This window comes from Sparus aurata, chromosome 3 (genome assembly GCF_900880675.1).
Source record: "Sparus aurata chromosome 3, fSpaAur1.1, whole genome shotgun sequence".
Taxonomy (NCBI): domain Eukaryota; kingdom Metazoa; phylum Chordata; class Actinopteri; order Spariformes; family Sparidae; genus Sparus; species Sparus aurata.
The window spans coordinates 10581315-10717765 of NC_044189.1; the positions used below are offsets into that span (position 1 = coordinate 10581315).

Sequence of the window (136451 nt, forward strand, 5' to 3'; positions counted from 1 at the left end):
CGCACTCAGTTTGTGAAAGTTTTGACAGAGCCGCTGTCAAATAAGTGGGTCACACAGTATAAAGCTGGAACTGAGTCGTTCCCAGGGGGCGCTTGGTGAATTCTCCTGCCTGCCTGCTGCAGAGAGAGGGGCTGTCTGACTGTCTGGGCCACCCTGCGTCAGTGACAGGAAATGGAGGTCAGCTGACTCTGACGTAAATGTGTCTCAGGAGAGAGAGAGAGAGAGGGAGGGGCGGGTGAAAGTGTGAAGAGGCCAAGACTGGATTTGTCTTAAATGCGTCATATTTTACTCATTTTCAGGTTCATGCTTTTATTTTGGGTGTGCACTGGAAGATTTTGACACGCTTTAATGTTCAAAAATCACATTTTCCTCATACAGTCTGTTGCTGCAGCACCTCTATTCATGCTCTGTCTTTAAAGCCCCCCCTCTCACCTTTGTTTCTTCCTGTTTAACGCTTCTTGCTCTTTGTACTTAGTATATCGTTGATATGCTGAATCCATCACCATCGCAACCTGACTACCATTCTAGCAAGATCGACATCATTAGCATGCATAGCAATAGCATGGATCTTAGCATGGGTAGCGCTCTCAAACCTTGTGTGTTGAGGAGCTGTAGTTTATTCATAGGCAAACTGTAATCTGCACTGTGAACTACACTGACAGCTAACGAACTAACAAACCTACCTACCTTTTCTGTGTCGAGTTGTTGGTGTTGGTGACGTGTGTTGAGTGAGACGTAGTTCACTGAGCGGTTTAATGCAAAACTAGGTGGTATTTACTTTATTAAGACTTCATTGACTTGGAATATTATCTTTTAAACTGACAAGCATCGTATGTGTAGTTCCTGGCACAATTCAAGCAGGATCAAACACGTGTCCCCTCTCCATTTACTAACAAACAAAGTTTCTCCGAAAAAACGTCCCATGGAGTCCACAAATCACACAAAACGACGTAAACAATGCCAGTCGTACTGCCGAAGAGCTCTGCCAGTAGGGGTTGCTATAGCAACAGGAGATTCAATTAAAATCCCATTGCAGCAGTGCAAAGGTTTTCTCATTTAAGCTCAGTGTAAACACACGCCGTCTCTCTGTAACAGCTCTGTCACATGTGTCGCATTGATCTTTGCTTCTGCCGTCCTGTTAGCTGTGAATAACCAGGCGAAGATTAATGGGGCAGGTTTCATCTCTCACCTTCTCATAATTGCTTTTTGTCATGTGTTATATGTGTCTGTGTTGTTTCACTCTGAGGACAAACAGACTGTTGTACACTTTCGTCGCAAACCACAAAACAAAAGTATTGGGCGCAGGGAGGGACATTTCATCCTTGATGTGAGCACTGAATCAGCACCTTTCCTAAACCGCCGCGAGGGACTTCGCTGTGCTGGCAGCGGACTAATCCGGAAGGCACAGAGATGTAATCTGTCACGTTAATGATCATTTTCTATTGACATACGAGTGTAAAATGGGTATTACGGCGTGGCAGTGTCGACCCATTTACAGCTAATTGTCAAGCTGTTCAACATACTTCATGGCGCACAATTAAGAGCAGGGAAGGGAAGGCAGCTCATAATTTGATTTGGCACCTTTAAAGGCATTTCTGACAGTATTATGGCGGTTATGATTCAGGACTGCACTGACATTCTTGTCCAGCTCGATGTGCTATTAGGATACTGTGCTTTGATAATTAGTGGTGCAAAGCCATACCTGTCATAAAAAAGGAGACAGACATTGAGGGAAAATATAAAGAAAAGATCAGAGATCAGATGATTCAAACATTTCTATGGAGACCCATAAGGGACATACAGGATACAAAAAGATACAGGAACAAATGTTACATATATAATGTTATATTAACAGTGGAAATAAGGACCGTATTTAAGTTGGTTATGGTTATAGTTACAGATATTTGTCACCCAGTCACATTTTTGTGCAGCATTTTGGCATCTTTTGGCTAATTGTTTTGGTTTTATGGCACGTTACGCTACGGTTTTAGTAATCTCTAACTGCTCTCATTGACCCAATTTCTTCGACAGGTCTCTGATAAACTCTCCATGCACCAAACTAAGGTTAGCAACTAGCTTGTGAACATACAGTAGTGGAGAATTTAGCAGATAAAGAGACAGATATTTCCCACAAGAGTTAAAATAAGTGTAAATATTTGACTTCAAGCCGCCAGAAACACAACTCAAAGTGAATGTTTCAGTGTTTCTTGTGGCTGCGGGGTGTATAAGTGGTAATCTTTCTGCCCACACAGCTTTCTTATCAAACAAACATCAACATTAAAAGATATAATTCAATTTACAATTTTTTATTTTTATTTTTTTTTTAGAGTTTTCCGCGGCCTGTAGCTTCAGTATCTTGACAGTACATCAGCATCTGTAATTACCAGCGACACATACTGTTAAATTTTTGGGAGATCTTACAAAGGATTGTTTGTGACCTCCGGGTTAAATAGATTTTGCACTTCCTTGACAATTTATTACTTAAAATCTGATAGAATAAACAAGCAAGGGAAACACTGAAGTATCCAAACATCCCCTCCAAATTCTGAATAGTGTATTTTGTTTTCTCTGATATATCTGAATTTTTATTATGTGTTTTGTTAATAGTCCCCCAAAAAATAATGCGACATTTCATTTGACATTTGGCAAATCCCAGAATCCCCAACTAACTTCTTAGGAGTGTATTCGAGCTTATTGAGTCTAGGCAGTAAATCAGACATTACCTATCCACATTTTTGAGGCAAGAAACACACTGGGCACCATGATGACATGAACTTAATTTGGACAAAAAGAAACAAGGCAATTTAAAAAAGAGACAAAATAAGATTTTTAATTAGTAATTCAAATGAGAAGATTAACAATACCAGTACTTTTTAATTGTGTTTTATACAGTCCAACTCGTTTGTAGCAATTATTTTTTTTCCCCAAAATAATTAACAGTTTCGATTTATTGTTGGCCTACAGAGCTAAATTCTGTTCTCCTCTGTAAACCACACAGCACGATGCCATCAACATTAAAAATTTTTTTGAAGCCGACATCTAATTTTGCAGTAACACATCTAAATTTGGACTTTTCCCCATCACTTGCTCTGTAAGACTTTGCACTTTCCTCCCGCCTGTTTCTCGCCTCTGCCCTGCAGCTCCAACCAGATTTCAATTGAGCCTTCAAAGATGCTCTGGCCGACGTTTGAAGAAGGAGAAGCAGGAGAGCAGGGAGAGATGGAGGAGATGCAGCTCAGATTGCCAAGACGCATTAGTCCAGCTTGACACTGACGTTTATTCATCTTTTAATGAGATTCAGCAGCACCGTCATCCATCTGATTTACTCCTCGTCCGGGTGGAGTGATTGAAAGTTTTGTCTTGGCGTGAAGGAGATGGGAAGGTTGAGGAGGGGCCGAGAGATTTTTACTTGTCTTAAACCTGGACACACTAAAGGTGATGTTTCATGATAACGATGAGCAGAGATTGGAGCTGTAATGATTCATCATATGTGTGTGTTGTTTGACAGGGTGAAGTTGGATGTGCTGAGGTGGATGTTTGCCACCTGGTGGTCAGGAAACACAATACAGACCGAGTAAACTGCAGAAATCTGTGGGTCACTGAAGCGGGAGGTTTAGTATTTGATGCTAGAGTCAAGAGATTGTACCTGCATTATTAATGATCTACATAAAATGCCAGTAATTGTCGGTCAGATGTCGCCTCACCTCAGGGTCCCTGCTCAGGGTCTGTTCTTGATCCAATCCTCAATTTCTGATCTCAGTTTACCATCTTCCCTGTGACGTCACGGGTCGTCTTGGTGCGAGAGCAAAGAAAATACATTACCCCCAGAATAATATAGGTTTGCTTTTTGAATTATTTAGCACCTCAGTGGCGTTTGATATTCGGTCGTAGTATGCAGCCAACACGGGGGAAAAAATCATGAGGCAGGAGCGTGACTGTGGGTGAAAATGGAGGAAAATTTGCGGGTGCTTGCAGAAATCAGGTGGGTTATTGGTCTGCAGCAGCACCAGTGCACTTCCTCTGCACATATCAGACCTGTCCACTGTGTTACCACAGATGTAAGCTGCTGCTGGAGAGCAGGAAGTTAATGACAGACCTTCTGTCAGGAGTAGGAGAGGGAATTTTCTCTACTCCTTCTGTCTGATGTCCATATTTATCTGTTAAAGACAGATTTTATTAGATTTTTGCACTTTTTTACCCATTTTCTTTAGACTGGGCTGATTTCCTCACATTTTATTCTGTATAAAAACTATAGCAAAAAGGCTACAAAAGAAAATAACAAAGATTTAGTAGTTATCCTCTTGTGTCCTTTGCTGCCTTTTAAGCTAAAATCTCTTTAAATCTCAGACTTATTCTTTACTCTTTATTCCACCAGATGGCAGCAGAGTCCTCTGATGTGCGGCTCTTCTTCTGTAAGATTCAGTACATCAGAGGCTGTCACAGGGAGTTTAACATGAGACCACAAGAGTCGTACTGATACTCTAACAGTAGGAACGACACCAGAGTCTATTCTTGCAATGGTCAACAGTGAAATAATTAACTGAAATGTTTGTTTGAGCTAAATTAAAACGATTTTTATGCTTCTACGCTTTCAGCCAAACTCTGTTTTTACCTGAGGCTTATTAGCAGGTATAAAGGTCTTGTCAATCTGAGTGAAAACATTCAATAACGAGCTGCGTGTTCTCCAGTCTGAGCTCAGCGCGGAAAATATCAACCCATGACTCACTCCTGGCTCTGTAATCCACTATCTTTATTGAAGTCTAGATTTACTTCAGGAAACTGGAAACAATGTCTGCCTGTCAGAAAATACTTCCTCCTTTGTCTCTTGTGGCACTTCTATTAGAGACCCGAGAAACATCTTTGTCTTTTAAATGAAAACGTCTTGCTATTTTTCACCAAAATAGGCAGGAAACTTTAATTTGTAATGTGTATACAAGGGCTGCAGCTTACTTTAACTATCAATTAATTGGGCTGTTATTTTCTTGATTAATTATTTTGTTTTTCGTCTACAGAACTTCAGTGTGATCTTCTGAAGTCCTTGAATTTTGTGTGTTTGAGGAGAAGTGAGGTGGAGTTTGCGAGGAAATTTAGTTTTGCTTTTAATCTTTTCTCAAAGTTCTGAGACAACGCCGTCCGTGACGGAAAGTTTCTCTTTTTCTTAAGACTTCCAACAGAGAAAGAAAAGTTCTGCAGAGTTTTCCATTATCCTCTGACTAAAGACCTAAGTGCCAAAATGTAAATGTATGAGATTATCGGCTATAAGCTACTATATATTGATTTATTTATTGATTATTTATTGATTGATTTATTGATTTATTTATTTATCTGCTGGACAAGTAAGAACCCCTGCTTGATTTAAGTTTAATTCTATGTTTTAACAACAAGGGTAAGAAGGCGGCGGTCACAGTAATACTCGCAGTAGCACATACGGCCGTACGATGTTGCAGTCGAGCTACTTAGCTTGCTGGTAAATCTGGCGTGTTAGCTTGTATGCTAATTCCGGTGTTTAGCGCTGTCTTTATGGCTAGTGGTTAGCAAAAGTGACAGTCCGTTATAACGTTAGTTTGTGTTCCGTATACTCTTATTTGGTTGAATTGTTTTAGAGAAATAAGGTTACTCGTGCTTCAGAAAGGCAGCATGGCAAAAATGTTGCACCGGGTAATGATTACCTGGTGACTCCGTCTATCAGCGATGTGATGAATACTGTTTGTTACTCGGTTACTACGGTGACTCATGAGGCACTCCATTCTAATTCAGTTGTATTGATCAGAAATGGGCCAAATCCAGACTGCAGCTTTAACTGTCCGTGTTGGTTAATTTGCAGCGGCTCTGCCTACAGGCCTGTTTGTTTACACGTCTGTAGTTCTTTTCACCAAGTTGGCCATCTTGTCAGTCAGACATCCCTGTTATCTCAGCTCAGAAATAAAAGTCAGTGGCTGAACTGAACCGTTTTCCATCTCAGCTGCTGGTACTTCTGCTGTTGCACCAAATTCTGTGACCCAGATGTGAAGTTAAGTGACTGTATGTTGCCACTGCAGACGTTTAAAGCAGCTGTAAGAAAAAAAAAATGTTCTATTGTATTTCGCTTCCTAATGTGATTTAAACTGGTGACACCTATTCATACATGACGAACCATACAGTCGATCCTCTAATGATGCAGAATCTGACACACTCTTGAAAATACAAGGACAGCAAAGTGCTGTTATCACAGACAGATTTTGCTACTACACATCTTCAGTTCCAACTGACTTGAATGACATCACTTGCGGTAATTTATCAGATTTCAGACTTTAAAGGGACAATTTGTAAGAATTTAAGTTGAAATCAAAATGTACTAAAATTATCATTTCAGTTTGAAAAAACAGTATTTTTGGTGTTTTGTGAAAGTTGTCTTTGTATTGTGTTGGAGAAATGTCTGCTGAAGTTAACATGTTAACCAGCTAGCCCCAGCCCGTCACGTTTACTAATTCCACTGTGTGTCAATAAGAAGTGAGAATCCCTGAGAAATAGTCTCAATAGCAGCTGGGAGATGTGAAGGCGGTGAGTTCACTACTTAGTCTAATAATTGAACATAATAAACTCACAAAGGAGACAGTTTTATGTCTGAATTAAAGTTCTTCTCTAAGTCGAGCTTAATTGCCTCGTTAACTAAGCCTAAAAAAAACTCTATTCGAACACGACATTAATTAGATAAAACTCAAAATCAGTCTTGGTTTGTCTTTCCACAATGCCCTCAGGTCTTACCGAGTAAGATGTGAAAATACTCCAGCTCCAAATGCTGTTTTTGCACCCAGTTGTAAATCGCCTCCATATTATTTCCTAAGTGGACCTCCATCGGTCCTGGAAGCTGTGTTCAGACCCACCATTTTCACCCTCAGGCTGCTACACCCCACCAGCTCCAGGGTTAAGTGAGCGATGAGCTAGTGGTGGCTAGCTACAGCCAAGGATAGCTGGCATGAGTAGTAGTTGTCAGATACTCTAGCGATGTGCGGCCTTATATATTTTTTGAGCTACCTTTGAATGCTGAACATATTTTACAAATACACCTCAGTGGAGATTTGACTACAGATCACTGCAACGAACAACAGGACTGTTGTTTGGTTTTGTGTTTGGCGTCTCATGTTGTATGTACGTGTTGTTTTACTGTTAAGTCTCCACCTTTAAGTCACTCTGGACTCCGGATGACTCACCTCCTTCTGTAATGGTGCGCAGCTTCTTTCATCTTTGTGTGAGGATGTGTGAGCAAGTATCTAAACGCTGTGTCTGCACCAGCTGTATTTTATATCCTCTCATTAGACGCCGTTCTTCTGATGTAACTGCTCATTATGATTTATACATGAGGCGCTGAAACTCGACATCGCAGCCCCACTTGCCTCATTTTTTTTTGAAGAAGCGGGAGAGATTTGGGGGGTCTGATTCTGGCTCAGTGTTGATTTGCTTTCTCATTCATAACCAGTCAGGCTGTGCATTTCTCAGGCTGTGCTTTATTTGTGGCTGTTCTGCATCGCGCGTTGCATCGGGGCCACTTCTCGTCACAGTTTTCCGCTGTTTTTCATACCTGAGAAAAGACTTTGTCACTTCACTGCTCTCTCCTGTCAGCTTCCGTGCAGTCACTATATCGCTTTTGTGTCAGTCTGGTAGATTACACCTCTGTTTCAGTAACATTTTACTCTAACTCAGAGATCTGTTGTGATTTTGCAGTTGCAGTAGAGGCAGAAAACCCTGAGGTGGTTTTCTATACACTCCCCCTCAGGCAAAAATGCTAAAATAGCCTTACAACCTGCTGTTAATCATCCACCCAGTGTTGTGTCTGTGCTGTAGTCCTGTGCACATAATATATTTAGACATTTATGTCCTAAATTGAGACTAAGCAGTAAATGCAGTGCAGTCTGTTCAGGCATCTGTTACCATTTAAATGCCTATAAAGCTGCCAATTAACATTAAATTACTACAGGTCTTATTACACAGCTGCAAACTCATCGCCTTTAAGTGAAATTTGCCAGTTTGAGGGAAAAATGTGGCTCCCTTGTGTAGATTTTCTTTTTGTCTGGATGTCTCTGGGCAGACATATTTTACATTGGTGATTCTGGAGAAAGACAGCTTATTGTTAAGTCTCATTCCCAGGACGTCAAATACAGACACCTTGGTTAGCATTTCAGGTCCAAAACTGACACAAAAAATGGCAGGAACCCTTCTTCACCTTATATTTGGTAATGAAGCCTCCATTTTTTACATTTCTGTAAACTGAAAAGTTGCTGTTTAAGCAACTCAACAGCCAGAATGAATGATGGCAATCTACATTTGATGAAACCACAGATGTGCTGAAACTTCTTTAGGTTAAATTTTCAGTTTTATGTTGTGACAATGCTGTGCTAATGCTCTGTTTATGTTTACATGCACACAAAAAATCCACTTGCTTACAGTCAGGAAAAGATCACATTTGGCTTAAAATCTGTTTTTGTTGCAACAACAGCCGGAGATGTCTTGACTTTTCTTCAGATATTTCTGGTTATAGTCACCACAAACACAACTAAAGTTTTCCCCACTTCTCATCAAAAATATCAACTTTTGGAAGCCTCCAACACGGCAGGAGATGCCCTGACTTCTCTTCAAAAATATTTGTTCTTTGTCTCCCCATACATAGCTAAAGATGTCCTGACTTCTCGTCATAAAATCATGTTTTTGTCGCCATAACATGGCATGAAATGTTATGACGTCTCTGTACAATTATCCAGCGATGTCGTGCTTACAAATGTTGAAAGATCAGGATAAAATATTAGATATAGATAGATTTCGTGTAAAATATTCATTGGTTTCACACTGAGAAATGTTGAAACGCAGTCTCAAACTGCAAACGATGGCTGGGCTGCCTTCTGACCTGTAACTTCACCATCATCCTCTTGAAATGTCAGTATGGTGCGTAGGTCTATGACATTCTATCAGTGGTTTGCAGAAACGTCACCTGCCAACCTTTTATCCTCACGACTGGTCTGACTGAACTGAGCGCGGTAATGAAATCTCGCTCTTTTTTTGCCCTTAGCTTAGCATACCTGAGAAGCGTAGTGAGGCCCCATCCCCAGAGCGTTCACATTGTTATAAATAAACTGCTATACTTTATATAAATGGGCAGACGTAAGGTAAAAATAACCTGTAGCTTTGAGATAAATGCCAGATTGGAGCCACGCTGGAAACCCTTAGAAGCTTTTCAGTATCTCTCTGGAAGCTGACATTCAACTAATATCTGACATTTAGCCAAGGAAGTGGGGCTTTAATACACACACAGTTGGTTTTTTAGTTGTGAAACCGCCGCTTTATTAAATCTTCCTCCTGCATGCGGCGATTCTTATTCAAATAAAGGATAAAGCACATAGAGAGCGTTTGTGTAGCAACTAAATGTCAAAATTGGGCAGGAGGTGTTTTTTTAAGTGACTCTGAGTGTGTTGTGATTGTTAGCGTTACACGCACAGACATGGCCGCCTGAGGGTTTTACTGAGAACGATGTGAAACAAAACACTTGCAGTCGGCTGCAGGCCTGACAGTGAAAATGGCTCGTTGATGAGAGAGAGGTCAGAGGCTAACAGGCACGACATAAATCCTTCAGTCGCAGTCGATCGTCAGTGGTGGGAAAGGGAAAAAAAATTAACATTTCAGACAGAGACGTTGTTGTAGCTGTATACGTTTCAATCATCACTCCCTATGCTGTATTTGCAGGATCTTCACTGTTAAATCATCCTGTTTCATGGTTCTCTCTGGATGATCGTGCACGTACTCACTGCAAATATTTACCTATAAAGAGTAAGTAACTTCCAACTCGTTCACTAAGTGAGCAGGATTTAAAATTGCAGTCGGTGATTCTGACATCAGCTTGCACGAGCTTCTTTCAATCTCTGTGTCTGCTGGGGCTCGATGCCTAAATATCCACCCTCTGAACACTTCTCGGATCAGATGCTGATCTCATTTAAAACCCTAACATGCAACAGAACAAGGTCAGAAACAGTTCTCCTGATGTGTTGGCCGACCATTTTAGAAAGCAAAAGAGTTCATTTGGGAGTAATCGATCGTTTTTTTCAGGGTTGTTACTGAAGCCAGTTATTAGTAATCAAGGACAGGGAATGGATACACATTGGCAGTGAAAATAAAAAATTTCATTTCAAAAATAATAACCAAAGATGGAATGTAACTGTTCGGTACTTAACAGAGGGAGGCCCTGGGTGTATTTTCTGTCCAAAACCGACCAAATCCAAGAGAGTCGTAACAGAGTCGGGTTCAGTTTTTTTTAACGTGAGCCCAACGCATATCACTTACCGCTTATTTTTTGAGTTTTAATTTATTTTCACACCATGTCTTCCCTAAAAGAACCTGAAAGCACCGTGTCAAATGACAGGACTTGAAACGACTGGAACCTTGACATCATATTTTAACTTTTTTCCCGAACCTGTCCCAGCCTGTCGAATCCTAGCAGGTCCCATTGGTTAGGATTGGGTTTCCGTGCTCTCGTGCTTTTTTGCAGTACTTATTATTCAACTTGAGTATCTTAATTTATGTTGCTTGAAAACTAGGGCTGTCAAACGATTAATTTTTTTAATCGCGATTAATCGCATTTTGTCCATAGTTAACTCGCGATTAATCGCAAATTAATCGCAATTTTTTTGGCACATTTTTTCCTGTTCTAAATGTACCTTGATGTATTTTTTAATGTTCTTAATACTTTTAACAACATAAGAAAGGGCAAATATGCTTGCATTATGAACATTTTTGGCGCGGGGGGGCTCTCTGCATCTGCCCTGTGTTTGGCTTGCAAGTGATATTTGAGACTCAATATACTTCGATGGTAAGTCATTTCATGTCGATAGTACATGCAGATAACTTTTGTCCTATCGACCGAACCATCTGGCAGTGTTTCGAAAGTAGTTTGTCGTTCATACCGTAAATGACCAAATAATATACGGGTTTCAATTATCCACAGGGTCCCTTTAAACGCCGGGTGCAGGTGTATATTTTGGTAAATAACCGCCGGTTCCAAATAAATGTCGGGTCTAATTTTTTATTTTTTTAAAAATTAAGGAAGAAGAGGTGTCCACTGACACTGCACGTTTTTCTTCTTCGCCTTTTTCACGCAGTGTGCTGCTTTCTGTCAGTCAGTATCACACTGATGATCGCCATGGCTCCGGTGCAGCAAAACAATAAAAAGTACCACTTGAAATTCAAACTTTCTGTTAAAATATGCAGAGGAAAACTCGGGAGAAGCAGCCGCTAGATGTTTCTCTGTCGACCAGAAGAGAGTGAGAGAAACGGAGCTTGAGCGTCTGTCTGAGGAGGACAGCAACAGGGCCAGGCTGCCTGCTGGAGGAAGGAAGAAGGCTAGCGAGGAGCCTGAGATAAACATGCGGGGATGAGTTATCAGCAAACGGGCACGCCACGAGAGAGTGTCCCGCAGTATGATCAGGACGACGGAGAAACAAATGTCCGCCACCGTGAGTGACAGCAGAGATGAGGAGTTTGCAGCGAGTGCTGGTTGGCTGAATCGTTTCCTCCGCCGCAACAACTTCACTTACAGGAGGATGCCAGAGAAGCTCTACACCGAGAAGCTGGAGAAGTTTGTAATGTTTTCATCCAGGATTATTGTGAGGAAGGAATTAAACGCCTGTCCCAAATTGCCTTTTGGTCTGTTAAGTGATTGAAACAACTAAACCCCCCGGCTATTATTTGGTATTTTACGGTAAGTCCTTTCTCCATTTCCTCACTTTTCAGTCCACCGTGTTTTTCCCGAACCGCCAACCCTGCTGCATCTTCCTCTGATTCCCTTTCTGCCACCCTCTGGATCTAGACTACAGGTGCCACTGACGGCCGTAAATCTTTCAATGCGCGTTTTGTTTTTTGTTTTTTTATACCGAGCGTTATTCGCGCGTTAGAAAAAATTAACGGCGTTAAGAGGATGTTGCGTTAACGCGTTATTAACGCGTTAACGCAACATCCTCAAAGTTAACGCGTTATTAACGCGTTAACTTTGACAGCCCTATTGAAAACACCTTTGATGTACTGTCGAGGTTTAGCATCCCCTTCAGACAGGGGGTGCGCTAACGATTTTAGCTTAGTAGCTACAATGAAGATTACAGCCTAAAAAAAACGTAAATAACGTCTTCAAATCAGCTCGGATGCCTTCTGCAGCTTGGACTTGCCTCGGTTGCACGTCCTGCAGCAGCCCAGGGTTCGAGTCTGGCCTGTGGCCCTGTGCTGATGTCATCCTGTCTTTCTCATTCCATTTCACTGTCCAGACAAAACAGCCATATAGGCTGCGTTTGACCTGGATTACACTGTGTGGCGCCATTTTTACCTTTTTTTTTGCGGAATCGTTGAAACAGACTGGAGACATTTATTCTACGATTCTGAAAGAGCAAAATCCTAAAACTGATGAGCACCAGAGGGACACCGTCTTCCACAGCAGAGCAGCACGTCCCCGTCTACTTCAGTTGTCTTGAAGAATGAGTAATGTTTTGCTGTGAAGCTCCAGAAATGTTTTGTGGACTATGAAACTTTACTCGACTTCCCATTGGCATGGTGTTTTACAATTCAAATGTCATTTTTGGAGTTGGGGTTCTGGAGCTGTTCAACCATTTGACAAGCAGTTCTGAAGAAGCATACTGACCCCTTCAACGCTTCAGGTTCAGGGTCAAGTCAAGCGGGACGAATCGCAGCAGGAGACGCATCCAACTGATTAAATTCTCGTTTGAGCTGGGTGGAGATTTGTTGAAAATTCAGCCGCACAACAGAGCTGCCCTCCCCGGTGCTGGTGAAGAATAATACTGTGGGTTACCGTTCTACGTCTTCTCTGTTGACTGCCCTCAAAGGAGGGGGAGGGGGAGAAATCCACTTTACTCTCAAGCTTCAAAGGTAGAGTGAGAAAGAGGACACCTCTGTCGGGGAATGATTTCATAGCAAAAGGTTCAAGAGTTGATTTCTCGCTCAGTATACCTCCAGGTTCTCACAGGGTGTGAGGGAAGGGATGAAGATGATGGGTGATGGACAGTGAAGACAGTGACGAGCCCTCAAAGTTTAGCCCATTCAACGAGAAGAGAAAAGGAGGCTTTGAAGTGGGAGCACGAGCAGACTTGCCCCATGCAAGCCTTCTGCAGACGCCCACGATTCCCCCCCCCCCCCAATGACTTGTGAGACAGCGAGAGACAGAAAAGACAAAGAGTAGCAAACAAGAGCAGGATGGATGAGGAAGACAGTTAAGGATGAAAGATGGTGATGGTGATGGTGATGAAACAGAATAGCGGATGGCGTGTGCGAGGAGCCGAAGGGGGAGGGAGGGAGCGGTGGGGTGAATGGAAGGAACAATGAAGGAGATGACAGTGCGAGGGCGGAGGAGGAGAGAGGGAGAATGAATCAAACATGAGAATGGAGTCAATTAAAAGGGAAAGATGGTGAGGGGATGGAACGGATTCAGAGAAGAAGAAGAAGACGACAGAGAGGAGATGAGATTGAGGAGTCAGCCCATGAGTTCCTAAAGATACTGTGCAATCCCCCCTGCCTCATGTTCTAGATACAAGCAAGGAAAGGTGGAGGTGTAGAAGGAAGGAGGGATGAAGGCATGTCTGAGGGGGGGACGGGAGGGGGGAGGAGGATGTAAAAATGGGAAGAGATGCAGGGAAACACGCCACAGGGATGAGGGGAGGATGCAGAGGGAAACGTCACTGGGACTTTCCCCGAGCTGTATTTTCCCCCTCCTCTTCCTCCTCCTCCTCCTCCATATATTTTTTTTTCCAGAGCGGGTGGTGGGCAGAGGGGAGAGAGAGAGACGCTCTCTGCAAGTCACGCACAGCACGGCAGCTCCACCACTTCAACTCAGCCACTTCATATGTGCGTCTCTCTAAAAAGACCCAGGACTCCTTTATGACAAGGCTGCTCACTCAGTCAGCAAACTCAGTTACGGAAGAAGAGAGTTTGCTTTCTTGTCCGCGTCTCATAACATCAGAGCTCCAAAAACCTTCAAGAAAATATTTCGGACAGGTTTTCCATTGAGAGTACAGCTGTTTTAATTGGATTTTAAAGCCGCGGAAGGGGGGGGGCGATCCGAGGAGCTTTAACTTTTTTGACTTTTTCGCTGGATTTTATGTTGCTCTTGTTCACCTGAGGTCATCCCACTTTCTTCCTCTTTTTTTTTTGAGATGAGATCCAGCTTCATGCAGGTGAAGCCTGTAGCTACACAGCAATGCAGCGTGAGTGTTTACCAGCTGTTTGTGCATGGTGTGCTATCTGTGTTTGCAATCAGAGGGTGAACAGTGAACTTGAGCAGCCTGAGGGGGGTTACCCAGCGAGCGCTCGGTTGCATTTTAGCAGTAAACATCATTTATCTGGAATGGAAAGCATCGGTTTCCTCCGACACTGCGAGTCGTTGTTGACTTCATGAATTATAGAAGGAACTAGCCAGCAGCTGCTCATTCCTGTGGAAAACATTTCAACATGAACAGCATCTTTGAAAGTTACAAGAAAGGTGGAATACCAAACTACTTCTTCTTCTTCTTCTTCTTCTTCTTCTTCTTCATGGATGTCTACATGAGAGGGTTTCCTTAAAAAGGCACCATTAATAATCTTTAACTAATTGCTTGAATTGTTGTTAATCAATATTTAGTCTTTCCTTATAGATCAATTATCAGCAGTTAATTGAAACTCTGTCTGGATTGCTAGGTATTCTAACCTCCCCGTCTGTTATTTATCATCTCTGACCGGTATTCAAGGGTGATGCCACCGAATGTACACATTAAAGCAAGTTTACAGGATGCGGTGAGCACTTTTGCAGATATGAACAAGCATAAAGTTGCATTGTGGGCATTGTAGGTGGCAGGTTTGAAAAGCAGTCCACAGATCTAGCATTTAAGTCCTATAAAAATGTTGGACTCATTGCGAACAGTTTAAAAACAAATGATCCATCGTGGTGCCTACATTACCCACAATGCAACTTGGAGGCAGCCACAAAGGGTATCATACTGCTTTTTTCCCCACATATGCTGTAGTACTTCCTAAGATCTTTAAACACACTTTAAACTGTAACCCTTGAATGCACCTATAAATACAGTGATGTTATGTGCTGAAGCATATTTACAGATTTTGGAGGCAAATATTCTACAGCTATAGTTTCTGGTTAACTTCTCAGGTCAAAATATTAAATAACTTATACATTTAATTTATTACTGTGTGAAATAAACATTCATAGTCATGTAACTTTTCGTAGTGCCGTAAGTCTTTTGATGTACAGTTTAATTTCTGTTTAATTTTTTAGTTGTACGCACCGAATGTAAGGATTAGCTTAATTAGCTAGGTGCTAGTTGGTTACATTATCATTTTCAGTGGAGACTTTATTTTTGATAATGTAAGCAATGACACCTAAACCTATTTCTTTTTTCTTTCACACCTTGTTCATACTTTTTTTATGGTACGAGCAGTTGCGCTAACTAGCATCCCGTGCTAGCATCAGCAGGGAGAACAATGGATGGTAGAAAAAAAGCTATTTGACATTTAGACTAAACAATGAATCGTGAACATAACCGAACATAAGGGTTAGCTAATTTAGCTCTTAGCTAACCCAGTGCCGAACCTGCACGATACTGAAGATGTTTTGAGACATTTATTAGTGATATTAACACAACAAAATGTCAGAATAAAGCGATTTCTTGTTGTTCTGACCAATATTTGTATCTCTTCCTCTCCTGTCACACGTCGTTTCCTCCTTCTCGACAAGTTAAAACTGCATTAAGAAGTCTGAGCTAATGACAACCACTCAGTATCTCAAGTCCACCCAGTGTATCCACCGGAGGGCTTCCTCTGAAACGCTCAGACGTCTTCAGCAGTAATTTCCTGTTGCTGTCACGAGCTTCTTTAATTAGTTAGAAGCGCTGGAACCATAACAGGCCTCCTCCCCCTACAGTACCTCCTTTCTCTTCCCTTTCACTTCTATATTTATCGCTCCAGCTCCAGGGACTCCTGTACTTGTGTGTTCAAGCATGCTCCCTTGCGCGTGTGTTCGTCTTTTGTATGAAATGTTTTTTTTTTTTTTTTTTTGGTGCAGGGAGAGTGTGCTCCGTGTGGAATTAAAGTGTGAGTGGATGTGCCCGAGCTTTTGGCGTGCGTGCATGCCAATGAAATATTCAGGTGACAGGCAGCCACTCTGGTCCTAGAAATCTCTATTTCTTCAGCGCGTTCCTCCCCCCTCTTTCTGCAGTGGCATGCAATCATGCTGCCAGGAGTTCACATTCCTTCTTGTGTTCTCGCTCGTTTTTCCCAGCTGCTTTTTCACTGAAATGAGTCGTCTACGAGCTGGAAAAAAAGGGGACACACATGAACTGAACGTTATCACTGATAGAAATGGAGGATGAAGAGCAGGAGGGCGGAGGGGGTTTACGGAGAGTTGTTGTTGCCCACAGGCTCCAGAGCACTTTCTGCATTATACATCAGCCTCTTCCTTGTTTTATTTTATTGTTTTATTTTCTTCCGTCCTGCCCCAAGTTACTACAGGAAATATCAAAGGCATCAGCTCTTCTTTAACCTTGACTCCATCCCTTTTCCAGTCGAATGCTTGAACACAAATGAAGTACACAACTGCATTTCGACCAGTGCCGATTGTCCCACAGCCATGAAGGCATTATGTTGGAGGTGAGCAGGATGCACTGAGGGTACTTAGATAAATATAGTGCTCCCACCGACCATACACAACGCTGAAAGTGGCGTGAAAGGCGGGATGACACGGCTGAATGGAGTGTGAACGGGCTGCGGCGGAACGTGAACGAGGTTGTGTATTTATAGGCCACTTCTGTGGCAGGTCCGACGCCGGCCTGAATGAGTTGTGTGTGTGACCGTATTGTTGGTACTGACAGAAGAGGATGGCTTCATCTTCCTCCTCCTGGCCTTTTTCAAGTGACAGGTTGAGTTCTGTATCAGAGAATATGAGGCACAGTGAGCATCGACGCACTTCAAATAAAATGTAGGGTATTTTCTGCAGTTATGTGTGTCTGAGCTGTTAGTAAAGAGTGAAATTTCTTTTGTAGGTTTCTTTCTTTTGAATCTTTTTAAAGTGATTTAAGATGTAAAAATAAGCCGATTATTTTCTTATTACCCTTCATGTTGAAGGCGCCCTGTGGAATTTCCTCGTTAACAAAGTCGTGTTTACATTCGTGTCTCCCACCGAAACTCATCGTGTTTGTCTTTGAGGACTAACTAATATTTTAAATGCATTTTCTTCCTCATCATTTTTCAGTCATTTTTATTTTTACATTTTAAGTTCTACGCAGTTTGCTAGCTAGGTGGCACTTTGCCCCATTTGTTGCTTTTCGACCTTGTATCCACATAGTCTTCTTTTTTCTTCAGGCAGAGTGTTGGCGGTGAGCTCAGGAGCGCTTTGTCTCGTCTCTTTGACTGGTGAATATTATCAGCTGTGCCAGGAAAAAGAAAAAGTGACACCTTTCGGAAAAGCTGAGAGATTTTCAACTCGAAGTGCCAGAAAACAAGATATGAATACATTTCCGAGTTCCCAAAACAACATGACCGTTGCAGCATAACAGCGACACACGTGCCAGAACTTTCAAGCGAAGTCCAGTCGCTGTTTGGTTTGATGTACGCACCGAAACGACTTGGTTAGGTTTAGGAGAACATTGTGGTTTGGTCTTTTCACGGGAATCATTGTCAAATATAGAATAATGCCGACCTCGTCTTTCATCCTCCTTGCAAACCCTCAGATTTATTTTGAAACTCCCCTCTGGTCTCTGGTTTTCTTTATTGAAAAATGAAAACTGACCTCTTAAGGAAAAAAACAGCAGATCCACCAATAAATAGATGATGTACATTTTTTGGGTTAGGGTTTTTTTTCCAGTTAAGAAGCTGTTTAAAATAACAACTGGTTAAATGGTGCAGAATTGTTGTCTTTATGTTGTATTCTTATAACTCTAACCCAAGTGATAAGAATATAACAGCAGACTCACATTTAGTTGTTTTTTTGCAGCACTACCTCTGCAAATAATACACAAAAATCCATCTGCTGCTCCATTCAACCATTCATTAAGACCCAAAAGCTGAAACATTTCTGTTCTCTTCTTGTTTGTGCAGCACCCCACAGGGCTAGAAGACATCAGCCCCAGTGATGAGATGACAGATACGGAGGATAACGAAGAGGAGGACCTGGGTGTCCTGGACGACCAGCGGAGCATCATCCTCCACCTGCTCTCCCAGCTCAAACTGGGCATGGACCTCACTCGGGTAACACGCTGAAACACTGCAGACTCGTTTATTTTCACAAGCGTGATGGTTTTTGGTCATGTTTTAACAATTTTGTCTTTCCTAGGTGGTGCTTCCGACCTTCATTCTGGAAAAGCGATCCCTCCTGGAGATGTACGCCAACTTCATGGCCCACCCTGACATGTTCCTGTCGATCACAGCCGGGGCCACGGCTGAGGACCGCATAGTCCGCTTTGTCGAGTACTACCTGACCGCCTTCCACGAGGGGAGGAAAGGTGCTGTGGCCAAGAAGCCCTACAACCCGGTGCTGGGAGAGACCTTCCACTGTTCCTGGGAAGTGCCTCGGGAAAGAGTCAAACCGTTGGTCAGATCCAACCAGGGGTCCTCGAGGGAGCCGAGCAGGGGCCCCAACAACACGCAGCAGGGCGACGATTCACCAGGAGGCTGCTACAGAGTCCGGTTCGTAGCCGAGCAGGTGTCCCACCATCCGCCGGTGTCGGGGTTCTACTGCGAGTGCCGGGAGAGGAGTATGTGCGTCAACGCTCACGTGTGGACCAAGAGCAAGTTCATGGGCATGTCGATAGGAGTGTCCATGGTGGGAGAAGGTGAGTGAGCTGAAGCACAACATAGAAAACAATCACCTCTCATTCAGGTTTGAACCTATCTCTTTTTTTCGCTAAACCAGCTGAATCCCTCATTGAGATTAAGATTTCTTTGTTCAGCTGACAAAAGAGGGCAGCATAAAAATAACAGCACGTTAATGAATAAAACATACGCAGGGCGGGAGAGTCGTCTCAAGCGCCACAGCAACAGTGGTGGAACGAGTACTCTGGGCCTTTACTGAAGACAAGAACAGAAGTATTAATGGTGAAATGTACTTAAACTCAATTACATACGATGACTGTCAAATAGCTGTAGTGCTATATTTGGCTCTGACGTGCAGCGAAGTGGAAATCCAAAGAATAATAACTGACTGACAGTGGGATTTTCCCGGTGCTTTAATTTACAGAGAATAAAAGCTTCCTAAAAGGTCGACAAGGTACTGACATAAAGTATCTCAGCTCTCATCAGAGAAGGTGGATGAAACAGAAACACTTATATATACTTCATTCATTCAGGAAGTCACACTGAGATCAAGAGCTCATTTACGAGAGTAAGATAAGATGACAATGAAAATGATACATATTATATAGACTAAAATATGTTAAATGTGTAAAATATCCTAAATTGTATCTGGATATCTAAATGATGCAGTCATAAAACAGCCTTAAACTCTGGCCTGAACTGAACTAAAAGCTGAAAGCGAACTGTGATTTTGTAGCTCAATTTTTGTAACATGAGTTGTTTTTAAGGTGATCAGGAGGAAACGCAGTGTAAATAAATCCCGGAACATTTCTCTTTGTTTCCCCCGTCCTCTCCCGTTGCGATCGATGAGCCCGTCCTCTCTGTCAGCACCACGACATCATGAACAGTAGACTGTGTGAGATGAGTCACTTTGAGTGGAGACACAGGAAGTCCTTGAGCTCCATCGGCTGAATCTGGATACATGACCTGATTCAGTCAGACATCACAGCCTCCTCAGTTCCTCTGACTACCTGTCTGCAGGTGATGACGCTGCATTTCATCATGGCGTGCGGAGGCCGATGCTGCCGTCAGGGAACATGGTGACCCTCGCTCCGGCGAGGATTTATTGCTGGCTGATTTTTCTATGAATGGCTCTTACTGGACTGATTGGCAGTGAGTCAGCACCAGATAAAGAACAGCACATTCAGCTGCTGCTGATGCCGGCAGACAGTTTCTGGGTTCATGACCAGCTGGATTTTTCTCTGACTGCAGGACATTGCGTTGAGATGCTTGGGTCAGCTGGAGCTCGACTGATGGACCTCTGACTCTCACAGGCTCACCGTACACTTACCTGTGTTCATGTTGAGAACTGGTGGGAAAAAAAAAGTTTTGCCTAGATAATCATAAGTTCCTAAATGTTAATTTCATCAGTGAAAACGTGAGTATTTTAGGCAGAAAAAAGATCGTAACTGAGTGCATAATAAAAAAAAAAAAAAAAAAATACAATTTCCAAAAAGAAAAAAAACGTGAATCTAAGTGAACATTTTTTCAGGAGGAAAAAATTTGTGTTAACATTTACATCAAGAAAAAAAATTACCAAATGAAAAAAAATGTCAGGATAAAAAACTGTTAAAACAAGTAAAAAAAAATAAATCTTGAGGAAAAAAACATATAAAACAGAGTGAAAAAAATGTGAAAAGAAAATTTTGTGGGGGAGAATTTTGTTTTCATGTGTCAAATCAATAAAATTCAAGAGAGCACACATTTCACATGTGGCCCTAATCCTCTTCCGTACATATGTGTTTTAAGGAGAAAAAAAGTATATAAAAGTATATATAAAGCAAAAAAAAACAAAACATGTTAAACCGAATGAGAAACAATTTTTCCAGAAAAAAAACGTGTGACACCAAGTCGGAAAAAAAAGATTGCACTTCACTTGTTATTTTCAGGATGAAAAAATATATTTAAAACCAAGTGAAAAAACATTTATTGAGAGAGAAAGAAAAAGTGAAACTGAGTGAGGAAATTTTTTTTCAGAAAAAGCCAAGTGAAAAAACATTTTCGAGAAAAAGAAGATATTCTCCACAAAAAAAAAGGCAAACACTGTGAACACTTTATCCACCACTGGCTTTCCATGTGTTTACGGAGCGATCACGCCAAGGAGAGTTTTTACTGGTGTCCTCTGTTTGTTGGTTGGTTGGTTTGTCAGCAGCATTACACAAAAACTACTGAACAGATTTCCACGAGACTTGGATGGAGGCTGCGTCTCAGCCCAGAACAGACCCCACCAACTTTGGTGCAGATCTTGATAAATGGACAGATTCAGGAATTATTTCTAACTTTCTTTAACACCTTGCAACCTTATGTCTCTGAGAGTAAAGCACGGAGCTTGACGAGAAAAATTTGGCATATTTATGTGGCTGGTGTCTACGAGTGACTACAAAGGGGACTTTTTCTATTAACAGTCACATAATAGCTACAGGACATCATTGATGTTTATCTCTCACCATGTCAGCCACTCTGTCTCACCATCTGACCAAACTTGGGCCTTCTATTAATTTTAAGTTTTTTGGCAGCTTGCACAATCGATCCCGTGTAAACATGTGACCGTGGTGTTAAGAACAGGAGGCTATTCGTGGACGCGTGAGAGGCAGAGGTGTTGTTGCTCGCGACATAATAAATCCTCTATGCACTGACTGAATGACGCAGAGGATGATGACGGCGATGAGCTGCAGGCCGCTGAGAGTCGATCATGAGCTTTAAGTTATAATAGCCTCTCTTATGGGGCATCCCTGCAAAAACACAAGCTGCCTACAGGAGATATCAGCTGGTGTACTCTCCACAGTGGGCGCATTATATGTTATAGAAACAATCATGGCCGCCTGCAGTCAGGTTAAATTAATGCAACTCTCTCTTAAAGCCTATACACACAGGACATTTGAACACCACTTAAGATGAAAGCTGCTGTGATGGGCAATGATTTTAATTCTTTACAGGAGATTAAATGAGAGCAGCACACATTTAATTGAATGCATATAAATATGTGATTTGTAGTTTTTGTGTATCTGTTGTTGTTCTTCTAGTCAGACTGTGTTTATTACACCAACATCTGGTGATTCATGCGGACAAAGAGCAGCAGTGTGCAGGAGGCAGCTGTCTCCACCCGCATCAGCTGATTTTTTGAAGATTTTTTTTTTGCAGTTTTATCATCTCTGTCTTTGTGTTTGCACGTTCTTTCTCCTTCAGGGGTCCTCTGTCTCCTGGAGCACGACGAGGAGTACGTCTTCACGCTGCCCTGTGCCTACGCCCGCTCCATCCTCACCGTGCCCTGGGTGGAGCTGGGGGGCAAGGTCTCCATCAACTGCGTCAAGAGCGGCTACTCGGCCACCGTCACCTTCCACACCAAGCCCTTCTACGGAGGGAAGGTGCACAGGTGAGCCGCTCTCTTTGTTCCTGCCCACTGCGCGCTTTTATACACTCATCTCACTTTGGCAGGAGACAATATGCACAAGCTTCACTTTTTATTTCCTTCCATACATTTAGCAAAATGCACGCTGGAACAGTATAATCGAGATATATGTGACAGTCTTGTCATTATGTGATGAAGGCTCCTCCCTGACAACAGCTGCTTTAATACAGTCTGTTAATTCACCAATTTTAGAGCAGTTTTTGCAAATTTAAATGCCATTTAATAATACATTTTTCTTAAACTACAATACAGGTGAGGTGAGGTGTCACGTGCTGTTAAAAAATTAACTTCCTGTTTAGAGTTGCAGCGATATGCTGGGTACAAAGGTACGAAACCTGATGTTATCATACTGCTTACATTTGCTTTGTATATTATATGAAATTATACCATATCAGTGTATCAAAAAATATATAGATCTATTTAAAGTTAAACAATAGTTACGCGATACCATGAAACCTTGTGAAAAACTTGTATCAGTATCAGTGCAAATATACCCTTCTACCATCTCTGGATCTCATGACTTCTTCTACTTTATCAGAAAAGATTGAACACAGAAAACATTTTCAGTGATTTTATTTCATGTATCACAAACAAACACATATTGAAACACACACACACATTCACAAATATTCCATCAGCCTCTTGAGTGTGATGACAGAACAGCAGGGCTCTTCCTGACGCGCGCCCTAAAAAAAAGCAAAACAACAGATTTCGCCATAAAACGGCACAGATTTGGCACAGTGCAGTGTGAATGCAGTAAAACCGGCAGCCATTAAAAGACAATGTGCTGTGGGGACATACTGCCTTAAGAGGTTAAATATTAATGACATAAAAGCCACTTGATGTAAAAAAAAAAAAAATGTGGCTGACATCAACGTACAGACGGTGAACGTTTCTACTGGGGTTAAAACTACAATTAAAGTTACGTTCATTGTCCTAGAAATCAAGTTCACACAACATGTAGCTGCACAAAGTTCACTCACATTTTAATTTTCCCAGCAATATGTGGTCCAACAGATTCAATATAGTTAGAACTCATGGTTGTGTTTCGGACACATATTGAAGAACATAGAAATAATACTGAATTATGATACAGTGAGACACTTTATAATCAAATTGTATCTTTCAGTCTCCCTTGTGTAGTTTCAAATCATATGTGTTGGGGTCTTTTATTTGTTGCTTGTGTGCCATCCACATATGAACTGTAAAAATGATCACTTTTTAATTTAATCATTTTGATTTTATATTTCTAAAAGCAATGTTACGCTTGTAACTTGATCAAGAACAAATAGAAGAAGTGCTACGACTGAAAAATTGTCAGTCATTGTTCCTGAGATGTAAGATAACACTGTTCAGAATAAGCAGATATAAATGTTCCCAACAACAATCTGTGTGTTTGGTGAACTCAGGGTGACGGCAGAGGTCAAACACAACCAGACCAACACCATCGTGTGCAAAGCGCAGGGCGAGTGGAACGGCACGCTGGAGTTCACCTACAGCAGCGGGGAAACCAAAGTGATCGACACGGCCAAGCTCCCCATCACCAGGAAGAAGCTGCGGCCTGTGGACAGACAGGGGAGGACGGAGTCCAGGTGAACAGCTCGGCACTCTCTGAATTCCCTGAATTGGTAGAAAAAAGTGCCAGGTGTTGAATATCTAACGTGTTTTACCCGTGCTCGCAGGCGGTTATGGCAACATGTCACCAAGTCGCTGAAGGAGGGGAACATGGACGAGGCCACGGAGCACAAACACCGGCTGGAGGAACGACAGAGGGGGGAGGAGAAGCAGAGAGCGGCTGATAACAAACCATGGACACCCAAATACTTCACTAAAGAGGTACAGGGGAGGGAGATGGAGGTTGTGACAGGGTGGGCCGCTGATCAGGAGACTAATCCCTTGAAAGCAAAATATCTGCCATGAACGAGGACACAGCTTAGAGAGAAAACAAAACACAACATTTTTCACTTACCTGTGGTGCTAACCGGGCAGTTTTGCTCTCTGAAATATCTGTCTGTGAGTTTTCTGAAGTAAATGGGATTCAGATTTTGCTGCTCACAGTATTGGGAAATTAAATTAAACAATTTGTGCTCAGTGGGAACATGTTTCTTGTTATTCTGGGGAATTTGCAGACCTCACCGCTGCTGACGTTAGTTAGCAATGCTGCCTCACAGCAAAGCAAGGTCACTTGCTTTGCTGGGGGCTTTAATCCTGATCTCTCTGTGTGAAGTCCTCATTTTTTCTTTTTCTTTCACTAAGGCGCTGGTCCTAACAGTTCTCTCAGGATGGGTTGAGTGCAGAGTAACAGTTCCACCATGTTGTACATTATTACAGATGATTCTTCTGCTGACAACAAAATATAAATACATGTACTCATCACCTTCTTCATGACATGCCCCTTCCTTTAACAAATCCGGATGCCTACATTACCCACAATGCCACTGAGCGGCAGCAATTTATCAGATTGCATGCAGTTTCCTCTAGAGCCACTTTACTGTGTAAAATTGGTGCAGTTACCCTTTAACGATGGTTATTAAAAAGAGTTAACAGTCGTAATTCGTTGCACTACTTTAGGTAATTTGGGGTGAACTGCCCCTTTATATCTGACGATCATAACGTTAAGCTTTAACTGTCTTCAACTTTTTTTTCCTGTCTGCAGGGAGAAGGCTGGATCTACAACAAACCCCTGTGGAAGTCGACCTGACAGCAGAAACAACTCTCTCTCTCTCTTCTCGCGGACAATAACTGAACTCCCGCCTCTCCGCCGCCGAGGGGGGCGGGAGGTCAAGCAAAGGGAGCGCTGACCTCCAGAGACACGCCGACCCGAGCTAAAGACTCGCCAGAGTGACACACACAAACAGGAACAAAACAAGCAAGGTGCCAAAGGGATCCCCACTGTTAGAGCCAAGATGGTGGTCGGAGCTCTTGGGACAAAGTACATTTTTTATATCCAGTTAATAGTATTACTATTCAAAGTAGAGTATTTCTATTTTTCACCTTGCAAAGGCCTTTTTTGCACACGCACAGTATGAAGTTTGCCACTGGTGTTCTGCTTTGTTTCTGTTCTGTTTTTACGATCGATATGTTTTTCCTCAGACATTGTCAATATTTGGTTCCAGGCTTTTAGTTTGTAAAGCAGCGTTAGAATGAATCGATACCCTGTAAACACATAATACTGTAGCTGTAAAAGAGTTGTTTATAAAAGCACTTTTACCATAGAAACAAATTTAATATTTTATATCTATGGCTTTTACCAATCAGGGTGGCTTCTGAGAGCTTTACGGAGAAGAAGGAGGGGAAGAACACCCGACCGTATAAATCGAGAGGTAGAAGGAACAAAAATACGACATTAGTTTACGTGTTAGTATATATTATTATACAGAACTTTTACAGTGAAGCTATTAGAAAGTCCTGATTGATTTTGTCTGCACTATGAATGTACTCGGGCACATTTTTAATAGTATGCTACTTTTTTTTTTTTTCCATCTCGTACTGTTGGCTACACGCGCTTTTTGTGTTCTTACTTCACCGCGCCGCTCCATTTACAGTATCGACGCCTCCACACAACAGACCTTTTCCACATTTCCATTACCGCCTCTCTCTCTCTCGCTCTCTCTCTTACGCGGCTCATTCCAGCCATTAGCCACTTTTTCCCTTCCAAAACAAAACACTCCCCGGATCTTTCTAATCCTTTTTCTGTATCTGTGCCCCGAAGATGGCACTTGTGTAATTAGGCAGCCGCTGCTCACCCAGCCTGCCCCACCCCCCACCCTCCTCCATCCTGAAGTTAATGCTCCTCCTTAGGTTGCCAGTGGTGATGAATATGGATGAGGAGGCTCGCAGAAAACACACAACCATGTTTTTTTTCACATCTGGGGGGGTCGCTGGAAGGTTGCCTCTGTGAAGAGGATAATCCAGCGGAATAACAAATCACTGGGAACTGGGGTAATCAGCCTGTTTGATAAAAAAAAAAAAAAGGAAATGCATCATTTCTCCTGTGGTACTGACATCCCCACAGTCCATATCTGACAAACAGTGTGGCCACTTTTCAAACTTCATGGCTTCTCTACACAGGAAAAAGTGGACTATACATAAGAGTGAGTAACTGTTTATCCACTTCATGTTGTTCTTCACTGGAAATTTTATTTCTGATGGCCTTAAATGATTTTTTTTTTCATGACAGGACGTTCACAAACTCTGCACTGCTTTGCTCTTTCAATTATTCCATCACTTTAAAGGGGGTGTTCGGTGTAGTTCTTTTAAACTTGGGCCTATATTCACATGTTTCGGTCTGTAAATTAATATATGCACACTCATTTTCCACTATTATTTCTCCAATACAGGTCATGTAAACAGCATATTCCGTTTGGAGATGCCTAATCAGGTTTTATTCCGAATGTAGCATTTTCTGATCAATATGCTGGTACTGTTCTTGTTTTAGGAGCACTGTATATACATGGGGAATATGCGACACACATTCAGCTCTGTGCATTGAATAAGAATATGCACGGCTGTGTGTAAACGGGAATATTAGTGGAATATTCATGTTCATTTGCCATGGGAACAGTTTAGTCGGAATACTGTCTCTTTCAGAATAAAGTTAGAAACCAGAATATCGTCTGCATCTAAACGTAGCCAATAATTCATATTTACCAAATGCTTTGGAATTGGTCCCATAGATCGGCTCAGCTCGCTGCAATGTAATCCTTTGGGGCAACTGCAAAGGTCAAAGTTTTGTCCACTAAAAGTCTTTCTGGTTTTTGCCACCGACAGAATGAGGTTGTTTTTTTTTTTTAAAAACTCTTAACATTATGTAAATGATTCCTACACAGACGTTTTTGTTAAATACTGAGATCCTTTTGTAACCAGAAACACCAGTAGTCTTGCTTGAGGAGAAGTCTCATGAGAGGTGAATTGTTAGAGCTGAATCAGTTCAATATTCAGCCATGGCTCAGGACATGAAAGTCTTGCTGGAAGTTGCCCAAATGCCTCTCAACAATTTTTAACCATCTTCTTGTTGCAACGACTCTCCTCTCGCGTGATTTCAGAGACATGGTTACATAAAGGACATTAATAATCCAAAAAGGTCCATCTGCGTAGGAGTGTTGGTGTAATGTCGGTGGCAAAAAAACAGGTACTTTTAATGGACATAACTTTGATGGTCGCAGTTGCCCCAAAGGATGACACTGCAGCCGACACAGCTGAGGCGATCTACGGGACCAACGCCAAAACTTTTGGTAGGTATGAATCATTTACACACATATACATGTAAATGCAAGGCCCAGGTTTTTAAAAATACCAGAATTTCCCTTTAATTTTCAAATGGTATCCATACTTTAAAACAGATGAATTTACCGTATGCCTATTTGTAGCTTATTGCCATGACAGTAGACAGAACAAACCATCAGCAAACCACTGTTCATTACTGTTTTATGACACTCGCCTTACATGAAACTGACAAGATGTTTTGTTTTTATATCCAAAAAAAGGATTCAGACTCACTGAAGTAGATAATGATTGTGGATAAAGGAGGGATTGTTCATTAATAATAAAGACCTTCTATCTTTTTGTTAATTAAACATGTCTTCTTGTGATGTCCTGAATTTATAAATGTCCTACATTCAAACTGAACACTGCTACTACTCATTCGCCACACAGCCTGAGGACATATGCAGCATTTTGCTTTTCAAAGCACAATCGGATTATTTTGCTCGTTACCCTCGTTAGCGGTGCAGCTCCAATGCGGACTAGCCTCTCTAATCCTGAAGAACGAGATGGAAGATGAATTTAGAACAGTCACTGCACATTACCTGGAGGATGAACCATGACAACTTTGGTGGTCCCCTAACCTTTAATCACACTCCAGCAGATAACAAACCACAGCCGGCGATATCCAAGAATCCACTCTCAAAAACACACTTTAAAATTGTTGACCAAGTTCCTCTCAACCTGAAGATTAATGCAAACACAGAAATAATGACGATAATAACGACTGCACGGTTACATAACATATAAGCTTGATGTTGGCATGCTAACTATACGTGGGCTAAGAGGCTAATCATGTCACGCTGAGTATTAACATGGTACTGTGACATTAACATGCAAACATGGCACACGCTACAGATCAAACGAGGTGCATCTGTGTGCTAGAATTAAAACAAAATTAGCACTTTTGCGTGGAGCTGATCCAACATACAGTTTACTGATTAGCAAGTACAGCACATCTGACAAAGATGAGCTCAACCTGACAGGAGTTTCAAGATGGCCACCATGAAACATCATAAATATCCGTTTGTTAATATGTGACATGCTAGGAGTGCTTAACATGAGCAAGTTAAAAAAAAAAAAAGATGGATATTGACATGTTCACATTTTAACTATGCGTGATGTAAGAAGTGACCAAATATCAGCGTCATACCATGATAACATTAACATGCAACTTGTCAACATCTGAGCTCACCTTAATGTGCAATAGTTAATATGCTAAATGTGACATGCTACAAGTGCTTAACATTGGCAAGCTAAAAAAACAAGATAGATGATGGCACAGCTTTACATATTGCTCTTAATATTAGAATGTTACCATGATAACATTAGCATGCAAACATGACAAAATGCAAATGACCAACAGAACTTGAATATGCTAGGTGTGTCATGCTGAGATTCTGTAGCACATGAACATGGAGCTCGAACATGTTATATGTATTTATCTATATGCTCAAATGCTAATATTAGCACATTAGCGTGGACAGCTGAGCCTGACTACTAATGGCCAAGTTCCTGTCAACCTCGGCTGAAGGTTAAAGCAAACGTGCTTAACATTAGTATGATTTAAAAAATAAAGCTAGATATTAGCATGCTAACCATTGGCATGTGTAGATGCCAACATATGTGTGCTAAGAAGCTAAACATTACATACCAACTATGAGCATGATACCATGATAGCGTTAGCATGCAAACATGCTTGGCCAACAAGAAAACCTGAACATCCAGTATTTAATACACCGAATATGTTCAAGTAAAAACTACTTTTGCACAAGATTGTGAAGCTCAAACATGTGATCTGTATGTTTATAAGCCAAATTTAGCCTATTAGCATCAACAGCTGCTGATTAGCAAAAACATTTTAGACCAGGTGTGCCCAAACTTATTCCCTTGCAGGGCCAAAATGGAAACGTGATGGTGGACCACCACAGGCCAAAGGCAAGAACCTGTTATATTGTTAAGATAAAAAAAAAAAAAGGATCCAAAAGTTCCCTTTACTGACAGACCTCTTATGTGTCACACTGTCCACGGTGCTCAGATCATGGAAAAAATAATAATTAACAACCGACATATTGAGAGATCAAACCAGTATTAACATCAATTACATTTAGCAGTAATTGCCCATCAAGGATGTGCGGATACTTGAATTTTCTCTTCAATTTTGATTAATGCAACAACAACTTTTCTGAGCTGAAATGAGCATTACAACCCCCTGCAGTACCAAGCTCGTTAGAGATCTCGTTTGGATGTAGTTATTCACAACATTACACCCTCAGCGTTAACAGATTCAACTCAGGGGTAGCATGCTGTTTCATTAGTATACCTACGCAGCATAGTTCAGCTCTGGAAAAACTGGGTTTTACTGCCTTACTCAGGGTCAAGTTAAGAGCTTGACTTCACATAATCCTATCATCATTATTTACCCACATTCCAAAGGATTCCAGCTCGTGACCGTACGATCACATGCCTCTTTTAACCCCTCCACCAACCATCCCCACCACTGTGAGAGTTATGTCACTCTTCATACATCCTGTAGTAGACTCTGAAGCTAATGTCTTCATACAGAGGCTAATGCTGCCATCAAGTGGTTGGCGTCCTGTTCACCCCGGTTGCAAAATGTGAGTATACTGAATGTGCCATCCATTAATTACACTTTATAAATGTCAATAACAACAACATAGGCAAGCGTTTTTCATTAAAGTGTATATTTAAAGATGGCTGAACAGAACAACAATGTAAAAATGTAAACTTTGAAAGGTGAGGGAGGGATTTTTTTCATTGAACATAAAACGGTGTCGGGGGTCAGACGGCGCCGAGCTACTAAGAGATGAGAAAAACTTAGTACAGGAAGAACTGTTCCGCCGCTCCTAAGTGACACAAAATGTATGATAAAGATGAAAAACATAAAAGAGGGCAAAAACAAACTGCACATCACATTAAGGCTTAGTCTGAACTCTCTTCTCGAACAAATGAGGAATCAAAAAACGGGCACGACAGTTTTAGGCGTTGTGTGAATCACAATGTGGCGTTGTGTCGAAAAGGTCTCAAGCCTGAAAACGGTGACACACAAGATCAAAGCGAGAAAAAAGAACAAAGCATTTCAGACACAATTTAAAAAAGAAAATATACGGAGGGAAACAAACAAGCAGGTGATACTAATAAAAGTCACTTTCTGTGAGACGTGACAAAACAAGTACAGCTGTGTGATGTCTTTTGATGTGTCACTTATTTGATAACAAATGTAACGAAGCGTGCGCGCACACACACGCACACACACACACACACACAGCGTTCAGACATCTGAAGAACCCAGACACAAAGAACAGTGCAGTGCCCGCAGAGTTAACGAGTCAGAGGTGACAGCTCGTTAAAGCTGTGTCCTAACTTTATACCACCTCGTATCAATCAGGCGACTTGTCGATAACGAGACGGAAAATAAATGACTTTTTAAATTAACCGGTTAAGTGACTTTTTAAAGCAGAAACTTCACTAGTTTGGTTGTTTTTATTCTTCTTTCATATTAAATATTATCAACTTGGACGGAAATTCCTAGTCACACTTTTGTGAATATTTTATGTATAGACAATAATCACCTGATTAATCAATAAAGAAAATAATCATTAGCAGTACTACTTTCAACTAATATTTTAAAAAAGGAGTAAAGGTTCTCTTTAAGATAGACCATTAAAGGGCCTTTTGAATGTCCCTTTTTTTTTAACAGAAAAATACGACATTATGTCGACAACATATCTACCGAACTCAGCATGCTAACCAGTTAGCCCCCCACCTGTCTCAGGCTACAGCTCCTGTGCTAGCAGTGTAAACACCAACACTCTGATGATGCTTCAAGCTTGGACCACTAGCTGCACAGCTAACTGAGCTAACAGCAGCTACAGTCAGTGGTTATTTTGGTGATATGCTGCCCCTCATTTGTTTTGAGAATGGATTCGACAAGATGCTAATTCCTACATATGTCCGTTTTTGTAAGGAAAAATGATGGTCGAGCTTCTTCGGTATGAGGATTTGCAACTTTTCTCTATTTTATATCAGTTTAAATGACTAAATACTAAAGAGAATATTTGGGGATTTTGGACTTCAATTCGGACAAAACACGATATTTAACATCACTTTGAGCTCCGGGAAACTGATTTTCTGAAATTTTATTGACAAACAAATAATTGCTTAATGAGACTTAGATCTGTTAGTTATCATTAGGGATGCAACTTAGAACAGTGGTTATTTCTACAGTGTGAATAAAACAACTTGGCAGATACCTTTAAAGACTCGTCTGCAGTATGGAATTAGGACACAGCTCTAAAGATGGCTGTTAGTCCACCATCGTAACAGACAAAAAAGATGGAAGCTCTCGTCTTTCCTGACCCTCAGTTGTCTTTTTCTAGTTCCACTCTCAGTGCCTGTGTACTAACTACCCCCCCCCTTCACAGTTCACCAATCTATTTCCAGACATCTTAAGAAAAATGTCCAGTTTCCAACGCCTCAGTCTGGTTGAAGCACCCGACCCGCTGCTATGATACGAAAACAAAAAAAACGCTAACAAATTTAAGAGACAGTCACAAAATCATGAGGCGATGATGACCAGTGATGAGGCACTAGGCTTTGCACGCTGAACTAGAGAGCTCCCTCTGCAGGAAGGGAGGCCTAATTTATTATCACTACTTTTTACACACAGTTGCTTGCTTCTGTCTTTTAAAACCCTAGCAGCAGAAAATGTACAATCTATGCAATTTATGAAAAAGAGGGGGCTGGGGGGGGGGAACATTGTAAAAATTCACATTCATTCTTTCAACAAAAAAATCTCAGAGCCCCTCTCTGTACAAGAATTATTGCATTCACTGTCCGATTTTGCTGCCGTACAAAAACAACCACCCGAAACAATCACAGAGAGAAATTAAGAGAAAAAACAAAAAGACTGCATATTTAAAAATCACCACAACAATCCAATATATTATCATCCTTTTAGACATTTTTCTTTACATAACATATTTACATATTAGGCCAATTATTTTTTTTTTTGTCTAAAGAATTTGTTGAAAAAGAAGGTCGGGGAGCCAGGCAGACATTAAAGGAGATGATGATGATGATAAAAAGGTTAATATTACAGATGGACCGTGTCTAGAACGACAGTGACGTTCCTCCATACCGCATACTGTCCTCTGTACACGTGTCAGGAACAAGTCCTCAGCTTTCACCCCCCCACCCCCCCGCGCTTCCTCACTCTCAGTAATGAGTTCACATGTGCCATGGAGCAAGGTCGATGGGTCTTTGGTGCAAATGTTCCTAGTCTTCTCTCGTTTCCCCTCTGCCTCCTCTCTCACCCCGTACTGATAAGCAGTTAATTAACGTACCACAAAAAAAAAAAATTAAAAATTAATCGACGCCGAAAAACCAAGTAGAGCAGCCCTATGCCTCGTCACACATTCAAGTACAAAGTAAAAAAAACAAAAACAAAAGCAAAAACAGAAAAAAACAAGACCAGGAGGAAAAAAAAAAGCCAGACAAAGATCCTCAGGATAAAACAGACAACAGTTCTGGAGCTAGCCAGATATGACACTTCAACTTCCTCAACACACGGGGGCGCTCTAATGGGAAGCGCTTGAGACCAAGTGCCAGATAAACGGCCCCTGTGTTCTTCTTCATTGGTTGTTCAAGGTTTTTTCTTCGCATTTTCGTTTGTTTTTTCCCAGAAGAGTTCATCATCATTTATTTCTTTTGTAGTTTCTTGCCTTTCCTCAGGGCGAGCTTGTTCTTGATGTGTCCTCGCTTCCTCTTGGCCGTCTGGATGTGGAGGGACAAAAACGCAGTAAATCAAATTGCAAACAATGACGGTAAAACAGAGTTCCATTGAGAATTTACGCGATGTGATTTATTTATATGACTCCGATTAAACCTCTGGCTCATCAAACAGAACCTACTGGTATCATTTTATGACTGTGATGACAGAAACGATGGAGACTTTATTACCATGAATTATAATTCGAGAGTTTTAGGTCTTTTTCCAAGAAAAACATCAGTTGATTCTGTCCTCAATAAGATAAAATCAAATCTAAACTGGAATTTTCGTGGTTGTATGCCTCTGCACATTACTCAAGTCACCGTTCCTGAGCTGCGCCGATGACTGATGGCCAGAACATATTTCGCAGAACATCATTTATCCTTAAGGTCAACTTCACCGTGACATCATAAAATTGTCATGACTACATAATTTCATGAGATAATTGTGTAAAACTTTGTTGCACTCATCACATAAAGTTGATATAAGTCCATACATGTGTTTTTCGAGGTCACAGTGCCTTTTGACCACCAAAATCTGATCAGTTTATCCTCAAATCCATGTGGACTTTGTGCTAAGTTTGAAGAATTCCTTCAAGGTGTTCTAGAGATAAGAATGAGACGGACAACCTGAAAACATAATGCATTCAGTCACGGCTGACGTCAGCATGGAGGCATAAAAATCAGGTGATTCTGTTCTCATTTATTACTCCTGTTCTTCCTCTGCGAGTTAAGTTAGCAGCAGGTCGAACGACTCTGAATCACCATGTGGACGTCAGTGAAGCCAAGGTCACTATTTAATAGTTTCTGTGTTGACCAGTGGGGAAAATAAGCTTTTTGTGAAGTTTGTTTTCTAACTAAAACAATGTGTTAAGCTGCTCCTTCAAATGGTACTTCACAATTTGCATTTAGATTGTCAACACAGGCAGGATCGTTATTTACTAACTAAATCTAAATGAATCTCTCCAAACCTGGAGGGCAAATTCACCACCTAACATCAGCGGTACCTTTTTGGAGGTGTACTTCTGCTTGGGCACCACGCTGCGCAGCTTGTGGTCCAGCGGCTCTCTGTTGTCCAGCTTCTTGACCTTGTAGATCCTGACCAGCCAGTGCTCCGAGGTGAACGCCTCCTCCAGGTGCTTGAACTTGATGTCCTTGTTGCCGATCTCGGCGTTGCGCGTTCGGTCAAAGCCCGGAGGCGTCCTGAAGTCCAGCTGGGTGACAGGGAAAATGTTGTCATTAGACTAATAAGCTAGCCGTGTGTGAAAATGTTCAAGGAACGTGGAATCGAAATGCCTCTTGGTTTAAAGAAATGGTTCAAAATAAATCAATCAATTAGAAAAGAGGATCGTACCACTCTCATATCTGTCAGTTGAATATTAGGTTACGGCAAGTTAGCTTAGCTTAAACAACCGAAACAAAGGAGTTTAAAGATCACAAAATCTGCCTGAACGCGTCTTTTTTGAACATTTTTTAACATTCGTGCTGATGTTAAAGAAACAAGTTACAATGTATTATTTGGTGAGTCTTTAAGCTAAGCTAAGCTAACAAGCTGCTGGCTGTAAATTCATACTTCACTTGAGAATCTGATCAACATTCTCATCCAAGTCTCAGCAAGACAGCATGGGAGCATATTTTCAAATTGTTGCACTATTCCTTCATTCAAATTTAAATGAAGTCGCATTCAAGTTCTCTCTGTGAGACGATTATGACATTGTGTCTGAGAAAGTTTCCGCTTTTTTTTTCCATTTCACCTCAGCCCACTGCGGTTTTGCCAATTCAAACATCGCTGTGGAAGAGATAAAGACGAGAACAAACACGAGTATAAAAGAAAAACAAAAAGTGTGATAGCACTTTAATTGCGGAGCAGCGTCTGCCCTTTGGCGACTGTTACATTAATCTCTCTATGAGCCATTTGCGACATCTTACTCTGCTCCTCTGACCGTGTCCTCCTCACACTCGGTTCGCCCTTGTCACCTCTGTTCTCAAAGCTACAGGCGCCATCGACTTTCCCTTTCCTCTCTTTTCCCTTTCCTCCCCTCCTCTCTTCAGTGTCCACTCTCGCTCTCCCTTCAGGTGCCACGTCTCCGGGACATTAGCATCTTGTTTATGCCTTCAGGCTGCTTCAGAGGACAGTGTGTGAAACCTTAAATTATTTTTAGTCACAATAGTTTAGTCTCTCGATTTGTAATTATTAGCGCTGTCCGACTTGTATAAATGTTAGGAAAGAGAAATAATGGAGTAGACTTTTGGGGAGATATGAAGCTGGTGTGCTTCTATCATTACATACTTTGTATTCTGCATGTATTATGCATCATCCTTTAATCTCACTGCTGCAAACTCCATCCTCAACTATCATGCGCTGTTCTCTCCACTCTACTCATTGTCTTTTTCATGATGTCCTCTAAGCCTCTGTTTCACCTTGTCACATCCTGTTTCCGTAAACCTAATCCACCCCCACTCCTACTCCGACTTTCTTCCTTCTCTCGCTGGGCTCCCTCCCTCCTGTCCTCCGTTTCCATATGTGCCTCTCCCCATCACCCCTTTCCCCCCTTGAAACACAGAGCTACACCGAGCATTAGCTGTCTGTCGAGCTGAGCTGCTGTCCGGGCTGCATCTACAACGGGGATGTAAGCACCTAGCAAGAAGGATTCCTCTCATCTCCTCTCCGCTACCTGCCAGAAGTAGCCGTGGCACATTTCAAAGCGCACGCCAAATCCTTCACATTCCCTCTCCTTCATCCAATTCTTTCTTTCCAACCCAACACACCCACCCCTCTCCCTTTTTCCGAACTTCAGGAGCTCCCCAAGGCATCCCTTTAAATCCTTTTCCACCTGTTTGTCAGCCATCTCCGCTTTTAAGACACAGTAGCAACAACTTTTACACCTTTGGTGATGGCAGCTGGTTGTTATTCTCGGCTAAAGCTGCATAATAGAGTAGCTCCATTTTATTTTTTGCCTCTCCAGCTACAGCAGCTGCTTGTTATTTTCTGATCTTGGTGCAGAGCTGCGACTCAATTATTTGAACCTGTGAAGGCGATCATAACCCTGAAAAAAAAATCTTTGTCTCCAGCCCTGACCTCACAGCCGCAGATGAAAATAAATCGATCAAAGATATGCAGGATGTTAACTCGGCCAGAAAGGAACATCGAGCCTTTTTCGGCAGAGCACCTCTCCTTACCTGCATTTCACCAAATCGATAGTAGGACATCTTGTACATCAGGCAGTTGAGCAGAGTTGGTGAACCGGCCTTGTCCACTCGGAACTCTCCCTGAGGAGTGAAGTAGTCACTCTCCTGAAGAAGACAATGAGGAAGAAGAAGAGGTCGAGAACATTAGAAAGGTAGATGCTTACATGATTCAGATGTAACTTTGCAGTTATCCTCATCTTTAGAAGTGCTGTTAGGTGGATTTTGTTGCATTTAGAGGTAGACTTTGTAGTATTTATGCTATGCTTGGTGACATCATACTAGCCACACAGATGCCCCCCCCCCCCCAACATTACCATGGCTACATAAAATGTGATATCGACATTATAATTGGGGGACAAAACAAAAATATGAACAACATTAGGGTAGCAATCAATTACAGCAGTAGAAACAAAACTAAGGCCGACAGACATGGATGTGGAGCAACTACCAGAAATGACACCCTGCCACTACTGCTATATAACAATCACAGAGTTGTACAGGACTGGAGAACATTGTCTCTTCAGCTGGAGAAAAACAATTCCATGGCCATTTATACTCTGGGTTTCTAAATAGCTTCTTAAGACAGGCAAAGTAACATGGTGTCAGCAGAGGTGTCACGACAGGTAAAATCACTATACACACAGTAAAACAGGTAAAACTGAAACTAACACAGAGCAGCCTTGAAAGCTGTGTATTACTTCCAAGATAAGGTTGGGGAGAAATCTGATTACTGACTTGCTGCATGTGCATGCAGCCTTCTCTGTTAAGCCTGATTTCTTGAATGCGTGTTTTTGTGGCTCTAACTCCCAGTTGTCTGCTGGAGGAGTGTCAGCTGCAGCATTCAGCCGACATTCATGTTGAGAATTCAGACCAAAAGATAAAGAAAAGAAAACAGGAACATCAGGAACTTGAAAATGTGAATTTGCTATTATCTCCTTTGAAAAAGAGTTTGCGGCTCAGAATGTGCCTCCGACTCGCGGATAATGCGTCATGGATGCAGCACAGCAGGATAAACAGAGTTCTGTTCTTGAGCTTCAATATAAAGTCTCAGTGTGTTAGAAAGAAGAGCAAACATCGATTCCTCTGCTGTGTAAGTGCTTGGTACATGATCTCCTGGAGAATCTCTGCAGTGGAGGGAAGGTGTCTCACACTCACCCTGATGTCTTTGGGGTGCTCTCCCTCTGCTATCCTCACCATCCACAGGAACTTGTTTATATCGTCTCCGGAGTAGCCGATTACACCTCCGAAGATAATCAGAACGTAGTCCACGTCGAGTGACCTCATGATTTGGTAGGCTGCGCTCTCGTTGGAGGACATGGCTTTCCCCACCTAGAACCAGAAAGACAAGCGGTGCTTTAATTGGTGTTTCACAGACACGATGCTTCAATACATTTCCCGTGGACAGATGCTGAAGAGACAACAGTCAGCAGGTAAAAAAGCAAGAGAGAAGAAAGCTGTAGGGCTTCAACAGACTTAACTAAAAGACAAAAACATTTCTCTACATTTGGCAGAAGATGGGAAAGAATAAATCAAAGCCACAGAACCCGACAGCAATTAAATGAAAACCCCCTACAGTGTAAATTCAATAGAAAAAGAGTAAGCATACAAGAATCTGAGGCATGTTGGAAGCAGAGGGTTTACACAACGTGGCAATAACATAAAAAATTCACTTAAGAGGATGCTAATCATTCACTAGCTGGTAGAGGAATTTATTTGTTCCTCTGAAGAAAAAAAAAAAAAAGGAGGAGAGCAAAGAGATGAAGACGAAACAAATGAAAAGGCTCACCAGCGCTATGTGACTGTTGTTCCAAGTGTTATTATCCACCAGTGTGGTCCTGTTGGCCATGCCGGCTATTTGGTAGCCGTAGTCCCACCACGACATGACGCGCGCATGCTCGTCTGTGTTCTGTCTCAGCCAGTAGTAGGCCTCCCTGAAGTCATCCAGGATGTTACGCGTCCTGACAAGGAAAAAAACAAAGAAAGAGGTTGACAGGTAACAGCGTCGACAGGCATATGGCTGCGGAGGTTATTAATATTTCAGCTCAGACTTTGAATCAAAATAGAGCATCCATGCATAATAAACTGAGGGTTCAAAAACACCTCACACTTTGAATGTTCATGGCCTAAATCTTTCCTCAAGGAGTGGGGAGCAGACATAAAGCCAGGCCATCAATTAACAGAAGGTATGGTAATCATATTATGAGTGTGTGGGTGAGAGAGAAAACGGCAATGACGTCCATGCTGCTCTCCCTGTAGAGGGGCCACAGCATTGTCTGAGAAGTGCCGTGGTTTCATTAATATATGTATGAGAACTTGCGTCTAGCATTTAGTGTTGGCCTTCGATATTTCCCTCTTAGTGCTTAAAGAGAATAATTATGCCTGTAAAGACTCTCAGAGAGAATAATATATCGGCTTTTTGTGAATTCAGAGATGGTCCACAGACGCCTTCTGTGACCTAGAAACACTAAGTTAAGCAATCATATTAATGCTCATAGGTGCACATATCAATATTTCCACAAATCTGATGAAATATACACGTGTTCCCTGCCTCCCTGCTGCTCTGTGTGTTCCCCCGCATACTCACACATGTGCACATTTGCATGCAAGGTGGAGCAAGCCGTCCGTCCGCATTACGAATTACTACAGACTCCTCCTGGTTATTTAACATCCATTATGGCGTTACGACTGGTGTGTGTGTGTGTGTGTGTGTGTGTGTGTGTGTGCCGGTGTAATCGGTACCCGTCGTGGTTGTACGAGGCGAGCACTACGCTGGGGCTGGAGTAGGCGTTGCTGGTGACCCAGGTGCAGTGGACCGCGAACATCATCAGCAGCATCAACATGAGCATGGTGACGATGGACTTGATGTTTGGACCCAAACCCTCCTCAGCCTTCTCCTGCTCCGACACATGCTTGCGCACCTTGCCGGCCTGCAGGGGGAGACAAACACTATTATGACAGGCTGCAAAGTCTGCAGCGTTTCAGGCAGATGAATTATTGAGTGCAATAAATTATTGAATGAACTAATTGAGCAAAGTATCTTCGAGCATCCTCAAGTTTTTCTCCATGCTGCGTGATGAGTTAATATTATTTTATACAAGCAGCAGAGAATTGTTAGAGCTGTGAAATCTCCGGGGAGGAAGAATTCTGCACAGGGTGAACATTTTTCTTTACCAGCACCTCCAATTACTTGCTGACTGCGGCTAATGATGAGCCGAGACAGATGTAGACAAGAGGAAATAATTTGAATGTTGTGGGGGGGAAAAAGGCGACAAAGAGATATTAAACTGAAGTCACAGACACTAATTCCAAAGCGGGGGACTGTGAAATGGCACTTCCTAATATCTTTAATAAAATTTGTGCCTGTTTTAATTAGTGTGTGAAGATATACATGTACTTTTTTTCTCTCCGATCCTTCTTGTAAAGGAGATCTTTTTCTTAATGGCCCTAGTGAATAAATAAAGACTAACTAATTAACTGACTCTATTACTAATTCAGAAGACAAAATCAGTTAGCTAACAAACCTTTGAACATTAAACATGACAGACATTGAAGACACTGGATATACTGCATGTATGGCTGGGCGGTACGGCCTTAAAATATAATAATTTCATGATATTTTTAGGCCATACTGTGGTATACAATATATACGTGTACAGGTGCCCTAAAGAGTTGTCATTGTTCTCACTCCAACGACCTAATGCTGAAAGTATTTCTGACCTAAGAACCTGTATTGTTGCTCGCAGACTTCTCCATTACAAGGCTTTTCACAAGGATATGTAGTTGCCAGCCAGGGAGAGAAAACAGCCATGTAGGAGGTCGGGAGGGAGAACAACTGTTTCCCAAATTTGGTGGCCCTGATCCCGATGCATTTTAAAGAGCTTGTTTATCTAGTTGTGAACGTGTAGTGAATTATTGTAGGGAAGAATGAGGCAGCTTGTGTGTTTTAGCCCACACAGTCTATAAATAGCTGATATGATTTGGGGCATCTGACATTAGTTTGCATAACTAGTCCTTGACAAAAAGTACAAAAGCATTTGAGGACATTTTGAACTAGAATTACAGTTCATAAGACTTTGACCGACTACTCTGACAACATTGTCTGTTTTAATGGTGCTTGAGATGCCTCAGTGAAGGCTCTGCTGCAGAAAGCACAATATAAATAAACATAATTCAATCATACTTTCATTCACTGAACCAATAAACGTCAGCGTGGCATATATGGAAAATGCACAATTGTCTAGTCGCTGCCACCATTTTTTTGTTTTTTTTTTCTGAAGCAGCTTGTCTAATTAGGATGTGCCCAGTCTGTGCAATCAATGCCATTCTTAATGTGTTCTGTCACCAATTATTTTGTTAACATTTGTCAAGCACCGACGACGACTCTCCATTCTCTACACAGCAGGACACAACCTCCCATTCACACAGCAGATCGCAACTTGCAATTAAAATTATTTGATTAAAGTCCAAAATTAATACAGTAAATTTGCTGGCAGTGTGACTGGCAGCTGGCTCTTATGAAAAGCTCTGCCACTAGCGACAGCAGGGTGCAAAATTAACTTTTTTGTCCACTGGCAAATGGCTAGAGAATGTTAAAATTTTGCCTCCCACTCATAGATTATCATTCACTATCACTTTGGCTAGAAGCTGGTGCCCCTTTTGAGCTCTGGTTGACACATTTGTACCTTTTAAAATATGTCAGTACCAACAACTCTCAGCAGAAATGTAGATTTGTATCACATTGTGTGCAATAGTGTTGAGACTAAAATCATTTTCTTCAGCAGCTCAGGGAAGCCGGGATGTGTTACAAGCACCATCACCACAAGCAGACTTTCAAAATTGCTGTTCTGATGTTCAAAAATTGGCTTTAAACTTCACAAAATTGTTGCACACCATAAATTGTTACTTCAGCCTCACCTCCAGAGGAGGGTTATTTGTGGATGACACATAAAAATGATGTGATCATGCGGTGGACTGGGAGCAGTCCAACAACTTAAATTATGGCAACAATATCAAACAGTTGCAACTGAATAACTGGTAAATCACAGTTGACACAAACTGGCACACATACCTCAAGAGGGAAGCTGATACACATGCAACTGATGAGAGTGCAAACTTCTCCTTAAAAGATGATGCAAGGTCAATGACAACTTTACAAAATATCTCAGTAACTGTGGTTTTGTCCCTTCTTGTCTGCTGTGGTATTTAAGTATTAAACTTCAGGCCTTTGACTGTCAAAACCCAAGCATTTTAATAACATCTGCCACAGGGCTTTAAGTGCAAAGAACAACATTTCTATAGATGTTCATGTGAATGTTTGTCTCGGTTGACCTTGTCATAAAGATTCCCAGAATTCCTCTTGTCGTCCTCGTCGCTGCTGTCTTCAGCTGGGGGCTTCTCCCTCTTTGTGTCGTCTCCCATGTAGTGCTCAAAGACACTGGAGAAAGCCACTGCTGACAGCATGCACACCACCGGAGTCAGTGTCAGCATCAGGCGCACCATCACACCAGCAAAATAGACCGCACTGATGGCATACAAGGCCACTGGAAGGAAATAGACAAAGGAGGAGGAGGTGAGTGAGAGGCGGGGGTGTGGAGAGAGAGGGAAAACAAAGTACAGAGAAGGGTCAAACAGGAGAAAGATGGCGTGAATGTAAAGGAGAGACAGGGAAATGGGGCAGAGAGTGTGAGACGGAGATAAAGACATGGCGGAGAGAAATTGAGTTGTTAGAGCAACGCAGCCTAATCAGTCTATGTTGGCTCGGTACAACTCAAACCCTAATGGAAACAGCGCTGGCTGCTTTCCGTCCTTGAAAAGAGCCGACCCGGCTCAACAGGTGCATGTCTAATCAATAGCTGTAATAGGCTGATTAAGTCTGAGGGAGAGACAGACTGTTGAAGGACTGTTTCTAGCGCTCAAAGGTTCTGTGCCCTTGATCGTGGCTGTCTTACTGCGAAAACATAAAAGTTTTGAGTTGTTTTTCTTTCTTTTTTTTTTTTCTTTTTAAAGAAGTTCAGTCCCCTCAGTGTTTTTTTTCTTTCAGGCAGATGGAAGTTCAGAGCAAATCACAATACTGCAGACAGAGAGAGGCGGCACTGTGCTGGTTCATTTGTCTCATGATATACCATTTACAGATAATGCATGTTTATCACAGCAAGCTGTTAATTAAGCACATAAATGACTGAAATAGAAGAATTAGTGACTAAACAACTATATCACTCATGCAGACGAATAGGCAGAGACAAAATTTAGTCATATGGTGAGCTAATTTTCTCCAAGGACCATATCTGATGACTGACAGTTGGAGCACTTCAAAAGCTTGGTTGGAAATATTCAACTCTCCAGGTTGAATCATCGGCATAATAAATGAAACTGTGTTAGAAAATATCTAATTCTTTGATAGAAAGTCAAAAGGGACGAGCCTGTGTACAGATGGGAAGTAAACACCGTCTCCCATGGTGCATTTTAGTAAACAAAATCAAACCACAGAGTTTAAAAGCGATTACATCTGAGGCTAACAGTGGGCAGAAGCTAAAAAAGCATGCTGTTGAGAATACTGATAATAAAATCTGCAGCTTAAATTAATTTACTTAAAGACTGGTTTCAACAGCGTCCAACGCTCACAGGTTTTGTAGTATTTGGAGGCCGCCCTAGCGCCAAACTAACTGAATCAGGAAGAGTCTCAAGCCACCCTTGCAGTTCTAAGGCTAAACTTTAAGGATGAGTTGACCCCAAAATAAAAATCCAGTCATTATCTACTCAATCTTACACCAACATAAAGTCAGGTGTATAGGTAGGTGAATGCTGCAACACTATTTCACTGAGAAGCTCCAGAAATGATGCAGACTATTAAACTTTACCTGGCTTTTCATCAACAAGGGGGTTGTCCTTGTCCTTTAAGCATAGTGTCAGCACAGCCAAGTTTAATGTTTACCATGTTCACCATTTCAGTTAAGCATACTGGTATGCTAACAGCTGCTAATTGGCAGCGAGTAAAGCTGGGCCTGATGGGAATGTCATGATCTTTTCAGTAATTAAAACAACTGATGATGGCGCTTGAGGACAAGTCAGGAGATCCTCAAACTTAAAACAATCCATCCTGAGGGCAACATGACAGTGTGTGTCAAATTCAATGGCAATCTTTCCAACAATTGTTGAGATATTTCACTGAAAACCAAAAATGTAGATGTCATGGTTGCCCGAAATGAAAAATGAGGGGATCACAAAAGTCAGTAGGATTGTTCTCCTGGGGAACATGATTGTCTGTACGAAATCTCATGACAATTCAGCTGACCAAATTGGTGTTTAAAAACACTTCTAGGACTGCTACATCATCTAGGAGCATCTTGTGTTGATATATTAATAAAGATTGAGGACACCATTAAATGAAAAAATACAGATGGGAATTAGGACGAGGTCAAAACGCTCTGCCACAGTAGAAACTGAGGTGCAAAAACATATTTTCAGAAACCGCAGGGCTGTGGCCAACAAAATAAATTCCTACCAAACACTCGTTCATCATTGATGTTCTTGATACAGAACCAGAGGCCTGCAGGGAACGTGCAGACCAGGATGTGGAGGTCGAAGAAGAAAGACACCCACGTCGTCGGCTGGTGCTCCGACACCGATGCTATGATGGGGATATGGATCTTTGCATAGCTGGAGAGAGAAGGAGGGAGGGAGGACAGATACAGGGGGAGGGGGAGACAGACGGGATGTAATTCATGTTGGGTTGAGCGCAATGGGAATGTCGAGACAAATTATACAATAGATCCTCCTGATTAACTCAAGAATTATGAAGGGCAAAAAAGGATAATTTACCTCCCCAGCACGCTTATGGTAAAACAAGAAAGTAATTTAGCATTACAGACGAGAGATGCTCTTCTTCTACCGTTCTACAGTTTTTGAGATGCCGTCATCCCCTCTATTGATTACAATCCTTTACACAGCAGTTTCTACGCAGTTTTAAATATTTCTCTCTAAAGTGTTTTGTGATCACAGCTGGGAAAGAGAAAACACACAGCAAATTAAGAAATTAGTATCAGCCTCCAGAGGAAAGAAAAAAAAAAACTATCCCATACTGCTTCAGTCAGCAGATGAGGGGGGTGGGTGGAGGGAAGAATTGATTGGGTGTGCTGAAATATCAAAACACGTTGCAGTGCATTTGGAGAACACAGGGTGCCTGGCGCTATTTGGAAGCAAGACAATGGTTCAACACAACGTCTGTGCTGTGTTGTACTGTTTCCCCCTCTGGGATGGTGCTGAGGGGGTTTATAGCTGCCATAGAAAACACACACATGCACTCGATTGAACAAGTGTTCCATCGACAGCGAGAGTGTGAAGGTCAGCAGAGCTTACCCGGTGTCCCAGAGAGAGTAGAAACGACCACTCCACGGAGCAATGTATCCTGAAGAAGGAGAGAAAACACAATCAATAAAGAAGTGAATAATGCTCTTCTCTTTTCCAGTTGAGCCTTGGACTACGAAAACTGTTGGTAGACATGCAGGAAGTTTGTTGAATTGCATTACAGCAAGATGAAGGCCATTAATCATGGGAAAATATATTAATAATACTTTGAAATCCTTTCATTAGATGGAAAAAAAAAATGCAATTATTTATAATGAAAACTAAACCCAATTGCGCAGCTTTGAATAAAAAAATAATTGGTTAGCACCATCTGACCTACAGGCCTTCAGAAATGTGTTGCAAAGATAGCCTAAGGACAATAAAACGGACCACACCGAAGAATAGTGAACAATGTGGAAATGTGCAGTTGCTTATTCAAAGTCCCTGGATACTTGATGTTACTTATTTCTCTAGAACAATAAATATTCATGACTAAAAAAAAGCAGCAATCAAGGTAAAGTTCAGACAATAAACAGAAATTCTTTGTCTTTATATTCTAAGAGTTTAAAGGGACCCTGTGGAGCCCACTGGGAGCCCGATGAGATCAAGCTTTAGTCTTTGTTTTGTTTCTTTTGTGCATGAAAACACACATTTATGCAGATCAACATGAACAGGTGGGAGCCGTAACGTGCCAGAAACAATAACAACAGGGTGGAAGAAGAAGGTAGCTTGCTAGCAAACATGGATGTAAGGAAATTACATTTTAAATATACAATGAATCTGCTCTGAAAAATGTTTTATAAGGAGGAAAATGCCTTGAGTACATGTTGGGGCCTTAAGGATACATATTTTTATGAAAAACCACTAAATGCAAACATGTTTGCTAGTGAGGAAACTCCACAGAGCAACACTCAAAACCTCAGAAACCGGTCCATTAGGACTGTACATTTGTGGTTTGATCAGATTTGACTGATAGTTGGACACCATTTATAAACATCTGCAAGTTGATTCAAATGTTGCTGCTGAACATCATTTCCTTCTCACTGAGCTGAGCTGACTTTAAACCATCAGGACTAGCACAGAAAAATAGGAAATACAGAAATGACTAAGGTGAAAAAATGATAACCCTAACCTCCTCCTTTATATTGTATCAGGAAGCTTACTGAGAAAATACTTCAGGTTTTCAGGGCCTTGAATGGCACATGAAGTCTAGCATCTAAACTAGAAAAAAAAACCCATAAAAAATAAAAGCACAACTTTCTGCCTCGACTGTAGCTCACAACCAAGAAAAACCTCAGAGAAAATGTGTCAGTGCTGAAATGTATTCTATTGATGGTTCTTAATTACAAAAATTGACTTGTTTACAAATGTAACTGAAACCATTTAAGCTGCAAATTAGACCATACTGGGTATTTCATGTGCGCATGCAAATGTCTTATTTTGGTGAAGCTTTGATCTCGAATACATTTCAGCTCTGAACTGTTGCCTGGGGGCTCACGCAGCCACTCACACACTCACATGTGCTCAGCGACACGAGCATTGGCCCCATGTTTTAGATGTTGTGACGTTTGCAGTGACATAGCTGCACCGTGTCCTTTGATGCCTTAACGTGTTTAATATGTGTATAATATTATAATCACCCCTGCCACCGTACAAATAGAACGCGTTTAAAATAAGACGCTACAAATCGCTGAACCACAGCCGGCAAGAAAAAGATGTGAAAAAAAAGCTGTAAAAGTGGAAGGAAGGATTTTTTTTTTTTTTGAGGTGATTTAAAGGATGACACTGATTTCACCAATCAATATTTGGCTTCATGTTCAAGATATTGTGGAAGCCCACCCGGCTACTCTAAGAGGTTCATATGAGATGAAAAAGTCTGACAGCCGGAGACGAACATGCGCAGCTTTCACTGCAAAACTGGCACATTACCAAGTAGTCACCGGCTCCCACTGCTCAATTCATGGCTGATGGATCACAACGTTTACCAGACGTCTGATGGAGGCAGAATCCTCACCAGACTGTATTCACATGAGAGACCAATCAGTTCTAAAACAGGCAGGCAACCGATCTTAGGACTGTGATATTACTGTGGATGTAAAGTGCCACCATCTCTCTGCGCAGGGCAAAAGGCCTGGCTGCAGTATTTACATAATCTGCAGTGACAGATTGTCAGATCGTTGGTTAAGGCGAGTAAATTATCTGCTGCCTTACTCAAGGTGAGAAAACTGATATATGATGGCAGGTAAAAAAAACAGTCCCATTCTTTGTTAGGGCTCATTACTCACTACAGAAGATGTGTGTATACACAGCCTTAGGGGATAAGGGAGCACTCTTCTTACATAGTAAACTGCATTAGCTTTCCTGGGAGCACTCCGGGGTAATGAACCACTAGAAAAAGAGAAGCTAAGCCAGTGTGATGCTATTAAAAAAAGGTGTGCAGAAATGGATTGCACCAAATTCTCCATCGACTGTTGCTTTTGAAATACGAAAAGCTATTTGCATCTTGTGAATAGGTCAAGACTGCGAGTATGTCATCTTAAATCTGAACACTTCAGCAAAAATCAATAAATTGCAAGGAGGCAACACTGAAAGGTCTGAAACCTTGAGGCCTCCGCTGAGACCACAAACCCAGACAGAGCTGAATATAATGGAGAAAAACATTAACAAGGACAAAGTTCAACCAGCTGCCTGTGCACATCAGGGTTCAGCCAGGCCAGTCAAAAAACACACACACACACACACACACACACACACACACACACACACACACACACACACACACACACACACACACACACACACACACACACACACACACACACACACACACACACACACACACACACACACAATAAAAAAATCACATACAAGTTCACACAAAGGTACTCAGGGAGAGCACAATCCTCCTTCCACCAATACTCTATGTTTCTCAAACTTCTCCAACGAGCTGGGGTATCCATAGCAGTTTATATTTGTTTATCATTCGCCTTCCAGGTTTAAACCAAATGCTGATTAGCAGCCCGGTGGGGAGGCCCAGGGTCAGACCATCAGGAGGATAGTGTATGAACATGCTGTAAACTTTTGGCTAAAAGAAAACAGCTGACAAAATCTAAAATGGCTCGAATCCCGGATCTGGATCATCATCAAAAGCGAATCAACTGATTCCTGCACAAAAGGCAATTTGTGCACCAAATCTCGGCCAAATGTATAACATACTGTGCTAAAAAGCCACACAAACAGATGAGGGTAAAAACATTAATCATCAGTTTTGTAGTATCAAACTATTTTTCAGAAAGGGATATAAGTTGCATTGTGATTGATGAGTGATGTTGGAAGTAACACCAGGGGATATTAGATCTAGGTTTTTGTTGACAGTAGCTTGGTTTAAACATCCAAACATTATTAAAAGATGATAAGCCTACATAACAGCATCTTATTTATTTTCCATATTTGCTTTGACTGATTGCAAAGTGCAACTAAAACAACACAAAGAAGGTTTTAATTCAATGTGTTTACATTCATTTGCTGCATTTAAAGATGTATATATTTCTGGACTCTGCGGGAGTATTTCCGAGACGAGTGCATTTGGTAAAAAATTAATTAGTAGGGTCAGCATACATGGAAACACTCACTGAAGGTTGATTGTTATTATGTACTGAGTTACGTGATGAGAATAATATGTACCGCCAGGTTAACTATAATAAGACCTGTAATAGCCTGTGAGTGTAAACATATTAATTGCAAGATATTCAGTAGTAGAGCATTCATTGAACAGGACTGAAATTTATTTTTAATTCAATATGTTGTTGTTTGTTTATGTTGAATAATATGCATTCTGACTAATGAGAAGCTATCCAATTTGCAGAGCCATGACATTGGTTGCAAATGATGATAATTGTTTAGAAAGGAGCGCTACAACCAATGATTATGGTTCGTTTCAAACATGAGACATGCTGATTATTTATTCAACTAAATAACTCAAGAAATGTCTGTTAATTGTGAAAAATGTGATGTTTACAGTTTGGGTCTAAAACCCCAAAACATTTGATTTGCGATGACAAAAAAGGACAACACTGTGAAGCTGAAACCCAAAAACTTATGCCATTTTTGCTAAAAGGATAAGTTCACCCAACAATTTAAATTCATTCATAGTCTACTCATCCCCATGCCGATGAATAGATGGATGAAGTTTCGTAGTCCATAAAACATTTCTGGAGCTTCACAGCCAAGATTACCCGAGATCCCAAATAGATTTTTCTAAGACGTTGTTTACACCCTCAGGTAACCACTTTAGGGGGGGTACTGTAGCCTAGTAACTACAGTGAAGATTTCTGCTTTACATAATGTCTTTTTAAAATCAATTTGAGATCTCAGGGCTTCTAGAGACTTGCATTATGCCCAATGAGCTGTATGGAGCCATTTCATGTTCTTTTGGTTGCTGTTTGCATCTGCTCCAGTTGTTTAGGGGAATGCTGCAATGTTGTTCTGCTGTGAAGCTTGAGAAATGCTTTGTGGACTAAGACACATCTAGGTACTGTCCATCGGGATGAATGACTGAATTTTAGTCCCTGAGTGAACTTAACCTTTAAAAAATTTACCTAAAAATGTATTATGCTTTACCAACAGTTTCAGCTCTACTGACAAGGACAAAAAAATTTAATTAAAGAGTTTGTTTACAGTAATATCTTGACTAATCACCACTGTGAAACCATGTGAGCAGACGCACATACAGACCTGTGTATGTTAGGTAGATCACGGTGAGGAAGACCATGCCGGCAGCGAGTGAGACGCCGAGGAAGAACAGTGTCTGGAACTCCTGCCTGGTCAGCCTGTCCTTCAGATACTGCAGGAAGGCGTAGGCTTGCAGAAGTGCAAACACACCTGAGAAAAAAAGCCAGACACAGAGCACCAAAGCATGAGCAAACATACAAAAGGGAAACTTGCGCTGAATATTTGAGGAGGCCCCGATTCATGCCGCCGCTTGCAGGGTACAAAGCAGGTTCACGTGGTTAAGAAGTGCCATTGTCAGTTAGGCAGAAATCGCGACAAAGCAGTTTGGGATAGCCCCCTTTGGCTGTTCATGCAGATGTGAAAGACAAACACTGCGGGACAAGATATCTCAAATGCATGAGACAGGTTTGTGTGAATAAGCCCTTCTCTTTCCCTCGCCTTGTCTTTCTTTTCGCAGCCCCCCTTTGGTCACACTTCTTTTCACCATTTCTCTGCTCTGACACTTTCTCAGTGCTGTTTTCCCGCTGTGTCTCTCTGTTTGTACGGTGAATTTGATATAAAAAATTGAACAGAGGCCTGGTTTCCCTCTCTTTCGTCACCTACCATCCCTTTGACAAAACTTATGTGCGTTCGCCCTACTCCTCAGGCCCACGGCAGGTCTCACCCATTTCCAAGGTTAAGCCCCTGCTTGCCTCCCGGAGAGCCGCCGTGGTGCTAACACGCTTGTCACTCTACACCACCCTGCCTGCCTGCCTCAGGGGCTGACATCTCAAGGGTACCGACCATGGCTCTGTCACTCTCTTCCCGTCTCCCACTGTGCTCCCCGAATGCTACCACCAGATGTTCTGAGCAGCTGCTACCTCGGCGACATGAAAACACACTCGCTCTTTGAGAGATAGGGGTGGGGGGGTGGGGGGGGCAAAAACAGAGGCAGAGCAGATTTTTTTTTTTTTGGGTGGTGCATTCTTCTAAGCCTCTCATAATGCTGTTTGTGTTGTAGACATCGAGGAAAACAGGGACACTTCAATATAGCCCTGCTGCAGTGTTGAGACAATAAAAAAAAAAAAGGTGCTGCTCAGTCTTCATGAAGCTGCCAACTACAGTCTTCTCCCGATCTGGATATAAATGAACACAAGAATCACACACATACATACGCACCCATCCGTGCTGTCGGGCAGCAGATGGGCCCACTCTTGAGAGGCGAAACTGAACAAGCTTTAATAAACCACCCACGAGCCAAAAATGAAAAGTACTTAAAGTGCTAAACCCATATGGGTGGCATGTAAAGCTGTTTACTTTTTTTTTTTTATTTTGCAAATGTATTCTGAGCCGGTCCTGTGTTGTTCTACACACAGGGCATGACTAACTGTCAGAGGGGATTTCAATTCCCGCTGTAGCCAACCTATCTTAAACTCTGTGCATCCACGGTACTGGAAGGTGCTTTGAAAACAAGCTAGTGGCTTATGTAAAGTGACCCCTTTAATACGCGCATTACAGCAGTCAGCCTGAACCTTCCCCCTGGTGTTTTGCAGCACAAATTTGCTGTCAGGGTAGGTTGGAAGTTGACTCGGAAGCAGTGAAATATGAACCGAATCAACGTGTCCTCGTACGAAACTCGGACAGACATTCAGCTCAGAAACCTCATGTAACTTTACACAGGAATATTCAGTTAAGTGTTAAAAAGCAAACAATTTCACTGTAATTCTACAAAAGTAAATGTAGCATTAAACCTGCATTTACTTGCACAGTCGGGGATTTAGACACTGAGCCGAAACAAAGAATCATTAGCATTCATTTAGAGTTGTGTTCCTTTGGCTCCTGATGAATACAAGTCCAATAATCACCCTTCAAGTCATCAAGGGAAAATGTGGCCTTTTAGCTGCTAAACCTATCATTATGTTACCAGCTAGTGGACCACTTTGTTAGTGGCAGGTAGTGTACAGCGGAGGGGAGCTGGTGAGAGTGGAAGCAAAACAGTACATCTGAGGGCTATGTCAGGTTCTAGAGGCTCTGACATTTCATGAGAAAGGTATGACAGAGTCATACATTCAGGAGGAAAATTCATCATCCCACTCTGAACATAGAGTTGCCACACTGAGGAAATGTTTCCATTGGTTAATAAACTTGTGGAAGCATGTGTAACAGATTACGCAGGAAAGATTTCAAGCTGTTGCAGCTTCACAATAAAAACATTTCACTGGTCAAAGGCAAGTTGATTTGTATTATTAAAGCAGGCCCAGGATAAGCAATGCTTGTCAGTGAGGTTAGCACTTAGCACTGCTGTTACTGTATCATTATTAAAATACATCAGTTTAATATAATACAGGCAATATTGAAACAATTAGTCCAGCCACAGTAAGCTGCAGGTGACAGGTTGCACACCTCCAATGTCTAAGCAAGTTAACCAAATTATTTTTCCTCGTTAACATTATCAAGTTCCCTATGAGCATTGAATATTTGAAAACAGGTTCAATACTCATTTTCTGAACTATCGATACAGCAGTACCAGCTGCCCTGTCTCTCTTCTCTCAAAACACAATAGGTGCCTTTGCTTTCAACAAATCCAAAGTCAATCTCTCGTCACATGTCAGGTGAAATGTGACACCTATTCTGTGCTACAACACTGCTGCTACTGTACACAGTAGACGCTTTAGTGTCTGTTGTTTGAAAAGAAGACGGTGAAGACGTTAGATAAGAAATCAATGTATGCCTGGAGACCAGGTAATACTGATAAGATCGACTACCCCAGGTTGTCTGAGCGGCTTTCATGCTGATACTCTATAGAGGAATGCAGGATCAGCCACTCCCGATGTAGGGAAGGTGGGACTTACCGGCAGCAGCCATGTGCTCGCTTGTCCTGATTGGCTGGAAGCCGACAAAAGGGATCTGCATCGACAATACCAGACCCACAATGTAGAAAGTGCTGTAAGCTGTAAAGAAGGAAAAACAGGGATGGAGAGAGAGAGAGCAGATAAGACATCAAACAATTCAAATAAACTATTACACTCCCAAAAACCTTGTATTCTGTTCCATCACTCCAGCATGGGTCCCACTAAGGGAAATCAACCTCAATAGAGGTATTTAAAGTCTATTGATTTCCACTGTCGCACCTCAGAGGGAGTAAATACAAAATACCTAATCTAATGTCATTTACTCAGAAAATGGGAGCTGGCTCAACGCAGTGTGGCGGTGAGGCCTGGAGTGAGACGACAGTGCCGAGAACAGTGCGACTCCCACCTTTGTAGCTGGGGGGAACCGATTCGCAGACGCACCAGCTTAATTAAGATTTCATACTCTTCCTGAAGAGTGTGCCTCATTTTTGAAGTAGTTGTGACCGCCCTCAGCAATCTCTTTCTCACACATCTGCTATTGACTCAAGACAGAGGGAGATGAATTGTGAGGGAACATAGACTGCGAGGCATTTTATTAAACCTGGATTTTTCCCTTTCTTTTTTCTGTCCTTTTTGCGTGTTCTCTCGTTATGACAGGGAGACCTGGCTCTGGAATGAGAAGCTGAGGGGTGTAAAGAGGAGGGAACGTGAGGAGACCGAAACCGAAAGAGACAGAACATTTTCAACAGAATATGTCTACACTTGAATTTATCTGAACTCATTCGCTACAAAAAGGTGCATGGGGTCACTGGATGATGCTCTGGCTGCATATTTCTTGAAGAACAATGAAGACAAGGTGAAATTTTCCATTTCATCGGACAGCATCTCAAGTATAATTTCATCGTAGAAGAATCGGAGCAGACGTAGGTCAAAACCCTCTCACTGTGAGGAGATCATCATTTATTCTCAGTGCTCTCAAAGACTGTGCTGTGTGGTTACGATGAGTAGAACATATAATCATGTGTAAATGATACTTGACATGGTATCATTTTTCTCAACCGCAACAGAAGTGCCTGATGCGAGCTCACGGCTAAGCTGACAGAGGGTGTGTGGATGGTGGAGGGTCTGACTGACTGAGCCAACGGATAATGTGCCAGAGCTGCCACGTGCTCCATGAAACTGGGATGTTCTGTTGAGTAACAAGGCTATCCTCTTCCCCAGTGCTCTGCCTCTGGTGTTTGGGAAAAAAATAAATAAAGAGGATCAGGTAGCAGGTGGCTGCATTTACTGTTAAGTGGTGTGTGGGTGTTTGGACGTCTGCACTGCTGATGATGGAATGCTTACGGTTGCAAGAGATGAGCACAGGCGTGACTGGGCATTTGAGCTCGTTTCAGGGTTAAATTCCAGGCCAACGATGTTGGGAGACACATGTGAAGGAGTGGTGGTTCATCTTTTTATAGCGTACATTTCTATTCTAATGGGAGACGACCGGAGATGCAGTCAGTTTCCAATTCAGCTACTGTACAGTTTGTGGGCGAGTTTTTAACATCCAGTCCCACACTAAAAGTTATTGTCTGGTTTAATTGCTTGTGCTTCTGTTTGTGTGTGTGTAGCTTACCGATGTAGACTCTTCTGCTGTAGCGTTGCATCAGCAGCAGCACAAACACATGCAGAGGAATCAAGTTGATAATGAACACATATCCTCCCCATGCGGATACCTGGAACACACACACACACACACACACACACACACACACACACACAGAACATGTCAGTCAGCCAAGAAAGCAATCCTTCTATCTAAAACATTCTCCTTTAAAAACTACTGGCTCATATGATAAATTATTCCACATTTTGTTTGACTGCCTTGAAGGCGGTAATCTTGCTGAGTGAAAGCTTTCTTGTTAAAATTATACAAATTAGCTTTCCAGGAAAGATGTCAGGTTTGCCTCAGTGACGGGAGCTGCTCAAAACCAACTCCAGCTGAGACACAATTGTCACTGTCCAATAAAAAAAAAACATGTCTGTATTTTAATGAGGCTGCATGATGTGGTAAAAGATAATCTTATTGTGATCATTTTTTAACAGATCTTGAGATCGTGATGTGATTCACTATTAGTGGTAGTGATTAGTTTTGCATCACCAGTCCTTTTCACACAGACTCCCGCATTATCGCTGCAACAAAGGCTCGCCTTTATGCTGCCTTTTTTTGTTTAAACTGAACAAAGCAGCACCGTCTTAAAGCCACTTGTGTCGTTTCATACACGATGAGAGACACTTTTCCACGTATAACTGCTGTATTTTTCCTCATATAAGTTGCCAAAGACAGTACCAGTTACACATTACTATTGTTTGGTCCTGTAACGTTTCTTTGTGGGTTGAAATGTGGGACATTTCTCTTTTATTTGATGAGTGAACGATCTGTTTAGTTGTCAGACAGTTGTCAAACCCCTGATCCACGCCTCTGGCTTTCCCATTCACACAGACACCATCTCGCCTCTGCTGGGCTCTGATACTACCTCTGGAGGTGGATCAGAGCTGCAGCTAAGCTGCCTCCACTCTCTGCATCTGAACCTTTCCCACAGATGGTGAGGAGGAGTATCTGTGCATGATTCCCACACTGAAAGGGCATTCTGAATGCGGCCAATATTTTAATTTACACTGAGAAAAACAATGAAAATCCTGATGATGTGACATTTGTTGGGGTTTGTGCCGAACAAACTTCTTTTCTCACATCTGGAGAGCAAAATTTGTAGGTCAGAACATCTCTGCAGCACCACAGTGCTTCATTTGTTACACATTTTGGCTTTATCAAAAAACTGCAGCTTCTGCGATTTGGATATTACACTTGGACATATTAGCTTAAGATAATATTTCAATTAACTGTGCAGCCCTCATTTTCTATTTATTTATTTATTTATTTATCTTTTAAATAAACTGGGGGATTAAGGGTTCTTTCCTCTAGCGTAGTCAGCAAAAGAAACATTTAAAAACCTGCTGGATGTTTTGGAGACTCGTGGTCTTCACAGGTGATATATTTCATTATGTAGTACTGTATATTTTTTTGCTGTGATATGGCTATTTTCTCCTGTGTGGAGATGTCTCGTTGATATTCATGCACTCTTACCCCCTTATACACTCTTATGTCAGATTAGTTGAGGCAGCAAACCCCAAGTGGCTCCCACATGCACACAAGTGCTGTTGTGTACTTTTTTTGCTTCCAGAGCTCTGCATGGAACTGCACTTCCAAGTGCCAATTCAAAGGTCTGCCATAATGGTGCATTCATGTGCAATTGTAAGTGACTGTAGCTTGTGAATTCAGTGCCATTTGTAGTCCCCAGTCTCCCAAAAGGTCAACCACCACAATCAATGTTTAACCTCTGACAACACTCGAGAGGTTTATTGAATCAGGTTTCTAATTCAAACTTCAATTCAAATTATACCACTGCACTCCAAGAACAGAATTCATTCATTCTCGGGCTGCCACTAATGATTTTTTTGCATTTCAGATGACTGTGCTGTACTGTGTGAGACGTCATTGCCTAAAACGTCAATAATCACGACAGTAGTAGACACAGTTTTTGTTAATCTACTTGTCTAATCGATTACTTTTCACATTATACGACAATTATTCGAGTGCCATTATGAAAACACAATCTGGATTAATTAAAAAGTTAATAAACTATACATACAAGCAGCCCTTCATACATGCATACACCCCTGCACAAAGATCACCTCTCACACTTCGAGCAGAATAGTTCAAGACCGGTTGTAAAAACATCCTGCAGCTGCTTCACCATTAGACACAAGCACAAAGCTATAAAAAACAGACTTATATTGAAACTATAAAAACTATGCAATCATACTTTACATGTTAGACGTAAAAAATGTGAGACGCAACAATAACTTTAAAAGCTGCACTAAAATTATACCTCAGCCGATACCGAGGTCCACTAACTTTTCACAACACTGGATGTGGGGGCAATAAAAACTACTCTACAAAAACATCCCTGACAAGTTTTCAATTGCCTCTACTTGACTACTGCAAAGGGCAGATGGAAAAGGTAAGAGCACTAGACAGACTAAGAGGAGAGCAAAGCAAAAGAATGATAGAATACAAAAAAGGGAGTGATCAGAGCAAGACAGAGGGAAAGAAAAAGGAGAGTTAAAACGTGCTGGAAAGTGAAACAAAGCAACTAAATAGACTGAGGTTGAATTAGACGGGAGAGGGGGTTTGCGTATATGCAAATTGTGTTCTCCTTGTCATAAAGATTCCCGTTGCACCTGCTGAGTTTAATAAAAGAGCATTCATTACACTTGCTCAATCACAGGAAATAGAGCACATCATGTCTAATTGATAAAAGTATTAATGTGCGACATTAACGGAGAGAAAGAAAGAAAAACACCTAAATGGGCTCCTTGCTGAATGGTTAGCTGCAATCATCTCTTGGCAGCCGCTTTTGCATCTGTTCTCTAAGATGGTGACAGCCAATTAGTAACACGTGAACCGTAACTTCAATGAATACCAGAGATGACTTCAATTTAAGTCTAATTTTCAGCGTTGACATGGGGGCAGGCGATTGGTGATTCTCTGTTACTGAATGGCTGTGGAACTGGATGGGAAACAGCGCTCAAAGCTCATGGCCTCGTGACTGTACAACTATCAAACATCTGCAAGGTAGATTTCTGAAAAACATTTAGCGAGTATGTATGATATGGTCAGGAAAACAGAGTGCATTGAGAAAATCTATTTCAAATACCGCCTCTGCATTTGGCTAAAAGTGGCTACAACCCACTGAAGAGACCAAACATGCTGTGTCTGAATAAGTAAAACCAGCTCTTTCAAACTGCCACTGAGCTGTTAAAGTCAGTCAGAAACATAAAATACAACGGGACACATGTCCACAAAGACAAGATGAACAAGTCACACTGTATCCGCATTGTGAAATTCTGTGAATAGGAATATTTTAGAAATAATGGCAAATGTTAATTCACAAAAACCATGCCAACAGCACCTGTGTGTCTCAGGCTAAACCTGATAAAAAAAGCCTCTTTAAAATATTGATCCCTCTAGACTCCCTGGTAGTTGCGAGATGCATTACTGGCTCAGAGAGTTAAAGTCAACATTATTTGGAGGCTTGTTTTCCCCTTTGGATAGTTAACTGGATAAAAGTGTAGGAGGCTCAGCAAAAGGATGGAAGAGGGTGACTGGAAATTGTCCACTGGTCACCTTTTGAAAGTGTTCAGGTAAACTCAGAATGGAGACACCAGCAGTTCTGATTACTGTTATTTACACAATAAAACAGTCACTTACCCTTGTGTTACAGTTATATAATTTCCAGTGTGTTATTCTGTTTAAAATTGAGTCCACTTACTAAATTGGCATTAAAGCAGGGTTAAGTAACACTGAGTCAGTAATGGGCTTCATGCTCGCATAAAGCATCCATGTTTGTTTGCTATTTAGTGTTATCTAACAAGTTGAACTGATCTATTTCTTAACAAGACATAAACTATGTTCAGAGAGCAGGCAAATCTAAATTGTTTCTCAAATCTGATATGTAAGACGGTCAGACGTGTCAGCACTGTTGTTTGCAAGTGCTCTGCTCGGATTTGTGTGCTCAGAAACCACCAGCATATCTGCATAGGTTGCTGTGCTAATGAAGTTAGATTGTTACTACGTATGCTGCTAACAACGGCTTTCCAACACGAAGGCATGAGAAATATGGATCCATCATCACACAATCACGATCTGATGAGCTTCGATCACTGGATTGTACATTATTGAGGTGTGTTGCGCTGCAAGTGACTAACCCCAACCCTAATATGCTTTAAAATTCAATATGAAATGAATTTCCAATCGCCCTTTAAATGTGGTTTGTTTCTTTGTGCTCTCCAGACTTCCCAAAAAATCCATCTGGATATGCCAAAAAAACTGATCTTGGCTGGCAGTCTGAACATGGTCTAAGAGTCTACAGCCATGCTAGCAGCTCTTTGAGGCTGCTAATCAGTGCTTTGAGTTAAATGCTAACATTGGCGTGCTAACGTGCTTGTAATGACAATGCTAACATGTTGATGTTTAACGAGTATCCATTTCCACCATCCTATTTATATATGTCAGCATGATGACATTTACCAATTAGCTCTTAACACAAAGCACAGGTGAGGCTTATGGAAATGTCATTACATTGGCCAACAACTGAAGTGACATGGTGAGATGGTAAGCAAGGAAACTACCACATGATGTCAAGGCGATATAAGCATCTGTTTTTCAGCAAACTCTAAAATTAAACAAAGCAGATTTAGTTTTGGAGTCGACAGAATAAATGGTCATGCCAACAAAGCGCACAATTAACTGGTGGAAAATAAGAATGGGAGAAATCGGCCATCTGGCAACATTAGAACATTAGAAGACAATACAAAGATGAATGCCCACGACAAAAAACAAAGCTGTGTGTGTCTGTGCGTGCACAAAAACATGCTCTATTTGAAATGATGGTTTCGAACAGCAAGCCCTCTGCCCAAGCCATGAGCTAACAGCTGAGGGCAGGAATCTGAAAATGTTTGGAGCAAAGTCTTTTAGCCGTTATCGCTCTCTGCATTTCATACGGGGCTTATCTGGTGACCTCTGGGGCACTCCGAAGAGGATATAGAGAACACAGCAGGGAGAAGAGGTTCATACTGTGTGTGCGAACATTTTGTATGCGTGTGCGCACAAGTGTTCCAGCCTGTCTATGTGCTCTTGTTGGGCTTCAGTCTGTTTGTGCAAAGGACTATGAATTTTGTTCGGTTTCTCTGTGTTTATTCACTCGCTGTGCCTTCTCTGATACCAAGTGACTTTCTAGATCATTAAGAAGACGTTAACATAAAAACAAAGACACTTAATGATCAAGGGTCATAAGAAAGGTTACAGACTGCTCTGTGAATCTGCAGAAGTTTCCATTGTTAGGTAGCGCGTCAACACAGATGTCAGATGGTGATTGCCCCAGAGCTATACCTTGGACACAGGCCAGACTACTGCTTACATTTTACTCAAACCACAATGAGAGCTGCAGCTTTATCTTTTAATTAAACAAGACTAATTGTCTACAGCCACCATGAACTAAATGCTAAACACATGCCAACAATGACAACATTAACATGCTAACAGAAGGCAGGTATCCACATGTTTCCTGGGGAGGTTACTAGGGAAACTATTCACTTGATAGAGTCAATAACCTTGATCTCGTTAACAAATTAAACCAGTCGCTCTAAGAAAAGAATTAGCTACCTGCTGTTTTGGTTAAGTGACAAGGTGAGCTCATAATTCACCAAGGTATCATGTGAACTTGGAATATACCATTGTAATATTCATTAGTAACTACTTATACAAAAAGTACAGCCGAGGCTGATGGTAATACTTTTGCTTTAGTACTTGTGTTGACTATTTGGTCTCAAAGCAAAGTGCTGGACAAGTTAAACTTTGACCAGATGATGGCAATTCATGGAAACTCAGCCGATCACCAAGGTTATTTAAGTCATTCAGAGGGACGACGAATGTTTGTTGTTGACACATTTCACTGAAAATCACATGTCAACCACATGTTGCAAGGGGAAAAGTGGAGGTCATTCTGTTATATCTTAAATGGAACATGAATGTCTATGGAAGTGTTTGTGCCCAACAGTTGAGCATTTTTAACCACCTGGTAGTATTACTTATTGGCTTAATCCTATGGGACTGTAATAGACTTACCATCGTGACACTACTAGCATGGTTACAAACTCAAACAAAGTGACATTTTTTGAAGAATCAGCTAAGAAACCTTTTGTTCAAAGCATCTGATCAATGATTGAACAAACATAGGAGCTTTTGACATGACATTATGTTACAGAGAGCTCTGCTTGAGGGGACCATAGTGGGTTTAGTAACTCATTACTTTGGGAATGAATAGCAGTTGAACCATGTCCCTGCTTTAACCATCCTTCTGGTTTTTCCCCTAATTTGACCCTCACCCACGCTACCCTCACCCCTGGAGGGATGAAAGGGATATGATGTGCTGCAAAGCAGAATGGTTCCTGTGGTTCATGTCCATCACCAGGGTCCTTATGCTCTGATCCTCTTCTTAATCTCCTCCTTCTCTGTTCTCTCTTCTCTGATTATGCCAATATCCAGGCAGGGGACCTCCCTCTCTGTCTCCCCATCTCCTTTATGAGCGTCACATTCGATTTAGCACTATGGGTAAATGTGGCCTTGGCTATATCCTGAGAAAAACTGACGGTGTAAGGTGATGGGGCAGTAAAAAAAACAACAGAAAAACGAAGTAGGGGAAGGTCGATGAGTGCATGTGATACTTGTGTGCAGGACCAACAGGAGACCGTGTGGGTGGTCAGGAGGTTTGTGGTGTTCATGGACACATATAAAACTAGTTTGTTGCTCGCTGCTAGTGGTCTCATCTGCAACAGTGGGTGGGCTGCAGATAGAGTACAGAGGAATATCACATCAGTGAGGAAAGGGGAAGAAACGGTGTGAAGGAAAGATAGCAGTAATGAGGAGGAAGAAGACTCAATGTTCCCACTGCTGCCGACTAGGACAGTGCGGAAGTTACACATCACATTACATTCTTTTTCCTGTCTTATCGTTCCGTCTTTCTCTCCATCTCTCTGTTCCCTCTATACTTATCTTTCCACACCACTCTATTCCTTTGTCTCTGCCCTCTATCTTCTGTTTTGTCTCCTATTCTATTCATCTTTCCATAGCTGCCCTCTATCCCCTCTCCAATCCTCTCCACCCTCCTTCTGCTCCTCCTCTCCGGATGCTGTGGCCCAGTGTGATCGATGAAGCTGGATTCGGTAATCCGTTTCATTTGATATCTGTCTCACTGCCGGCCACCAGAGATTAAGCCTGAAATGAGCAAGAAGCTGGAGATTTTCATAGGCGATCATGCTCCCTCACACACACAGAAAACAATCTGTCGCCGAGGCAGTTTGCCTGGCTTGTCTTTTTATCTCATCTCTCTCGTGGAGCCCCTGATGGGCTTGTGCCTAAATTCATAAATAATGCAGAAAACAGTGGCGCAACAGCTTCCACCCCTTTCCATGCACTGCTATGTCTAAGCTGGACAGAGGACATTCACCCCGATGCCATCATATCAGGAGCAAAGTTAATTATTGAGAATCAGTTCTGAATTGGTTACTCATGCCAAATATAAAGTGAAATTTGGTGGGGAAAACTTCTGTGTTTTGGTTAGCTTGTGTAGTGTCTAGATTTAGTGCTATATTGTTTATTGTTAAAAAAAAACAAAACAAAGCCAGAGCTTGTGCTGTACAAAAGACAGTTGCAAGTAACAACAACAGTTTCATTGTAGTGAGGAAGTCCGACTAACATGACGCAGCATTTCCTGCAGCGCTGTGTAAGTAAGTGTTTTTGATGCGCAACACACCACAATAACTCTTAGAATCAAAGTACAGCAGAGTCGGCTGGTATGAAGGTCTTCAACTCGGGTATAGTCAATTATAAAACTGAAGGTTCTTTATACATGCATAATTTATTTTACATTTTAACTTAAAAGATTCAGCCTTGCAGCTTAGGATGAATGATTGTTTATGGCAGCAGAAATACGCTGAGACTTTGGTTTTATTATTTCAGCCATCAAAAAATTTGAAAAGCAATCACAATGTTTGCTTACAATAAATTCTGCATTAAAAACATTACAATTTGATTACCTTTTTACCTGTGAATAACTTTCACTCATCTAAACATGCATGTTTGATGCTTTAATATCTTATTACTAACAACCAATTTTACATATCTCTGCAAAGCAAATTGACTGCCAGTTGTTTTCCCAGAAGTGACTTATTGTTAGAATAAAGACATTGTTATTTGATATATGGGACAAGAAATGGAAAAGGCTTGATAAGAACCGGAACCAATTAGCATAATTAGACACAGAATTGATGACCTAAATTAACCTGAACCCTACACAATTAACTTCATCATCATCATCATGGTTTTCATCTCTGAAAGTTGGTTGCGTAGCAGCAAAGTACATAAATGCATCACATATTTTACGTATGATAAAAAGAGAAATGTGTAAAAAGTACACATAATGAATTAAAAATAAATCATGAATATCAACCAAAAAGACAAAATATTTTAAAGTCAGGTCCTATATGAGCTCATTTAACACTTCACTTTGTTTGATGAGAGTGCAGAATATCTTTGATTTTGACTTGCAATTTCCAGTTAAATGACAGGTTAGTTTATACTGTAGTCACTAGAGTACCGGCTACAAGGATGATTAGTGGAGGTACAGTGAAAGGTGCAAAAACACTACAAAGTTGTCTCTAAACAGGAAATATCCATTATGTATTTTGAGCCGCACCGTTGAAACTGAACATGATGATAGTGAACTGAGGACGAGCAAGCAAAGCAGTAATCCAAATAGAGTAGGTCTACACCACTGTATTTTAATATTGGTCATAATGGTGAGCCTAATATTTTCTGAGGTGTTCCACAGTATTAAGAGTAGTCTTACCATGTAGAAGTAAGAGAGACAGCAGCCAATGGTCCAGAATACAGAGCCGGTCTTCACCGATTTCACCTATGAGAGAGAGAGGGGAAAAAAAGAACAAAATTTACACAGGAGTCACAGCAGTGTGTAAGCTACCATCAGAGAAGACATGAGACCTCTGGTTTCGGTTTCAGGGACACTAGAAAGTAAAGGCTGCGCATTTTCTGTGATAATGACAAGGTGCTCTCCATCAATTACTGTAGAAAAATCTCAAATCTGGCGTGGGTGCAGGCTGTCCTCTGTTCTATAGATTCACTCCATTTGTTTTCTGGCACCACACTTCAACACTAGGATCCTCGTTAAAAGTTGTGTTTGCATTGTGAATCATAATACGTTAAAGATTAAGACGTATAGTTAAAACTACAAAAGTGTTAAATCTTGTATTTACTCGTAAAATGGGTTTAAAAGAGACAGAAATGCATATTCTGTGTATTTTTGTCGTTTAATGATCAAAGCTTTATGATCACAGTAGATAAGGAAGCACAGCTGTGGTGAGAGGATGAGAGGAGAGCGGTACAGACAGGACCAACGAAAACAGCTTGTAAACAAGCTCTCGTTCTCCGCCACAGGCTGATAAAGTTGGCAAGTGTATGAATTAACATTTCTAAACAGACTGAGACAATAAAAACGTACACACACCCGGAATAAAAGATGCATTTAACAGTGACCTTTCAAATGATCAAACTCTGAGAGAACCAGTGACAAGGGAGGACAGGGGGGTTGTCAAGCAGCTCGTTTGCATCCAGCAACAGTTGAGATTTGCTGATGAGTGAGAATCGATGATCGCTGGACCAAGGTGGGTTCGCCCGCATACCCAGCAGAGCGTCGCAGACAGACCCCCTGGATCAACCACCAATCAATCAACTGCACAGATAGACACTTGCACACTGACACAGCTTCATACTGTAGGCGCATGCAGAAACACTTGAGACAAGAATAAACCATCTACAAGCAGTGCTTTCTCTCTGTGTTGTGGTGGGCCACAGTAAGTAGGTAAGCGGTGACCTAATTATATATTTCTATCCTATAAGAAGGAAATGACAACATTTTAGGGGCTTGCTGCTCTCTTTAGGTCCGCCTCACAGGACTACAGCCCCAGTCAGATGAGATTTATTAAACGTATGTAAAGTAGATTGGATGGTTGGTGATGGTTTTCAGTTCTGTCTAAAAGTACGTACCGTCTGTCTACTTGTTCACCCAGACCTCAACATCAATTAGATGCCAAATTACTCCTGGTTTTGTACTTTAAAGATATAACAGAAAATATTTCTGCATCAAAGTATGGAAAAGGACAAGACCATGTTATACATTTAGTTTGGTTATGTACTTGCATTATTCCAAATGTTTCCACGTTCCAAAAGTGTTCAAACTCAGACAAACGCTAATTTGATGAGGTAAAAATTTGTTTCTTTGGTCACCCCTTTGCTATAGCTTCCAGGGAAACATCACACAATACATCAGAGAGTGAGGAAGGAAGTTGGGGAACATGATGAAACATAATATGAAAAAATTATCCAATATGTGAACATTTCCGCTTTAGTCAGGTCAGATTTTAAACAGCAATGGTGGCTGATGGACAATGAAGACAACAGCTCCCACAATCTCACAAAACTGTGTTTTGTTAACATTGTTTTGATTGAAGGACCCCATATAAGTCCAGTACGAAGACACGCTTTGCTTTTTTGAAAGTGTTACTGAGTTTTTATAAGGAGGACTACATTTTCTGTCACCAAGTTTCATCAGCTGAGTGCACAGTGTGACAACTGCAGAAGTAGAATAGCTCTGACAGATCACTCGTTTACATGAGTCAACTCATACAATGAAGGAAAAGGTAAAGAAACATCGAGACCAAAACGCAAGCTCATCAAAAGCACTGTTTTATTGTCATGTTACAGGGGATTGTGTTGGTCTTTCTTTGGTAAACCTGAAACATATTAGTACAGATCATTTTTTTAAAAGTCACATGGCTGCCCCATAACATACTGCTCATATACTTTTGTCAGTCACTAAAAGTTAATCTGGAGCGACGGGTTAATGGAAAATACACAGTTTTACTATCCACCTACTTCTGTAAAAACAAATAATTATATCAAATTGTTATTTACAAATAGTAGCCAGTTTATTAGGTACATCTAGCTCAATCTAATGCAGTCCAATACACCAGACCTGTAATAAATTCTCCTTTCATAAAGATTGCACGGCTCATTTTAGTTGATAAATAGATCAAGAATGATTGTGATTGATTGTTTGCTGTACATATAGAGCCTTAACATCACTCACAAGGAACAAATTCCCATGTTTCCAACAACCCTTAAATTCGATTAAATTATGCAATATCAAACAGACCTATCTTGTAGATTAGTCATGGAAGATGAGAACTGTGCGAGTTTTCCTTTTGTATCAAGCAACACAATGCAGTAGTATGGTGTGTTTGAAATGATTTGCCTTACTTTACATCGCACATCCTCCAACATTACTAGAGCGCACATGAACATCAGGATCTTGATGCTGTAACGATATATATTTTGCAGTCCTACTAGAAACATTTTTCATTATGCAACCCTATTTAAACAGTTCCACAAACTGCAGCCCCAAAATGACCATGAAGTTAAATAAGCACCTCTCTAAAACTTTACTTTTTGAATGAAATTAAGGTTAAATTTACTGTAGAGCTGTTTAATAAATTGCATTAGTTTTAGCTAGGTGTAAACTGGCAACTGATTGTATATCGCCTAAGGCACAGCCACAAAAACACTTTTCTCATAAATGGCTCCATGTTGCTTCCTTTGTTTACAAGTGAAAACAAGCACAGTGACAGATTAGGATGACAACAGATACTGTACAAGCTGCTGCCTCCTCTCCTCAGACAATATTTCCACTCAAGCTGGCCCAAAGCTAGCCTCCAGCCTTGTGTTGTCTTTTCAGAAACATGTGCAAACTGTGTTCAACTGGTGCCTCAACCCGCCTCCCCCAACTGCCCTCCCAGCCGAAACTCTTTGTGAAGACGCACAAGTCACACAGTGTGATACCAGTCCAGCTAATTAAATGTGAGACGAGAGAAAGAGTGGAATTACTGTTACGACAATGTAGGCATGGTGCATGGGGTTCGAGCAAGGGGGGAGGCAGCGCGCGCGCGTGCGTGTGTGTGTGTGTGCGTGTGTGTGTGTGTGTGTGTGTGTGTGTTCATGTTACGTAGAGCTATGGTTTTAAAAAGAGCAGCTCTCCTGGGTGTGAGAGGATTCAATTATAGATTATGGGAGGGTGTGTATGTGTGTTGGGAGGGGGGGTAAACACTGAGATTAAGCTAGCGGAGTTGAATGGGTTATTAGCGGATAAAATGAAGGAGTCGGATAATGAAGATTGGGTTGAGACTTGAGAGAATGGCTTTGTGCATTTTTGCCGTGTGGCAGAGAGGACGCGGGTGAAGAGACAGGAAGAGAGCGGAAGACAGGAATTAGCAATAATGAGATATATGAAGAGAAAGCAAGGCGGGGGGAACAAGAACGACGAGACAGAAAGCAGAATGTGGTGAGGGCAAAACAATGGCAGGGACAAAAGAAGACAAAGACAATTAAACGAGAGACGAGATGGAAGAAAGATGGAGAGCAGGAAAGGAAAACGCAAAGACAAATGTGGGTAAATGAGACTGATAATGGGAAGCAGTGGAGCATGGCTTGGATGATTGTTTTTCAGGGCCCTTGGCAAATAGAACAGAGGACGCGAGAGGTGCTAGGTGAGTGGATGAGGAGTTTTTCGATGGCACTGCTTCACTGATGACACATCACCTTAAGAGGCAGTGACGGCTGCTGCAAGGAACACCTGCCTCACATGGTGATGCATTGATCACACGCACAAGATGACAAGAGGCAATCTTAATGGTGCAGAGACAAAGATGTCCCTAATACACATTTCCTGCTGGGATAAATGGTTATGGCGGCAGTTTCCGATGAGTCCAGCAGAATTAAAAAGTGATTTCAGATGGACACAGAAGGCTAACACCTGAGATGTATTAAGGGGAAAAAAATGAATGGATGGGAGCAGGCTGGAAGAATGATGGCTCTCCTGTCAACTTTTGAGAACCCAAGATGTCCGATAAAAGGTTTTGTAATGTGATGCCTGCTGTGAAAACAAGAAACTGATCTACATCAAGAGGCTGCCATGATGTACTCATTGGCATCGTCTGTATCATGTCAAATGTGTAGTGCAGTGCCCTTTGAAAACATGCTATTCGGCACAGATTATCTGATACTTTGAGGGGTTTACAGATCTGGTGTTAAGCCTCCTGAACTGCTCACAGACTCATCGGGCCCACCCTGACAATATCAAACATGTTTAATATTTACGTTAAAATGAGGACGATTACATCAGTAATGTCTGAGCTGAACCACAACGTCAGCTAGCATGCTACTGTTGACAGAAATGTAAAAAATCTCACCTCCAGTTCTTGCCGAAAAATTAAAAAAAATGCATCTCCCTACTCATCTAGACTTGTTTAACCTTCAGCTTTTTTTTATTTTCCTCATTGCAACACGTTACTCGTGCAAGCAGTTGTACCAGACTAATCTCCGATTTGTTTACGTCTGCTTCCCCATGAGATCAGGTGCAAGCCCAGTTTCAGTCTACAGAGCCATAAAGCCAGAGCGCTGAAGTGCTTTGTAGTTCGATTGTAAAAAGATCACTCTCACTCAATCTTACTGATATCCTCACAAAGACAAGAGTATCATTCTATAATGCAGTTCATCCAGATTTCATGGCAGAGAAGGAGTTCACCTAAAGTTCAGCCTATACTCAGATCACTTATCTGCATCTCTGTGCACCGTTCCCAGTCCGTGTTACTGAGCTCTCTCAATATGTCACATCTCAACAAAGTTTTCTCACTCTCTGTTGTTTCCTAACTTTTTATTTGCCTACTCTAACAAAAATTAGCAGAGCCAGCTGTCTTATTATATGTCTCGTTCGGTGTTGGCATAGTAACATTAGAGTCGTACTACTGACGTACTGACTATTCAATATTAGCTCCCTTAATGAGGCTAAAATCTCATTTATACTAATCTTGAAATCTATTCCTTAATTTTCTGCAATATTGGTTACATATAGCGTCTCTTAAAATCAATTCAATTTCTTTGTGGTTTGTATTATTAGATATAAAAGCCTTTATAACCATGTATAATACATTTCCTAAATATGTTTGGCTCCCCAATATGCACTGTTTGTTTGAGGATGTCAATTGTCCCTGCGAGTGACACCATAGGCGGGTTGGTTTCACTCCGCTGAGCTGGTACACAGACACGGAGGCAGTTTAATGTTGTATCAGGACTTAAATTGCAGACACAACAGGCATGCTCAGCCAGCCACCTGGACACTAAACTGTCGGTCATTGCCAGATCAGTGACAGTGAACGAGTTCAAATAAGGGCCACAGAGCTGTCGGCGAGCACAGTCAAGCCTAGTGGCACACACTACCTTGAAAATGCAGGTACAGATATATCCATGCACGATTTGACAAACTGACATAACCTGGGATGGCTGAATCCTTGGACAGATAAAAATGGTCCATTTCAACCCAGCGGCTACTATACTGCCAAGCTTGTTCCACTGTGACAAACAGCAGTGAGGCATGGCATGACGAAATACCTGCATCACTACTTGTACCTGGATGAAAGCCTCTACCGTGCAGCATGTCTTTACGCTGGAGCGTAAAGGGAGATTGACGCCTTGAAGGTAAAAAAAAAATTGGACAAATAGCCTATGAGCTACTATATCCACTTGCCTGTGGCGTGCATAATGAAAGCTCTTTTCTGTTCACTTACTGAAACACTCTTGGATGAGAATGGTTAGAGTGCCAGTTTTCCTGCTCACCAGCCTCTCTAACATGGGGCGCCGCTACTTTCAGCAAATTTCTGCCTCTGGAGGACTCTTCCATTCAGGCTTCAAATGACAGTTAAATGAGATATGCAAATTGCAAAATTATACAAATGTATACCAACCTATAGTTGCCCGGAAACAGAAATCTCTGAATTGCAAATTTAAAGTAAAAATGGAAAACCAAAAGTGCTTCTCACTTCCAACTGTGTTTTAACAACCTCCATTTACATTTGTTAATTGCACTATGTAGATCGAGAGTTCTGCAGCATCTACAACAAATATATGCCTCATTTGAAGCCCCTCGTGATGAGATGTCTTAATTCACTCACAGGTGATGTGAACAACATAAAGAGACAACCTCAATTTTAATATGTAAACATCTGTGACGATCATGTCTTTGCATTGGTTTCATGGATAGTTTCAGCTTAACTAAAGTCTGAATATGTTACTGTGTGCTGTACAGCAATCAACTCTCCAAAGTATGAGCCGAGATAGAACATTCATCCTGAATGTTAATGAGCAACATTATATGGTTTCCAAATACACAGGAGTGGGACTCCTGTGGATCTTGCGCTGCTTTTAAACATGAGGGGGATCTATTAAGTGCTACAGGCAGTCATGTTTGAACACTGCAGGTATGATGAAAAAATAATCAATAATAATGTAAGTTTAAACAGAACTCCGTTTTTTTTTTTTTCCTGCAACTCTTGATATCAACCAGCCATGAATGAAAAGTCTTCCTGGAACAACACAACTACAGCTGAACAGTTACGGACATGTGTATGAGCCTCTTTTGGCTCCAATAGGATTGCGGCATCCAATCATGGAACAATTTTTTCTAGCTAATGCTCAAGCCTCCGAGCTGGGGGAGAAAAAAAAACCTGTATGTCTTTTGGCAAAGCAAACTGAGCAGCATGAGCTATGCAAATAAGACACATAGATGCAAGCTATCGGTCATTGCGGAATAACATCAAATTAAGTTTGAATACCAGCCATCGTCTTTCTGTTAGATGCTTGTTATGGGGAAAGGCCTTATAAGTGGGGGATGCTCCCTTCTTGCAGGCTCTGTTTAAATAAAATGAGAGCAGCAAAAGCTGCTCCATGCATGTCACTTCCATTCAATAAATTTAATCATTTACACTGATAGAATCTACAAAATCAAATTTGGACTTACTGAAACCTGTATTCATTTAACACCTGCTCCTGAGCAGGTTAACACTGTAGGTGTGAATGTCTTTCACAGTGCATCGTTGACTGTAATTGCTTCACTGTAACCCTGCACCTTTTACATTATATTCCAGCAGTCTAGAGGAACATGAGGCAATTTTGTCAATCGACATTTTTATAGACTCTGTGACATGATATTAAATTAATAAGTGTTCCCACTGTAATCTAAATGCATAACTATTACTGCCTATTATTAAAGTATCTGCCTTTTTGTTCGAACAATCCTCTCTTGCCTCAGCACCAGACGCAACATTACCTTCAACAGTCCAGGGCAGCTGGCATGCACACTACAAATTCTGCCAACGGTTACATTTTTTAAGGATACTTCACAGGCTCCTTGACGCTCCAGTAGCTGATGCTCACCTACAGTGTCCACTAGCATGGCACTTAACCCACTTGTTTGCTTAAGCAGAAGAAGAAGCTGATTACTTCTATTTCCATTAAGCTGGTTATCTGGAAATATTGTGGTATTCTCCATCTCCAGTTTCCGTACCACATTTTCATTTTAAAATAAATCCTGTTCCAAGCTTTAAAGTAAAAAACCCAAACAAATAAAGCATGTTTCACTGAACCAAGGGAGCTCAACACAGAACAGAAAAACACCTCAATATCTATCAAGGTCAACTCCGATAACAAGAATGAAAGGGAAGCTGATAAAATCATTTGCAAAGTGAAGCTCTTCAATTTCACACACACAGACACACACTAACAAACACAAAGACACAATGCAGTCAAAGCACAATAGCTGCGGGCAGTAAGGTGGCCACACTGAGGTTCAGTGAGAAGTGTGTTTCAGACATCTTGCAATTGAAAAGCTCCTTCATTCACCCGCTGTGGAAAACCACTTTACAAATTGTCCACACTCTGCAAGCATTGAATCTTTATTCATATTGGAATACATGTTTTGTTAAAAATAAATAAATAAATAAGTAAATAAATCTGAACACATTAGATGGTGCAAGGTCACCTGCCCTGTAGGGTAAAACATAACCTGACTTAATTGGAGGGGGTCTATTCAGTCCTTAACTGGAGATTTTTTTCCTACTGTTGAATAATTTTATTGTGAAGGCTTAACAGTGCAGAAGGCTGCTTCCTGGGCTCCACATGTTCTGCAAAGATGTGCTTCAAGTTTCAAGGCTGTCGATAAATAATTCAACATCGAGGCCAAGTACGATTGGAAAAATAGTGCGACTTTTCTGGCAACATAAAATCCTGTCCCTTAAAGAATGCACAAAAAGACTAAGCTCTCTATACTGGGTTAGAAGCTTTCAAATATTTGTTTGAACTTAAACTGCTTTAAAAGCTGACAAGCACACATCTTGGTTATATTCCAAATTCCTCACAAAGGAAAAATCGAAAACTGTCACTTTCTTCTAAAGAACAACAAACACAGTATTGTAGGTGCACGTCGTCCGGGTACATACCCAGAGGTAGTAGGTGAATTGAAGGGCGAAGATAGCGATGCCCTCATTATCGAAGGAGCCAGCGACAGAGCGGGAGATGTATCCAGGGACGATGGCAATGAAGCAGGCCGCCAGCAGCCCTGCACCCTGGTTCCACAGCTCCCGCGTCAGTAGAAAGGTGGAGATGGCGGTCAGACCGCTGAACACTGGGGCCAGAAAGACACACACATCTCGGATGTGGACTGTGATGTGGAGCAGGTTGAGGACATAGTGGATAAGCCCTGCAGTCACCATTAACCCCGGGTACACCTGAGAGAGGAAGCAGAGAGAAAGAGACATCGAGTGTCAGATCAGAGATTAACAATAACGATGTCAGGGATGTGTGTAACAATAATTGATTGATCGAATGATGGCAAAATAGTTTGATACTCCAAGGCTACCATGCAAGGCGCCACCTGCTCATCAGGAGCGTTAACCATGCATACGCACTCACACACTGATGGGAGAGACACTGGCAGCAAACTGGGGTCCAGTATCTTGCCCAAAGGTACTTCGATGTGAGGACATAAAAGCAAATCATAGAGGATCATAGCATCTGCATTTTGTGTGTTTTATTTCGGTTTTAAATGTAGGCTATACCTGCAAATGGTTATTTTAAACATATGTCCAGTAGCTTTCATAAATGGCAACAATTCTTTATTATTTCTCTATTCTTTTGTCAAAAAGAAAGGGTCAAGAATAACATTGATATTTTAACGAAGGTATTTTCTTCGACATGTCTCTTTTAAATAAAGCATTAGATTCTGCACTCCTCAGCACAACAGGGAGGCCATCAATTATCGGTGAAATTCTAACTGAACTGCAGGCTGTTAATGCCTGTGGAGCATGTAGAGCCCCCATTATTCCAGAGTAGTAATACTGTGGGAACTCAGAAAATGTTCTTTAAACACTTTCCTTCATTTCTTCTTTTGTTGTTAAATAAATCAAAGAAATTCAACTGTGTTTTATTATTTACTAGGGTTGGCATTATTAAAGTGTTATACCGCACAAAAGACAGTTGAGTTGACTTTACTTCTAGATATGATTCCATAGAAGTGAGGACCTACAGAGAAGAAAACTGAGAAAAAAAAGCGCGTGGTGTTCAGAGGGTTAATAAATGATGTTTAGCCTCATCAGAGATGGTTGCCATGATATTCTTCAACATAGAGTTATAATGAAATAAAGCCTGCTCTCAGTCGAAGGCGTGAGTAGGCGAGGCATCATGGCCTTGTCTCGTCTATACGTGAGAGCAGATCCAATTAGAGCCCTGTGCAGTATACTGGCTGGCTGAAGTAAAAGAAGCGAAGATGTGTTTAACGTGACTGATATCCCTGAGGTGTGTTCACTGTAGCCGCAGTGCGTGCGCTTTGCCATACAGCCAATAAACTCAGGTCTTTGCGTCTCTAATTAGCCAGTGCCTAGGAGATCTAAGCTTCATCAACTAATCTATTTCAATGAAAATCAACCTTGTCTTGCCTCTTGGCTCTGAGGATTGAACTGTCTAATCGGGTGGTATCCTGCCATTTACAAATCTACTCTTGTAATTATTAGCCATTTTGAACTCTGTGATAGGGCCCAGGTCCTCAAAACAATATTGCTCATCATAGAAGAATACATTTTGCATTGAGTTTAGGCTTGATGGATGAAAATTGATGCATAATTTATCAACACCTTTCTCTAACCAGGCACTCAAGAATGCATTACATAGCTTGTTCATTATGAAAATATCATCAACTGGACCTGACAAAAGCAGTTACCCAAAATGCACTTGAGTCATTGTCCTTATGGCAACAAAGACCGGTTTATTGGCTTGACAGCCCACTGTTGTTATGGACTGTCACATTAGAGAAGCCTTCCTTTCCTTATCTGTGGCTCAGGAGAAAGAGCAACTGACAGTCGTCCTCCGGGGAAAGTGGGGAGGGAGGGAACGGAGGGAGGGTGGGAGTGAAAAGGGAAATAAAAATGTAGAGGGCAGCTGGACTGGTCTAATGCAGAAAGGCACTAAAGTGTCACATTAACTGATATCGGCTCGTCTGTCTTCCAAACGGTGTGACCCATCTGAGTGCTTAGAGACTTAACGCTATCATACACAATTAATGAGGACTGTCAGGATCATCCGTCTGATTTTGAATAAAAAAAAGGGTAATGATAAGGATGAGAGCAAATAATGGAGGCATAGAGGAGGTGAAAGAAGACAGCAACACATTAGGAGAAAGACAGAGGCAGGCAGCAAAGGAGAGATGATGAAAGATATAGAAGTTGGAGGACAGTGGAAGGAAAGTGAACTTTAGTGGCTGGAAGGCTGTGTTAGGGGGCAGCCGGGGAAAAGGTTGAATGCACCAGACAAGAGTCTCGGTAACCGCCGTCAGATAGAGCAAAGGTGGTTTTATAAATCCCACCTGGAGCTAGAAGGGTCGCAGACCACCACACCGCATAAGAAAGGAGGCCGACATTGTTGAAATGTCAAGGCAGGTTTCTGAAAATGAGGAGGGAATGCAGCTTTGTAACTCAAACTATTTTAAGTTTTCTAAACAAAGCCCATAATTTCCTGGTGGGCTATGAAGCAGACTGTACCAAACCGAGATGAACTGAGCACTTGTCCACACCGCTGCATGTTTTAAAAGCACAGGCTCGATGCAAATAAGAGCTCTTACACATTCATTTTACGATTTCAAATGCAGTGTGGGAGTAAACCAAATGCCCTTCTTCCCTGAAGCCTGATTATGTTAAAAAAATGCTCTCTCTGTCATGCAAACAAGTAGGATTTTGAAAATTAGCCTGCATGGCGAGTGAGTGAAATGGTGTTCTGTTACTCCATAAACTAACATCATGTCGTCCTTGAGGAAGGCTCCAGCTCATCTGACAATTGCAACTCAGCCTCTCATATAAAGATATAGCAAGTTAAAGTGAAAATGGACTTTGATCTATCGGAGCCAGCTCTGCAGTTCTCCTCTTTGCATCAACTCCTAGATCTTGCTGCACTTTGCATAGATTTGCATGTTTGGGGGAAGCATTTGCATTTAGTATGGCCAACAGAATGACCCAACCACCTGCTATCGAAGAAACCAGTGAACTCTATAAGGTAAAATGTGACTTACCATCTGGCAGTAAATGTCCTCCAAGTGAAATGAGGGTTGTTAGCAGACTTGGCATGTTCAAAGAACAAGGTTGGAATTATTATTTTCTATTGTCAACAAATTCCATGAAAAGACTTAAAACCAACAATACCGTCTGTAGCTCTCAGCCACAAGCCCACTGGATCCTAACGAAGATGTTAATACTGAAAAAACAGTCCCAAATATGTAGTTTTGACTTTAAAAAGGGCACAGTAGTTTCCTTACTCAAACAGGACTAAATAATGCATTTGTTGGGACTATTTTCAGCTGTGCATTAATACATAATTGGTGAACCAGTGAGTAATTACGACAGTAACACTGTGCATGTGAGTGCAGCTCAAAATTAACCGTAACACCCTCATTCAATGTGGCTCACTGACATATTTTTAATAGTTGTTGGACAACAATGCAAAAACTCACAAAGCCACAGAGAGATAAGCTACTTCAAGCGTTGGCTGCACACACACAATACTTGTTAGTAGGATCAGTTTGTTTTTTATTTAGGGCTTCTCAAGGGATATGCTGACAAAAAACTTTAACATCCTTAAACAACAGTTTCCCTCTCTGATGCCACAGCCATCTTTCTTCAGGACAGCCAAATTACTTAAAGGAGTCATCACCTGGTTTTTTACATATCCAGTCCCTCTTGGATCGCTTTGGATCAATTCTTAAAACTTATTAGAAAAATAAAAAATAAAAAAAATCAAACAGAGCTTGTTCTGACACTTTTTCATACCGCGACTTTCTCACGCGAGATTATGCGCAAGGTTTTGACCTATCCAGATGTGCATTGTATTATGAGGCGTGCGTTGATTGGCTGCAGGAAGGACAGAGTCGGAATGGGGGGCAAGTCTGCATGCACACACGGACTCCAAAACATAAACAGCCCCCTGTCATGGCACACACACTAAATGACAAACCTTACGGAATTCAGGCATTTATATACGAGCCGGAGTCGGAAACTGAACGGGAGAGTGAAGAGGCAGAGACGGTGGAAGAGACACGTTTACAGCAGGATGTCTCTGAATGGTAATTTTTTTTTTTTTTCCCTTCTTACTTTTCACACTCGTGTTTTACATGTAAGACCTGAGTTTTATTGCTGGCGGTCACGACGTATGGCGTGAAAATGACAGAGAAATAAGCAGATTCGGCGTGCTCACTCAGAAAGTCTGGCTGAGGACGGCTGTGAGCCGATGCTTATGCAAGTAGCCTCCTGTGGTAACGTCACCACAGGAGCAGAGTCAAAATCTCATGCTTTAGGAACGCGCACTATTGTGCGCTATTCCTGTTCGGAAAAAGAGCCAAAGCGAAAAAAATAAGCCACTTTCAAACTCCAGCTTTTCAGGCAAGTTTCAACAGAGGTCCAACACCAATATGCATGATTTAACGAGAGAAATTGCGATTTCCGGGTGATGACTCCTTTAAATTGGCAATAGACAACGTTTTACTTTAACTTCTCGTTCTGTAGAAAATACAGATTGCACAGTGGAACGGCTGTTAAAAAAATGACACCACCCACATATAGATTGGTTCCCTATAAGATGAACTTTCTTTCTGGATTTTTCCAAGAAAAATGAAGGTCAAATTAAAGCACAAACCACGTCTACTATTGTGCAACTAAAACAGGAAGAGGCATTGGTTTCGCTATCCCCAGGTAACGTAGGAACAACTGGAATAGCTGTGGAAATGTTACACTGCAAAAGAAAAAGACCCCGCTTATAAAAGGAGACAAAGAAGTTGAAGAAGGAGAGCGATAAACATGGGGTATGTGTTCCCCTGTGCATAGGTTTCCCCTTACCACTGGGACTTGACAAACAAACAAAACCTGCTTACTTATCACTGGGTGTTTTACTCTGCCTTCTCATAGCACTTAGTTCAGGGTTTCTAGGCCAAATTGAGATTCTTATGAAGCAAATCAAAATATTTTAAGTAATGTTCAACAAGAAAAATCAAAAGAGAAGAAAAGATCACAACTCGCTAAAATCAAATCTTCAAGTGAACAGTTTTTTTTTAATAATTCTGCAGTCATTTGTTGTTTTTTCACTCATGGTGTACAGGGAAAATATGTGAGCCGTGTATGCTGTGTGCTTATTTGTATGCGGGAGACAATGCATTGTGCAGCCCAGGGCTCTTGTAAATGTCACAAAAATTAACTTAAAAATATACGCCTTCCAATACCGATTACCAGTCTAATCATGAGTTTCAGCTTCTTCCCCGTGGCTCCAAGGCCCAACCCAAGTATCCATGTACTGTAACATAACCTGCACATCCATTATTACAAGCAACGCCTGCCATATGCAAGTACCAGTTGCTGATGGTAATTGCCAATGACAGATGAATGCTGATGGATGGGTTTTTGGATTCCAATTCCTTGCCTCTCTTGTGCCGTAATGAATAGTGTATTCAAACATGGGCATGTAGCGTGGCTGCAGCTCCTGCCCCGCACCATCTGCTTGGTGCTGTAATGATAACGGCTGCTGATAGCAATGCACAACATTAACATGCCTTGCTGTCTTCAACTGTGCAGAGGAACTCTCCAAACGGCCTGCAGGACTGTTTTTACACCATGCAGAGACACGAAGAGAGAGAGAGTGAAGGGAAAGAGAGTCACACCACAGGCACTGAGGGCCAGGCTCTGCCCCAGCCTCTCAGCTGGCCCCAATAACGGGAACATGTTGGGAGATATGTCCAGGTTTATTTGGCACAGAGGACCTGGATTATGTAGTTCTGATGCATCATTAGCTTGTGCAATTACAGCTCACTTGCAGAGATGGTGGGTCCATGAAGAAAGAAGCCAGGTGGGCTTGTTAAAGAGGAGAGGGAGATGGATTGGTCCGTGGTGTTTAACTCACACAGGCCTCACAGCTCACAGGAAGCAGGGCTGAGAAGATGAGTTCGGGAGAAAAGATGCACAGAGGAGGGGAGGCGGGGGAAATAGGAGATGAATTGCATGAAATTGGCACACTGTATTTTTCATTGAAGAGGGTCAATGTTTCACGACAATCGCTGTTGCTGGTAAACAGGGAGCCCACAGCAGCGGAAGGGAATCTGTCAAGTTAACAGCTCACTGTTGCTACTGTTGGATTGCGACTTAAATCCGTGTGGGCCCAGCGGGGGCTTATAGGGCTCTATGGTATTCCTGCACTGGCTTGCGTCACCCCATATAACCCCACACACAAACACACAGCAGTGAGGATGCCCACGGGAACAGACTGAAGATCTACTTCAGCATTTTTCTTGCATTAACCACTGATGAGGACATAAAACTGACTACAAAACCATTTCTATGAGTGATCACAATGTGTTGGTGAATATTAACAGCGGGTATAGAAATCTATGCTGATTTTCCAGTCAGACATTATATCTCTGTTCAAATGCCAACATACAGAAATTGATTTTTGGTTGCTTTTCTGGGTCTGGGTCAGGCTATGATTCATTATGATTTAAAGCATAATTTGATGCCAGACTGTACTCAATCATGGTTCTAAGATTGCTCTGATTAAGCTTTAATATATAAAAAGGTACAGAGACTGCAGATTTACTCACAAATTCATGGCACGGCTAGTATGAAACTCCATCCATCCTTTTTATCGAAAACTTAACTGGGTCAGTGTCACAATGGCATGCTGCACAAGGTAGACAGAACTTTACTCAGCCAGAGCCTCCAGGGGGATCCCACAGCAATCCCAGGCCAGGTGAGATTTGTAATCCCTTCAACATGTTCTAGGTCTGCATGGGATGTTTCCCAGGTAGACTATCTCCATAGGGAGGTGTGCAGGAGGCTTCTGGATTCCCAAACGGCCTCCACCGGCTCTTATTAAACATACAGGAGCAGTTGTTGTACACCAAGATGCTCCTTTGAGCCTGAGCTCTTTACCCAATCCCTAAGGGTGAGCACAGAAATCTGTGATCTCATTCCTTCAGTCACTACCCAGAGCTCATGACTAAAGGTGAGAGATCAACTACTACTGTAAATCCATTGCTTTTCCTCCAGCTTAACTCCCTCTATAGTCAAGTACAGCTGGCATCCAGTTTGCCTGTCGATCTCGGACTCCATCTTACCCTCACTGATGAATGAGATCCCAAGTTATTTGTGCTCCTTCACCTGAGCCAGCAACTTGCTTCCAAGTTAAGGGAGGCAATCTAGTAAAATTGCACGGCCTCAGACTTAGAAGTTGTTGACTCTCAACCCCAACTCTTTACAGTCTGGTAAAAGGCAAGCTAGTTCACACCGGGGGTCACAGTCTGATTAAGGCAACACTGCTACATCATCAGCAAAATGCAGATGAACTGAAAACTCCATGCCTCAGCTGTGCCTTTAGGTTTTGCCATCAAGATCATCAGGACAAAACCTTGGCGCATCCCCACGTCTTTTGAAAATATCTCTGATTTATTCCTGTGGCTAAACACACAGCTCTCATTCTAGCAAACATGTATTTTATCACTGGCCCTGGATGTTCCAGCAATGGTCATAAGTCATTTCCAAGTCCAGAGAACACAAATCAATGCCCAAACTCCATGACCCCTCCAGTATTCTTCCAATATCCAAGAGATGCAAAAGGTTTCAAGAGCAGGACAGGAGCTGCACTACTCCTCCTGGATCTGAGGCTTATCAATTGGCTGGAGTCAACAACTTTACCCCTTATCTATAAGTGCTACCTCCCATTCAATAGGCATGTCATCATCCCTTTAAGAGTTTTAGTCTACCAGCAGAACTATGGAGCTCCTGTGCAGTGCCTGAAAAGGAGGCTAACAAGAAGAGCACTCAGATACGCATTTCTGTGTGCGCTCATGGCACTCCTGGATTTAAGAGTAAATTAATACATCATTTATTTTCCTTTAGGCCATTTCACAAGAAGGTTTTCTGTGTGTAAATGTATATTCAATGGCTTGAAACTGATTAACAATGAGCAAACGTGTAAAACATGGAGCTTGACTGAATCGATTTGAGGACAAACTTACTGTGCCACCAACGATCCTGCCCAAGGGGTACCACGCCCTTTCATCAAACCAGTTCAGGAACTCGTAGAAGCCATTTGTGGTGAGGTGGTGCGTTGATCTGTAGTTGAACCTGCAGCAACAGAAGGAACAAAGAAGAGGGTTAGCTGAGTTTAAGGCAAAATTAACAACCACACAAAGAGACGGGGCATTTATTTCCATTTATGGACCATTATTTGCCAAAATGTTGGCACCTTTTGACAGACCAAAAAACACTTAACTCGAGGAAAGGTATTTTATTTCTATATATTCTGAAAGCAGGCTGAATGAGTAAGCTGCAGAGACTTTGCTTGTTAGAATAAGGAAGATAAAGCCTCCATTCACTATGTGCTCCTTTGTGCTGATGCCAACAGCTCTCAGGTCAGTCCTCTGTTGAAGAATGGAGAGATGAAGGGCTCTCACAAATACTGTGTGGCATTTTTCAGAACAAAGCCTGCTTATTGTACAGATAATTCCAATTGCAACCACTGGAATGTGCTGGGGTGACAAAGGCATAAGTGGTTCTGGTGTTGGAACAGAGATATAGGCACCAAAAAAAAAGGAAAAAAACAAACAAAGAAACCTTGAAAATAAATATAAGGAATATCACTGCAAACCGGCCTTTATTCACACTGTAGCTGTGGTAAGCCGGAGGTGTTGGAACCATGTCAAGCAGCAGAATGAAAGAGCTGACACTGTTGAGAAGGCTGCTGCCAAAGAGAATGAAGCAAGTGTTCGGTACATTCAGATGCACCTTCTTTGCTGCAGAGCTCATTAATGTGGGCTGCTTTATGGTATATTCAGAGGCCCATATACCGCATGTAAAACACTTAATGCAGAGAGAACCTACAGCCTTTGTGAAAGTACATTACATGCTCTGTTTTATGCACTACAGGGTAGATCTGTTAGGATGAGATGATTGGTCGATTCTTTGGAAACACTATACCCCTGTCAACCAAGAGGGTTAATGTTGTTTTTTACCTGAGTCAGTTTGTTTGTTGGTTTAAAAATGGCAAATCATGAAAAATATGCAGCTCACTGATCATTAATGAGAATGATTCTTTGACTCATTTTAGATCAAGTATGCAAATATCGACAGAATAAGGTGAGGACAAGCTGCGTTCAGACCAAACACAACAGACGCGAATACAATCGCTTGAGACGCTTTTATCGCGCCGTTTGATCATTTTGGACTATTCGCGTCATTCGTGCTCGACGCTCAGGGGAGAAAAAGACAACGCACTTGCCCGCTCATTTTTGAACCGGTATTTCTTAACCCCCAGTTCGAGGACCTGTTAGCTCGGGTCGGTGCCAGGATCTCCCGCCTGGACACCAACTACAGGCGCTCCATCTCAGCTGCGGAGCCCCTGTCCATCTGTCTGAGGTGAGTTGCGGTGTCGTAGAGCACCGGGTGCCCACACACAGACCAACATGGAGGAGAAGCTAACTGTAGCTGAGTGTAAACTACCGTACGTGAGGGAAGTGACGTCGTCAGCTTGAACTCGTCGCTGATTGGATGCCACCTGAAAAGTTCGATATTTTCAACTTTATTCGCGTCGCTTCATACGCTCCAAACGTGCCGCGCTAGACGCTCCATTCGTGCCGCTGCCGCCTGAATCGCATGTCATCGCGCCATTTACCTTGATTTTCAATGTATCGCATTCGGTCTGAACGCCCCTTTACAGTGAGCAGTCTCCAACGTTGCAAAATAAGCCGCATTAATATCCCTATTTATGTTTGATCTACTTTTAACAAACCTTTTAACACCAAATGCATTTCCCAATACCTCACGTCGATGCTTGGCTGAGAAGCCTTAAAAACACTGATGCTGTTTATTTCCATTATGATTATCTTCAAACCACACACGGCTACCAGAGATGACGGTGGTATTTACAAAAGCACAGTATAGTGGCTGATGCTGCCTTGAACTCAAACACTCACAAGTCATTAGTTTCAGTTTGCAATTTTAATAATGCAACATTTTTTACATTTTGATCTAAATCTCCATCTAACTGGGAATCTTCATCTAAATATAGTGTAATCCCAATGCAATCCCACAAGCATGCAATAGCCAACTTTCTTATTTATGCCCAAGCAATACAGTAAAACAAAGGATTTATAAATTATCCATTAACCTGAATCCGTATCTGAGCCAAACTTTAATCAATTGTTCCTTTGGCCTACAACCAATGAGTTTTCTAAATTTCACTGAAATCTCTTGACAAGCCCATCAGACATCCTACTACCAGACAAAAAGGGCCCCATTTGGTCAGAGTAGCTTTGAAAGAATAAATTCAAGTTGTGGTAAATAAATCAGTATTAATTGTGGACTGAAAATAAATGGCAGCAAACCATACAACCCAAAAGAGATACGGCTCCAAAAAAAGCAAAGGTAACACAGGCCTGTCAACAGCTTCAAACAAAATCAACAGCATTTCTTCACTTCCATCTACTTCACAGCTTGAGATTCAGCAGCACTTTTTGATTTGTTTGTGTGTGTGTGTGTGTGTGTGTGTGTGTGTGTGTGTGTGTGTGTGTGTGTGTGTGTGTGTGTGTGTGTGAATGCAAGGGGGGGGGCATGGGTGTCACAAAACTGCTGGACTGTGTGTGCTGACACTCGTGATCAGGACAGTGTGTTTAAAATCGCTGGCATGAGGTGCAGCTCATTAATCATCACAAGGTGCCTGGCGTTCTACCGCCTCCACATCGCACCTGAAGCCGGAGCACTCCTTACTCATGCAGGGCCTCCTGCCCTGGCTCATGTTTCCGGAAAGCACACAGTGGTCAGACATTAGTCATTTCAGGCCCTATGCTCAGAGAGTCTCTTGTATTAATTTTAAACAGCAAGTTTAATTTCCAAAGGATCCATTTTTGCAATACTCCACCTAAAGACCATTTCTTGGTATATGGAACTGTTAGAGACCCAGAATTGTTTGCAAGATGTTCTATCGTTTAAAAGGCAAATTTCCAATTCTCTGTGGCAGCAGTTACTCTGTACATTTAAGAGTCGATAACAGCAAAATGATCAGATATTAGCTGGCAATATTCTGTATGTCTTGGATGAAAACACAGGAAAAAAATAGAGAAATCTGGTAAGCATTGTGCCCCTGAAGGTGATCCTCTAAAGCTGACATGAGAGTTTCTTTGTGGCTCCTCCTTGGGTGATTATATCGTGTACTCAACAAACTGAGTCCAAGGGGCCTGAGCCAGGGCACAATACAGAACATAATACACTGCAATTTATATTTTAGGAGATTTTAATCATTGGGGATTCAGTCTTGTCCATCACAACTAAGTACTTCTATCATCCAGAGCTCATTTGACTGCACACAATCTTCGGTCGTCAAATGAACTGCCCTTTCAAAATTAGATCATGGTCAAGACAATCGTTTTGTTGTTCAATTCAATTATTTCTTTACATACTGAGGTATGTAAATCAACACAATGTTACAGAGTGCAAAGCCTCAGAGGCAACCAGGTGTGAGAGAGTTTCACCACAGTGGAAACTGGCCAGCTACTTTCGCCTCATTGTTCTGCAGCTGTCAAATCAGTGAGGCAGAAACAAAGCAAATTCAAAGAAAGCGTTCTAAATGACAACTTTGCACGCTGCCAAGCCATATCTACAAAACCCATTTTCCAATGATCTCATGGACAACTGAGCACAATGCTTTATCCCTGCCCCTGTCACTTTGATGGGCCGAATAATGTAGCTCTGGTAGGCACATTAGCAATTTAATGCATTGCTGCCAATATGGTCTCAGGCCACAGAGCACATGACTTCTAGTGATGCACATCCCTCCAGCAAGTGAGCTTAAAGCTGATCACCATAAAGAAATGCCACTCCTGGATTGATAGCTAGGAGTTGAAGGGAAAATGAGCCCCACTTCAACTCCTTGGATAATATATCAAAGCAGAAATGAAAATTAGTAATGGCATATTGTGCACTTTAGATCACTCGGGGCGCCCTGCAGGCATCATAATACATTTTAATCAAGGTCCGTTTCACTGATTATCAGTTTCCTGTAGAGACAGGGACATCATCAGCAGCATGAGTAAGTGGGCAGCATTGCTGTTTAGAAGCCAGTAAATGCTTCATTCAGTTTTGACTTCAATATCTGATGCATTACTGCCTTTTCCCTATTGGTCATGATACGGTGAATGTCTCAATGCACTTTTGGTCCCGGGGGGACACCTCTGTCAAACTCTGAACGAATAACATGTAAACGGGAGCCTGCTTGGGGACCTACAAGGCGTGTGAGCGCTTGCAACATAAGCTGAGCACAATGAGACAGTCAGATCGGCAGGTATGAGCATCTCCAAGGTGTCATGTTACTGAACGTTTTACAGCAGCAGCTCCAAAAGTCTATAATAAAACAAGAGCACATCACATAACAGATCAAAGGATTCCCTGAAAGAAAGTCTTCAATAGATGTAGGAAAGGGTTAGTGGTCTGCACCATATCATACTGACAATAGTATTGTAATTAATATCATGATATGAGGTACAAGACACAATACAAAAAGGAATGACAATTAATACCATTTTTGCAACAAAATGCAGATAAAGCTGCTAAAAATGGGTGATTATCTCCTTAACCATTGCCAGAAGATGAGATCGCTTTTTAAAAAATTTTTTCACCGTGTGTTGCGTTCTATGTCATGAACACCCCCCCCAAAAAAAAAAGAACAGGAAGCAGCACGGAGGTTAGTGAAAGACTTATGGTGATTACTTTTTTATACTTTTTACCTCAGTCTCTCATTGTAACTCAACACAAACTAAACAATGTTTGAGCGCTGCTTGAATGGAGAGAGTAGAATTAACATGCCAACACACGAAACTTCAACAGTATCATAACATAGTGCCGGAAAATAAGGCAAAGTTATTGTGCTCTTGCGGTTGTCATGTTTCTATCACCACCGATCAGAGCGAGAGTAGATAAATACCGTATTGTACCTTTTCACACTGTAAACAACAGTAAACTGTTAGTTGGATATTTTGTCCTCGTGAAAGGGGTGTACGACAGATGCAAAAGTCTAAACTACAACTGAGTTTTTAAGTGTCAACTGTTTCTATGTCATTCCAACAACCTATAGCCTCTGTTAATGTTGCAGTGGAATAAGAATTAGCCGCTAGTAAATTCAGGGTCTAGTTTGTTAACACTTCAGCATGGACCAGGAGACCCAAATGAGTTACTCCAGTTTTGTTTTTAGACCAGCCACTCTACTTACTGTTCCAAGAGCACTTGCAAAGGTTTACAACTATGCTGCATGAAGCCTACTGACTTCACTTTTTGTTTCCACAGGATTTTCTGGTTGGATTACTTGAGAATTGCATGAGAGATTTCACTATCACTGCACATTCCCCCAAAACTAAGACCTCCATGCTGGTAGACAGGGTCAAACCAACTTGCTCACTGGACAGCTGCCAAAGCTTTAACAGTGCTGAGTATCCAGCACGGCTGCCATCACCTGACAAGATGAGGTTTCCTGGCATAGAATCTCACAGCCATATCACTTCGGCGTGTGTGTGAATACGTACTGTATTGTGTGTGTATTCCTGGTTACTCAATGACCCTGCAAGGTAATTGGATTCTGTGGATGTGTGATGACAATATTGTTGACATAAGACATGACTTGGTAAATCTGAAATTAAACATTGTCTGCAATTACAAGCCTGCCAGAATATGCAGTGGGTTCAATGAGAGACTGTCTCGGTTGATGTTTTTATTGAGACTGGAGGCGTAAAAACATATGAATGGTATCATTAGGAGATAAATACCAAATATGCAGCTAATTATTCTGCGAGGTCAACCATATCCTGAAAAAAACCAAACGGGGGGGGGGGGGGTGAATTATATTTCTATAATCTAAATGCATGAAGACTTGCTGACAGTGCAGGGAGCATTCGTCTAATTGATTCTTGAGTGCAGAGCTCATCTTTTGAGAAACAAAACGGTCCTCGGAGCCCTTTAAATGCATTTCCAATGCTCTTGGAAATTAGGAATTATATTAAATTAATCTCCACCCAAATAAACTGTAATATTAAACCCATGTCCCACTTGGTTGAAACATAGCAGTTAAAAGGTTCCCCATTAGAGCATTCACAAAAATGGCTTAAAGTTCGACCAGCCCTGAAGAGAAGAACTCTGTTCACTGGTGGGAAGTCTATTGTGGTTCTAGTTTGTCCAGTGCCATCGAGGACAAACTGATTAATCAACTGAAAGAAAGTAAATCACAAACTATTCTGATATAAATCGCTTCAACCATTTTTCAAGCAAAAATGTCAAACATTTGCTGGTTCCAGAATTTGAAGTGTCTTTGGGTTCTGGACTGTTGGTTTGACAAAATAATCCATCAAAAGATTTGCTATGGGCTCAGAGAAATTATGATGAGCATATTTTTGACATTTTATAGACCAAAACAATGAACTGACTAATTGTTAAAATAATCAGCTGATAACTCCATAAAGAAAATGATGGTTAGTTGTAGCCCTATATGCTCTCATGACCAGCAAGTAGTGTTTATAGAAGCAAGAACAACAGTGCATACAGCAACGGGGCACTGAAAGTTGAACAAAAATTAAGGGAAAACACAAAAAAGATACTGTGCAGTGCATGTTGACATCGATGCCAGAAGATGGCAAAAATCAATAACCATTAGGACTGGACTAATTTAATATATATTTGAAGCAGCACTCAACAGTGGGCTGATAGGGAAAAAAAGGCTGAAAATGTTCCCCTCTAATCTTAACTTTTCTAAATGAACCAGCTGGCAGTATTAACACAACCAGATGGTTTCTGTTCTGTGCCTTGGTGGGGTGCAAGATCTCCGTGTCGGTATGCAAGCAGCCACACTACTTCCCTGTTGAAACTAATGAATGAAAATTGAAAAATGACACTGCTTCTTGAGGTAAGGAGACATGATGGCATAAATATTGACTTGCCTAGGGGAATAACTTCAACACACATTACTGTGCTCCAGCTCTAACTGGGACTACCCATTAGACACAGAATAGCTATAACAGTAGCATTGTTTATTTGCTCCAGTGCATCCACATTCTGACAGCTGAGATAAAGATTCACACATAAAACAGTTTGGGCTGTTAAAAAAAAAAAGGCTGTTGGGAGCAGAGTTATTCAATTCTGAAATGGAGCACAGTCTGATAAAGGCTTGTTTGTGTCTAGGTACTATTTTGTGAATGTGTCAATGCTGCATCTCCTCCATTATGTGTGAAGAAGCTTGTGGCTCCCTGAGATTTGTTCTGTCCTGCAACATGCTGCTTGTTTCACAATATTAAGTTGAGGTTATTTGAAGGCAATTAAGCCAATGAGCTGGGCATTTTCCTGACCACAGATTTATAGCAGCGCAGAGTCACGGTTATTGACATCTTCATTATCTTTTCACAGATGTACAGGCTCTTATTCACACCTGCGTGAAAACAACTTGGCAATACCAATCACAGGGGCACAGACTTACAATGCCTTTTGGGTCTAATAAAACGATCGATCTTGAATTAGGCTATTTTCTTAGCCAAGCTAGACAAGATGCTTACAAAGGCTATAAGCAGAGGAGGAGAGGCAGTGAATAATAAATTACCCAAACAAGGTGGGGAATGCATAGTGATCATGCATGCAGCAGTAGTAGTAGTTGTAAAACAGAACGAGTCTTCTGCAAGACTGCAAAATTTTGCCCATCTGTATAATTCATTGAGAGGGCTGACCACACATGGCTGGAAACGTGTTTTGGCTATACATTAAATGTGCCTGTTTGTTTTACATCATTACACAGTTAAATCCTAGGCCCCTATTGGCTGCTGGTCGACTGAAAACCTTTATTGATCACTTGTTAAAGGTCTGGAGCAGACAAAACACAAGAGCTATAAGACCTATAATACAGGAGCTTTCTAGTAAGTCCCAGCAACAAACATTAAAACGTTTTTTGAAGACCAGCTTTAAATTACAGATCCAATTCACATGGTATTAATTAACAAAAGTCCTCATGTGTGGTGCTTTTTAGGTCAAGATAAGTAGTCTATGGTACTTTACTCATGTTTACTGACATTATCTCCTCAATATGATATCAAGGCTCCATGCAACATCAGTGTTCAGAAGTGAAGTACCTGCTCTTCATGGCTTTTCATTAGCTACATTAATAATATAGCTTGGAGTTGATCTGCCCACTGTCTGCAGCTCATTTACATCAGTTAAAAGATGTGTTATGGTTGTTCTTGTCCCCTGATCTTCTCTGTCATCACTTAAATACGTCAGCGGCTCTCATAGCACATAACCTTTTAACATCATGAGATACAATCAAATTTCTTACCCGTTTGGTTGCCTGACAGAACAGATGTTTATGAAGATATGCAACTCCAAATCACTGTCATGCTGATACACACAGGACTAATATTTATACATGACCTCAGTGTTTGGCAAATTGTTTAGGTAATGTGCACAACAATTTCTACCTTACCAATTCCTAACATGGCAAATTCACATGAGATTTAGATCACAGATGTCCTGATGCTTTTGACATTCATTTTGCAATGACAGCATCTACATGACCGAAAACAGTGAAAACACCAAATATTCAATCTTCACAACAATGTGTTCCCCATCGGTTAAAATAACAAACTGAATAAGATCCAAGTATGACTTTGGATAATACAGATTATCCATGCTATATGAATGATATACACTTATGGTTCTATACACAGAGCAGCCATACTGCCTCCAATTAAAAAGAAAAGATACTGACACAGCAGTGGTCTTCTAGCAGCAAATGACAGAGTTTAAAACAAATGTGTACAAAAGTCGTGAGAAAGAAACTGTCCATTTAACCCTCTGACATCAGGAGGAGGCCTGCTGCTACTGCTGTCAGAGGAGGGCACAAGGCTGTGGAGGTCTTTGAACAAATTTCCAGAAGGGGGTCTGGTACACAGGATCATTTCACACTCCATTGCTTACTGCATTTTAAGCCCAACAACTACAAACAGATCAGAGATCTAAACAAAGCAGTTGCTTGGTGTGATCCAACTGCTCTACATGATAGGATCATGGAGAAGAATGTGCCTGGTCAACTGAATCCAATGAGGCCAAGTGCAACAAACAAACAGCCAGAACTTTTCTGCGTCGTATGCAAGATTGGCGCCAAAGGAAGACTAACAATAATGTGGTTTTACAGTGTTGTGTGCACACATGCCTGAGGCAAAATACCACACCGTCTCTACTTTGATTTACCTGCAATGGACAGAACAAATTTATGAATAATATCACAGTGAAACCACAGAAGTAATACACAAGAGACGAATGTTGGATGGATCAAATTTAGTGCTGTGTTAGTAATGCGGTGGGAGATGTGAATTCAGATAGGAAATAAACAACTGCTGCTTTCTTTATGTGTTTTTGTCCCAATGTACAATACAAAATAAAACTTATTTTGATGCCTATATTTTCTGTCCCCACCTTATATGTAAATGAGACAGACGAAACATAATACACCACACGCTCACTGGAAATACAGCCTGAGAATTCAGCATTCCTCATGGACAACTCCTTTCTATCTCCACAAAATCTCAACTTTATAGGCACTGAAGTTTCACAAAGGTGCTTTTCATTCATTGTCCAGGGAGTTCCTTTGATATTTTTGGTCATTCAGTACGTATAAGAGAAAAGAGAGAGAGACAAAGTTTAGGCCTATTTTTCAAAGTAAAAGAAAAGATTATTAAAAAAAAAAAAAAAAGGACCCTATAAATCGGTTCTAATAGCAAAGGAAACAAGATAAGCCTGGTGGTCAGCTCTCACAGGAAAGGTCCAGAGTATCAGCAAATGCAAAACTGTAAGCTGATGTGCAGGCCATCCATCAATGACAAACCATTAGGCAACATTACTTTGTGGTCAATAACATTATACAGAGGTGGCCATGTGGTATACAATTAACCAACTGGGGCTAGAAAAGTATTGATTTGTAATTACAGAAGATAGATGTGAAATCTGAGTCCAAACATGTTTTAGTTCACACCACAGCAATTAAAGCACAGAACGTACACTTAGGCAAGATGTGGGTTTGAGTAAAATGAGATGAGACACACTCTCTTAAACCCCAGCTTAGAAAACTTTGCTAAAGGAGAAAGTTTGAGTGATGTTACCTTGATCAGTCTTTAGATGCTCCTTTCATAGTTTTAATATTCCACAGCGCGATTGCAGGAATGCAGCTGAACCTGACAGAGTTCAAAGCAAACTGATCGTCTTTTAAAAAGATTAAGCCCCTCTTAGTGTGGTCTGTAATATTATGAATTCCCTTCAAAGCTTAGCTTCACATCTCACACGAACGCAGATTGGTGGGCAAACCATTCATACATAAATTCCTCAAATGGATGGTTATATGAAACAATGAACTACAGCAATGAATTCTCCTCTAATTAACTGATAGTATTTGGGTCATCTTTGTCGTAGTTAAAGATTCAGCCGACAAATGCTTTAAACTTATATTTGTACAAGGCAACTGAAATATCACTCTACAACAACTAATATAATATATACTATAATATAATACTATATTGCCTAGATGACAACTACTGAATGGACTTTCACGGTACTAGATGTTTGTATGACAGCATCAACACACTACATGTGCGCCTGATGGAAAGTTAAATGTGGTTCTCAGCACTGGACATTAACAGCATGCACAGAGATGAATGTCACTATGTGCAATGAGGACACACTCAGTGGCAACATTATCACATCAATATATTATAGATTTAACCGTATATAATGGCCAGTTTCAGGGAGTACACTAGAGGGGTAAGCACGGCAAATACCATTAAAACCATAATCAACCTGTCTTAAAAATGACTGATGGTGAAAAGCCATATCAGCAGTTCACTTTACTGAGTCAATACCGATGCTCATCACCGAGAGACCAAACAGAAGCAGGTCAGTGTTTAATCTGTGAGAAGAAATTAAGATTTTCTTACATGCTGAGGAGAAAAAGTCAATATTGAAATTTCACTTAATAAATATTTACAGCAGCTTGAGCCCTTAGAAAATTGATGTACCCTAATGATTTCACCATTTAATTAATTCATGGTTGAGGCTTATTATGAAAAAAAGGATACAATTTAATTTCTGCATTCATAAGAAGTATCCATATCTCCAAGTATGGAAAATGTTGTCGCAGATACTCGACCCAATCAAATATGTTCAACCACATGCTTTGCTAAAATCAAACATATGAAATACACTATACATTAGCTGTTGCTCAGCAACAAGCTGCAGAAAGTAATGTCAAAAAATATCACTACATATATATTTTTTATATATAAACAGTGTCAATACACATCTTAAGTAGTATTAATACACTATTTGCAGCTGTTGTGTCATTTGTTATGGTTTCACAAATGGTATTTAATTTTGATATTTTTCGAAGTATTGTATGTTTGAAATTTCAGCATCCTTAAAACACAGGCAGAGAGACAAAGTTAGCAACTCGCTGGTTAGTAGCAGCTGACATGTCAGATATTTGCCTCAGGTGTAGGTGGAGACAGAACATTTTGTTCAAAGAGAGTCAATATTCAATTTACATTTAGGGCTGTGTCAAATACTATTGTGGGGGTGTGGACTTTGCTATTATTGTAATTTATGAGCGCTGGTTTAAGGACTACTTAAATGTCACAGAGGAGCTCCATTTCTCACTCTGTTTATCAGTCTTTTGCCTCTTTTACAAAACACAGCACTCTGATGTGTAAATATATAATTATTTAAGTTATTTACATTTAAGTGGGATTAGATGTTAAACTTTTTTTTTTTAATCGTTTGCTGTTGTAGTGATAAAAGGATACATTAGTGCATGAAAGAATGGCATACGCATTCATTGTTATCATTTTGTTTGAGGGCACCTACTGTAATGCCAGTCAGGCAAGCTCAACTTGTCTCAGTCAGTTTTCTTTAACCACGATTTCCTAGCCACCCCAAACTCTTTGTTAAATGCTGCAGCACCAGTAAGCCAAGCCATACACAATGCTAGATTTAGAATTGTGTTAGACGTCTTCGAAACAAGAGTGGTTTCAAAAGAAGTCCATTTAAAAGGCAAGGAGGGAGAAAGGAAATTTGACGTTCCAAAAAGCACCAAGTCACTGAATTTCAAGCTGCAGCATGTGAATCAAAGGAAATGGATGAAAGGCATGCCAATTCCACATTTAGCCAAGGAGTCCACTGGGGCAGAGGCTTCGCTTTTATCAAAACCCACTGTTACCATCGACCAAAAATAGGGAAGGCACTGGGAGGGCCAGGCAAAAACAGCAGGCAGCAGTGAATCCCAGAGCTAGAGAGTAATTACTGGCACACAAAGAGCTTTGCTGTCATAACGGGCGGCTAATCAATTGGATATCACAAACACAAACACAGAGGACAAACAGCAGCAATAATTACAGGCCTAATCATCACAGACAGAGATCTCTTTTGAAGGCATTCTCAAAAGAACTTGCGTTTGAGTGCTTTATCAGAATTTCAACAAAGAAAAGCACAGGTTTACTCTAAAGGTTCTAGTCTAGCCAAGGCTGCGAATTAGCACCTGAAACATCTTGGTAAAACATTAATGTGTTTGGGAGATTTCAAACATAAAATAATGATTTAATACCAAGTAGCTGGTGATTTTGAAAGTTTATTTGTAAGTGGCAGGGAGATGTTCACATCTCAAAAAGTTAATTTTCCCAACCTGAATCAACCAGGTGTAATGAGGAAGGTAATTAACAAGCCCTGCACACATGTTAGCACTCAAAAATATCCTTGGTGAAGAAACCAATGAATTCCAGCCTTTGAGTTAAGAGTACCAGTACATTTTGCAGCTACAGACAAGTATATACTAAATCCCCCACTGTGAGGCTCCAGGCTGAAAATCCTGCAGTGAGGGTAAACTGAGGGCAGCTAGCCACAACCATCTATGGCTTAAAAATCATCTTCTCTCCACCCAACATCCACCTGCTGCGGGAAAACTGGAAGAAAAGGCTTTATCAACACACTGCAGTGGCCGGAAATGAAACCATAAAGCTGGATGTTTCAAATGCAGCTGTGGACAATTACACAGTGTACATACAATTGATTCTCCTGTATAAGAAGTCGTTATTGCTTTGTCTTTGAGCGTAATGGCTTTGCTATGAGCTGTACAGTCACTAAGAGACAGTAGAGAACGCCAGTAAGACATTTACGCCTCATTGGCTTAAACAGCAGTGGAAGGCGCTCAATAACACTCCAGTCAAGAAGATACTGAGTACTTTACACAACCTCTGTCTGCAAACTCGACAATCATTAATACAGCACACCTACATCATAACACAAGTTATTGCTGCCCCAAAGCTGCCATATCTACATGAATGGGCTCACCACTGTGGTTCCAAAATCCTGAGGGGTCAAAATTTACTGCCAGGGCTGAGTAATTATACACCGTCTTCTGTACCGTTGCGGTCCCTTCATCATTATTTTCAAACACATGGCTGCCGCTGCTGTTTCATATTCTATAGCTATGAGATAATGGGGGAGAACAGAGGGTGAGAGCGCTTTTCTCTCCTGCACCGATTTTTCTCTATTTTCCTACAGTGGTGACAGTGGCAATGTTTCACTCTTCCACAGGGGAGTCTTTGAGGTGGTATAAATTCCCAAATCGTATAGCCTCTTCAGCACACAGAAAGCACAGACACATGATGTCTGTATTTCCTGCTGAAGCCATTCAACTAACTAGCTTGCTAGCCTGGGTAGGGAGCTTTTTATACTTGGGTGAAAATGTAGAGCAGCAAGGAGCTGGTTAATTCAGAATTAACCTTGCAGCAAAAGACACTGTGCTCTCTGAATAGCAATAAGATGTCAGCCCTCTGAGACTTAAACGCACCTTAGTGATAGGCAGGCTTGGCGTACAATCAACAAGTGAGTTCTTTATGCACACAATAAAGTCCTCACAGACACACAACTGTGACTATGATGACTGACGGTTTAGTTTCAAAACAAGCATTTCATCATACATATAGGAATATCATTCAAATAAGCATATTTGCATATTGACAGGAACAAGAACGGGCTTGTTCAATAATGACATGGTTATTTTCGTTATTTGTATCCAACTAATTTCACCTAACACCATACAAACATCAACTTATGTGTAGGTTGCCATTTAAATTCTTCATTTTTAGTCACAGCATGTCTACTCTGTATATCCTCGTCCTCTTGAAGGATGAAAAACAATCAGCGACCAAAGAGCAGAAATTGTATCTCGTCTGTGCATACACCAGTCAGCATGTCATTGTTATCCGTCTCCATGCTGATGCAGGACCTGCAGTCAATAAACATTTTATTGTAAACCATCTTTGCATGAGGCAGTAATGGGAAGTCCTCCATCATCAGTTTGACAGTGACACTGACTGACAGCCAGACAGCTGCCTACAACAAATAAACAAAAAGGAGCCATAGACAGAATTTGCAGAATTTATAGCGACAATATATTCATTGCTCTTAGTAGTCGGGGTGGGCAAAAGATACATCTTGAAGGCATCCACAATCTTGTGGAATTGTAGATATCATGGTATTTAATGTCCTCTTTCTACTGTTAACAAATTTCACATGACATCACTGACTAGTTGAGCAACACAATGTGAAAACTCCAACAGAGGGATGTACCCAGCTACATGGCTATGCTAACTGGACGAATTGCTTCACTTTGTTGCTCTTTCTTGGGTGACATTACAGTGCATTCAGAAAGTATTCAGATCCCTTCACTTGCAGGATTATTCTAAAAACGCTCATCAATCTACCCTCAATACATCATAATGACAAAGCAGAAAAATAATCAGGTTTTGCACATTTATAGAAAAGAAAAAAAACAAATTAATATCCAGGCCCTTTACTCGGTACTTAGTTAAAGCACCTTTTCCAGCCATCACAGCAGGTATGACAGAGCTGTCCCTAAGCCACTCCTGCCTCGTCTTGGCTGTGTGCTTAGGGTCATTGTCCAGTTGGAAGGTGAACCTTCGGCCCAGTCTGAGGTCCCGAGCACTCTGGACCAGGTTTTCATAAAGGATATCTCTGTACTTTGCTCCGTTCAGCTTTCTCTGACCAGTTGGCCAGTCCCTGCCACTGAAAAACATCCTATTCAAGTCAACTTGTGGTAAATTCAATTGATTGAACATGATTTGGAAAGGCGAACATCTGTCTCTACAAAGTTCACAAAGCCAATAATGCATTTAAGAGCAAAAACCAAGCCATGAAGCGAAAAATATAGCATCTTTGAAGCAATATTGTGTTCAAATGGAGAAATTCATAGACTATTTCAAGTTTGGCCACATTTCAAAATTGAGAAAAAACATTGTAATTTAGTCATCACCCCCTATTTAGTACAGACAGTGGATGTGTGGTCCATTTTACACAATAGCACTGCTAACGGACACCGATGCTAGCAATGTATGTATGCAGTGTTAAATTGTGTTTGGAGAAACAGAAGGTGTTTATACTGAAGCTTTCTGTTGACAGACTGCACAAACGTTCTCTGCATACTGAGCCTGTTTGTTCATTTTAGGGGCCACATTAACTCCAATTTAATTTTCATTTAACCTAAGTGAACTGATGCGACCGAGTACATAGTTGATGCTTACAAATGATGCCGCCAGATCTTCAGTAATTCATTGAGTGACTCAGTGTAAACATCAATTTCAGCAATTAATGGCTTTTTACTCAGTTACTTGGATGGTCTAATAAACAGTCGTGAGCACCGTTAGGAATATTAAGCATTTAAAACAAAGCACATCATATTACTCTCAGTAATAAGATTAATAGCTAATATACTCCACAATAGAAAAAGAGTATAAAAATTAAAAGGCGGCCTAAGACGACCCATTGTCAGATCAGGCTTTCTTTGTAGAAGCTTAAGACAACGCAGGCAACATGAGCTCAGTGCACATACAACCCAAAGAAATGCTTGTTTGATGTAGCGGCCCTTAATGAGCCACGCAATCTAATGAGCAGCCACGCCGAATACAGATATCACCACAGGGGGCTTCACGACTTTGTAAAACACAGAAAATGCTACTCCGTCATAACTGTGACTCTGCATGCATAATTGCACTGGAGGAAGAGGACATTGATTTGTGTGGCGGGGGGCAAAATTGCTGTGGTAATCTCCAGTAGAGGAGAGACAATGAGACTTTTGTTATTCCTCCAATTAAATGTCACCCCAGACATGGTGAAGCTTCCACGCTTTAGGCTTCAGTGCCAAGGATGAAGGATTGCTCTTGGCTAAATAGAGAGTACTATAGCTGTATGCGCTGCTGCTCATCACTCAGGCCAAGGCGTCCCAAATGCATCCCAGCATGGGGATGAGTTTTGTTCAGTGTCTGAGACAGTGCAGCAAGAGCTTTTGAGGTCCAAACTGTAGCCTAAGATAACAAAATTTCATACATCTCTCGACATGTGGTGCCCACTGAAACAGCTGTCTGACCCATTTTGGTGCGGTGGCATGGAAAGAACAATGTGACTGTGCGAAACGTGTTCCAATTCCACCTGCATGAATGACAAATAAAACCAAATACCTTTCAAAGCTGCTTTAATGTAAATACATGTTAACTTTTCAATCTCGATTGCATCAGTGTACAATTACAGAATCCTTTTCGGTTTCTGTCAAGCTCCTACAGTTGCCCTACTGCCTCAGGTTATCACTGAAGAAACCTACAAAAGGAGTGTGCAAATATGGTCAAAAATGACAACTTACTGAGGGAGCACATCAAAGCTGAGCCGAGAGAGCGGTCAGCACTGTGATGATATGAACACGGTGTCTGCAAACGCCATATCAACAGAAATCTAATCACCCATTCCTCACTGAAAACACACAGTTGCCCTAATCCCACTTTGAAACTTCAGCAAAGATAAAAATCAAGCAGCACAAGCACTCACAGATAATGTATCTGCGTGAAATGTGCAGTGATAGCATCTTGGTAGAAAACGAGGCTCCGGGAAAAGGGAATACATAAAAGGCAACAATGAGCTCATACTGGATGAAAACTCTGCACTCGATAGATTTGCAGTGGTGAAGGAGAGCAAGGGCTTCCTCACGCGCTCTTGTCTGAGTAGCAAATCTCCAAATCCCAGCCAGAGGGGGAAACAGACCCAGCACCCTATTACAGGAAGCCTGAGAGATGGGACTGCTGTTCGTTCGCAGCTAAATTCGGCTTTTGTCTGGCGGGCGCCATCAAATATGGCCCAGCCTTCACTGGGAGCATCATAATGACATTATGCCAGCACTAGCTGCAGTGACTGCAGGTAGGGAGGGAGGGCGTGTGTGTGTGTGTGTGTGTGTGTGTGTGTGTGTGTGTGTGTGTGTGTGTGTGTGTGTGTGTGTGTGTGTGTGTGATGAAGAGAGGGAGTGATGGAGAAAGGGAAAGAAACAGATGACTCTCTCAGCCCGACTCCTGATTGAACTGCAGCCCAGAAATGCAGAAGGGAGAATCATCCCTCTGATTTCCCTCTGCAAGTGAATGATGCTGATGCAGACCGTAAGACTAATGTCACAGCAGTACAGCCAGCACCTCTTGAAGAGACATGCTATGTGCCAGTTTCAAAGTGTCCTCTATTAAGTCAAGGAGAGACGCATCCTTGTTTTAAGATTACGGTACTGTCCGCATTTGATCAATATTCCTAGCATGTTTAGAAACATGGTTAAAAGGTTAAATCACAGTTCAACACTCTACCTTCAGCAACATGCCAGAACAGCTCTGGTGATTAGGCTCATTTACTCTTACTCTGGATGAAATTAACTTATTAACACCTCAGCTGGACTACAGCAGACTGAGTTGTCCCAGCCTGAATAAAATGTTAATTAGGTTGAACCAACCATCCCTTAACATTCCCTCTGAGGAGTCCAGTCAATGGATGAACATCTGGCTAATGGCAACCTACTGGCCCAAACCATGACCTCACCATAATGTACCCCTGTGCAACAGCACCAGTGAGCTATGCGTTACGTTCTCAAACATCAAGGACTATGACTGGAAATATTTAGTTAAATTTAACTAAAATTGAAATAAATATGTCTATGTGCTTAAACTAAAATGGCATTCAGTAGAATGCATATCCCGACCAAAGCCAACAGTAGTTAAACATTATTTTATTTCACGAGATTTTCATTTAAATCTGCACCAAATTGTACTCACTTATACATACCAGCCACCTCAATGTGAATGATTATCAAGATCTATGTATCATTCTCTGGGATATTAGCAAAAATAACAACAAAAAAACAAAACAAAAAAAACACCCTATCTAGCAATGTTAAGGAAGGTGAGAAAGGATTCCTAGATTAGAACCAACCAAAAACGGACGTCAAGAAGAAATACAAGGCTAAAACAGTCATATTACTGTGTACTGCGCTGTGAGCTATTTTGCGTTGTCTTGTAGACATTTAGTCTCCTGTCACATAAGACAACGTAAAGCTGAAAGTTATCATTACTGTGAGGCTGGAAAATGGTAATGTTTGGCACTTTTGTTTGACAAATGATTTTCAAATTAGCTGACCTGTAATTTTCTGCTTTCTACTATTCAATTAATGAACCAAGCATGTTAGTTCAACATAAAAATGGGAAATGCTTGAAGGCATCCACTAAAATAGCCCAAAACTAAATTAATTATTCCTCCCCAATACAAAATCTACATTACAAAATGCCAAAGCGTTTTGAAAGCAGTCCTGTTTTCCGTCAAGTAGTATGAAACCCACTAATAAAGAAGAGAATGGATGAATTCTGGCAGCCATTTCCCACGGGAATTCACATCACATGATGTGCCAGATGGCAACAGTAAGAGCATTACCAGAAAAAAATCATTTGCCTAAAATAATATTCCCTCAGAATCTCACTGACACAGTGGCTGGCTGTGGGGGTTAGCATGCCATCAAACTCAGGAAGAAATACACTTACACCTAAATGTAACTGTGCTTGTAAAAATACACAGAGGTTTAATACAGTGTCATTTACCACTGATGCAGTGGTCTAGGTTTATGTTGCTTTTGAAGAAACTGAGATGACAGGTGACAGAGCAATCAAGTACCTCTACAAGTTCATCTCGCTTTGAAATGAAACTCTTGGTGGTTAGGAGGACCAGATGGGAGTTAGATCACAGCTTGAGAACAAGGCTTGCTTGCTAAGTTCCAGAGACGTGCTCATGGGAAGAGAGCAGAGACACATAAAAGAAACCAAGAACACTGGCAAATGAGAAACTGAGGGTGAAAAGAAAAGAGTACCTCTGTCAGTTTGCCACTTGGATTGGAAAAGTATGTTTCAAGGTCAAGATGAGCTGTCATGGTAAATGGAATTCTAATGACTGTGGTAATTGCCAAATTGCTGGAGCTATATTGCAAAGGAAATGTCGGAGTCTGAGGTCACTTATCTCTCCTGAGTGAAATCATATCAAGTGCCTAATGATCTCCTCCATATATTCCAATAAAGCTTTAGGTGCATTTTTAATGGAGAGGTGCCATCATCAGAGGTAGATTCCTTTCTTAAGTGTCGGAAATATCGTCCTTGATCTCACTAACTAGGGTAGCTGCTTGAAAGGAAAACATGCTTTGCAGGTCTCAGGTTGAGATGAAAAACTCCGGTAGAGAAGACGACACTGTCACAGGACTACATTAACTTCACAGTCTTTGATTTTAGTGTCAAATGCAAAGGACCAGGGAGGGGAAAGCAGGAAGGCAGTACTTGTCACAAAAAGGACATCAACAGGAGGATAAAAGTAAAATAACTGCATATGTAACATCCCGATTTGAAGATCTGTAACTGAAACATTTACACAGTTCAGAATGCATTATACTAAGCAGTGGCATACCAAGCAGTGGCATTATTAGACTGAGGAGTTTAGTCAAGGGTCAAGACCACTCCAGGTAATTACCTACGACTATATCTTTAATGGACACAGGGGAATTTCCAAAGGAGCCAGAAGTAACTTTACAAGATATGCACTCTAAAAGAGTACTCTTGAAAAAGCATCCATCATCTCATATTTCATGCTACAGGAGCCCTTCAGCTATCTCACTGAAGCACAGCCATGGTAGAAAGGAATAGTAGGGAGGAACCACTAAAACACTGCACCCAAGATGGACATGTCCGGAATGCTCTTCATGAAGTTAGTCTTTCTGAGACAGAGCAAATAACAAGTGCAGCGTCAGACCTTAGGATTATAGAGACATTCAATTTTACAAGGATGTGGCAGTAGTGTCCTTATATCCACGGTGGTCAACCAAGCTAAAGCAAGGCTACGGTTTCTCCATCCTGATCCAGCCAGTATATTGCCCCAATTTAAAAGACACAGAACTCAGCAGGAAAGTAACCCTTGTCGAGACCTCTTACGTCATGCAACTAACAATAAGAACCAAACAAAACCTTACCGAACAAAAAGATGGCAACTAATCTTAAGGTCATTTTGCATTTTTCACATTTCTACTTGGTCTCTTTGGAAGTCAACAAAATTTGCGTTTGACCAATCGGCATATAAACTGTGAAATTGACATTATGGGAAGGAAACTCACTTCCGTCATTTGCTCAAGTTTGTGTATACCATCTACACACAGTACAAAATGTATGACGTGCATGGTGATAAACTCTTCAACACATCCATGTGGGCAGCCACCAATTGTACCATGAACAAAACCATGCGCATGTTTGCTGTCCATCTCCATTCTGTAAGATATATAAAGACATAAAGAGAAACTGCTCCTGTATGTTTCTCCTGACAAGAATAGGAAAGTTCTGAGCAATGTGAGAGGTATTTTGGCATCACCACGACAGCCATATGGAGGCTGACTCAGAGACCAGTACTGAATTAGACTGCCAAACGGCTGCTTTGACTCAAGACTCCAAGAATGATTGCCTTACATCTCCTCCACCAAGCAAAATCAGCTTGACAAAACTGTGAACATTGTTACTGGGAGCTTCTGAGGACAACAGCAAGTTTCCGGGATATCAGTGGAAAGCAGCAAGTCCTAGGAATTACAGTGGAAGGCAAAGACTAAGCCTCAAAATCACATGGGTTATTCCATCCTGTGGTTGGGAAATGTAGAAGGACCACAGCAGACAAGAGGGAGTGTGGCACTCGGGACAATGATTAGCATTTGGAAGGAAAAGCTCCTCTTCTCCTGTGGTGCTACATTTCTCAAGGACACATTAAATTGAGGAGTTGGCTCGGGGGGGGGGGGGGGGGGGGGGGGGGGGAATCATTTTATTTATTAATTTCAGCAAATCTGTTCTGAGGACTTGGCTAGATCAGGAGAAGCATCATAAAAGGCAAAGTGAGTAGGCAGAGTTGTGTCTCTGCAGGCTGAAATGCTGCAAGATGAGACTGGAATTCGAATCAGAGACACATTATACACTGATCTCATTTTGTTGCATGTATATGAAATTCAAGATCTAATTAAGCAAAATACTACTTCAAATATTATAGTTTTGCCATGAAAGGATAACCCATGAAAGAATGCAGAGATCACAAGAGGAACGTGAAGAAATTTAAGGGTGATATATAAATGTATACACTTAGAAAGAACAAGCTCATATGATGCATTGTTGAAAATTTTGTTGAATGAACATTTTTTCTTCTTTGGGAGCCCCAACTCTTTGATCGTTGATCAGGAAGTAAATGTAATATGGTAAAGGGGTCAGTACTGCTTCAAATCCAAAGCTGTGCTTTTGCCAAGCAGCCTGGTTCAGTTCAATTTAATTCATAACACCATAGAAAGGGGGTTTTTGCATTTTGATTATCAACAGTTGTCAGTGGTATCAAAAGAACCACTCCATATTGTCCTTCTGTTTAGGCACCTAGCATGCTGATTTGATGCTAAGAAGGTAGAGTTAAAACACTGCAGACCACTGGTTAATCAGAACAACCACAGTCATTTCATCATCTGTTCTGATGTAGGAATGCCCAAACTCTTGTTTGTTTCAGCAGTCTATTGTGTGGCTGATGCAGCCTTTCTCTCGAGCATAACTTGTTTGCTTGTTGTAATAAAACAACCACATACCAAGAAGAAAGTAAACAAAATGTGTGTTTGCTGCATGTATGAACTGTGTTGTTGAGCAAGAGAGAGCAACACAAACAGAGAGAGTTTCAGTTAATTGCAGCAGATTCTAAAGAGTTAAGACAAGTCACCTCTGTTTCTTAACTGCTGAAAAAGCTGCAACACCAAAAGCCTGACCAATAACAGTACTACTTAAGAGTACAGTCCACAGCGGCATTGCAAAACAGATCAAGGGTTTAGGAACATTAATTACAACCTACACCTGGGTTAAAAGGGATTTACACCCAAAGTGTTTTCATGGGAATGAGGCACGAGTGACTGTTGATAAAACACCTTGAGGCTGCTCCTCAGAATCTGAAATCGACAGGTCTGTATCTGAAAATCTTCTCACACTCAGAGCCAAGTCTCTCTCAAGCTGTTCTCTCTTTTTTTTTTCCTTCTAATTCTTCGTCCCATCTACTTCACTCTCATCCCATATATACAAACAACTGTGGAACACTGTGACTGACTGCAAGAACAGATTGTTGAAAAGCGTGGCCAGTTATCCAATTCTGAGCGATTATTTCAGCCCGTCCTTCCCTACAATGGCAGGCTTTTATACCTCACCTCGGAAAAGCTATAAAACAATTTTGTCTTCAGACGCGACCGACAACACATTGTAGAAACTACTTGAATGGCTTTCAGGTGTATCCACTGATAAAAAAGGGTTGGTGAGTTGAGGGATTTTTTGGCACGTGGCTTGAGAGAAGGAATTTCACAAACCTTCATATTTTATTATTCAAAAAGAGCTGATATATATTTAACATAACCAGAATAGGGTTAGAAAACACTGTGATGAGCCTATCAGCTTTCAACAGAATTTGAAAGAGTCTATTACATCAGAGAGGTCTTAAGCCGGAAACAAACGTTTATCTAATGGCCTGCAAGTGCATCAGTGCCAGCTGTAGGTTGCCGGGAGCCATAATGAGTCAAACTATTCTCAAAACACTCCTTAGACTTTTTATAGCAGCAGGTTAGCTGCATGCCAACAATGCCCACCGTTTCCACCAGGGAAACCTGTGCTCTCGGCGAGCACTCACATTACATTGTGCCTTCTGTCACTCTGACTGCTGGCAAGAAGATTGTAGTGGAAGGCAGGTGTTTAAATAATGACTCACCCCTCACAGGTTTGGGCTGATATAAAAGCATCCCTACTCTCCTACAGGTTTCTGTGTGGGCTGTTCTCTTGAATGAATGAGGACGTCTAAAAGTCAAAGTTGTCACAATTTGACAAATCAAAATGTTCCTTTCCATATAACTGCCTTGTGCCTCAAGACAAAAGTCCACAGCTTACACAAATACCTCCATAGTCCTGTCACTGAAGGGGTTAAACCCCCCACATTACGTCTAATGGATTTGTAGGGCCTTTTAACTTTCTTGATTAATATGTTGCGGGTGATTAATTTCAGTCTCGATATCACTCCCATTTCCCTGTTCAGCAGAAATGTCACCTTTGCCATGCAGGGAATCCAGGACTGTCATCTGTTTTCAGAGGTCAGCAAAAAAAAATGGGTATCCACTAGGGGTGTGGAAATTAATCGTTTGAATGATGCATCGCGATGTAGATGTGGACGATTATGCATCGATGCAGTGACCGCCATAATCGATTATAGCCTAATAACGTAACTTGTTGATTTTCGGGCCGCGCCAGTACGAGTCTGGCGTTTCAACCCTCTCTCAGCTCTACTCTTTCCGCCAGTTTACAATAACTACGGTAAATGTGTCTCATCTGATTGACGTCACCTCATTCGTTATGTGACATGGCTGAGGAAAAAGTCATTAAAAAATTCACCTAGCATTTTAAAGCGGCCGTCTTGAAACATTTCGGATTTAATGAAGACACTGACAAGTGTGAACTGGGTAAGGCACACGCGGGGTGTAAAGTGTCACACAAAAATCAATTACCTCTGGAATACCGCTAACTTGAGAAACCACGTTAGCTGTTTTCACCCGGAGAGGCTACCGTCAACATTAGCGGCTGCTAAAGAGACAGCAGACCCGGTCCAGCCAAGAACTGATGCAACGCTGCCAACTCTGCCACACAACTCGGAGAAAGGGGAGAGAATAACCCAATCTGTGGGAGCTTTTATCGGTAAGGATCTACGGCATTATTCTGTTGTTGACAACACCGGATTTCGTCACCTGTTGAAGACACTGGAGCTGGGATATAAGCTCCTGTCACACAGCCACTCAACAGAAAAGGTTACACCTGCACGTTACCACCTCCAGCCTTTTATTCACAGGCCAGCCGCCAGTCACATAGATTTTGACAAGACACGGCTCCAAATGTTTTTTGTTTTTTTTCCCTGTGACCAATAAAATTTTGGTCGGCTAATGAGTTTTTGGTCAACCAGTGCTTGGTCGACTATTTCGGGGCAGCCCTAGTTACCACGAAACCAAAGCCCAGGTAATTTCACAATGAGCCAAACTAATCGAGTATATTTCGGTAGGCTTAGCCAATCAGGGCAATGGTAAATATTTAAATCAGTATAACATATTTCATATGTCAATTAACATATTGTTAGCGAGTAAACATTACATAAACTCGTGGTTCTAGTTTTTGTGATGTTTGTGCTTTCTCAGAGCATCTAAAATGTTCAAATGTTGTATTTATCTGTAAAATAATGGCTTTTTATTGGTTTTCATTTTAATAATCTACATGCCACAAATTGGCTACAATTATAGTAAAACAATAAGGTTTGCATTACAACGCAAATTTGCAATTTGCATGTAATATGTTTTACAAATGCCCACTGTTTTCCATTTGCGAAGTGCTAATATTAACAGTAGACCTTACCTAACTTAAAAATTACCACCCAGTTTGTGTTTTGAACAACATGTTCGCATGGGCTGGGCAAGTGGTGTCTGCGTTGTATTCGTAGTAACTGACATTTCCTCACAATAATGTCAGAAGCAAAGCGTGTCACTTCATTAATACAGTTTAGAGTTATTTTGCCCACTTTCTGCATGTGTTACAAGCAGAAACACAAATTTCAGCTAATTTAGATCACGTAAAAGATGCTTCGTGGCTGTACTTGATAGCCTTTTGCTGCTCCTGACCTTCTCTATCATCACTTTTGAATGTCAATTAAGTCAGTATCGCAGCAGAGCTGTTGGCTGCTGTTCGACATTATGAGCTGTGATCAAAAATGTCTTACTTGTTCAGTTCTCTGACAACAGAACAGATGTTCAGACAGAAATACAACCCCAAATCCCTGACATGCTGGTTGCGGAAGACTAAAATTATCACTGACATTTGTTTGGCAAAATTATTGGCAATATGTGTTCGCATTTTTACTTTAAAGACACAGACATCAGGCCCTTTCAGCCTCTCGCAGGGGGTTAAATTCACTCTTTATTCACCTTGTTTCGTAGCTGGTATGGTTCCCCAGACTACCCGTCAGCTGCTCTACTTGATAACCCAGTTGATATGACAGCCCCGTGACAGGCTCGTCTTTCTCGGCCAGTCACAGATTGACAACCTATTCCAGCTGTCATTCTGTCCCGCTTGACACCACTCCATTCGTCCATCTGTCATTTCTCTTCGTCTGCCCAGAGCCCTCTTCCACCTACTCCTCCCCTCAACTGCTTCTCATTCATCTGTGTCCTACAATAATAAGAAAGCAACCCTGAGCAGTGGTGTCGTTGCCTGGCACTCGGCTGCTCTGGCGACCTGAAACAAAGCTGTGGCCTCGGACCACAATGCTTCGTAATGTCACACCAGGTGGGCTTGCCAGAGGCTAGGCTGTGACAATAAAGTCATCCGCTCTCAATGGGCCGATGAGAATGAAAACAAACAACAGCTGAACAACAGACACATCTGCACAGCAAAAACAAGAGGCCGTAATAGAGATGCCCCTTGGCAGACATACAATGGGCAAAGTAACGTTATACTTACCAATAATCCTTTCCAAAATAAAACCAAAAAAACTGAGGAAATCAAGGAAATAATCACGATTGTTTGTTCTGAGTATAATGAAAACAGGTGTCAATCATGTAAAAACCGCATTGCCACAAAAATGAGCAAAAGGGATACAAAACACAAACATAATCAGCAGCTCTTGTGTTTTCATTCCATTTTTGTCTTTAGTTTCTATGACAGTAAGAACATCTGTCTAAGAATTTACTGGAAGCTGTAGTAAACATTACCCTCTTGTTGCAAATTACTTAGAACTGCATGGGAGCCTAACATCTCAAGAAAAAATTGACAAGTTTTAGCCTTTCAAATGGAAATATTTGCTGGGTTTCTTAGTCTTATGTGATAGTCGGCTGAATAGCTTTCCCTTTTTGACTGTCAGATATCTCAACATGTTTCCTGGGTTTTGGGAGATCGTGATGGACAACTTGAGTTTTATGACTTTTTTATAGACCTAATGGGTAATCACCAATAAAAAATATTCATCAGTTGCGGCCCCAATCGTATCTGCTCCTCTTAAAAAGTATTTCATATATCTTTGACACATCCCAATTTTAAAGAGCTTTGGGAATCTATTGCATGGGCCCTCAGAGACCAACTAAAGTTCTGAGGCTAGTACTCTGGTCATGGGCATGAGCAGCAGAGTATGTTTAATTCCTAACACTTCTCTAGTGGTATAGACTGAAAACAATGTAATCCCACAGGACAACACGTACACATAAAACTGAAGTGACTAAATTTCAACTAGCATTTATCAATATTGTAACAAGAGAGGATAGTGGGGATGATTTAATGTGTTATCTACAAAGAGGTGGGAGAAGATGCAGAAGCTATTAGAGGCGCGGAAAAACGTATCCACTGATGTGTCTGGTTGCTTTTTTACAGTTCCTGAAGTGATTATTTGATTGCCTAGACGATTTTATAAAAACTAGTGCTTAGTTCTTTAGCTTCAGGCTAACAAATAATTAAATTATTAGCAAAACACTAACAGAAATTAGCATTGCGACTGTGATAACAGTCAGTGTGTTTACATGACACTCAAGAAAACCGAATTACTGGGTTAGTCCAACTATGATCGGATCTTTAAGATGCATGTATACACCTTAGTCTGACTAAAATCGGACCGGATCGGACTGATAGTCGCATTGCTCCTGCATGTATGCATTCCATCAGATCGGATCGGATCTTGCGTTCTGCGCAGGAGCGAGATTTTTTCCGTGGGGCCGTAAGCCGTAATATAGACGGACGGCGGCGGCAGCGTCTTTCCTCCGAAATCACCACAAGAAAGAGCGCCATTGTGCACCTAGTTTGTGTAATTATCATGTACACCATATACAAAATGTACAAAGATGTAGCTTCGTCTCGCTCTTCGTACGCCATCTTTCTTGAATGCCGAGGCAGCTGGTGACGTAAAGAGGTCAGCCGGAGGCATCTCTGTTACCACTAGTTGAAATGGGTACAGCGCCACCTAGCATACTGGGGTATGACATGCTCTGGCCCAATAATCCGATTTTCTTAACGGCATGTATACTCGGATAATTGCAGTTGTCAGGTTGAGTAGCATAGTCGAACGATGGCTGTAATCTGACTACGCTGTGCATGTAAACGCACTGAGTGTCTCAACAAACAATCCATTTTACTTCACACGCTTGATCTAAAATGAAACTTGCTCATACTTGCTCTGTGGAAAGTTGCTAACTGCACCGTCAACTCAAGCAGCTACTCTGCAGCTTCTCTGCAGCTTCAATGCATCTCCACACCTAACAGGTACGGAAACCTGACAGGGTCGAAACGAACTCAAAATACCCAGAGTTTAAAAATACAGCCAATACAGTGGAGACATTGCATGCCAGGAGCAGACAGCATGCATACAGTGTATGTTTTTTATTTCCCATTTCATTTATTATTCTTATAAATGCTAAATGGACTGCTGCATTATATAGGGCTGAAAAGATAGTTTTAAAATATCAAAAATAACAATAAGACATAATATCAATTGCAATACTTGTAGAATCACACTACATATCGAATTAGCACAAAAGTACCATGATATTATTGAATCTGGAGATAAGGATATCATCCAAGTCTTAGAGGCTATCTAATCATTCTAAGACAACATTTCTACAATCATAAGACGACATTCCTACACAATCGTTATATCTGAGATTATCTATGGTTATTGGTTGAGTTTATTTGCATTCATATAAAAACACTAAACAAGCTGTTTTGAACTGTAATAATCTCATCAAACAACAGTTTGAATTTAACAACCGGTTCACACTTAGACACCAAAATATGCTAGAAGCTTCCAGAAATCTTCATCATGAAACAAGGAACGACACCCAATGAAGAGATAACAGAGTCTAAATAACAGGAGAATACAAGGCATTTAAGAGGTGCCAAACTGACTGCTGGCCAATCATCTATCCAGGGATCCAGCCAACGGGCATATCAACACAAGCAGAATTAAGCAGGCAAATCTCAATGTGAAAACATGCAGTGGCAATTTCATATAACAGATAACCAGCTAACCGAGTACAGAACCCACATGACTAAATGACTGCATTAAACAGTAAGCAATAGCAATAGTAAGCACCACAGTTATTATTTGACCTTCATAATAACCTCTTCTTTGGGATTTATTTGATTAAGCGGCTCTTAGCCATCTACCTGCTGATACTAAACAGTGAATTCCTGGGGAGTTTTTTCCAAACTGCTGGAGGGATTATATCAGGAGGAGACAAACTACTCCAGAATAAGCTGAGTTGAGCTATTTTAACTATTCAGTAATGCTTTTGAGATGCTTTAAGCAGCTGATCTTATTAAATTGGCTCTGCTGTAAGTATTCTATCAGCTACAGAAGACTTTCAAATTTAACCTGAGGCTGATGCAGACAAAATAACAAATCAACCCTATCCTCCCCGCATAAAAGCATAATGCGAAGACATTACACATGAACATGCACTCACAAACAAACTGATGAAGCAGTGTTTGGAACAATGAAATCTCTTTGGCTCCACCACCAAAACCTCCCTCAGATTGAATGCCTGGCAGGCATTAATTTCTCCCTCTCCGCCTCCTACCATCCTACCAGCATTTCTCTCACTCCTTTGTCCTCTCAGTATGCAGGTGTGCTCGCCCACAGAGCTGCATGCTGACTCCTGTCAGTAAGAGGATGGGGATGTATGATAAGCACCGATCCTCTCTCTGTTCCCCCTCGGCCCCACTTCCACCCCACACCATGCAGAAATCATCAAGGACCACTTCAAAGCAGGTGTCAAAGAGAAAGGCAAAACAGGAAGGCTGAGCCAATATTCAAGAATTGTCTGACCAACAAGTATCTACAGTAACCACAGACAGAGCCACAAGACTTTCAAACAAGCAGATATTGTGTTTTCTCGTGCAAGTGTGGCTTCCCCTCAGAATAAAGACAACTTTAGGGTTGAGGCTGCACTTGCACCATCTCCACCTGTTGGTCTTTCACCACTTGGTCTTGACAGCTATTCTTCTGCCAAAACTAATTTTGCAACACCTTTTCCAAGGTCTATACTCAGAAAACCATATATTACGCGTCAGATATGTCTGAGGTCAGTGAGATGGAAGAGTGAACGGTTGTCTGTCATGGTGCTGGCGAAGCCCAAAGACAGACTGCTGACCGGTCACATACTTCTACTCCTGATGTACAGAATGCTATAGGAAAAAAGCAAAAGAGAATGCTGTCAATTACAATTACGATCATTTGTTAAGCGGACACATAGCTCCTTCTGTTTTACCCCGGACGGATGGGTTCTGCAGGCTGGGTGGTCATGGAAGGACAATCACAAAGCACACATGACAACGCAGAACAAACAGCTTGACAAAAGCTGCATCAACCACGCATCTCCACTCTGTGTGACACACACTGATATGAGAGCGTGTGTGTGCACGAAAGTTTGCCCAGAGTTTCCTTTTGCTTTTTTCTGTAAATGGTTCTCAGTGTTGTTGGAACCTTACCACATGGTTTAAGCTACTTTGTAAGTTTGCGGACCACCAAGTCCTTTTTGCTGCTAGTTTTACACTATAAAACACTGCTTTTTGCTTGCTCTTCACTGTCTTCACTATCAGAGCCTCTCCACTCTGTGGAGCCAAGTATTGCCTTTGCCGCCTTGTGGGAATACAAGTCTATATCAAGGACCAGCAGAAGGTGATATGTTTTCTCTCTACTAACCAACATGTGTGTACGCACACACACGCGCACACACGCGCACACGTCCAGGTAAAAACACAGTCTCTTGTGCAGCATGTTGAAATCAAGTTGACCACAATGTAACATCTGCGTGTTGTGGTAGCACCTACATCAAATTTAGAACATCAGAGTCCAACTCTTTCTAATCTATACTGTGATTAAAGTCACGTTTGGTCAACAGACACTGTTTCTCCATTATTTATTCAAGCCTCGTGTGTGAACATTGACCAGCCCCATGACGTGGCCACATCTGCCATCTCAAACACTTTGTGACATCATCTTCCTAGACAACACGTCGGCCATCTTGGCGCTCTCTCGCTCTACATGTTCGCCATCTTGGCGCTCTCTCTCTCTGGCTGTGTCTGAAATCACCCACTCATTCCCTACTCACTATATAGGGAGATCCAACATAGTGGACTATATAGTGGGCTCATCGGCAGAAAGAAAAACGCACTTTTGGACGACCATCGGTTGTACACTACTTTTCGTGATGTATTGTGGGACACTTTGAGTGCACTATATAGGGTATAATATTTCCCACTAGACATTCGGACAGCACTACAAGTCACCATGTAGTGCACTATATAGGGAGTAGTGAGTGATTTCGGACACAGCCTCTGACACACACAGACACACAGTCTCTGTTAGGGGTGTAACGGTTCACCAAACCCACAATTCGGTTCGAACTTCGGTTTTTGACTCACGGTTCGGTTCAAACCTTGGTTTTTAAAAACATACTGAAAAACCTTTTGGAAAACTTCCAATGTCTGGATTTTATATAGGATTGTTGCATTGTAATATCAAGAACATGAACATTATAAGTAAGTGTAACACTTCTATTAATCCAGGAATACAAAAAATAAACACTTGTCTTAAGGCCAGTCTACATCGTCTAAATAAAATAAAAATGAAAAACTTCTTACACCAGTCTGAGGTATAACAAAAATAAAAAGCAGTCTAAATTTTTTTGGCGTTGTCAGTTGTCACGGGAATGGTGACGTTTGGTCTGTCAATCTTCCATTCTGATACAGCTGCCTGTAGTATTTCCGACAGATGGTCACTTGTGACTTTTCAGCTGAATTTAGCTCCGAGCAGACAGGAAGTCAATCACCAAAACAACAATATGACCTCTGATTACTTTTCAAAATAAAACACTCCGTGTTGACACCAGCACGCACTTCTCAAAAAAGAGACAAACACCAGCTCTTCTACTAATCCTTCGGTCGGGAACAATTCGTGTTGTTGTGTTTAAAACACAGACTTATAACTGCGGTCGCGAGTGATCATGTGGTTATCGTGGGAACTCCTCGCCTCGCTATGCCAGCTGTCGACCATACTGCGGCGTGGCGGACAGCGAAGTAAAACCAGATCGGAGCCTTAATGCTGTGGACACGCATCCAGTGGAAAATCGGGGTTAATATCAACTGGAAACCCAAAATGTCTCCACACAGCTGATCGGAGTGTGACTGGGAGATCTGTTAGCTCAGGTTTATTAGACATCTTGCAGAAATGAAACTAACCTGACACGCCTGTGCGGTAGGAGCGGGCGGGGATGAACCGAGGTTTGGGAAGATAGAATGAGTTTCTGAAATCCTTGAGTTTCTGTCCTTTGAACCGAGGTTTTCGGTTTCGGTTCAGAACCGTTACACCCCTAGTCTCTTTGCATTAGTTTCATAATTTAGTGGCTGTAGTTGAATGGTAGATGTTTATTGTATATTGTACAGAGCAGTGATTATTTTATTTAGTGTGAGCCCTTCCTTTGAGACCATTTTACCTTTACCTTTGTACCACAACAGTGGATAAAATTCAGCTCTGCAACCCAAGTTTATTTGGGCCAACTCCAAGATCAGTTCCAGTAGAGGATATAAATATTAGGCACAATGCTATTTGAACATTTATATGAAGACATTCAGTCTGCACAATACAAGTAGAACAGTGCAATAATATTGATGTGATCTTTGTGAAATGGTCTTGCTAAAGAACTCTTTGAAATCCTACCTTCTAACAACTATATCAACAAATTGCTTACATAAACCCTGTATCAGATCTTTTCTGTCCAACAATAACATCTTTAGTCAGCGTCATTCCAGCCTTCATAAAACATTTTCAAAGCCAAGGCATTGACTTGCTGAATGAATAAAAAACACAGCCTCAATACTTTAGTTCAATCCTGTGTAAATAACAGTGTTATACTTCAGCCAACCAGCAGCTGCAGGAGACTACCCACATTTGTTTTGAGGATTCTTGGAAGCTGTCCTTCAATCAAACATCAAAGCTGTCACAACACATTAATGTGAAGTTATGTGACGAAATCACAGAAACCTGCATTATCATCTCTGTCAAAATGTTCCCACACAACCAAAGCACTCCTTTTTCACTGCCAGGTCATGTTGGTTCACACTTTCAATTCTGTGTTTTTCTGTCACAGCAATCAAACTAGTAGGAAACAGTCATTTGGAAATGGATAATAACCATTACATGAATTTGTTGTGTAATTTCAACTGTTTTGGTTGATGAATTTTTATTTATGTTTTTGAAACTATTTATAGATTATCTGTTATGGAGCAATGTCCTGAAGTTAAGTAAATTTACTAACTTAATTAAGCTTTGTAGACCCAGCACAGTATAGCAAACACCGCCATCTACATCTTTTATGTGAAGATGTATGCACCACATTTGGGTGTAATCAGCTGCTTGTATTGTTGCCATGTCTGAAAGTGATAGGAGTACACGATCCCAGTCTTTACCCTTCAATAAAGAGCCAAGAGTTAGAACACAGTGCTAGAAGCCGTCAGAGAACAATGCTCTTAAAATCTCATTAGCAGTGACTGCCAAAACTAGTGGGAAGACTGTGGTTCAGCAAAGGTAGGGCAGAGGAACCGCTCAAGGTAATTTGTAATGAATAATGGCAATTGGCTTCATTGTACTGTACTTGCTTATGCAAGCAGTGGGCTATGCTGACCCTCTCCCACCCCCACGTAATTAAATGTCAAATTAAACAAACACTAAAACAGGCTCTAAACACAAGCTTATAAGGTGCGGTGAGCACACAAAACACAAATATTGCTCCGAATAACACAGCAGAGGCAATTCATCACACTAACAAATTGGGCTACATCTCAGTGCCATTATCCTCCATCAAGACATCTGCGACTCGTGTGGCCTCCGGCTGCTGACAGGCACCTCTTGTTAGGTGGCAATCTTGCAAATGTGTTCAGAATGGCCCGGCCAAATTGGCTGACAGGCAAATTGTGGGCAAAAAACTGGGGCACTGGCTACCACAATTCAGTGTGAATGAAACGAGTGGTGCCTTTCACCTTTATAATGTGTACCGCCCTGTTGTTAGTGTCCTGAGCAGCATCCTGGAATAGCTTGCAAAAGAGCTGAATGCACATTATCTACAGCCAAGAGGGTAACCTTTAGAGGGTATGAAGTCAAAAGGAGGAGATTGAACTACACAGTCAAGTGACATAGAAATGTTCTTGCTGTGTAACTGGCAAACTTAAGTATTGCTAGATGGGCCTTTATTGTTAATTTAATGCCAACTACAGCTGCAACAAGCAGTCTATCAATACACTTTTTGGATAACCGTTGATCATTAAAGTAATGTTGTGCAAAAAATGTCCTGCTTTTTCATGTTTCATATCGTATTACCCTGAATTTTGGATGAACAAAACAAGAAATTTAAAGACAACCTTTGACTTAGAGAAACTGGAATTTGTGATTTTAGATGGAAGAATTAATTAGTCAGTCTAGACCAGGGCCGCCCTTTAGAGGCCCAAAACCTAAACTCAACAGTGGGCCACAGACTTAAAGCAAACACCTCTCATTATTGCCAACTTTGGAACATCTGCCCCCTACATTAGTTGCAGAAGTCAAAAAAGAAACAACTAAATATGGTATGAAGTTGGACTGTTTGTATTCCTTTCATTGTGCTAGCCATCGGTGTCCCCATCCCTGACACTCCTCCTCATCACAGCTCATCTACACTTGCCTCTAGGTGCCTTGGAACAGATCTGTCTCTCCCCGTCTCACACACACGGAGCACACCTCGGACTCAGAGACTCCCCCTCGTGCTTTTCCTGACACTAGCCTGCTGGGAGGCCCGGCCTGAGAAATAGCACTTAATCATCAGTGGCTTGACATCCAGTCTCCTGACTGTGAAGGAAGCAGCAAATAAAAAAGTTCTGCAAGGAGAGCATTGGCTTTCTCGTGTCCTGCAAGTGTTCTGTGGGACCAGGGGGGAGACAAAGGAGCTGAGGTATGCTGTGCAATGGCTAATCAGTTAGAGTCTCCAATATATATAACAGAATAGCTTACACATTAGAAACCCACCTATAATGGCTGAGGACGGGCAATCACAAAAACTTTTTCTGCTGCAGGTAACTGGCTCCGTCTCAACGCTGAATATTTCATAAGCCGTTGGACAGTCAGTCGGGGGTTTAGCCAGGGATCACAGCTCCAGCCAAGAGTCTGGTAGGAAGATCAATCATGACTTATTCTCCATTTTCCCACACTACTGCACCAGCTAACGTGTTGCTGTGCCAGCAGCTGCTCCCGGGATGGCCTAATCTACTTTGAGCTAGACGTCATGTTTTTTTCTTTTTTTTGTGTGTGTGTGAAAAAGACAAGAGGGGGGAAAGGTGGCGAAGAGAGTACACACAAAAGCTGCTACACCCATTCATTTAGCTGTCTTTAAAAAAAAAAAACAACATCAATTGTGGGGAGTTTTCGTTTTCACAGCACTTAACTTTCAGCATCAACGGCTTTATTTTCAAAAGGGGGTCGGAAACACTTTCTGAGGCGTTAGCTGATAGCAAAGTGTTGTTTGAGAAAGTGGATGATTGTAATGGAATCTGTGAAACTACTGACATCACAGGTGTTAAAATCACACTTCTCTCGTTTTGCAATTAGGCAGGTGAATAACACGATCATTTCTCTGTGTCTAGCGGGACGTTATGTCACTCCTACGAAAAGGTCTGAGCTTCTGTATAAGTTTCCGTCTATTGTGGTGTGTAGGACTGCCAGTTCTGCAGGTTTGCAACTCTAATTAGGATATTGACAGAGCGGCTGAAAGTGCCTGTTACAGTTTTTTTAGATTTTTGTTTCCCAAAGAAAATAAATCTAATCCGCTAGAGCCAAATACAAAAGGGAAAGGCAGGTGAAAGAGAGCATGCAGGCAAAAAGGATCAACTGAGAGACAGTGCAGAAATAAGACGGCGTGTTTTAGAATATGTTGGGAACTTTTCCAATTGACTCTTGGCCGGAAAATCTTCTCTTAACCCAGTAAAGCTGCTGTGGTGAGTGTGCACACAGATGGTAGAGAAACACTACTGGAGCAGATGGCAAGAAAATGACAATGCCTACGACTCTCACCTTAACCTACACATTACCTTTTCAGCCTATCCAAAACAATTTCAAGACTCAATGTTTCATGCAGTGAAATGTACAAGTTGTAACATTTCTGATAAAGCACCACTGGTATTGATCCCTACTTGAAGTATCAAAATATTGGGACAAAAAAACAGTTAGATTTGGAAATTATGCATCTGCATGAGGGGAAATACCTCTCCAAACCACCAGGTAGCGGTAGTCCATATTAGTCTTTCAATAAGGCAAACCAGAAGACTTTGTTGACTCTCTCACTGTCGCCAATTCTACATGCTCATTCTGCAAATAAGCATCCAGTGGTAATGCTGAGGGACGAACCACAATAACTAGGGTCATAGCGGCTCACAGATAGCTCTGACATTAGCTAACGGCCAACCTTTGGCTTAGTGTATTAGGGCCCACGGGGCTGAATACCATTTTTGGGGATTTGAAGCTTAAGTTACAATAACCGTCGAATATTCAAAGCTTTGAGATGGAGAGGGTGTGTGTGTGTGTGTGTGTGTGTGTGTGTGTGTGTGTGTGTGTGTGTGTGTGTGTGTGTGTATAAACAGCACAAGCCATCAATGTTATGGCCATAACTAACTCAAATACTTCACATAATGTAGTAATTAAAAGTCTAATAAGAGAAAACAGAAATCAAAGTCTCAAATGTGAACTTGGTGAGCGAGTTTGCAAGTGTGGAGGGTTGGGCTTTATCACGGCCCTGTGCTCGTGGAACCACATCTGTGCATGTAGAGCAGAAATCTCACTTTGAGACTACTTCTGTGCCTCAGAGGAGCTCCGTTTCTCACTCTCTTTATCAGGCTTTCGCTTCTTCTTTTTAGCCGACGCAACGGCTCTTTCCTTCGAACGCTGATTTGGACGTTGATTACCATGGCGACAGAATAAGCTTTTGGGTCAGCCATAGCGCAACTTTCATTAGTTATGTGACCAACGGTTAAAAGTGCAAAGTATTTAATTCAAAATTCATGTGATAAAGCAAAAACTAAAATTCTTCCAACTAACCATAGTGTGCACATTTTGGTGCTATTCAAATCTACAAATTGATTCACACCGCTTTAGAGGAATTTGCTGCTAAAGGCTATGGAACATCCATCTAGACCTTGAACAAAGCTCCAGTCATGCGAAGCAGCAGCAGTTCTGATATTAGCTGAAGGGAGAGTAAGAGTCTTAGTGTCTTTATGTGTGTGTGTGTGTGTGTGTGTGTGCAACTATACCAGAGTATCCACCTTGTTATTAGCCTGACAGAGACTTTCCTCTCACCTCACTCTATTGTCAGAATGGACTCTGTTTCCTGACAGAACCGAGGTTGCAAATCTTCCTAGGAAAAGCTCCCAATCCCGCACACACCGTACAGCTTTCTGTCTAGCTACATCTTTCTCCCACAAACTCAATAAACTAGACAGAGCTTTTGTCTGAAAGTCAACTCCAGGAGCAGGAACAAATCTTTCTCCTCTGAGGAGCAACAGTAGCAGGCTGGTGAATGCTGGTGCTTAAAAAATAAATAAATAAAAAAGATATCTGGGTTGGGGGGGGGGTGTCAGACCTCCACAGGGTGAAGTCTAGCTGGCACTCACAACAATATTCTCAGCAGAAATTATGATGCGACTCTGCCAATTAAAAAAAAGATTGGGCATTAATTTGGAATTGGTAAAAGTCAGTAAAATGCATTTTTAAGTCAAGACACAACTTAAGAAGTTAATTACTTTCATGAATGGAGAAGAGAAAAAAATCTCACTTAAATGCCAACGAAAGCACCCTGCAGTCTTTGGATAATCAACAGATATTAGGAGAGCAAAATGAGCGCAGCCAGATTACAGTCAAGTCATATCAGAGACTCGCCTACAAATCAGTACAGCATGTGCTGTTTGCATACTGCAGAATAAGCCTGACATTTGGAGCTTGTGAAAATCCAAACATGATTCTTCAAATTGCCAGCTCGTTTAACGTAATAGTTTGATGCAGATAATTTGAAGCTCTTTGCAGAGGGAGGGAAAAAAAAATAAAAATCAATAACAGCATCCAAGCATTCAGAGGACAACGGCACTAATCATGTATGTCTGGGAGGGATGGCAACAATCCCCATCCTGCAGTTGTAAAAATGTAAAATTTGATTCCTCATCGTCAAAAAAGGTGAAGAGGTTGTAGTGCGTGATGCAACATTAATATACAAACATGCTTTTTGAGAGCGATGTAGTCCAATCTCATTCTAAGAGTCAACAGAATACATCTTTAAATAATGTCCCACTTAATATTCTTGGCATAAGAAAAAAGAAAAAGCCTGTACTTGCTGGGGTCAGGTTTATGTGTTAATCTATACAATAGCTTTAGTGTTATTATGGCTGCCATACACACTGAAGATATCCCGAGAGTGTTAACGATTGTTTAAATGTAGGGCAATAGTTTTCAGCAGGCTGATCAAGATTACACATGGGGTCAAAAGATGACTGGAGAAAGGAGTGGTGTTGCAAGATTTATAAAGAGGTCTCCACAGATATATTACTGGGTTAAATCTCTTTTTTGATAAAAGGTATTTTGCATATGAAATGATGATTATTTGCAGTACTTCTCTTTCCAGTAATTAACAAGTGGACCATTCTATAAAAATAAATAAATAAATAAAAACACAGCATCACTTTGTGGCTAAACTCACAAATTTGCACATTTAAGCCGGCAACAGAAGGTTTCATCCAAGCGTGTCTTTGTTTTCGGGGTCCAAGAGAATTTTTTTCTGAGAACAACAGATGTAGACTTCTCCTAGCTGTGAGGGCTTTTAAACTTTTGAATATCAAAGGGTGCCTTTGCTTTCCTTTCTGTGACATGTTGCCAAAAGAGGAGCTTGCCGTTTTCACTCAGTACCGCTGGAAACTGATACCGCTTTACATTCCGTTTCTCACTTTCACCGTGAAGTGCAGCTGAAAACCACAGTTAATATGGCAACTTTGCATGAGAGGATACGAAACTTTCATGTCGCAATTATCCTGTCACACATAATTTTGATTCAGAATAGTATTCATAAAACTTATATTTTACTAAAACGTAGTGGAACTTTAACCTTTCAGTTTGGTAGGATACATATTTGCATTGCAAAAAAACATTAAAAAGGATCTTAAATAACTAATCATGAAGTCTTCCTGCATAAATAAAGGATAATCAAATAATTAGGAGTGTCACGATTACTATTTCAAACAAGCCTGCAGTTTAAATAATCAAAATCTGATGCAGTATTGAGGAAGTCATTTAATAGCAAAAAATTAGAGTCTGCCATGTTGTGATGATATTTATCTTGATGTATCTTTTCTTCTCTCCTCTACCATCTGGAAACTTCATGGTGCATTCAGGTGCGCTAGTTAAATTCTCAAATATGCCAAGGATATGTGCCAACAGGGATGTCAGGGTGCGTTCAAGTGCATCTCTCAAAACATGTAAATGACAGTCGTCAGGGCATAAAGCCTAACATCAGTATAGCTGTCAGTGCTAAAAAAAATTTTTTGAATAGAATATCAAACAAATCGTGACCGTAAAACCGTCCATACAAATGATGGTAACTTCACCTCCTTGGTTTTAGTTTGAAATCTGTAGTATCTACGCACAGTGTTGTTCTTATGGGGGATACAATTTGCAGGCAATGGCATCTGCCTTGGTGACAAGCTTAGGCAATTCAACACCAATATAAGACTGTATGTCAGCGAGTGACACAGCCATTACAAGTCATTCATGTGGAGATATTTGCGATTATCTTGACTGTCCCAAATTTAAAATCACAATGGTCAACTTGTGGTTTTTATCTCAATCCACATAAAAATCTTTTATCGTCCCATCCCTAATAGCAACGGTGTGACCACCCAGGACGTTAATCAGATATATGAAGGCTGTATAGAAAGAATGCAGCTTCTAATGCATGTGTGTCACTTGGTACTACTCATTACTAAAGGTCAGTCGCTTGCGCAAATTCCAGTCATGGCAGGATCAAGCATTTTCTGAACCATGTTGAACCTCCCATTGCCCCGAGCCGTGGCCCTTGGCTGTACAATGCAATCAAGTTATCAACGTAATTGAAGAGGCGAGTGTCACCCTGAACATGATGGAGCACCTGTCCTTGAAAATTAATAAATGAATGCATCCGTCGTGCTGTCTCGTTGAGTGTTAAGAGGAGCAGTGAGGCAGTGACAGTGCATCGCAACCAGGCGGACGCTCATGGACCCATGTGACACTAGTTCCACCGCGGAATAATCCTGCATTGTGATGACGGACACATCACAGCGGATCAATTGGCTTCCGGGTTCTAAAGCAGTGTGCTCTTTCTTGATGACCACCTGCTAGGTCCCGTATGCACTTAGGATGCATGGAGCATTTATTTAAAATTAAAATAAAAAACCCAACGGGAAGTTGTGGTAAACTTTCGTTACAGCCTCAATCAATCATATCGATCACTGCTGCAGCGATCACCCCCCGTACGGGAAACAATCTCAACTTCACACACTTCCACTGAATTGAGATTAACCACACGCTCAGTTCAGTGAAATCGTGAACCACTTCCCTGACGGTTATTCACACGTTTCCTTCCTCAAGCAGTATCTGCAAAGTGACGCCTCCTCGTGCAGCTCATCAAAGCTAATATTTGAGAGTTATTGTTGGGTAAATGCTAACTAGATGAACATTATAGCAGTGGTCAAAGCGGACAAGGTAGCTGTGTGTCTCGATTAAATGTCAAGGTCCCTCAGATGGACTACACATCAGGACGCTGACCCCTGTGTATTCAAAGTGTTGTCGAAAGCAGTTTATCTTGAATGCGAGGAGCTAACGTAACAGAACAGTGGAGCGGTTAAAGCTGCGTTCAAAACAGTGAAAGACCTCTAAACAGTGAGATCAATAAATGTCATCTTTAGTTTGATTTTTTTCTTTTTTTAAATGACACACTCGAGCGAGCCGAACCTCAGTATATTGCCCCTGGAAGCAACTCAAGCTGCCCCTGATGAACGTTAGCTAGCTTACCATGGATCAAACTCGTGGATGATGCTCTCGAACCGGATCACCGCGAAAAGTCTGGAGCTGAATCCCGCCAGGCAGGCCAGGAAAAGAATGCTGAAGGAGAGTAAAGACTGCCACCCGGCTGGCTGTGTCAGTCCGCCAGACAGGCCTACTTTGCCCCCTCCTCCACCCGCGGCGCCGGGTCTGCTGTTCCCGTGCACCGACCCCCCGGCATTGGTGGACGCTTTGTGCTTGCCGTCGCTGGCTGCGTGGTGCTCCGCCATTTCTGCGTGCGGTGTCGGTTGGATTTGCTCGAGCGTCCCTCCTGCCACGCTCCCGTGTCTCCCTCCGCTCCGCGCTGCCGTGAAACCCCCCTGACTATGTGTCCGCTCTCCTTAGGTATTCTCTCCTGTGAGTCCAAAGGGTATATATAAATATATATATATCTCTAAATTCAGTATCGCTACACCGAGAAGCAGCCGTTACATCCCGAAACGCACACTCATGCGCCACATACCGAGCTGCAACAGTCAACTCGCTTCACGATTGAACGCCGGTGGAAAGGGGCGGGAGGGATGAGATGGGCGGGGCGTGAGAGAGCTCTGGCGGCCTCTCACAGATCGACAGGTACGAGGGGGCGGGGCCTCACGTCTCGAAGCCAATCAGACAGCAGCACCGGCTTGATAGACAAACGATTCCACCAATGGGATCACACCAAATTATGCCTGCGACTGATTGAAATGAGGATTATCCCCTGTTATATATAAAATTGAGTCATTCTGCTGCTCACTATAAATAAGATCCTTATTACTCGGCTTAAAGTTGGCCGTATGGAGTGGAATTAGTCATTTTTCATAGAGATAACAAAGGGGAGATTATCTAGAAGGTAACTGATTCCTCATAGCTAAAAGCCATGGGCAGGTGTGTGAAGATAAATGTTCTCTGAGTGCAATATTCTGTTGCCCTTGGATGTTCTGGACTGGGTGGTGGAGTGGTAATAAAGATTGATGTGTCTCATCATTATTATGTCCCCCAGCAAAGACGAGAACACAGCATTCATCACTCTCTTAAACTCAGGATGTACTTTTTCAACTCCCCCCCCACCCACCCAAAGCCCCCGAAAGCCAATATTGGAGTAAGACACCTTTATTTGGGGAAGATTTCAAATAAATTCTCAAGTTTTTGATTGATTGTATACATTCATTTTGTGCTGGCGCTGTTTCATATAACCAAGAGACAGAGGCAGGAAGTGTTATTGATTTATCTGAGATGTGGCTCACTCCCAGGGGGGTGGGCTAGTCTGACAGTCCTCCTCTGTGTAATATCATAGATGGAGACAACTTCGCACCGAAGTCAGAGTGGACGAAAAACCTTTTTCCCATCTCCTCGAACATTTGTTGCGCATAATGCTGAGCAATGCTTCACCTCACACTGAAATAACCCCTTGCAGCACTGCAGAGTCAGAGGAGCCTGTTTCCGAAAGAGCAGTAATCGATTGACTGACCTTCAAAAACTAAACATTATCACTGGTATACATTTAAATTATTCATTCAAAGTGTTTATGTATTGCCTGTAATTGCAATACCCGCTACCTTGTGTATTTTATGGGAATGTTTTAAACAGATGCAGAGCACACACTCTCATAATCAGTTTTAAAGTTTTTTCATGCATGCTTTTCTGTTTACAACATAAAACATGAAACAAGTTCTTAATTGCATCCACTTTTCGTACCTTTGATTCGAGAGTAGTCCATTTGCATGTTTCAAAAACTTCACAAATTGGCCCAGATCCCCATCCTCACTTCCCATCAACAGTGTTTACAGCTACCCTGTCACCCATAAGATCATGATTTAAAAAAATTTAAATGAAATATTCATGCAGAAGAATTGGACTGAAGTTAGAGCCGGCTTAGCACAGCTTTTGGATCGAGGCTATCTTCTGGAGAGACGAGGAGGAGATAAGAGGGGGAGATGAGAATGCGGCGTTGGAGAGACGGGGGAGATGGGAGGCCGATAACAAAGGAGAGTAAAGGGATGATTATGAAAATTGATGGGGGTCATCATGGAGAGGCGATGGGGTGGCAGGCGTGGATAAGAGTTTTGAGTTTGTGAACAGATCACTGATGACCAAAACCAAGTATCACAGAGAGTATCACAGGCGTATGATGCAGCTGAACGCCAGTGTCAAGAGGAGTTCAGGCATGTGTTACATACACACCCACACACACAACGTACACACAGGCGAACGTTGTGTAAAGATAGAAAGCGCGCAAACACTTGCAATCCCACGCACACACATACACACACAGACATAATCAAACGCATACTGATGAATACATCAACCCTGTGTTCATGCACACAGCCCTTCGATCATTCATCACAGCCTGCTTATAACATGATGAGCAGACTACACCTTCACCCCTTCACCCCTTTCCACCCCCCACACCTTCATATTCTAAATGGATGACCTTTGAGACAAATAGAAAATGCAGGCTGTGAAGACCGCCTCAATCGCATCTATTGTCAAAAGGCCAAGCCCAGATGAAAACCAGCCAAAATGAGTGCTGTTGCCAGGCAGGGCAGCTTTTTTGCTTTCCCCTTCGTCTCCAGAGGCAGACGCGAATGTTTGTGTTTGCTTTGTCTCTTTTATTCTGCCTCTTTGTTCACCCAAGAACATTACAGACGCGCCGAGTTCACGCTTGGCATTCTCAGGTGTCTACACTTCTCTGCGATTGCCAAAGGCCATTCGTGCTAAAAAAGCTTAAGATGCCTGGCATGAATCCCTCCTTGCACCTGCCCTCCTGTCATCTCTCTCCGCTTTGATTGCATGTGTGAGAGAGCTGGAAAGCGAGACACAGAGAGACAAAGAGAGGGAGGTGTCACAGCTGGTCAAGATGATTATAATCATTATGCCTGCTTTTTTTTTTTTTTTTTTACACTTTTTTTTTAAGTCAACTGATGTAATTGAAAATGGTGCAAGCAGCAAATCCTAGAAGCTGCGAACAGCTAGCGGATCATCCAGCCGCAGCCTTGACTGGATGCAGCAATTTGTCTCTGGATGCAGAATAATCTCAAAAATCTCCCGATCAATTGTGCATGGTGTTATGTAAGCAGGGGGGAACAAAGCGTGAACCCTCTGGATGTGCCGTCTCTGATGGAAGTTGCTGCATACTTTTAAAGGAATACTTTCAAAATAATGTAGCTGGCATGTGGAGTGCGCAGTGTGAAGGAATGTGATGTCTGTTTTTCAACGCACCGCCTGCAGCGCGGAAGACGTCTGATGCCTCACACATCAGAGCAAGAAATCCTAAATGAGGATCATGGATCCATGTTTTATCAATACCGACTTTGACCCGTTGAGGGTCATTATTCAGCCAAGCCGCCAGGATATAATGTTGGCAGTTTCTGCAAACCACTGATACATCCAAATGTGTGGATGTCCTACATAATGTCACATCACATGTTTATTACCTGAACTATTCATGCATTTCGTGTGACACCACTGGATGTTTAAGGGACTACTCAGGACAATTTCTAGCCATGTTTGTGGAAACAGATGATGGTGCTTTTAAGGAGACCTGGGGATATTTCCCACTCTGTTTGAGATGACCAAAACCACAGCAAGCTGGGCCATCTCCAGCTGTGCGACCAAAACTGGATATTTTTCATGGGAAGCCTGGCCATCTTAGCCGTGTCTGTGTTGGCAAAACCGGTTGTTTTCAAGAAGATCTCGGGCCATTTCCAGCCATATATGTGCCAACCAAAACCAGGTAGTTTAAAAAGAAAGTTGGCCATCTCCAGTCATATCTGTGGTGTCAAAAATGGGATTTTTTTAAGACCCTCGTGACATTTCAAGCCGTACAATTTTCATGGGAACTTGGCCACCTTAATCTGTGTCTGTGCCTGTGTGGGGAGACCTTGGGACTTTGTCAGCTGTGTATTGTACTGACCAAAGCTGGATATTTTTCATGGGAAAGTTGGGCCATGTCCAACCATATTTGTGGCGACCATTACTGGCATTTTTAGCCAGCTATGATGTTTTTCTAACCCTAACCCTAAACCTAATGGGAGCATGAGCACAGAGCTGTGACAGGAGAGAAATAGAAAATTGAACCTAAACAGTTAAAGTAAAGTAAAGTGGACACATAAAGAAAGCTAGCTTACATGTGGTTTTCTGGAAATGCACTAAGCTAACATTGATTCTGGTGGCTGGGTTGTCAGCAGTAGAGGCTGGAGCCTTTCCCAGCATGCTGTGGGTAAAAGGCAGGAAACCACTCGATTGATTGAAATCACACACGCAGTCTCATCTGCAGTCTTCTGTTCACTTCCTCGCTTCCTGTCTTGAAAACAACACACAGAAAACACATTCGGGAACCTTGATCTGTTGTGTTTGATTTGTTGTTAAGTTGCCCTTTAATCCGACTGGAATTGCTCTCCGCTGATTGCCTCGTTCATCATTTGCACGTGCGGCCTAACAAGAGGAGAAATCCATTCTGTATACTCGATCAAAAAGCCCGTCAGAACAGGATGTCTGCTCATTGTGCGCGTAGCAAGCTTTAAAGACTCCATAGAGTCTGTCTGTGTGATCCAGTCTAACAGGATGATTAGCCAGCGCCTGGGGATCACCACTGCACACGCCGATCTGCATTGCAATCATTAACAGAAATGAGGGCACTTAAAGAAAACCACTCAGCATCCCGACGAGGAAACACCCTCCAACTGTTATGAACTATTTATTTACCTGTCACACTCTTGTTTAATGCTCTCCATGAAGCTGTAAAGCAACATGATAATTGGCTCAAGGTCAAGTTTCATGTGTCGCCAAAGGAGTTCCTTATTTGCTTCCAACGGGTTTCCATGACAACAGAGTTTACTGGCATCTTGAGCACAATGTTGGTGATGAATCAGAGGATGAACACAAAAACAGGGAGCGCGAGTATTTACCTACGTTCACTTCTGCTCGAGGATGCAGGGCCCTCTCGCCCAGTGCACAGGGGTTACTTTCTGTGGCCTCATCAGTGACACGCCATTTCACACCGAGCACGCCTCATTTCTCCAACAGTCAATGGGGCCCAGAGAGGCAGTTAAGTCGACTGGATGCGTAAACGACCCGGTCGGTCCCAGACAATTCCTGTGGATGATGGCGTACAACTGCACAACATCTTAATCTCGACTTTGATGGAGGACGTGCTGGCGCGGGACCGGGGCTGTGGGTTCCACCTCGCACGACGGGACTGTTCGTCTTGGTAATGTCTCGGGTGATCCACTGATCAACTGCTGCACTGCATTACATCGCTTTTCATATGCACAACGCACGGTAAAGCTCAGTAATGCTTGTTGTGATAAAATACAAAATGGTGTGATAAGTTCAAGGCGCGATCTATCATCCCGGAGAGATCAGAGAGCTTTTGCTCAATTTATAAAGGCCGCATCCGCCCCGGGAGGCTTTTGCATTCATTACATTCGTCTGTCATTTTCCAAAGCATATGAAAAGTTATTTCTCTCTAAGAGGGCTGTGAGCTTCAGCGGCGATGACAGTTTCAATTGCATATGTGTTTTGATTTTTTTCATGTGATTACAATAATACTTTGATCCCCCACATCAACTCCAAGAACGGAACAAAGCAATCAGGGGCTCGTCAGTGAAAGCCTCAACTTTTGTGACAACTTCAATGAAAAATAAATGAGAATGAATCTCCCTTTTGATAAAAGTCAGATCCTTGTGTCTTTATTTCACACGGAATCATAATTTCAAATAATAACGCGGTCACGGCATCTATCGTTTTAAATTTTAATCAGGCTTTTAATCACAATAATTACCCCCATGAAATGATACGATGATTATGTAATTACAGAGCTGGAAAAAAAAAAGATCCCCTGCATCTGATTGCGTAATGCAGGCCTTTCACATAAATAAGGACAGAAAAAACTCAAAGTTAATCTGCTTCCTTTTCTTTCTTTTTTCTCTCAAAAAGAACATCAGCATAGAAAATTGCCCCGCAAACATTCACAGTTCGCCACATTCATCAAGATTGATTGTGACCTGTCAACACAGCTGAGAGCGCCTGCAGTGATGCTTCAAATCCTATCGGCATGCTGCATAAAAAGTTTATGAGAAAGTTGCAATTGATAGAGCCTGAGCAAAGAGAGGGAGAGCGAGGTGCGTACCTGAGCTCAACAGAGATATCAACTGTCTGCGGGCTGAATGTCAGGCTCAGAGAAAAGTTGGCATGCACCTCTACGTCTTCAGAATAACAGCTGCCATATCAACATTTTCCTTGCCTTGGTACGGTTTCGAACAGCCCCTGCGTCATGTTTTTTGAAGGGGCTTGCCACTCAGATATGAGTAATGTGGCGCGTGGAAAACATCTGAACTTGGTGCGACATTATCCCCACCGCAGGAGACGAAAAAATGTGACTCACGTGTTGAAAACTGAAGTATGTCTCCCAATTTCCCAGCTGCCTCAGCCTGACAAATGACCCTCCTTTCACTTTCCTGAGTTGGCCAACGTGGGGCTCGTCTCAATCCAGAAGACAACAGATTTATGCGATACCGCCTTGCTGACAGCCTTGAAATCCTCGATGGCAAAATTACGGCGGCGGCGGCATTCAAAACAAGAGGGGGCTGATGTTATTGTGCCGTGGTGCCAAAGCACGTCGGCCCTGTTCTGTTGAAAGTTCATACAGAGATCACGCAGGAATCAAGACCCCTGTCATATGTGTTGCTCACAAACAACAAATGGCAATTGCCTCCCTGTCAACTTTATTCTATGGACTACAAAACTTCGATTTTGTGAGAGATCGTGCTACATGACATCGCAGTTGCCAGGATACAGTGCAGTTAACATTTCTGCAATCCGCTGATCCAGCCTACGTTTCGCATTTGTACGCATCAACAAATCCTGTTCATGACCTGACTACCATGTCAGAAATTGGAGGGTTGGTGGCGAGAAGGCTGCACGGCAAGTGACAGCCGTTTGAGACTGCGGTTTCACCATTTGTAAGTGTCAAACTAGCAGATATTTTTGACGAGGGACCATGGCGTGTCTACATTCTTGAGCCACGTCCACGTTTCCAGTTACAATATCTAAAACCGTTTTTCAAGTCGCGACATCTCCAGCTGCGTTTGCGGTGACCAAGCTATAGATTTTTAGCCAGAACACGATCTTATCCGAACCCTAACCGAGTGTTTTTGGTTTGCCTTGCCCCTTCCAGAGCACAAGCACAGCGCTGTCACCACATGAAATTGAAAATAGAACCTAAAGAAACATAAGTGAAATCAGGCGACCGGGTTGCACATGAACACCAAATTAGTGCTTTGTACTTTTTCTCATTTAACATCCATTTGTGTAACATACACTACATTAGAATAAAGGCCAGCTCTGCTCTTTTCTCTGAGCACAGAGCACTCTGCGAAGGCGGTTCAATACCAAGTGGCCCCCTTGGTCAGGACTATGCATCTCGGTGCTCAGCCCGTGTCCAATCGATTCTCCTCCTGGTTGCCCTCGATCGGTCATCTGACAGAACAAGATTCACGGCTCCAAAATAAAGTTAGATTTAGCTGGACTCTCCGATGAAAATGGGGGAGACGAGGTGGGGTGGGGAGAGAGGGGAGGGGGCTGCAGGAAGGGGCAACATGGACACAGGGAGGAGGAGAGAGAGAGAGAGAGAGAGAGACAGCCCTCTGTAGGCTGCTGGTAATGTCATTGCAGACAATGCCTCTACTGTAAATCAGGACACAATACACACATTTGGTTTACGTCTTAAACACGCCAATCCTAAGAACGTGCAAAGAATCAGTCAATACATTCATTTAGCAGGCATTTCGCTGATATTGGCTGAACTGTAGAGATCTATTTTCAGACAAGATAGCAGGCAGCATTTTAAAAGGAGTGGTTTGACATTTTGGGAAATAATCTTATTCGCTCCCTTGCCAAGAGTTAAATGAGAAGATCAATATCACTCTCATATCTGTCCGTTAAATATGTAACTACAGCTGGGATGGTTAAATAAATGGTAGCAGGGTAAACAGCTCGCCCTCCGAAGGGAGATTCACATTCTACATTTGAAGACATCAAAGAAGAAAACAGCACACGTGTGAATAGTAACATTAATGGAATTCCTCCCGTTAAGTGTCCCTGTAAGCCATGTCAGTGAATTTGAATGGCTTAATACCAGGGCACAGGAAACGGGCTGACCTACATGGAATGCATCCATCATAATATCAGATTCACTTGTGACAGGTCAAATCTCTCCTGTGAAAAGGAGTCCATTAGGTCGGCTCCACGGCCTCAGCCTCTTCTGCAGCTTTAACGCTAAGATGCAGAGCTCGTATGATACTGAATTAATTTTGCAGCACTATTGGAATTGTATTGAAGATGATGGATTTGTGTTATCAGACGTGAGGCCAAGTTATCGTATTGCAGGTCAGAAGTATGCCTCAAGCCTTTGCACTCAAGTCGAGAGTCGAGTCGCAAGTCTTGAACTAGAGTTACTCAAACCATGAATGCTTTTGAAATGAATGGAGTAGCGTTAACATCACGTTACCTTGCGATTTCACTGCTTTAACATTAGCATACTGTGGCGCGTGGCCATTTAATTTAGAGGTTGATTAGTCGACGGGTGTAGGGTAAGGTACAACTCAGGAAGGGAACCTGCAACACACTCGTCTATTTAAACAGATCATTGCTTTACAGTGGCCAAAACAGAGCCTGTGGTACTGACAAAACTTAGGCGGAGTTTTCTGTGGAGGCAACAGATTGCTTTGTAAGAGGTTTCCTACCTCATTGAATTAACAAGCAGGGTAGCTAAGTTGATTAGCTGTGAAGCTAACAGTAACCAACTATTAACTGCGTCAGTATTAGCCTTGATGTGCTGTTCTTTGTGCAACTTGTTGAACAAATTTGTGAGCTGTTTTTATTTTTTGGCAAAAAATAGTGTTAATGCCGTTGATCTGAATAGCTAGCCAGCAACGTTACTTAGCTGTTAAGCTAATACTGCATATGTTTACACAGACAGCCTGTATGAGTGTAGTAGCACTGGCTGTACACCTCAGCTCATTTTTGCATAAAGCACATTGCATGTACAATGTTCATGTAAATGTGCTTTCTGCGTGTGTAAAAAAAAATATACACATGCAGATCCATCTAGTCTAGCATTTCCTTTGTATTGTACTTTATGCATTTATTTGAGTATATTCATTGTATTTCATATTTGTCTTAGTCAACTCCTACCTATCACTGCTGCTTTTCATGGTGTATTGTTAGCACACTGATTGTTTCCCTCTCCCTATCTCCCTCTTATCTTAACATTAGCTAACCTTCAGCCACATAAATATCAGCCTCGGCTGACAGGCATTTGTGTGACTTGTTGAAAGCAGTTGGAAGTTGTTGCATTCCTTCATGCTTTGCATACTGCAGTTTTTTGTTATTGTTTGATAAGTCGTGTTAACGTTGGTAGATTCAGTGGAGGAACTGAACTGTAGCGGCCTTTTTTAAGCAAAACCTACTTTTTAATATTTGGGATTCAGGGAAGGTATCAAGTATTTTCCAGCCAAGAGGTCGAAGTCCAAGTTAAGTCATGAGTCATGGGTGTTGAAAGCCCAGTGCTAGTATTAGTTTTTCCTCTATTTGTTTAACGTCATCATATTTGTATGTCTGACTTCAATCCAGGTCTACACCTCTGATTATCATGATGTTACCAGATTTTGCCATGTATAAAATTGTCCTCGCTGACCTTCGAGGAAAACATTCCTGTGCATTATCGAAGAATGAGCTGTCCATGAACTCCGAACAGCTTATTAACAATTTTGAATCAGAGAGGACTGGAGATTGTCACTGGAACAGCACAGCAATCAGTAAATTATAAAAAAAAAAAAAAAGACAAATTGATATGGAACACAGGTTAAAGTATGTACTGAGCTGAATTAGTCCCAAATCATCACCACATCTTCCGTGCAATGAGGGGATGATTGATGCAGAGCGCTGAGAAGAATGACATCGTCCTTGTTGGCTCAAATGATCGAATCATTCCATCTTATTATGCTGGAAGGGAAACCGCGATATAACTGCCAAGCACTTTTACTTGTCAAATGTAAGCAAACAACACTCTCAGTGTATCCTCCCAAGACAAACACCCTCGGATCAAACACACTGCCATTTTCTGACACAGCTGTGTTTGTCCTTGATCGGCTGCTTCTTTTTTTTTTTCTTCTGTGGAGGGCTCCCTCGCTGCGAACATAATGACACAATAGTTCATTCAGGCATAAGGAAATTAAAGTTATATCGGACCTATTGAGTCCATTGCTATTAGACGGAAACGTCTGAGAGGACAGCAGGGGTAATGACTCCTAATACACCAGCAGTCTCATCTCTCCATCTCTGAGCCTCAGCTGCCTGCTGCTCTTATCTTAACAGGCGCATCATCCACTGGACAATTGCTGCATGCAATTGCAGCTCAGGGCCTTGAAGGTTTCATCCAGAACGTGACTCCCCGCTGCTGCCACAATAACAAAGCGGCACAACCCGAGTGCTGCTTTGTTGTACGTCAAGGGGAACATCTAAATCATATGAGTATTTGGGATAAAAAAAAGAAAAAAGAAAAGATGAGTGTGTGATGCTGGGGGAAATGGCCTCTGACGTTAACTGGAGCCGGAGAGCCAAGAGAGGAGGTGACATGTCAGCGAAGAGTAATTTGTCCCCCTTGTCATCTCCTTACTGGAGCTTAAAAAATATTGTTTATAGCTCTCGCCATCCAACGCACTCTTAAGCTCCCCAACTTTGATTGATGCACGAGGCGTCGCCATGGCAACCCCGGCGTGTGGGAACGATAAGTGACTTTGGCAGGAGAGTATCTCCTTTTCTGGATTATTAAGACCACCTAAGGGTTGTGTGAGCTTCTTTTTTTTTCGCCTCCTTTCGCCGCATACGTGCACGCAATGACGAGTTTTCTTCGGGTCTCAGGGGCTGAACGCCCCTGACAGCTGCCTCCCACTCAAAGGGTTAATCGGGTTAGAAAAGTTCCATGATTGAGCACCTGAAGAGGAGACATGCTCCGCCTCAGGTGTGGAGGTATTTTTTTTAAGAGGGGGCCTGGGCGCGCTGATGTCTTGAGCTCACACGTTCTGATGCACTGTGACAGGCGAGTGATTGAAAGTGCCGAGAGAAACGGAGAGAGAGAATCCAATGGAGAGAAATTTGTTAAGTTGTGCTTGCCAACAGCAGCTGTTTAAATGCAATTAGGGTCCCCACCACCATGATACGAAATGACTCCAGTCAGTGTTCAGTGACTGGTTAGTATGACTCAGTAAGACTCTCAGTAATGGAAAGACCTGTCACATCTTGAGCTCAGCCCCTTCATTTTCACAGAGCAGTGCTCCCATTTCTTTCTCTTTTTTTTTCTTTTCTTTTTTCCTTCCCCCTCAAAGCACAAGCTCACTGGATCCTGCACTTTAGCACTTAAACCCGGCTGCCTCCAGAAAGGGCGCAGGGGATGTCTTTGCATGCGGCGTTCCAGTAGAGCCACTACGCCCTCTGCTGTTTAAAAGACAAAGCACAGGTGTTCTTCAGGGCATTATTCTGCTGTGGTGTTTGCTGGCATGAGGTACATAAGTGTGCACAGGCTCCCATGTCGCCTTAATTAAAACACAAACTGGAATGGCATCACAGACTTTTGTTTTTAACCAACAGACTGGGGATATGAACATTTTTAATGCTGCACACACTCAGAGTTAAAAAAAACAAACAAACCGAAAAAAGCCAAAAGACACAAAGTACAGTCTCTTTTTATTTATCTTTATCATTCGTCCGTCTGAGAATTGAATGAATGCATCGGTAAGAGGCTGCAGTAGAAACAGCTTAGGCATAACAGGATTAGGTTATGTGCCACATGATTCATGTGTAATTGCTTTACACTTGTCCCGCACTGTTAAAAAACCTGTTACCATTACTGGAAAGATGCATGTAAAATGATCGTAAAATGCCTATCCTCGTCTAGTTCAAAGTCAATTTAAAGCTTTGGATGAGCGCAAAAACGAGTGGGTCCATATCTCAACGTCTTAGATAGTGCTAGTTCAAATTTAACAACAATATCACTGATAATGGACACTGTTACACCCATTTCTTCTGAATATCCTGGCATTTTTTCCTTATTTACATATAAAAACTGTGAAACACAAGTGCTTAGATGGCAAAATGACAAATTCAAATGACAAAACTGTATTATCTTGCATAATTTCCAGGTTTGAGGCCTTAAGACTGGTATAAAATGTATATTGCTGGATTTAAAATCACGCTGGCTACACAATGCAGTAATCATTCAGAGAGAGAGAGGAGAAAGAAGACAGAGTGAGTCACTTGTCTGCACGTTCGCTCGTTGGCTGTTGTGGGCTCTAGGGTGGGCATATTAACTCGTATCTGCTCAAATGAGCTGTCAATCAAACGGCGGCCATATCAGGATCTCTCCGGTGTCGAGGGATAATGGCGTCTGCTGTGAAGTGAGCGTGGGGGCGGCTAGAACATTGTAGACCTCGTCCAGGGGATCTGTGCGCCTGTGAAAATGTGAAAAAAAAGCTAATTTGAACTTGCGACTGAAATAAGATGTTATTCTTTTACTGTCACCAACAAATGTGTCAGTAAAAAAAAAAAAAAAGAAGAAGCGCTTCTGGAGGCATTTAGAGGCTTTCACTTTCCTAAATATGTATCTCCCTTTGGAGAACTTGACATCTTCGCTGCGGGAAAAAACTGGCAGCGCATTATTTGATTGTGAAAAATGAGGAGAAATGTTACTTTTGTTACTGCTGACACCCCTGTGGTAATCCATTCATAATGTAATTATAAATCATTTATCATAAGCATGTGTATCCCACGGCGGTGTCCGATTTATCTGCAGTACAGCCCACACCGAGTGTGCCTTGGGCATAGTTTATGTAAATAGAGCATGTAAAGTGTAGGAAGGGCAATAGAAACCTTCCTGTGAGACGACAGCTCAGCCCACATTAGCTGATAAATCACTTTCCAGCTGCTCCCGAGTGTGTTTGTTTAACATTTCATGCATTTTCAGCAGTGCTGCTTCACAACTGCAGACGTGCAGTTCTGATGTACAGGAATGAGCGTTAGAGGCGGAAATTCTCACATAGGAAGCGTCTTGACAACAGGAGATATAAGTCACACAACGCAGACTGCTACTGTACTTCTTGTAGGTTGTCATCAAACTGTAAGCAGTGACTTATAGTTTCGTCATTGCAGATTTTACAGCATTGCAAAATAGATTCTGGGAACAAGTGGATGTACTGAAAAGAAGCTGCCTGCAGGACACGGACAGACGGACAGATGGACAGAGACAACAGGCAAATAGTAGCATGGACAAATAGACAAAGAGTCACAGACAGAAGCAAGCACGTTTCAGTCTGAATCAGTTATTGGCTCAGGATGAAAGGTCTGAAGGTCTGTGAGAGTCATACATTGCTGACACTCGACGTCCAGACACCAGGGACTTGAAACAGCGAGGGCAGAGGGACGGCCACAGCGTCTCGCAAACATTCCAACGGGGTGCCGTAGTAGTGGAAAACAAATCTCACTAAGCAACATAGGACAAACTGCTGGGCACGGTAAACCAGACGTTCTCCTGAAGTAGACAGTTGGGCTATAAGGAAGTTACGAAAATAGAAACTCACATCTGCAGTGAAAAACTATGTTTTTTTTCTCAAAAGCCATAACCGTCCCTTTAATCCTTGCTGCTTAAAGTCCTTACCACGTGGACTTGACAAAACTCTTACCTCGGCTTTTGGGGACTTGAAATAGACTCACCCTCATCCTAACACTAACACTAACCTTGTTCACTGACCCACAAATCAGCTTTTTATCAGCTGGAGGCAGTTTTTTCCCCAATTGGACAAAATCTGTCCCCATTTAACTAGTTTTCAGTCGGAAATGTGTCCCCGAAAGACACACACACACACACACACACACATTTACATTAGTTTTCTGGAAACTTACCTGAACCATAATCGTAACCAGAACAATAACTACTACTTGCCTTACACCAACTCTTACCAAAATCAAAGCAAGTATTCACCCTTAAACTTAATAATGTATTTTATGGGGACTTGCATTTTGTCCTCATGAAAAAAAAGGGTCCCCACAATGTGAGTAACGTAACGTAACATATCAACAAGAACACACACACACGAAATATAAAAGCATTAGTCGCTGTCTGTGAGCCAATAGACAACAGCCACCATTAAGATGTGTGACAACTCAGTCTGACAGATTTGTCGTTTTTTTAGATAACACCCACAATTTGAAGCATCATGATGGCCTTGGTGTAATCATGAATGAGGTGTTTTTTGATGCCATGAATGTGTGCCAACAGGCGCATGCAAACGAGTTGTGGATATAGAATGTATGATAAAATATGCAGGTTACTGATATGATTTAGGTTTGCGTCACAGTGTGCGAGGACTGGAACATCCACTTCCCACTTCCTGTTCCAAAGGGAGGATAACTGAGGGGCGTCGACTGCAGAAGCTGGAGCACTGTGATCATTTAGATGATATCTTTTCATACCAAAAGACTCATTTCAGTGCATAAGACAATATGCACTGAAAATATACACGTATATGCTCATTGTTCCTCTATCAAGTACAATATTTGCGGACTTTTTAGCTTTGGTTCAGTCCATTAGTATGGACAGAGTTATGTTTAAAACATTCAAAAAATTTACTAATATCACCTGAGTGACAAAAAACAACAGTGTTGATGTTACATCAGAGACGTCCATGTACTGTGTTGCACTGATATCTACTGAAGCTAGCATGCTAACAAGCTGTCCCTAAACACCACTTTGTACTGTAAGGGGTGATGGCCCAAAAACAAACTCTCAAAATGCCATGAAAGGAAATACATCTGTTTTCCTCACCAAACAGAAAAATAGAGGGTCTTGGTCCTGGTGAACTGTAGGGCCACTGACCCCATAAATAACAGAGCTATGAGCTTACTAGCCAATGGTACTTAGCTACAGCTAATAATAGCTAGCAAAAATCAGCAGTTGTTTGTTTACTAGAGTGATTTTTTTTGGGGGGGGGGGGGGGCTGGCAATGTTTTACAAACTACACCTTTAAGATTCAGAGTGCAGGACCTTTACTTTCCACATTGTTGTGTTAGCACTTTAACTTAAAGGCTCTGGTGAGTTCTTCCACCACTTTAAACTAAGCATCCAACCACAGTTTCACATATGGGAGAAAGCTGCAAGGACTCAATTAAACATTGATCTTAAAGCTGCTGAAAGCTCCACAGAATTGCTGATTCGCAGTGGGATTAACAACAATCACAGGGAGCTGTTTCAAGTCAGAAATATTGGGCATATTGCATAATGTAGCTGTGAGGATGGCAGTTATGTAGGACAAGGAATAGTACTGTCGGGTATTTTTTTAAAAATAAATCTGAGAGCTGAGCATACATCATGTTCTAACTGTTGCTGTGGAGCTGAAAATAATATGTTCTGGGCTGTAAAGCAGCTCAGATTTTCTATTAAGGTGGTTCACAATGTCAAACCAGCACTACCAATCATCTCACAAAGCACCCTGAGAAAAATAATCATATACGGCACCAAAGGTTAAAGTGTTATGCAATATAATAGCATTAAAAACGCCAAACTCAGACAAGGAGTACTGTAATACTTTTATTTATGGCTTTACACTTTTTATACAAAAATGACTTTGATATAGATCTTTTCTGATCACTGGATCAGAATTCCCTTCTCAGTAACAGAGTTTACAAAGAAGCTCAGCGTTCATAGCATATAGGCAGCATGCAGGAACTTCCAGTTTAAAGTCCTTTATACATATTTATATTCCTTTTATTCTCTTCGTCTGATTACGCAGACTTTTCCTTTTTGGATTCCTCTGAGTAATACACACACACACATTCTTACACACGTACAAATTGCGCACACACACAGTACATTTTATATATATATATATATATATATATATATATATATATATATATATATATATATATATATATATATATATATATATATATATATATATATATATATATATATATATATATATATATATACACACACACACACACACACACACACACTCTTTTTCCTTTCAGGCTGATTTTGCTGTCTTTATTTTGAAATTCATAGTCCTTGAGATAAATCAGCTTTCCCTGCAGATTATAGCCTTGGATGGGTTTTTCCAATTTCTTTGTTTTTGCAGAATTACATGTCATGCCACAAGAAATTATACTTGCACACTGAATCTCACATTGGACTGTCATCCAGTCCCATT

General features: G+C 41.6%; 2 protein-coding genes across 3 annotated transcripts in view; one reads left to right on the forward strand and one right to left on the reverse strand.

The window, feature by feature from the left end:
* osbpl10a (oxysterol binding protein-like 10a) overlaps positions 1-27837 on the forward strand; it is a 77770-nt gene extending 49933 nt beyond the window's left edge. For both annotated transcript variants that reach the window (XM_030409661.1, XM_030409672.1), the window contains 6 exons: positions 18100-18249; positions 18335-18833; positions 22039-22225; positions 23671-23853; positions 23944-24097; positions 24918-27837. In XM_030409661.1, the coding sequence (XP_030265521.1) occupies positions 18100-18249; positions 18335-18833; positions 22039-22225; positions 23671-23853; positions 23944-24097; positions 24918-24962 (1218 nt within the window). In that variant the 3' untranslated portion in view covers positions 24963-27837. The remainder of the gene's footprint in view (positions 1-18099; positions 18250-18334; positions 18834-22038; positions 22226-23670; positions 23854-23943; positions 24098-24917) is intronic.
* A 2374-nt stretch (positions 27838-30211) lies between these two features.
* On the reverse strand, positions 30212-120696 carry LOC115576944 (dolichyl-diphosphooligosaccharide--protein glycosyltransferase subunit STT3B). The gene is made up of 16 exons (XM_030409648.1): positions 120175-120696; positions 79566-79674; positions 71470-71757; positions 62919-62984; positions 54026-54125; positions 52408-52506; positions 49580-49726; positions 44858-44906; positions 44004-44158; positions 41831-42042; positions 39242-39429; positions 38289-38460; positions 37658-37831; positions 36494-36607; positions 34321-34527; positions 30212-33319 (listed from the first exon to the last, which is right to left on the reverse strand). Exons 1-16 carry the CDS (start codon positions 120432-120434, stop codon positions 33245-33247), a joined length of 2415 nt encoding a protein of 804 aa, XP_030265508.1. The 5' UTR covers positions 120435-120696; the 3' UTR covers positions 30212-33244.
* Positions 120697-136451: the final 15755 nt, after the last annotated feature.

What these genes read in the sequence shown, in the direction of transcription:
- LOC115576944 (XM_030409648.1), bottom strand. Translation starts at nt 120,434, where the DNA reads ATGGCGGAGCACCACGCAGCCAGCGACGGCAAGCACAAAGCGTCCACC. An exon ending in GATCTACCTAACATACACAG is followed by an intron (nt 44,907 to 49,579) that starts GTCTGTATGTGC and finishes CTCCTTCTTCAG; the next exon opens with GATACATTGCTCCGTGGAGT. An exon ending in CAATGATGAACGAGTGTTTG is followed by an intron (nt 42,043 to 44,003) that starts GTAGGAATTTAT and finishes ATTTCCTTCCAG; the next exon opens with TGGCCTTGTATGCCATCAGT.